The following is a 144,179-nucleotide window of genomic DNA, read 5'->3' as shown; positions in this document are numbered from 1 at the left end:
TTCCATTGGAGCCGTCGTGCTGGAGCATCCCTTCCCCATGCAGAGCTCTGGTCTTGCTGCAGCAGGGAGGTGGCCGTGGCGGGGGAGCTGGGCGCGCAGTGTCCTCGTGGCTGGGCACCGGGGAAAGCCAGAAGCGGTCTCAAAAAGGAGAGTAGAGGAGCAGAATCAGACACAAAGGGAGACAACTGCAGAATTTCACAGCGGGGAGAGACTTAGCAAAGAGATATCCCAGCAGAGGGGATGGAGAGGCAGTTCTGCCCAGGCAGCAAGGAACAGATACAGAAATAATGTTTGCAAGTAGATTTCTTAATATGGAGAAAGCAACGCTGTAGAACCGGGAACTCGACTTCCACTTTGTCTGGAAAACGTTAATGGCTGCAATGATGCAGATACAGGTTAAGCAGTTTGCAACATAGGCATATTTCTGGAAAAATGATAGATACTCACTGAAACATCTTTCCATATGCTCTTTTTCAATACTAATTATTGCACTGTTTGATAAATGAGGCAGTTTATCTCTTTATCTCTCATCCTAAAATGTGGCTGAATTTCATCACTGATGTGTAATAAATGAAATTATCTCATATTGTAGAGTAATGCAAGAAGATAGTATGTCTAAATAGATATTTTAAGAATGTGATTGGGATGATAAATGATTAATTAAATGAAGTGATTAATGCACTAGAGTGCATTAAGAGGAGTGTGGCCAGCAGGTCGAGGGAGGTTCTCCTTCCCCTCTACTCTGCCCTAGTGAGGCCTCATCTGCAGTGCTGTGTGCAGTTCTGGGCTCCCTAGTTCAAGAAAGATGAGGAGCTACTGGAGAGAGTCCAGCGGAGGGCTACGAGGATGACGAGGGGACTGGAGCATCTCTCCTATGAGGAAAGGCTGAGGGAGCTGGGCTTGTTCAGCCTGAAGAAGAGAAGGCTGAGAGGGGACCTTATAAATGCTTCTAAATATCTGCTTGGTGGGTGTCAGGAGGATGGGGCCAGACTCTTTTCAGTGGTGCCCAGTGACAGGACAAGGGGCAATGGGCACAAACTGAAGCAGAGGAAGTTCCTTCTGAACATGAGGAAGAACTTCTTCCCTCTGAGGGTGACGGAGCACTGGCCCAGGCTGCCCAGGGAGGTTGTGGAGTCTCTTTCTCTGGAGATATTCAAGACCCGCCTGGACGCGGTGCTGTGCAGCCTGCTCTGGGTGACCCTGCTTCGGCAGGGGGGTTGGACTGGGTGACCCACAGAGGTCCCTTCCAACTCCCACCATTCTGTGATTCTGTGATTCTGCTGTGGTAAAACCATTTGGAATGGTAGAAGCCATTTAAAAAGATCAGCTCATGAGTGAAACTTTACAGAACTTAAATTTCCTTCTCTTACTTTCTTTTGCAGCTATGTGGACCTTTCCCTGTGTTTACCAAGTAAAACCCTCACTTTAGTAGAAATCCCTAAATGAGATTTGTTGGTTTTAAAGGTCTGAGGTACCCTCTAACCAAGGGTGTAAAAGATACCATGAAGACCGAAAGAGACAGAACAAGGAGTATCTTCCCAGTAATGAGTCTGTATTACTGCTGTCAATACAGAAACTGGCTTAAGTTATAATGATGTGCAAGTTAATTATGAGATATATAACTGTCATGAGGACTTACTTGGTATTGTAGAATCAGTTCATCCAAAAGGAATTGTTCATTTTAAACCATAAGTTTCTTTCAGTTCTAGTTTAGAGATTACTAGACAGAATTACACCAGCTTCAGAAAAATACTGGAAAGTAGGTCAGAATCTTAGTCAAAAGAATGCTGAAAAACTGCCAAAAAATTTATATATTAATTTTCTGTTTCATCCTGTACCTAGTAGTCCTAAGGTGCTTTTTTCTAGCGCTACAGTTATGCAAAGAAACATGCACGCTTTTAGTTCAAATTAATGTTTTTCTACTGTGGGAGTGATAAAAAATAGACAAAACAAGTTCTTGAGTTGTACTGGGGTGGCCGTCCGCTTGGATTCTGGAGTGCTGATCCAAAATACGATTTTTTTTGTTTCAAATCAGTTCAGGTCTTCCTAGGTGAATGTGATGTTTTCTTTTTTAATTACGTATTTAACAATAAAAAACTTTACTTGTTGACTTACTGCAGCAATATTTACAGTTAATAATACCGACTGAAAAAACCTCTCTTGCACTTTCTATCTAGTTGTTATCACAGTGTTTAGAATGTAAGTAATTAGAATGTTAACGTTTATGGATTTATTTGTTTGCTTTTAGTTATCTGTTTGCAAAAATGTTGGAATTTGGCTGCTTTGTTCTGATGCTGTTGCATAGCGTGGCTTAGAAATGAAAAAACTACTTTTACAGGTATCAGAGGCTTCTTAAATTGTGTATGAATAACTTCACCTCACTTTAAGGCAAGGTTCTAGCACTTAGGTTGCAAAAGGACGATAGTTGAAAGAAGTATTAGAATTAAGAAGATGCCGAGTATGTGGTCACATGGTTACTAATGGTGTATGGGGGCATTTGGAAGATACCACACAGTAAAAAGTAACTTGATTTCTTTGCCACATGGTGATTCATCATAGTCAGGATATTTTTTGGGGTACTGGCCAAATTCTGTTGACCTATAACTTTTAGATCTACCTTGCATAAACCTAAGCTGATGAAAGCAGCTTCACAAGGAAAGAAGATTTCAGGCATTGCTTCCCTTTGACATTGAGTTTTCATTTTTTGCTGGAAAATCACAGTATTTTGGGTTCTTTTTTTTGAAATGTACTGTGATTTGCCAATAAAATGCAAAAGAAAATTAAACAATGCAATTAAAACATCAATAAGGGCATCTGTAATACGTATAACAACTAGAGTTTACTAGTGGGGGATGGCAAAACTCAACGATTTCTGTAGCACGGCTTTCCCCCAGTGATACCCCCTCCAGAAGGCAAGCTGTAATCGTGAAAGAGTTTGTGGTGACTGTTCACTTTCAGGCTGGCTAACAGATGGCATTTGGCTACCTATGACTAATACAGATAGTTTTTTCCTCTTGATACTGAGAGTACAACATGTTCGAGAAAACCATTCTGCCTAGGAAAGTGGCTGTCTTGCACAGAGAAGCAGGTCTTTCGCAGACCGCTAAGCAACTGGTGTGTATTGAGTACTCTGCTGACATCCGTAAGGGTTTGAATCTGGCGTGACTTGTTCCTCTGTCTTCTCTGAAATCCCTCCCTGATCACGGGGAATTTCTAGAAACCGGGACTACACAGACATTTTGCACGGTCTCCTGCAGCTCCGCAGAGCCGGTTCAGTTCAGCAGTGCTCAGGTGGGGTTTTTTTTCCCTACGTACTAGTCAAATAGAAAACATCACAGTCAATTAAATCCATTCTCTCTCATTCTCAGAAGACCTTTAAATTACTTTCTGGTGTTACTTGAGATGGTAAGTGCCAACAGTGATGCTATGTGTGTCATATGTGCCAACATTGATACTGCATGTGGCTGTGATGGGAAGGAGCTGTGTCAGCGTGTGGCGGGTGAAGTTGGTTTTCATGGCTTTGCAAACGCGAAAGGATCGTTGTTTCAGTGTAGGTAATGTCATTGTAGGGTATGAACCACAATCTGCCTGACTGGAACTTCTGGTTCGGTCCTTCAGGTCCACAAATGTCAAAACTGTAAAAGACAAAATGAAATTCATAAAAGCATAAGGTTACCCTAGGTCTACAAGATTTCCAGTATTTTTAACCAACAATAAATGTATGCCTTACACCAAATAGTAAATCTTCAGCAATTTGTACAAAACTTTTGCGCAGAAACAATGTAGTACAAAAGTCGTACTGAGAAAGGAGAACGTAAAAAGTTACATTAAACCTTCAAAACTTTGTCTTTTGTGCTATTGTTTGTTACCAAAGTTGTTCTGAAAGGCAGAGGGTTGCAATTCATATTGTAAAATGACCTCATTCTCCTCTTGCAGATACTAAACCCCGTGACAGCACTGAAATGTGAGTAAAGAATTACGACAATACAGTATTTTTGCAGTCTTATTCTGTCCTCACTTTGTGTTTCTTTCACCAGCTTTTTTAAATTGTCCTAGACATAAGATTTCTGTGGGAAGCAGTTTGGGATATTTTTTTTTGGGGGGGGGGGGGGGAGGAGGAGAAAGGGAGATGGAGAGCTGCTTTGTTTTATTTTCATCCTACTTACAGTTCTTAGTACAATTACACTTTGACCAGTGGATGGGCACACCAGAAGGATATAAATAGTTTTATAGATAACAGCTGTTCTAACACGGAGCAGTAGCAATTGCTTCATAGCAGAGAATACCTCCTACAGTAACTGCTTTAAAATGTAAGGATAATTGGCTGGAAAATGGAGAAGAAATTAAAAACAACAAAATAAGGAAACATCCAGTTGTTTAGATCTAACAGCCAGTGCACTTGAACGAGGCAATCTGCTGCCTTCTAACAGCTTCTCCTGGAGGGTCCCCATTAACCACCAAAACTCCTGCCAGCCACTTGAAAATAGGAAAATACGGAGGATTTCGAGGTTGGCCTCCCAGGAGGGCTGTGGTATGTAGCAGCTCTGAACCACTGCTGCTGGCCCACCTCTTCTCGTGGCGGCTGTCCCCGTGCTGGGGTGTCACCGGCCGACATCTTCAACACATTTCCCGTGCGCTGCCGTAGCGCAGAAGGGCATCGCGGGACCCCTGACATGGCTTCTGGAAGACGCGGTCTGGTGCTGAGCTCCCGCTGAAATGGCTGAAGTCAAACACTGCTCAGCTGCTGTGAAGAGTTACCTCCTTCATTAAATTCCTTCCCTAAGTTGGTCCATAATCTCAGTTTAAAAACCTCCTGGTAAAAGCTCATGGCTGCTACCGGCTACGAAATTATACAATCCTTAGTTTAAATTCATTAAATAGTTATGTGGAAAGGGGAGCAAGCCGTCTGTAATAAGCTAAAATTGCTGACACAGTACTCATAATAGGTTCTTTCCCAGAGGTTTTTATTGCGGTTATATAAGAATTCATCGACTTAGGAAGTTCAAAGAAACTTTCAAAATAGATCTTTTTTCGTTACAATTTTGAGCGATGTGGCAGGAGACCATGAAGATATTGCTCATAATAATTAGAGCTGTGAAACCTTGGGAAAACATGCCTAGGGACAAGGGAAACTTTATTATTTACGGAAAGTTTGAAGGGTACTTTAAAATGGAGGAATGTATTTAAAATCCAAGTTAAAGTAGCCACTGACTCCAGAAGCACTGCAGTTGGGTGCGGGCCTTTTCTTTTAACAGTAATTCATAGAGAATAATACACAGACCTCAGCTACAACGTGCACTTGTGCCATGCAGTCTAGGTTTTGGGTCTTCTCTCATCTTACAACAGGTAACTCCAGGATGAAACCAGTAGGATTTACTACCTGGGTTATTCCGGGTTGTTACTAAAGAACACAGTCACGGTCTGGAGCAGGAGATGCCATGTCCTAGTGAATAAAACAACTGACAGTTCCTTCGATGCTGGAACAAGAGAATTATTGTGCTGGCCAAAGCCATGGAAATGAGATCCAGGAGCAGAAGAGGCCTGGAGGGTTTACTGGAGTTGTTTCCACTTGAGATAGAGGACAACGTTTGAAATGAGCTGGAGAAATTAGCTGTTTTCACAACTCTGTTACCCTTCTTAGGGAGCTAGCCGCAGAAAAAATTCCACTCCAGGGACTTCGTGTACTCTCTTTGATTATTCTTGTTACAACAAACACTTAAATAATATCTTTTTTTAGTTCAGCTATTCCTGACTTCAGGCATTTGTTGCCTTGTATTCCAGTCTGTGCTTTCTAACCTCTTGCTCATACATCTATTAATAGTCACGCTGGACCAAAGCGACAATCCAATGTGAAGAAGTGCACTGAGAAATTATTTCTTTCTCAGCCTGCACAGTACACTGCAAATGACATCCTGACCTCTAGAGCAGCAGACTCATTAATTTTGGCAGAAAGTCACAACTTCTACTTTGAAACTATTGATTTCCCAAGAAAATACTGAAATGCATTGTCATTAACACCTATTTAGACAACTACAGCAGTGGTACAGCTAGGTCATTTATACAAGATTAATGAATTAATGTTGCTTTCTTGGGGTAAGAGGAGGCCCTGTGAGCACATACACAATCACCACTGAACATCAGTTAACAATTTTTTTTTCACTACCTTCCATAAATAAATCTCCTAGCCTAAGGGAAAAAAAATCCAATTTTCTCTGTTTCAGGAAAAAGTCTGAATAGTCAATGAACCTCGCACCATGCCAACACACATTCAAGATCAGCTAAAGAAAAATCCAGCAACAGTTCTATCTTTGCTTCTTTATGTTTTGTGAGTTCGGATCCAGAAATGGAAGCAAGAAACTTCAGAGGGAGATCAGGATCCACTAGTAGTAAATATGATTTAAACAGGAGTTCAATGAGTACAAGAAGTCAGAGTTTACAAATAATTTGGCGTGAGCATCCTTTTATCATGTCCTCCTTCACTGCCTACCGCTGCAGGTTTTTAATCTGCCGTCACATTTATTTTACAATGCACGTCATTGGTTAGTTGCTGAATGACTTTATCCCTACTACTCGGTACCCCGGACACTCAACAAGCTGAACGTGAGTGCAGAGTGTGATGGATTTAGTTAGAGACAGTAAACTTGTTTCCACTATAAGCAGCAATGCTTGGTATTTACCATTCTGCAACAATGAATTGGAGTTCTTTTTTAGTCATGAAATTATTTCTAGTTCTATTCTGTAATGAAAACATAGGTAACTTAGTTTTAACCAGATTTTTTTTCCCTAATCAGTGTTAGTTAGTCTTAATTTTATCTAGTTCTAATTAAGAAGTTACAATGTTTAATTTTCTCTAATTCTAGCATTCATGAAGTTTTGAATTGCATGAGTTGTCTAACAATTACGTGATAGCGGGTGAAACCTCTGGAAGCATGTACTTGTTGATTTATAATTGTATTAAGAGTTAAAGTTTAACACACACAGTTGCAGTCGGTGTCAGAGATATAACTTATTTTCAGTATTTTTTGTCATTATCAAGTACTAGAATGATTTTTCTGTACAGTAAAAATTCCTGACATAAGCTGTGGGACATGCTGAGGGTCTGGAGAAGTTGGGTCTGTTTGATGGTTGAGTTATGTTAGCGCTAGGCCCACATTATGTTTAATTTTATAAACAACCATTGACTTTAGTGGGATTCTTTGTGTTGCTTGACATTTGAAGAGGTGAAAAACTCTTTGAATAACTGAAATTGCAGTTAGCAATGATGTGCAAGTCCTGTAGCTCTTATTGACGAGCAAAGATTTGAAAGACAGTTTTCTTATCTGTGACTCCAACCTTTATAAAGAAACTGCCATTTATTCTTTCCAGTGTCTCTCCTTACCAACCCCTGATGTTCTGTGAGACGGGGAAAGCTCTTTATGTTCCGCCTGTCCCAACTCCACAGCGAGACTTCTGACTTGTGTGAAATAAGTAAGTGAAATAAGTGAAAAAGAGTAATAAGGGTGTCTTTCTCAGTGCTGTTACATCAGTTGTACAAACTTCCCTCCTCTAAAACTCAGATTGTAAAACAGGAATGGCCACAGTGGGGATGCACAGGATTTTGGAGCACCAAAAAAGTGGCTGACTCGTTAAGGCGTTGACCAGTGTAGTAATTTTAATCCTTCCCACGAGAATTCACGGGGTGTATAAGGATAACATAAAGATGGCTTCCCCAAAGTATTACAATTACAAGTCAGCGCGAGGAGTCGGGAGGTCTGGCTTGTGGGGAGTGCTGTACACGGCCAATGCCAGATGACACAATGTCCTCTTGAGCAGAATTCAAAAAGGTCTTCATAATCCATCATAACAAAGATGATCTGTAGTCGTAGCTCCTTGAAGAGTCATGCCAAAGAAAACTGCACCACACGCTGATGTATTTCTTTTAGCTCCGTGATTTGGAGAAGAGGGATTTTAGGAACACTAAAACTATTAAAATCTACTTTAGGTACCTGTGCTAACTACATTGAACTACCTCTGCTTGTTAAATTCCTTTTCATTTATGACAGAACATTGAAGGTGAGGGGGAAAAAGGGAAAGGATCTGTTAATTCTGTAACACATCTTGTTGAAAAAAATAACAAATTTTTTTTCATAGACATTTTCAAATTACTGAGAAAAATGTTGTCAATTTCAGTATTTTAAAAAAGGTTTGGCAAAGTATACAAGAACTACCCAGAGACTGGGTATGCTGTCGGTATAAATGGAGGTGATAACGAATAGGAGGTCCGATACATTTGTCAGCAGCCTGCGTCCCATCACTCACTGGGTCACAGACTTACATTAACATAGCAACTCGCTAAAGACAGGCCATCCTGTTTTGGCCAGGCTGTTGTTGTATTGACGCGTAGCTGTGCTTGAGACATGAGCAAACCCCGAATTTTTTAACTGGTTGTGGAAGAGCAGGCAGCCCTCGGGCAGCGCGTGGTGATGCTGGCTCGTCGGTGGGTGCGGACGGCTGCCGGGGAGCCGGTCAGACAAATTGCTGGGTGAACTCTGCCAGCATCAATGACATTGAAATATCTCCATGTAATAGAGGTCAGTAAACCCCAACAAAATTGCTTTATCATATTTTTTCATATCCACTTTCTAGTCTTGACAGAAAAGAGAATGAGATTGCTAGATCTAAGGTATGAGAAAATAGAGATGTCGCTGTTCTAGGGCCACGTAATGTAGTCTCTGTGCAGGTAGGCAGTTGTAGTATTAATGCAAAATATAGTTCAGGCTATTAGTTAAATTTCATTTAAATACAGTGTATTTATGCTAAAAAATGTGAATTCAAATAGGAACATGTGTAAAGTCTGTTAAGGTGACAGGGAGAACAGAGAACCTAATTTATGCTTTGCTCAACCTACCAAAATGAAAGGTGAAAAAGGAGAAGACTTTTATCTGCAGATACCTCAAGGGGTTAAGAGTTGGGAGAAAATAATTTGAGATGCTGCTGCTGGCACCATAACCAATGGGTCACAAATACACAGAGACTGGAAGGAAGATGAATTTTAATTGCCCAAGGAGAGAGGTTTCGCATCTGTCTCCTAGTGATTGTGGTGTTAGAAAGGTCTCAGTATTTTAACTGATATGTTGAACAAGCTTGTGAAAGCATGTACGCTGTGTAAAGCTGGTGTGGGGTTGCAGATGCTGATATGCAGTAGGCAGGAGAAGGGACAAGTCGCATCATTCCACTGGGTGTGGAGTTTTATTTTGGATCCTGACAGCAGAAGCAGCAAGGTGGTGTGGTGCTTGTAGAAAGCCCCAGCTTCTCCTGTTAAGGTGTCTACAGCAGACCAAGAAGCAAACTGGTCCAGAATAGCCACCCCAGAGAGCCGCGCAGTGGTCAGAGCAGGCCCAGGTGGCCCTGGTGAGACTGCTGGCCCACGGGGACTCCTCACTAGTCTTGGCCTCTGGAGGGACGCGAATATTTCAGGTTTGCTGTGTTGGACAGGAAGAAGTCTTGGCTTGACAAGGGGACTTTGTGTTCAGAGATGGAGACAGGGGGATGTAGATCTAGGGGATGAAGAACACAAGCCCTGATGGATTATGGCTCAGAAGAGGAGAGAGAAGCTTTTCTTTGTGAGGGGAGGGATGCAGATAGCCTTATGGATCTGTGTGGCTTTCCACTTGTGCTGACACCCGAGTTGTCCCACAGGGCTCATATTTTGTGGCGAGTTGACTAAATCCAGCTTTGAGCCCAGCCATGTTCCCACAGGTTCAGTTTCTGGAAGAGGCAAGCGAGTGATCTGCCACTATTTCTGTATGGTCCAGCTCCTGCTGTGGCTAAGAGCTGTCTCAGCACTACAGAGTGACAGCTTAGTCTTACATCAATCTGCAAAAAAGATACAGCCTTGTCCAGTTAGTAGGGAAGGGAGAAGCTCTCTAAAATTATGCTGTCATCTAAATGGTTAATGCTTTTGACAAGAGCCCATCTGTGGTGCTTCTTTCCTTGAAGAAACACGCCTTTTGCAGTTCACAGGACTTGCAGAGGTTATTTGTGAGGTTTTGGTACATAGAGTGAAAGCCACCAAGTTCCTGGTGGAGATGTGGTGATGGCCTGCACATAGCTGAAGAGGCTGTGATTAGCAAATGTCACTGTGACCTCTGCTATTCATAAGCAGCTTCTTGGATCATCATCCGGATGGGTTGGGAGCTCCTGAGATCCTGCCCAGTATCCTCTTTTGTATGCTGAAAAGAGTCCTGCAGGATTTGAAGCTGGTAGTGCAGCCTTGAAGCATCAACGTGAAATTGTAGTATCATGCTCAAAAATGGCTCTGTAAAAATAATGTCACAGCATTCTGTATTCCATTTTTCCACTTCAAATGCAACCACTTTAAAGGAGTTATTTCACTAAAACCAGCCCTACTAAATCAAGCTGAGATCTTTAGCTCTCACTTGGATCTGAAAGTCAACGAGTTTTCTCTCTGGTGCCGTGTCATCAGTAATAAATGTTTTTCAGCCCCTAACTTGCACCTTTTGTGGCCTCATTGCCTTCAGTATGTTGATCAGAAGTAATTAATTCACTCTGGAGTTGTTTAATGATGCATAAGAAGGAATAGATTGTAGCTCAATCTCATAACTGCTTTGCCTCAGAAATCTAACAGGATTAAAGCACCATTAAAAAAAAATCCAAGTAGTTCTGTGAGAAATGAAGCTGATGAAGCCAGGATTCCTATGGATTTGTGTCTCTTGGTTGACTGACTATTTAACAGATTTATGTGAAGATTATGTTATCTCTGCATATACCTGTAATCCCATTCTGCTGAATATTTTGGCAGTGACATCCTGCTTGCTGCAGAAATTCCCCGGTAGGATCAATAGATCTTAGGACAAAATTATTCAAAATCTGAGATCTCTTTTACCTAACTGCCTAGTTTTACAAAATTGGCACAATTTAATTTTTTCTTTGCATCTTTTGCTGCCACATTTTATTGGGAGAAAGCATGCAGACATAGTCATGAGCTTGAGAAACCATGATACCATGAAATAAATAAGATCAAAAAAGGAAAATAAAGAGTATGACTTTTAGTATCATTTACAGGACTGTGAGAATAGCAAGGAACAATCTAGAGATGTCTCACAGAGCAATCTTGAAAACTACCGGAAGGAGAACGGTATTAGGAAGAAAATGCTTATGACTAAGACAAAGAAAATTATTGAAAGTCAGATCAAGGATTTGGGGTAGAAAACCACACTTCTGTTTCTGGAAAACACACTCTTCTGCAGACCTTTGGGAAATCGTTGTGCTTAACTAGAAGAGTAAGGTTGGAGGTCACGTTGCTCATGAATAGGGGACAAGGATAGGCGCTTTTTTTTTTCTCTGAGTTACCTGTAATACAAAAATTTGTAGAAAAATAGTTACTGCATCTTATTCAGCTGTCAGATTTGGTTGAAGTCGACCCGTGAGCTCCAAAGCCGTTATTAGAACACGTACGCAAGTTTTGTTCATCAAGGGAGGGAGGCTAAATCCAATCCCCCCAAACTTTTGAAAATACTTACTTTCACTGTGCCCTTGGTCACACTCTCTAGACTTCTTTTCGTTATCTAGTCCGTGCCTATGGGTCACTGCCTCGGTGTTTTGAGGGAGTGACATCTTGATTTCCAGTTTGATAATTGTTTCCAGTAACTATGTGAATTTCTTCAGCAGAGGGATTTTAGTAAGGGCTGATTTTGGTTAATTTCTCATATGCACATCACATAGTCAGCTAACGGTGTTCAATGTTTGCAGAATTATGTATCTGTCAAAAAGGAATTTCACCAAAATCTATAGGTCCTAGAAAATACACTAATACACCTGGCTAAACAGTTACCCGGAATGACAAAAACTCTATTAAATCTTTGTGGTTTTGACAGTTCTAAAAGTGTAATGCGTGTGTAATTCAGAAATATGATAAATCATATTTTAAATGTCATGTCACTTACCACTCACTAAGTTTTAGAAAATTCAAGTTCAAAAATTTTCAAAACATTTTAATGTATGAAAACCAAGAAACTGGGAAGTCAGGGAGATGTCCAATACCTGGGAATGAAATTAATCTACCCAGTTTCTCACAGTCAAGAAGAGGAATAACGTTCATGTGTCCTTTCATTACAGCCTCTCTACAAATTCTGTATTGTTATTTTTTCTGTGTCCAAAAATTGTATTTTTTTCTGAATTTTTTGTAATTGTAAAGCTAGTCTTAGGGAACACTTTTCATATCTAACAGTCCCAGTCCCTGCATATTCTGTAACCCACTAAAAGAGACTCTCCAAGTGTAACCATAACTATAAAATTGGTCGTATTAGAATAATATAATTTATCATGAATGGCATGGATGTTGCTGGTGCATTGCAGTAACAGCAAGACATGCATTTAAACTATGTACATCTGATGTATTTTGGGGAATATTATTTTGCAGTCACAGGTGAGATTAGAACAGACAATGCACGTAAAGTTCAAAGTAATTTGTCCATTTTGCTGCTTCTGATTTTTCACTACAGGAGAAGTTTAGGTTGCATTAATGTCCTTTTTGTTCAACTAGAGGCAAATTCATTACAAAAGAATTCAATAAAAATGGGTAATTTTAATCAACTTGATATATTTCTCCTAGGCTACTATATTACGAATCAATAGTAGTAAATCCATAGTTAAGACTATGAGTTGCAAGCCATTGCATAAGGATCCAATGACTTCTGTGTTTCAGGGTATTGAAGAAAAATGCAGAGAAAGAGTAATGAAAGTTTAATATCTGAAATCCTTCTAAAGAAAAGATATTTTCCGTTTCTTTTCAAAATCTGTGATTCATACAGAAGCGCTATATAGAATTTTTTGCTTTAAACTTTCAGTGTAATTCATTTATTTATTGCTCCCTGGTTATTTCTCTGCCCCTCTTTTGAATGGCCTTTCCGCAGTGCCAATGTCTGTGAATGAAATGCAGGGTCACAAGCCAACCCATGGACCGGAGGTGGAGGGTGAAGTCATTGCGAAAGGTAGTCGCGTGGTGATGAATCCACATCCTTTAACGCCCCTGTGTCAGGATGCTGTTCCTTTAGGCAGCTCAGAAGAGCGGTGGGTCTTCCTGTCAGACAGAGGAGGATTTGAAGGCATCTTTCAAGATGAATGTAAATATGTAAAAGGAAGCATTTTGTTTTATCTACATGAGACGATTTCTGAGAGAACAAGATGAGTGTATTTCTTCTGTTGATGTAAAGCATGAAACCTAAGGTGAAACTGGGAGAACAGAACTTGACTAAAATACATCTCCTACAGAGAGTTTCCCTAATTAAATTGAAAAGTTGGCACATTTGTCAGTCTTAAACATTGAAAAGAGAATAATTTATGATTCATGGCAGTCCCTGTTTAATGTTACAAGTTTCAGATAAAGCATTTCCTAGACCTTGTGAGATCAGCTCTCAAGAACCAGGAGCTGGAATTCTTAAAAACAAGTAACACAAAGTTATTTTAAGGTTGGCAGCTTTTAATGATGAAGATCAAGACAGTACAAGACAGATGAGTTAGGTTCCATTTGTGTGTCCAGGAACTATTAAATGAGTTGGATTCGTTGCGTATTGCTCATATCTCCTCCTGGGTGAGCTTATACAAGTGATAGCCACGTTCCCAACTGTCCTGAAAACAAAGGAGAGCCGGATTTTGTATGCTTTCCATGTGATTCAGCAAAGTGCAGTATAGAAAGTGGAACGTCGCCTGGTTTAATCCATGTATTGAGTTTATTTAAAGCAGAGAAACCATTTGTGAGAAGTGAGGTAGTTTAGGATTTTTTGACTCAGTTCTTTGATACTGAATACTGAAAGAATCTTTCTACATTTTGATTTTGGAATAAACCCCAAAACAACTTCTAGATAGTAGCAGGTTTGTTTTTTTCTTAATTTATGAGTTCACTTAAGAAACTACTAAAATCAGAAGCTACTGCTGACCGTTAAAAATAGACAAAGTAACATGGAGGAGGAAAAAAGCAAAAAAAAAAAAGCATTAGAAAATTGCAGCTATGCTGATTGAGGTGTTATTGGCTTAACTGTTTAGTCAGTTGTGAGAGGAGACACTGAAGATCCTATTGACAGTAAGACAAGACACTTGTTTTTCAACAGCTGGCTATAAATATCATTGAGATCAACATTTTTCTCCTTGTAAGGGGAGAAAATCTTAACAGATTCAAAGATCTGTCTCCCTTTAAATCTATAAAAAAATTGAAAACTTTAGCCTCTCTTCTTTGCCATCTATGAAAAATGTATAATCCTGGACATGAAGCGTGAGATACTTTGTTTGACTCAGTACAGTAATCAAATTGCAGAAACAGAAATACTGCTTGGCTGCTAACAGAAAAGGAAATGGCTTTGGTCATTGTTGCTGTGTCTGAATATTGTCAAAATCTCGCTTGTAGTATGAAATACGATACAGAGCAGGAATACGCTTCTCCATAAATGGAAGGGTGGCTGTTATGGGTGAGCATAAGGCCGATCTCGTTGGACTACCCCTGAAATGGTTTTCGTTGCAGGCTGGGTGGGCCCAACCGAAGAATCAGATGCCACCACAGTCCCAGTGTTCATCCAGTCCTTTAATGAAGTCTTGCTGGTTTAGATGAATTAAGACAGGCAATCTTGTTTTCAGCCTAGTAAATCATTTGTGAACAAAAATGTTGAGATCAGTTTATCAGCAGAATTAGGTAATAGTGAAAGTATGTACTGGTAAGTTTATCAAACTCCGAGTAAATTGGAAGGAGCAGTGGTTTGATAGGAGGGTGGCAATATTTCACTGCGTCTTTGATACAAACTCAATTCTGCTGCTCGAGTGCTAGCAGTTTTTACAAGGCTTTAATAAGGGGGACATCTGTGACTGTAGCCTTAGTAGAGTTCATGTCCTTTATAGCATCAATAATTTACAACAATTTAATAGGGACTGGCAGAATATAAAACAATCCTAGTGGAAGATGACTTTATTGAGACCATCTTCTATGGCTGAAGATTCTTTTAACTATCTAGTTTAAATGAAACACTAAATACATGTCCTTTATACTTTTGCTATTGCACAAGAAGGAAACCTTGTTCAACAGTCTTTTGGTGAAGCGAGTTATTACATTTCATGTGTTTTAGTGCAAAGAGAACAATTTCTCGTCTTTGGTCTGATTCTGAAAATTTGCTATTATGACCTTAACAGAAAAGCGTTTAATAATTGATGTGATATCTGTTTTAAAACATGTGCCTGAAGAAACAGTTTATATGTTGTTCACATAGTGTTCAGTAAAATGCGTGGACCCAGTTCCAATCTTGGTCATGTCCTCCATCCTCCTAAAACCACCACAATACCTCTAGTGATTTGAAGAGAATAAGCTTCCCAGGGCTCGGATTGGGACCATGATCTGCATTACAGTACCCTCGCGTGCGCTGGGTACGCGGCATGGCTGGAGGGGCAGCTGGTTGGGTTGAGTCTCAGAAGTGCTGAAACCAAAGTTGTAACGTCACACCTGGTTTTATTCTGGTTTCTCAAGACTTAAGTGACTCTTTTCCACAATTTTTTTTGTCTCTATCTATTAACTCCCTGCCTTCAGCAGTTTTGAATCTGTTTATCAATCTTGTCTCAAAGAGGGGGAGCTATCATTATTTCCTAAAAATAAAAATCCAGATAAAGGAGTGAAATCCTCTTACAGATTCGACTGTGATGAAGGCTGTGGCTGCCTTCACCCTATTTAGTTCGTCAGATACGCTACAGAGGAGACCATCCTCAGACGAATGCTTGGGCAATTAGTTTGTGCTATTGCTACTGCTTATATGGCTACTTGCTTTGTGATTCTCTTAATCACTCATTTTTAGAAAAAGAGTAATATGAGAAAACAAATAACAAGCAAAGTATTTTCTGTGGTCTTATTATTCTTAGTTATTTGACATACATTCTAATTATTTTGGATCTTTTTCATCAACTTTGGCAATAATTTAGTTGTCTCTAGACCTTGCAGCCTTTCCGAGACTTTTTTGGTGTTAATTCCCTCTGAAGTCAACTGAATTTGGCTAGGGAATTCTGAACGTTGTAAACCCATTTCTAGTCTTCTGGAAATCTTTCCATTTTCATTGTTGTCACAAGACGCTTTCTACATTACCGTTACAGAAGTTAAATTAAGAACATAGGTCTAGTCATAGTCATAATCAATTTTCTGATTATGTAGAGAAGGAAAAAATGCTGGAGCATTAACAATTTTTAAAAGTACATTTAAATCATTATTCATTTATAGGGTTGCATTAATTTCTGAATAATGCAGCACTGTGGATGGATGATTCACAGCGATGTAAAGTCTTTTGTAGTCGTTTAGAGCCTCATTATATGAATCTATCACTCACCGCTTCCACCCACGGACCCTTCTTGAACTGATGAGGCAAAATCATTATCATGCAGATAAAAGGGAGAGCCTGACAAAACAAATACAACAACAACTTTAATTAGGCTAATGTTTTTAAATTCCCACAAGGCTGTAAAAGTACGCTTCCAGCCATTTCAAACGCAAACGGATGAGGGCTCAATTCTTCCCGGTTTGAAGAAGGGGCTGCGTCCAGCTGCAGCACCCAGCAGTGATCACAGCTGTGCCCCAAAAGGGCCTCTGGGTCATCTGGAAAAATAGCAGATCCAGGTAGACAGAAGAATGTGCTAATTTAGCACATAAACCTGCCAGAAGTCTTCCTTAGCCACAGCAATACATCAAAATGAAAAAAAACCCAAACCCAAAGTGAAACGGTAAAGACAGAGCAAAAACCGAGAGACATCTGCGGAAACTGCAGAGGCATGGGGAGTCGGCTCCAAACTGCTGACATTCGTGTTGCTTCGCTTTATTCCTATTTGATGAGTGGAAAGGTTCTTTCTGTTTACTTCCTCAAATAATGTCAGCTATGCATTGATTTTTTTTTTTGTCTTTGTTTTCACTTCTGAAAATACAGTCTTTTGTTAGAGGAAGGACTGTTATTAATGGAAAGATGAGCCTGTTGAGGGAGGCTAAAATGCTTCATCAAGCAGAAACAATGCATTTGGTTTCATTTACCTCCCCATGGACAGGATTAGAGAGATGAGCAAGTTCGGGTGAAGTACAACCAAGGTCTTTGATGAAAAGGAAGAAAAAATCTGCTAAATTTAGTATGAACGTTTTTAAAATCTTTATGAGTTATTTTATGTTGTTAATTTTTGTGCAGTTATCAGTTTTCACATTGAAACTATAGAAGGTAGGAATTTCTACCTTTGAGCAGTTCTTATTTGAAAGAAATTTTATATTTTAAATATTCTTTTCTTTTCAGTTGCATGCATTTTCTTAAAAGGCGGAGGATTTAATTCTTTAATCCTGAGTTAACAATTCACTGTGCCTTCCTTTTACATTTAGAACATTTTGGCGCTCAGAATCTGCCATAGTCTCTGTGGCTGGTGGTTGCTTTATGGCTCTGTTTCATCTCACATAGCCCGTATGTCTACTTGTCTGCAAGATTTCATACCTTCTCCTGCACTTTCTCTCCAAACAGCCATGTTAAGCAGGGAAGCACAATTATCTTTTTCTTCCCCACCCCAGCCCTGACAGATAACCGAGGCATGAGAGGTGCTGGTGGTCCAAAGTGGCTGGGTCCCCAACCGCGGAGATGGGGAGATGGATGTTCAGAAGGCTGAGCTCTGCCACTGGAGGTAAGGATGGGAGCGTGTGTGTTTGCTTAAGATACCCACGGTAGTGGTGAGCGCAAAGGGTCTTGTCTGTATCTGTTTGGTATGAGCATTAGTTGGATCCCTCGTTTTGAAAGCGTGTGTCCAGCAACAGCTGCAACTCCTGACCAGAAAGGTACCATTAAAGGAAATCTGGTATTCTGTCTGTGTTCAGAAACATTTCCGTGTTAGGAAGAGACCTGGCAGTTGTCTAACAGCATAAACTCCTCGCTGGATTAACCTTTGCTAGACAGAAGCTCTCTCACTGCTGTGCCCTTCAGCACCGCTCTCCATTCAGAGCCTACTTTGGATCCATGGCTTCCTACGTGAAGAAATCCTTTCTCCGGGTGTTGTTTCCTCCAAAGTACGAAAAGGATATGCAGTAAAGCAGTGTGGCAATTTGTGGTGCCTCCAAGTGACCGCGGTTTACCCATATACCCTCTCCACAATGACGCTGGAGAACCTGCCGTACATCTGTTTGCTGCAACAGGACAAGGGGCAACAGGCACAAACTGCAGCAGAGGAAGTTCCAGCTGAACATGAGGAAGAACTTCTTCCCTCTGAGGGTGATGGAGCCCTGGAACAGGCTGCCCAGCGAGGTTGTGGAGTCTCCTTCTTTGGAGATATTCAAGACCCGCCTGGACAAGGTCCTGTGCAACCTGCTCTGGGTGACCCTGTTTCGGCAGAGGGTTGGACTGGGTGACCCACAGAGGTCCCTTCCAACCCCCAACATTCTGTGATTCTGTGACCGCTGCAGGGACTAACTCCTGCATCCTTGGGCAGTCAGGACAGGCAATCAGGAGGCACGTTGGAGGTGTTACAGGTGTTCAGAGAGGAGAAACTGTTGGGGGCCTGCTTTCTTGGTATGGTGACCTGTTAAGATCAGGAGAGATCACATCTCCTATGTGACTATAAGCTGTGCGAAAGCAAACGGCGCAGGAAGCAGCTATCGATACGTTTGTTCTCAGTGTTACACATGCAAAGGGTTCTTTCTGTTTGTTTTTTTTATTTGCCTTAGGTAATTCAGCACAAATATGAAAAGGCTGCACAGTACAACTCGCTTTTGAAGCCTTATGTGCTGAAGAGCATTAGCAGTGCTGCTGAGTTCAGCACCGAGGACCCCATGTACGAAATCAGAGATTCTCAGTAATACATTTCCCGCAAGTTTATAGCTTTCCCTGGAAGTTTGATTTTTTTTTTTTTTTTTTTTTTTTTTTTTTCTGGAAAGGCAGATTTTTGGTGGCTGGGCTGAAATTAATATAGCACAGCTTGTGCATTCAGTTGAAGGCTTTGTGTAGATCTGGGCAGAGCCTCTTCCTCCTTCCCACGGTGAGCCCCCAAGCGTCACGTTTTGGACCCTGACAAAAAGGACAAATCCAGCCCATTCAGCTCAGACCTTGCTGTGGTTGAGAGGGAGCGGGTTCTTTGCTTCGTCAGCAAGGCCGTGCCTGCTCAAGAGATCACCAGCTGCTTTGCGGATTGATGGAGACGACAGAAGTGCTCTCTGCTAATGATTTCTGTCCGTTATTATCCGTAGCTGCCATTTTTTCACTTCTGAGCAGGAGGGGACAAGCAGTCCTCTTGCATACCTTGCTGGGAACAGGCTGGTTTCTCACCTTTTAGCCCAAAATGATCACTGTGTCCTACAACCTTGACGTTCCCCCTTGAGATCAGGGAATATGAAACCCTTCGCAATTAACCGTTCCTACAGCAGTCTCCCTCCTAGCTGTCATCATCTTTTAAACTTTTTTTCTGGGTGGTTTATGAAGTAATACCACAGGGGTGGCATGGCTGAGAAGGTCTGTGTGGTGTTTGTACCGGTTACCTCAGATTATTCAATCTGGCCAGTGTCAATTACTGCGCAAATGAGATTATTGTTGCTCCTCCAAAAATAATAAAGTGTGCACAAGTCAGGAGTGATACATGAATATGTAAATGATGCAGAAGGCCATTAATATCATAAAATTTTGCAGCTTAGTGCTTTGCTTGGAAATCACAGTGCTTTTATTTGTCCGTATCCAAACACAGAGAGCAGATTGGTTTCCCCAAGGAAAGCCAGGTTGTGGAGCAGCTATATTTCTGTTACGCAGCATTTGCATAGAAATGATTGCCTCATATGGGGCTTGGCATAGAAGGAGAGCAAGAGAAAGAGGAGCTGCAGTGGTAAAACACCATGATACCGTGATTATTTTTTAAACATAGAAAGAAGGACTTGTTATACCCACTTGTAGTGGTAATAATGGCATCAGTATGAGACTCCTTGAAGATAGCCTTAGCTGTAATCACCTTGAAGTAATGCATGTTATTTGGCTGCCACTTACCAAAAACTGATAATGGCTAGTGATATATTTAAAAAAAAAAAAAAGAAACCCACAAGAAAGTCTATTTTCTAGTTCTTATGGAAAATGAAACTTACTTTTACATCCTTGACGAAATGTGAAGTAGAGAAGCTGAGAAGAGAATAAGACATTTTCACACTCGGACTGTTCTGGGCATATGTGAGGTCCATGGGTAAGGAAACGCTGGGAAGCTTTAGAAATGCTGCTTTTCACATGGAACTAAAATGGTTAGACACGTGTCCAACAAGGGTTGTTACGCACAGAAATGCCATGTGGGACTCGGGAGGCCTTGGTGGAGCTCACAGGAAGCTGGCCAAGGAGGCTGCTTGCAGGGTGGGTCGGTGGCAGCCGAGCACCCGCTCGGCGACCACCGGAGCAGGACGGAGCCGCTCGCCTGGCGCAGCCCGTCGTCCGCGGCTGGGGATGGGACTCCGAGCCCCAGGGAGCTTTGTCTGAGGGCAATCTGGCGTTTGGGGTGTGACAGAGGAAAAATAAAGTCTCGTTCTTCTGACGGCTTCGCTACTGGGCGTGCTTTTAGTGGTGGGTTTAAAATCTCGTCAGTTAGATAGGCTTGTTTAGCTTTTATTTGTAATTATTCATGCTTCGTTCCTAATTACTCCTTGCCTGCTAGAGAGTTTGGATGTGCGCTTTACGAACGAGGTGGGAAACGGGCATCGTGGCAGAGGGCAGCTGGAACCCATGCCAGATGAGTCAGCGCAGTTGTTGTTGTCACAGAGAGCTGACGGGCTCGTCAAACTATCATGCAAATTTCTGGGAACGTCTAATGTGCAAACACGAGTCGAAGCTTTCGTGGTCTTGGTACAAAAGCATATTTTCCCTCGTTGAAGAGATTTTAAAGAGGAGGAGAATATTCTCATTACAATTTCTGTTGTGAGGACAGATTGCTTTCTCATTTTCCACTCTCATTAAAGCCACTGTCAAAAAGAAGCCGTATGGAATTTCAATGCTTTGTATTTCTTGTAATTCACGATGTTTAGGCTGTAAGAATCCAACCTTTCCACTGCTCTGTGATTTGACTGGCTGATTGCTGCTTCTTCAAGATACTACCCATTTTTTTTCCCGTGTTACAAAGAGAGGTAATTAAGGAAGATTTACATGTCTGTTCGTCGTTTCTTTTGGTGGTGTAGGTCAGACGTGTCCTGTTGTTGCACTGAAGTTGAGAGGTATTAATCACTTTGGGTGAACTTACAAAGCATCTGTTCCTTTTTGTCGTGTTTGTTGTTCTCAGGTATTCTAAATGAGGATAAAATATGCAAGACTATTTTCAGGCATAAAAAGTAATGATCAGGACAGAAATGAACGGTAGTGGAGACCTTGCGTGGAGCCTGGGTGTTGGCTGCAGTTTCAAAATAGCTGTTTTCGACAACTCAGTGGTCTTTCCACTCCACCAAAAGATTCCTTCTCTTTGCTAAATAACTCACAGGGAAATCTAGTGCATTTTGTAAACACCTTCTAACTGAGTTTTCAGTTTATTAAAGTTGTTTTTCGTGGTTCTCTGTTGCGGGTGTTTACATAGCCATTGTACTGGCATTACAAAGTGTCTCCGTTGACGTGTTGTCCCAGCCTTTGAATATTGCTAAGGTGGAATCCCCTCCCTAGCCGACATTTGCATTAAACTATTTGCAGCATGCATTCCTGAGCAAAACTCCTGATTAATATATTTTTCTGTTTGGCTGTATGGCATCTGCTTTGGAAACCGCAGCAGCCTAATAAAAACACACATCAAGAAAGGAGATTATCATTTACATGCACCCATTTTTGAGCTTTACCCTAATGTAAAACACTGCCAGCATTCTGTGTGGGCAGAATTTTTATTGATACAGAGGAGAATTTATTGTGAAGCGTAGTTCATCTTGCATTTCTCTGAGAAGTCCTCTCTTCAGTGCTTTTTGTTAGGTAGAGAAACACTCTTGCTTAAAATGAGTTCTCCTCTCTGAACAACCTGATTTACTGTTTCCCTGGTCAAAGGTATTTTAACTGCTCTTTTAAATTATGGTTCCGTATAACATTTTGATGCTAATGTATCTGTGTGAGAATAACAGAAATAAATGTAAACAGAGTGGCAGCACCTCTGGCATCAGCATTAGAGGCAGAAAGCCCGGCTTACTGCTCAGCGCCAAGGCTGACTGCGAGACCAACCTTTCCTGGTAATTACCTGGGCATTTTGATGTGTGGGCTGGTGAACACATCTAAAGCCATTTCTGTGGACAGCTTTTCAGATTCTTACTGAATCTGAACCCGGAGGCTCCACACGAGCACCACCACCACCAAACTCACTGCTGAACCGGGCATTCTGGTTGGAATGGCTCACCTGAGCTTCAGCCTAGACCAGCCTCGCGCGTCCTACGTCTCCAGCTTGGATCACATCACAGAGCAACGTCTGCTTCCTTCTTACCACGTCTGAGATTTGGTAGAGAGTAAGTGAAACATGTTTTGTAGGCTGATTGAATACCCTGTTACTCTGCCTGCGGCTTCTTGAGAACTGCATTTATTCACATTTAAAAAGCAAATGATCTCTACCATTCTTGATCCGTCTTTTCCCAGAATTGTCCAAGGGTTTTCCTGCTGTGTTGTTGTCCAGGTCTGTGGCTGTAGGCTGACAACCTGTTGGTAAGCTGTGCGTTAATATATATAAAAATGCTTATAAATATCTGCAGGGTGGGTGTCAGGAGGATGGGGCCAAGCTCTTTTCAGTGCTGCCCAGCGACCAGACAAGGGGCAACGGGCACAAACTGAAGCAGAGGAAGCTCCAGCTGAACACGAGGAAGAACTTCTTCCCTCTGAGGGTGACGGAGCCCTGGCCCAGTTTGCCAGGGAGGTTGTGGAGTCTCCTTCTCTGGAGATATTCCAGACCCGCCTGGACGTGGTGCTGTGCAGCCTGCTCTGGGTGACCCTGCTTGGGCAGGGGGTTGGGCTGGGTGACCCACAGAGGTCCCTTCCAACCCCGACCATGCTGTGATTCTGTGGTTACGCCCCACTTTCACGCCTGGTGCTTAGGTCTGCTGTGAACTGGTACCAGTGCTGGCACTGGGCATCCTGCATTCAGTGATATTTTATTGACTGCAGAACTCTGGAAAGGCGACTTCTTTGTATGGAGAGATAGGAGAATCTTGTCTTCCTGCTGTAGGATCCTGTAGGTCTGTCAAAGCCTGTGAATGATGAGGCTGTGTTTCAGTGTGCTGTGGAAAGCCACCATTGTGACGTGGCGTTGCTTTTCCCTCAGCAGTCGCTGTCATAGAAATAGCTGTGCGCTGGCCGCGGCGGCTCGCGGGGCGCGTTGGCTCGAGGCTGGCTGGCAACGTTATTGCGCACAAAAGGTTTAATGGGGCTCGTGCCGGGCGCTCTCTTGAATATGAAAATTAATTGAATAATCATTAAAGTTTATGGGCCAGATTACTAAATGTGTCCGTGTTCAGAGGGCATCTAATGAGAAGCAGCGCGTAACTGGTGCCTGCCACTGATTCCTTCGGGCATACACGATGTCAGCTTCCATCTTCATAGGTAGGTGTGGGCTGACTCTCGCCAACACATACCGTATTTACAGTCACCTGTTTTGCCCTCTGATGCTAAAGGAATCTAAATTTAACTCTGCTTTAATATAAAAGGCAGGAACATGGTTGCTAAGGTATTGAATACGAGTGTGAAATGTTTTGAAAGTTTAAATTGGTTATTTTTAATGTAACTTACGCGTCACTCTGCTTGGTGACATCCAAGTCACGGCACTTCAGCACCTGTGTGATGCTCACATCCCTGCTGCCTGAAAGTTCGAGAAAAAGGCAAAGTGTTGTAATTTGGTCTTAAATCTGAAGGTTCCTAATTTCGATCACTTTATCTTCTGGGTTTATTTCACTCTATAACTTCTCTTCAGAATTCAGCGAAGAAGCCCTGAGACAGATAACAAGAATGATCAATCAGTTTGTCAGGTTGCGAATGAAAATGCTGTTTGGGAAGTGGAATCACAGCATATATTGAGGAGAACAAATCAGAAATTATTCAACAAACTCATGTACTTCAGTTACTGAAGTAAAATGTTTCTGAGGGACCACCTTCTTTGGACACGTTTGCTCATGAATGTTTCTTTTAATTCCTCTCTGGCCTCAAAAGATGGGGAAAACCTGAATTTAAAGACCCTTTTCGATAAGAGATTGACTTCGGACACCAGAGGTGGATGTTGCAGGTCCCATTGTGTTGGCTGCGCAGAGGGGTGAGGCATCTGTAGGTGGTGGTGGGAAGGAGCAGCTCCCATGCACGGGGAAGGGCACCGGAGCTTTTTACTTGGGGTGGGAGATCGGATCTTAACATCTTAAGATATACTTGTGATCCTAATTGACCTGAGCCGTCTTCTACCTGGCATCAGCTGAAATCCAGAAACACTTAGAAACCAATGTTTCCAACCAGAGTTTTGTTTGCCTGCTACTTCCTTTTCTCTCTGATTGTGCAGCTTTGATGATAGCCCCGCTTTGGGTCTCCCCAGTATGACCATTGCAAGATCTTCTGGGAAAAACTGTCTAGATCACTATATCGTCTGAAAGTTCAGGAAGAATTCAGACAAGTGAGGCATCTTGCTTCTGCTTTTGCTCAGGAAATTCCCAACTGAAACCTAGCTGGGCAGGTTTGTCACCTGCACTGGTGCTGAATCTGCCTCATAAATTGAGAAGCGTCAAGAGAGTTGTCTTACCATTTTCATCTCTCTTGAGCATCTTGAGAGATTTAGATTAACTGCACAGGGAAATCTCTGCTATAAGCGAGGGAGAATCGTGACATCGTACCTGAAAAAGGTGAATCTTTTGGCAGATGGAGTTTGAGACTTCTGAAGCGGGACTGAGATTAAACTGGTTTGTAAGATCAGATACAATACATACTATTTAACTCCTGCCTTGGTGTAGCACTAGCTTTCTGAAAAATAGGAGAAGATTTAGTGTTTTCATTGGTTTACTTACATGTTTAAAGCAATTTATTGTTTGTATGGCTATAGCATACATCTTTTCTTCCCTTGCTGGTATAATTTTCTTAAATTGCTAGCTGTTTTTGAAAGCCTGTGTCTTCACATTTTTCTTTAAAGAAGTTTGTATTTCAAATCTGTGTAGGAAGGTACCGGTGAACTGAAGATATGTTCTCTGGAACTTGGAAACTTTGCTGTGTCTTGATTCCTGCAAGCAACAGCAAAGACTGTTTCCCATTGAAATGAATGAGAGAAGTCATGGCAGAAGATTTATTTCTGCTGCCTCACTTTTCTTATTTATTCCTAACATTCTGCCCATTTGCCGTGAGCTTCTTCACATTTCAGAAACAGCTAGTCTTCTGTGAGAACAAATTGTGCTATTTACTTCTGTCCGCAGAGGAAACTAATGGTTTAGTGGGTGAAATGTCCAGGACAATAAGGAGCACTGGTGCTGCGTATTCCCAGCCGAAGAAATACATCTTACGTAAATTGCTCTCAGCTGAAATCATGGGATGTCATGGAAGGAGGAGCTGATTTGTATTCTGCTCTTTGTGTTGCTGAAGCATCAGAGCCTGCCCGTGGGGAGGAAAAGGACGGCCTGGGCATCGCTATGCTAATGGTTTGCTTTTGGTGGGGGGAAAAAAAGGCAAATGGATTTTTATTGCATTTTTCAAATGCAGTGTTTACCCTTTGTCTTTGAAAGGGTATATCTCTGTTATGAACCAAGAAAGAAACAGCAAATTTAAAAGGAAAAAAATAGAGGAGTTGCGTGAAATTGCAAGTGTGTCGGTGCTGTCAAAAGCTTGGCTCCCTGGTTTGGTCGCAAGGGTGAATCCTCCACACTTACCTGTTAATATTTGTGATTTTGCTCGGTAAGGCCTGGCTTGGTTCAAAGTAAAACAAAATCCAGGATTTTTTCCCTTCTATTTGTTTTTTTTATGGGCTGACTCCACGTAGTGCTCCAAAGCTGCCCTGAGACGCTTTGACGACACTCCGTGCTCTTTGACCTGTGTTTTGAGCCACTCTGCCCAGCTCAGCCCAGTCCCTTCCTTTCAGATCAAGCTGGAACATCGCAGAACCCTTTTCCTAGGAACACCTGGAGAATCCCAGAGCCCTAGAAACGCCCTGGCTTGGTGGCTGTGCCGTGGCAGACGGCTGCAGGAGAGACTTGAGCCCTGCTGCCCGCCGACGGGGCAGAAATCTCTGCGTAGGTGTGATGGAGATGCCCATATACGTGTCGCTGAAGTTATTTCCCTGCTCTTATTTCCACTGGGGAAGAGGAGAACAAGTGGATGATGTGGGCTGAAGCCACAGGCGCATGTCTGAGCCCCGGAAATGCGTGCGCCGGGAGCCAGCACGAAGCAGAGGTGTGGGTGGATGTGTAGAAATTCCAGTTCTGCCGCTTTCAGGGCCTGACCTGAAGGCAGCTGCGATCGGAGATCTGCTGTAACTGCTGCGTTAATCTCGGATACGCGGGGATGGCGTTGCTCCCTGCAGACCCTTGGCTCATCCCGCCGCTTCGGGAGGTTACTTCTCGATTTGGAGGTAGAAGCGTAAAGCGATCGTTTCGGAGGTAGGCGGGTGCGGCGAGGTGCTGCCCGCCGTGTTGCGGTACTGCTAGAAAGGCAGTTTTAAAATTCTCATTAGGCACCTCCAGGCCTTTGAAAGTCAGGCTTTTAGTGTTGCTGTGTGTATTTAACATGATTAATAATGTCTCCCAAATGATCTTTCCCTCCGTTTACCTTGCACGTTGCATAATTTCGCTTGACACTCTGTTGACAGTTGCTGGTATCTCCTCACACAGAGTCTGGCAGCGGGTGAATCCTGATTAGAAATTTGCCATTTCCTTTGCAAATATGTACATCTGTATGCTAACATAAAATGACTCCTCATGTCACTGAGACATAAAGAATCTGATAATCAGGAAAGTAGTTTCCACCGTGAACACAGTTATTATAAAAATCTCTCTTTTTTTAATTGTAGGAATACGTTGTGGAGGGACCGTAGCTACAAAGACATTTGTTTTGAACAATTTCTCTTTGTTTCTGTTTCCTTCAGCTTTCTTTGCAAGAGGAATAACCTGTGTGATAAATAGAGGTCTGTGCTTTCCACAGAGCAGATACCCCGTGAGCCTGATGAGGATTGCCTGGATTTGAGGGCTGTCCAGGCAAAATTCATTTCCTAAATCCAAACAGACTTCTGGATGACTTGTGGTATCACAGCATATCTTTGAGAGAAGTTTGAAAGTTGAGGGGCTGAATTTTGCAGAAAAAAAGTAAATTGCCTTTCCTGGATGGGTGTTGGAAAGGGAAAATATTCCTTAGAGTTCTGAACAAAAGTGTGATTTACTGCCAAGGCAGCGCACCAGGAGGTTGCAGTAAATGGCTGCTGTGATAGCCAGATCACAGTACTGTGATACACTGAAAATCCACGGTCTGGATTTTCATTACAATTTCGCCTGTGATTTGAAGAAACTTATAGAAAACATGAATAGCAAATTCAAACGCGTTTCTGAAATTTCCAGAGCTGCGCAAGTCAGAGCAGTTTGTTACATCCGATGCTATACTTTTCCCCCAACGTTTAAAAAAGAAAAGGCTCTTGAAAAGTAGCAAAACCAGAGTCTTTTAATTAAAGTTGTGAACAGTGTAATTATTTCAGTTCTTGCAACATTTGGGAGAGGGCTGAAGAGCGATATTTATATATATACACATATGTACGCAGACATACATGCACGTATGTCTCTTAATCTAGTCTCTTCAGTTTTTGGTATCATTCATCTGCATCGTATGGTGTAAAACAGTAAAAAAAAAAACCTGCTTTGCGCTGGTGCTGGTCTGTTCAGAAAGCCGGCGGAACACCTCCTCTGAGGCAGCCGAGGTTCACCGCTGCGTGCCCGCGGGGCGATGCCGGTGCACGCTGCAGCAGTGCTGGGCTCCCGAAGACCCGCGACGTTTGCTCTCGGTGATGCGCTGTGTTGCGAAGGCCACTGTTTTCTGGGGATGCCTCTGGGGCAGCTGCTCTTTGCAGCGCTCTTACTGTTTTAAATGTCGGAGGATGGGGCGCCGGATGAAGCTCACGGGTGTCCCTGGAAGCTCGACCTGCCCCGTCCGCCTCCGTAGCTTGGTAGGGCTGCGTGAGGTTTGCAGGTTTTCTGGACTTTTTTACCCTTCTTAGGCTTAAATAGACAAACACAGGTGTACAATTAGTGCTCTGTTACTTAACTGTGTTCTTCAGCTCCCTCTCCACTAAAAGGCTGTAGGAGAGGGAAGAGGATTGCTTCGTTGAGCGGTCAGACCCATACTCGGCACCCTCAGTTTCATCTTTTACTCAGCCGGAAGCATCTTTTGCCACTTTTAGGATGAGAAGATAGCAATTAGAGTTTTTCATCTTTTTTCTTTTTCATTCAGTTGAAATTGTAGACTCTTTGGAATAAAGACCTACGAGGAGAGGCTGAGGGAGCTGGGCTTGTTTAGCCTGAAGGAGAGAAGGCTAAGAGGGGACCTTAGAAATGCCTACAAATATCTGCAGGGTGGGTGTCAGGAGGACGGGGCCAGACTCTTTCCAGTGGTGCCCAGTGACAGGACAAGGGGCAATGGGCACAAACTGAAGCAGAGGAAGCTCCAGCTGAACATGAAGAAGAACTTCTTCCCTCTGAGGGTGACGGAGCCCTGGCCCAGGCTGCCCAGGGAGGCTGTGGAGTCTCCTTCTCTGGAGATATTCCAGCCCCGCCTGGACGCGGTCCTGTGCAGCCTGCTCTGGGTGACCCTGCTTGGGCAGGGGGTTGGACTGGGTGACCCACAGAGGTCCCTTCCAACTCCTGCCATGCTGTGATTCTGTGATTTGTTGTGTATCAACAGTTGCTCTTGTAGTGGAGTCTGTGAACATTTTGGGGGGCTGTTTCGGACGTGAATCATAGCTATACATTAGACGGAGGGAAGAGAAGGTTTTATTTAATTGTGCATATCCACAGATCTGCAAAATTAAACAAATTGGAAAGCAAAACCAGTGCAAGCCGCCTTTTGATATTACAAACCAGTAAGCGTGTCATCTGTTACCCAGCGCTCTGCTGTCTGCTGGAGTCCCACAGCAGTTAAGAAAAATGGTCTTTGTGAGACCCTCAGAGAAATATGTCCCAGCAACTTGAGAAATTGAATCATAATAATATCAGAATGTGAAGATTCTGCTATGGAAATCCAATTATGGTCTGTTACAGGGTTTATTGTGTTGCCTTGAGAAGTGAGTAGCTCTATGGAAACGCATCCATCCTGGAGAGCTCTCGTGCTGGCCTGGCTTCCCCTTCTCACTGTAAATACAATTGAGAACTTCAGGTCTATATTTCTTTGGTTGAAGTGCTGCTACTCCCAGTGAGCTTTATGGAACTCTCCATACAAATGCCTGAACTACAGCTTGAAGCTTTGACCTGTTTTAAAGATGCAGTTATTCTTTAAGGTCTAATTCACATATTAGACTGAATCTTACAGGCTTGAAGGAAGGTCTGGTTTTCTTCTGTCGTGCGCTCTACTATGAATTCTGGTTTTGTTTTATTTTTTTTTGTGTTTTGTAAGTAATCATAGCACTCTGGAATTTGTTTTCTGTTTTCTAGCTTTGGAGAAAGATATTTATCTATTTCTTAGATTTTTTTAGGTTTGCGTTCATTTTTTTTTTCCCTAGGCTAGAGTTCTCACTCCTTCATGCGTTTATCCTCCCTCTACCACTGAGAAGCAGGAATGCCTTTTTGTCCCTGGTTGACCTGCAGCCCCTAAAAAGAGGAGTTTATTACAAAATGTTGCTGTTAGTTCCTCATCCAGCACTGCAAACACAGGAGCATCCTTTGCGCGTGGTTTTGTTCTCAGGCTTTTTTCAAAGAAGAAATATGCTCATGGCCTTAACTTTTTGAGGTTTGGAGAGCCGGTTTGGGGTTATATCTGTCATTAGGCAGAAGTCACAAGGATGAATGTGTCTGATGACATGCTTGCTATAGTTTTGAAACCCTTTTGAAAGAGGGTTTGTCCAAGTAGCTTCTCTCCTGATCTCTGGCCACAGTGCAGGCAAAACAACATCTGCTGCCAGGTTTGGTCCCAGCATCTTACAGGGTTTGTGAACTCTTCAGAAGAAACTCCACATGTTGAAATTGTGATGGGGATGGAAAAAAAATAGTTATTAGTAGTACCCTATAAATTCTTATAACACTGCTTGAGAAATTCTTGTCATGGAGGTGACTGGTTGAATGCTTGGTTTCTCTTGTGTGACAAAGGTTAATGCTAAAATCTGATATGCTTCCCAAATATTCCTGGGTTTTGGTGTGTGGCTTAGAAGTAAAGAATGATGGGGTTTGTACCTCCAAGGTATTTTTTTAGAAACGATGTGACATAGAGTTTCTAGTGTGCTGACTAGCTGGGGAAAACAGCTGCATCTACTGTGATCAAGCCGATGGCTTTGTTCGAGTCAGACAGGCAGGCAGACTCCTTCCCAACAAACTGGTAAGCTCTTTCCTTAGCAAATAGGTCACAGAATCTTAGAAAAAAATATATAAAAGAAAGGAAAGGAAATAAAAAAGAAAAAGAACACCATTTAAACTCTTAAACTATGTTATCTACGTATCTGTGACCAAGCCAGAGCAGCAAGCAGAAGCTTCAAAAATGCATAGTCATTCTCAATACTTCAGTGTCTTTATATAAAAATGTTTGTATAAAATATATATAAATATGTCTCTAATTATAATACACATACATCGTAAGAAATACACCATGGACAAGTACCACGTATAATCGCACACACAGACAAGCACAGCAGAAGCTCTGACCTTTCAGAATACGCCATCAAGCTGTGGGTTGCATGGAGTCCTGCTGACATGAGTTATTTGATATCAACTTTGTCAAAAAGAAGAAAAAGAAAATGAAACTTTAGTAAAATTATACTTTGAGGAGTGGGGACACACACATTCTAATATGATACCGTGAAAAGCCGGAGTTGCAGACTCAATAGTCAGAGGGCTATGAAGCAGGTATTCCTTATTGCGGCGCCGGGCACACGGGGAATCTCTCCTCCAAACGTGCGCGCCAGACACCCTGTCATTTCAGGTTAAATACAATCACAGTATACATATTCATTAATGATTTTTCCAAGAACTAATTAGCATAGGTTAATGTCTTTCACGCATGTCTGTGAGCGTCCTCGGGTGGTCTTTGGGGGTCTCAAGATGAAGGCTTATACTCCTCATCACAGTGTCCGCTGGCTGACCTTTGTTTCTGCGCAGACTCAGTTCTCAGATCAGCATACTGTGTCCTTCTAGGATGTTTTGGTCTGGTCTCGTTGCCCTCTTGGTGCCTCTTTCTCTCTGTAGCTTGGTGCTTGTGCCCTCCCCAGGCTGAGCTGTCTGGGGTAGAATTATTTGGGAGCCTCTCTATCTTAGAGCTTTCCTGCCTTCTCAAAACACCAAGTCCAGTTTGTCTAAGTAGCGTTATTGAGGAGCCTCTTTATCTTCTTGTCTTCTCAAAACAGCAAGGATCTACTTTAGTTTATTTACAGTCACTCTGGTAAGTGGAAATTTTACATTTACAGGTATCAATACGATACGGCCATTTGACAGTATTTTTTTTATTGAGTGATGGAATAGAAAGTCTCATAGTTCCTTATTCCAGGTGAACTGTGAAGTTATGAAATGGTATGGTCAACTGATACTTGTTTTGCTAGGTGAGCCAGAAACACCTCAGACAGCTAGTGGCTCGTTTCATGTTTATCTAAACTATTTTCATTAGCTTCTCTAACAAAACAAAAATCTTAAAAATGTCTTTATGTTTTACTCTTTAGAAAAGTACTTTGAAATGAAACATTGAAAGTAAAAAATAGAAACAATTTTGCTTTGAAATGTTGGAGCAAAATAAAACACTTTGATGTCTACTAAAACTTTTTTTCCTGAGACGAGACAGTTTCCCTCCGATGAGACGTGCTTCTGAATTCGATATAAATAGTTCTGCTGACCCGAATCTGCATTCCACAAAACCATTCTTAGGCCAACACTTTGTCCATTGTTAGCAGGGTTCAGAAGACCATCTAGCACAGAGGGGATGGCACGTGAGTTTATAAGACCATGCCTATTATTGCTAAAGGATCAAATCTATTAGTATTTGTTATTCTAAATATGGCTGAACCGCGAGATCTTCATGTTCGCTGCAAGTAAATTGGTTTGCTGCCATTTCTTTCTGTTGTCTTTATATTAGAAGTTATTTTGAAGACATCTCAGTGGGCAAATAGAATCCTGACAACTTCTGAAAGTCCAAAAAACCCTCTTCATTCTCAACATCGGTGTGGAAGGTAATTCAATTTTCCATTGCTTTTTAATTAATGCAAGCAAACTGTTGCATTTCTATTGCAGTACTTCCAAGAAGATAGTTTTCCATCATATTCTGTGCCCAAATATTTCCTTTTCACTGCTAGTGAATGCCTTTCTTGCCTGATTCTGTTTAATTTCTTGCAGAGCTACCCACTGAGTTCTAATAGCAATTCTTTGTAATGTTATACTGAACCATCTCCAAAGCTTGTGTTCTATCAGTCACTGATTGTTAGGCAATCACTAGGTTTCATCCTGAGTTTTTGGAGTGGTCAGTGGATGTGCGATTTGAGATGTCCAGTTGTTTCAATTGCAAAAATGTGTCAGGAAGGCAGGAAAACGATACTGAAGACTGGAGTGAACACACCACAAATGTGTGGGGTTTTTTCCCCTGCAGTTTCCCCACTGTCTGAGGCAGCCAGTGCTTTCAGCCTTAGGAGTCTGAAATCGTAGGAGCTCAAAGTAATCCAGGGTGTTTGAATTCCTGTATTTTTCTTTTCTTTGTTGTTTTTTTTTTTTCCCTTTTTCTGGATCCTGTAAAATAGCACTGCAGCTGAAATTTGAGGTGATTCACCTCTGCGTCTTCTGCAGTGCTCTGTGAGCCTTCTCGTTCTGAACCCTTTTCTGAAAGGACTGAGTTCTGAAGTTAAGACGTGTAGCAATGCTTCTGTCCTTCCTTTTCTGCCTTTTTCTCCGTTTCCCTTCTGCCAGTCCCACTGGGAGATCAGCGCCAGGCAGTGCAATATGTGCATGAATCTCAGAATCCCAGCATGGTCGGGGTTGGCAGGGACCTCTGTGGGTCACCCAGTCCAACCCCCTGCCCAAGCGGGGTCACCCAGAGCAGGCTGCACAGCACCACGTCCAGGCGGGGCTTCAATATCTTGAGAGAAGGAGACTCCACGGCCTCCCTGGGCAGCCTGTGCCAGGGCTCCATCACCCTCAGAGGGAAGAAGTTCTTCCTCGTGTTCAGCTGGAACTTCCTCTGCTTCAGTTTGTGCCCATTGCCCCTTGTCCTTTCGCTGGGCACACTGAAAAGAGTTTGGCCCTGTCCTCCTGATGCCCACCCTTCACATATTTGTAAGTATATATTAGGTCCCCTCTCAGCCATTTCTTCTCCAGGCTGAACAAGCCCAGGTCCCTCAGCCCTTCCTTGTAGGAGAGATGCTCCAGTCCCCTCATCATCCTTGCAGCCCTCCGCTGGACTCTCTCCAGTAGCTCCTCATCTTTCTTGAAGTGGGGAGCCCAGAACTGGACACAGTACTGCAGATGGGGCCTCACCAGGGCAGAGTAGAGGGGAAGGAGAACCTCCCTCGACCTGCTGGCCACACTCCTCTTAATGTGTCCCCAGGTCATAAGTACCAACCACCTTCATGGATAATGAGGGTATGAGTGCTCCAGAGGATAGGACTCTGCCAGGATGGGAAAAATCTCTTCCACTTAGAGGCTGCACAAAGTCAAATAGGTTTCAGAATGGGTTTAGGTAGGTATAGAATTAAGTATATGGAAAATAGAAAATCAGATAGTGAACGTATTCATTTTAGATGGTCTCTTCAGGCAATACATAGCACAGAATTGATTGCTCTATTTTAAAATTTGTTTTTAAAACTAACGTTTATAAATATATTGTTGTAAAAAGGCCTCCACGCTGTTCTGCAAAAGAAATTGCTGTACCCAGTAGTTTCGTGCAGCATGACTATTCAGGTGTGCATTGTGAACTACACTGACAGATCCTCTGTAGTTCTCGAAAAATCCTGTACATACACCTCTAATTAAGGATGCATATGCCACGATAAAAGAATCATTTGTGTTTATGTATATGAAAGTGAATCTCTTATTTCAAAGCAAGATATTTGCTTGCTTTCTATTTTTTGTTTTATTTGTTTTCTTCTATTTTTAACACTCTTTTCTTTTGGTTTTGTATAATGTATGTGTCCAACAACATATTCTTGCTGAGGCTAATTTAGTGGGAAAGGCAGACATTTTTATTTTTAGATGCTTGATCTGAGTAAATGTTGAAAAATGTACGGTAACCCAAAGTTTTCTTTTCTCTTACAGCATTTCTATCATGCTATTTCATAAAGTTTTTCCACTCTTTGCTTGTTATGAAGTCGACACACCTTGACATTTTGACAATTTACGGGGTGTTAGTGTTAAGGGGGACACCCAATGCCAAAAATACACACTTAGATGTATCTTCTAGTCACTCCCCGTTAACCTCACAAAGCACATTTTTAGTCTGTCACCGATTGTACTAGAAGATTGCGATCTGCTGGATTTCTTTTTCAAACTATGCAAAATGATTTAGAAAATAGGTTCCTCAGAACAGCCAAAACCATGCATGACTACGCATGAAGACCTTGATTTGAACTGACAAAAGGCAAGGGATCCCAGGTGGAGCAGCAGGATTTTCCCATTTTGTAGCACATCTGTTTCTGCAGCCGTTACGCGTTTCTGGCCCTGTAATACCTGTCCTAAACTGGATAAACATGAGGTAGAAGGACGGTTTTGCACAAGTGACTCCAAATAGCAAAATTTTAGGTCAGCTGAGGCCACATCTTTCAACAGCATTGAGGAGTCAATTTTTTTGTAATCCAAACTACATTATTCTAATAGTAGAGTTATTTTAAAAATATTTCTATACAAATATTTCCATTCACATCCTTTTTTTCACTTTCAGGGTCCTCAGCAAAGCGCATCCCACCTTTTGTGCGTGTGGACAAAGAGGGAGAGCAGATCGTTAATATTCCATATGATTTGCTGTGTGTGAGGAGTTTAGTTCACAGTGAATTGTAAGGAGTGAACAAAAATTTTGCTGCTTTATCCAGTAATGTGTGTTTGGGTATTTTGGTAACCGTAGCCACTGTCATCCTATTAGCCTCTTCTTTTTCACAATTTACAATAGAAAAGGCATGTTAAATCCATTCCAGGCCATGTTGGGCAACGTCAGTGGGAGCTACCCAGTGTCACACATTTTAGTTCAAAGGTATAGGGAAATACAATAAATGTAATTCCTTACCTTTATTCTTTTCTCCTATGAGTAGGCTCCAAGCAGATATTTATAAGCATTTCTGAGGTCCCCTCTCAGCCTTCTCTTCTCCAGGCTGAACAAGCCCAGCTCCCTCAGCCTTTCCTTGGAGGAGAGATGCTCCAGTCCCCTCATCATCCTCGTAGCCCTCCTCTGGACTCTCTCCAGTAGCTCCTCATCTTTCTTGAAGTGGGGAGCCCAGAACTGGGCACAGTACTGCAGATGAGGCCTCACTGGGGCAGAGTAGAGGGGAAGGAGAACCTCCCTCAACCTGCTGCCCACACTCCTCCTAATGCACCCCAGGATCCCATTGTCTAATCCCAGGATTCAGCATTTCAGACTCTTGCTGCAAAAACTGCCAGCTTATGTTGTTAATTTCCTTGAAATGCCCTTTTTTTCCTAACAGCAGGAACATGCTAAAATGTTTATCAAGTCTTACTCTTTTCCCTGAGAAGCTGAAAGTATAATTACATTTCATAATTATCCGCCTTTGCCTGTAACAGCGTTGTTCACCCTCTGGACCTGTTGGTCTGTTGCTGTTCTAGCTCGTGCGGTGAAATTCTCTTCAGCTTACTTAAACAACATTAATCCCATCAGAAGTGACTCAGATAATGTCATCAGCTATGACACAGTGTTCTCAAAATTTCTTACTTGTGCTGCGCTATAATGTCCTCTTCGGTGTAATTACATTATGTTGAGAGGATTTTCTTGGTGTGAATAGGAACAGAGCATTTAGGTACAAGTTTGTGCAATTTCAGCCTTGGCCTTGATGGCCACCATTGGATGAGTGTTCATCGTCGCTGCGCGGTTTGGTATGTCGCGATGGCTCTTTGTCCTCCTGTTGGAAGGTGCCGATGGCGAGGATGAGGGGTCAGGGCAGGGAACAGCACCGGAGCCTTCTCTTGCAGGGAGGGAGGCTCCTGCCGAGCGAGCTCAAACGTGCTCCGGGAGCAGTGGGTGCACCATTCCCAAAGGCCCGACCCTCCGTCCCCGCTCACAAAACCAGTTGTGCCCCACGAAGGGGAGTAATAGCGTTTGGCCTTGTATTTGACTCTAATGGTCCAACGTTTGCTGTTGTCTTCTTAGTAGGAGTAGCCCCACTAGCTTCAGTGGGAGAAGATCACCCAGTGGAACCAACAGCGTCAGAAACAGAGCCGTAATTTGGTCGTCGGTTAGGTTTTTTGGCGTGCTAAGTAGTAGTGCAGTGACCTGTGATTTGTGTAGTACGGAGTGCGTTAACTGCTAGATATATTGCGCCTGATTGCTTCATTATCTATTTAAGATGCGAAGCAAACTGTTACGTTTGTTGTATTATCATCTTCAAACTTTATTACTGTTGTAGTTGGCAAGAGCTTTAAATGTGTTACACCAAGTCTTCGTTAACAATAATTCTTCACATTTTTTCTAGCTCTCTACTTTTTCTGCAATGCTGCGGAAGTGCAATGACAGCAATAGTCGCACTTACTAATCAGGAATTTAACCTAAAATGTTATGCAAGGGATGTCTTCATTTTAACAAAGCCTTTGTGGTTTTTTCTGTAGGGAACTTTTGTTTAAAAGCATTTCAAAAAGGAAATGCTTACACATTTATGAGAAATTAGATCTGTTTAAACTTCACTCTGCAAGTGAAAGCTGGCTTCTGCTGAGTGTCTTTAGATGCGTCCACTTAAAAAAGAAAAGAGGCCATGAAACCTAAATACGATCTAGATGGGTATCCCCAGAATCTGAGGTGAATCTGGAGGTGGGGTTCCTTCCTATCCACGTTAGAGTTAGTCTTTGCAAATGAAATGAGTCATTACCTGATGCGCTCACCTGCTCAGTCAACCACGATTTCTGCTGAGAGCAATTTTTTACATTTGCAATGAAGGAGAACAGAAGTTCTCGGTGTATGACAGACTCTGTCCATCTCCTCTTTGAAAGATAAATTTTTGTTCACCTAAAATATTCAAGATTTACCTGAACTTCTGTGGGTGTCATTTAAAAACAACGTACTCAAACCTGAAGTTCGCTTTCATTATTGTTAATTACCTCCCACAGGAGTTCAAGAGGGTTTTGAGTTGTGTGAAGAAGTTACAAGAGTATCTGAAGTGTTCTGGTATTTTAAAAAAAAAAAAAGATTGATAAATTGCATTTGTACATTGAGAGTCCTAACATTTCTTCATCAGTCATGTAGACTTGCTCTCTGTTGTGCTTTTCAGAAGTGGAACTTAGTTTTCGTCTGCGAGTGTAATATTGCTTCATCGTCTAAGACAATTCATAATTCTTTCAGAATAGTTTATGAGAATGATGGAAAACAGTCAAACACTTAGCATGTTATGACTATGAATAGGGAAAAGCTATTAATACTTTATGATAATATTTCTGCAGCAGAGTAAACAAAGTTCTCTGCAAAGTGAAATAAAATGCAGAATAGTTGAGCCTGCGAAGGAACTGCCCTGAACTCGGTATGCAATTGTCTTATTTTTAATAATTTGTTAAATTGTGTGATCACTGTAGCAAATGATGTACATGGCAAACTTGAATGCTCCATACGTCATTTTGGGAAGTAAAATATACAGTCTGGTGGCATTTTCCTGAAAGTTTCTCATAACTCTCGTGTCAAAACCATCAAACCTACTCAGGGCAGCTGGGCTCCGCAGAGATTGCAGGCACAAAAAGAATCTGTCGGCTCTCCTATAAACGAGGTGTAGTTGATGGCGTGTCTGACGTAGCCACAAGGCTTGGCTGCAGCTTGAACCTTCGCACTGAGGTGAACATCAGCGCGTTCTGTTTCCTATTGTCTTCAGTGGTGGCAAGTTCAGGGAGGGTTGGTTTTACAGTAGAGAGAAACAAGTGGGGGAAAAAAGCCACCAGACCAGCGTTCTTTTGTGTGAAAGGTACAGTTCGTAAGGGCTCTCTCGATACTCATAGACAACGTATTGCTGTGAAATTCAAGGAAAAGAAGTAGAAGAGTGGAAGGACGCTTACGGGTAAGGTAAAGTTGGGCAAATCTACCTCGTTAGAAAGTTTGAAGAGAGAAGACACAAAAGGTTAGAGCAGTCAATACGATCTGGTGCAAAGAGGTTACCATTTTGTTCACGGATGTTCTCACCCGCTCAGATCTCTTGGCGGCTGCCTTGCCCCTCCCCAGTAGGCCTGGAGAATGGTGCAATGCTTCATACCAGTGACTGCTTGGAAAGCCTTTTTGCAAGAGTTCAGGGGAATTGACGGAGGATCTTCAGCCCTTCGAGTGATGCTTTATCAATATTTACCTGCACACACTAGAAATGTGTGAGGACAGCCGGGCTCCGTGATGGATTTTGCCGTAGGGACGAAGCGCAGGTCCTCACTTGGGTACGTAAGGGATTGAAAGGTGTCCTGCGATAAGAAGGGAAAGCTGTTGGGGTTTGTTGTTGTTTGGTGGGTTTGTGTGTGGCTTCCCCCCCCCCCCCCCGTTTTTAGTGGATGCTGGTGTTTGCAGTTATTTATTAACTCCATAGAAGTTATTTGGAAAAGCAAAGTGAGAAAGGACTGGAGGATCTCAAGACAGGCTACTGCTCAGCCAGTGCTCAGAGTTATTAAGGGACAGTGGTGGAATGATTTTTTTTCCCTCCTCTTTTGCCAGTGGAAAATACCATTAAACTAAAAGTGGAAAATTCCCACAAGAGAAAGGAGGAAGTTGTTTGGAAAAGGCTGATGGAGACGGAGGGATGGCTATGTCCATCTAGAGAAGCTAAACCAACTTGTCACCGTCAAACACACATGGTTTTCATTCATTCCTGTAGAAAGCTTTGTCTGTGCCCTGAAATGAGACAGTAATTTTGTTGAGGGTGGTTTTGCCGTTAGGCTGTCAAATAAGCCATGTGAAATGGCATTTGCTGTTACTTGTTCTGATTGCTTTCGGTGGATAATTCGCAGAGTCATTTTCCATGAAGTATAAATTTTGAAGAGAAGGCAATCTCTGGCTTGATACAGAGGTATTTTTTCGATACACTCCCATTGAAATCAGTTATTTGGCTATGGTCCCTTCTGCAAAGGAAGGCTCTGGCTGTGTGTACCTGCCCGTTCTCTATCCCTCCATCCCCTGGGTGCCCGTGGCACGGAGTTCTGCTAAGCCGAGTTCAGCTAGGCTTTACTTTGGTCTCTGCTCACCAGTTAACCTGTTCACCACAGCCATTTCCATAGCCTCACGTGGGAAGCCACCCCATCACCTGTGCAGGGAAATAGCCGTCGTGGTACAGCAGTCGCCGCTGGAAAGCGGGTAGGAAATTGGACTTCTCTCTGATCAAAGGCATCTCCAGTTTTAAGCAGCAGTTTGTCCTTTCATGCTTTGTTTGGTGAGCATATCGCCATTAGCTTGTGTAAACACACATGAAAGTCAAGAGATTTTTCTTTTTAAGATGTATCATATGCCGCAGTATAATGGTGAAGGTTATTGCTGAAGGAAGTGGAAGGTGTTCGCCAGTCCGTAAATAAACCAAGTGCTCCTGACTCTCGGCGTTATTTTAGTACTATCTAAACAAGAAAAAAATGTATGTTTAAGATATATTTGTTAACATTATCATTGTAATATCGCTGTATAGAAATGAACAACAGACAATTAATTTTTTGCCCACTATTTCTCAAAATCAGACAAATATCTACTTAAAAATAACAGATACTGTAAATCTGCAGTTCAGCAGAGGAAACTGTCCACTGAGGACCTCACAGGTACTGCTTGTACCTGTGCTTGAAACCCAGGGTTTTTTTTTTTGTTTGAACACAATTACAGACAAAATATAAAGGCATTTGGCTATTTACTTCTTTAAGTGTTAGTGATAAAATCCTTGAAAATATAGCTCAGCTCTCGAACTAATGTCAATGGTAGAGTTTCTTTTTTGAGTAAGGCTAAACATTCAGCTATGGTTTCTTTGTTTCAAACATCTTATTTTAATAGAATTATTATTGTCTCACAGTATTTCTTTCTTCCTGAAAATAACAATGTGTTGTGGAAACAGACCTGTAACTTGAGTGAAGATCCTGGGCCCGGTCACTGGAAAGGTTGTCTGCCACCAGGAACGCCGAGGTTCCACCGTCCCGTCTGTGGTGGTACTTGCAAAAATGGAAAAAGATGATCGCGTCCAGATTTTGTTTATTTTTTCTGCACATTTTTATGAAGATGCAATCAACTATGTGAGAAATAAAGATGTGCAACATTTTTAGCATTCTAACATTTTGTTTCACATATATTGAGGTTTCTAGAATTGTAAGGGAGAAGTATGGAGCAGGGAACCATTTTCAGCTAAAGCCTTATCCCCCCGACTCCTTTCCCTATATTTGCACCATAGGCCACTGTAGTAGGGGTCTGAAAACCAGGTGGTTAATGAAGTTGATTTTAGGAGTGAAGTTGACCTGGTGCAGAATGTCCTAAAATCTGTGTATTTGACATCAGGGTGGGAGGGTGGTCATGAAGCCATTAGGCCATGCTTGAAGTTAAATTGTTGTATTTTCTTCTCTGCACTGTTTAAAGGGGTCGTCTTATATTCTTTTCCTTCTTTCCCATTTCTATCTTGTAGTAATACTTTATCAGTTTCATTGAGAAGTTCCAGGATGTCACACTGGTTACATTCTTTCCCGCTTTCCCTAACTCCTTCATTTTATCTTTAGAGATGGGTGCAGTGGGAGGACTTTCAGAGCTGGTAGATCTTCTTGCGGTAAAACTGCTAGCAATAAATGTGCTGGCGGGGGCTAGGAACATTCAATATACACAGGGGTTCTGGTAGTTTGGGGTAGGCTTGCATGTAAGGTGGGTTACTCAGGTGAACGCCGTTTCCTTCTGCTGCTGGATAGCAGTTCCGGGGGTGATTTGGGAGATTCCCAGCTCTGCATTTCCACGGGGCTGCCAGGAGAGTCAGACCAGGAAACAGTTTCATGTAACGTGGCTGGGTCTGAAATACTTGCCACTAAAGGCTGAATTTCTGTTTTTTTCTCCAAACTCAACTCTTGGAGGTGGTTTCTGTTCGGAGTTCCGCTGTCCTGAATCCAGAGCCAGGCGAGTGGCTGAGCGATGCCTTTAACATTTAACTCTTCCAGCTTCCCGTCTTGAAGTTATTCCCAGCTTGTCTGTAATATATGCAGCTTTGCTAAGCTGTTAAATAAGAAAGAAGCCATGGAGCACTAAAAGTATTTAAATTGCTGCCTTTTCAGAGCCTGTCGCTGCTGTCAAACGGGCCTTCGAATGCGCCGACATTGTTTCTCCGAGCACATTGTGCTGTGAGCCCTCGCAGACAGATTTCCTCTGCTTCCAGAACTCATCTCTGTTCCCTGCCCGAGATCAAAATGAATGCTGATTTCAAACTAATAAACAGGCTGCGTTTTCTGACAGGCTGTATTCGCTAGAGTAATATCATAATGTGTTTCTTCTGATGTGTTTGTTTCCCAGGTTGTCAATTAGCGGGAGAGAAAGTGTCACTCTCCCCACCGTCTTTATTTCTGTGACCAGATCTTTTTTGGTGCATCATTTGTCAAAATGTCAGGCACGGAAGCTTGCTGGGGGTGTTTATGTGTCTGAAAATACTCTTAAAAGATGTTCTTTCATGATCTAGTGTACATTTAAACCAAATGCTTCTGAAGTAATGTTGTTAGGCTTTGGAAACTTCTGAAGTTGACAACAAAAAGGATGACTGGGAAGCTGAAATTCTTTGGTTTCAACAATAATGGGTTTTTTTTTTCCCATTGTTAAAATATGTGACTTGGAATTAAACCAAAGTTTTCCTGGTTTTCCTGTTTTTCCACAGTACTAGATGCTCCCCTTTCACATGGCCTCGGGGCTGCGCAGGGATGCGGGGGGTTTCCCAGGCGCATCCCTCTGGCTGCTCCATGGGCCGTGGAGATCTGGGGGGCCCGTGGGAGTTCGGGGGGCTCCACCTGGGCTGAACCTCCTCGCCTCACACATTTCACTGTGTCTGTGCTCTTCCAGCAGGTTGGCAGTAAAACCTTTAACTGCACCTGAAAGGTAAACCAAATAACCACTCGGTCACCCTGTACTAAAAGCTCATTTTATTCCGTGGGTCCTGTTAAAATGAAATATTTATAAGGTACCTATAAAGTAAATAAGAATAAAAGCACGGTGCTTGCAGTAAAGGGACTGAGGGACTGACGTTCCCCAGCAGCCGTTTCTCGCCGCGTCCGGCAGTTTGCTGTTTGGCTGCAGAGTGTCGGAGCGCTGCTGCACGTTTGCTGCAGCACAGCCCTGTTCTCGTTTACAGCCGATGCCCAGAGCTGTCTCCGGTGGGCAGCTACGCGCGGTGGTGATGTTCTCATACACGTTTTACACTAGGTGAAACAAACTGGAAGGAGGGGTTTCGTATGTTTTATTCAAAAAAAATTCAAGAACGGTTAAGTGGGAAACAAAAATATCAAATGAAGTATTTATTTTGTCATCATTCTTGAAGATAGTTATCAAAATATTAGGAATGTATGATATTAAGCCTTGTTATTACAGAGGTGCTGATTTATTAAATTTTTCATGATCACTTAAAATTATCTCGAAAGAACAAAGGACGCACACTGCTTAAATCCATACGTCTACACAGCTGAGCAGAGAGCTGGAAAGATGTACAGGGCATAGAGGTAGCTGTGAGTTTTCTAAGCATAAGTAGCCGTAAAAACAAATATGCACAATCTCTAAACATGTTAACTTCCTTCTCTAAACATGTTAACGTCTTACACAGTCACCATAGTATAAAACTAGTATTCTTCATACATGCTGCAAAGCACGTTATAATACGTTACATTTTTATTATATGCATTAAATAGTAAAAAAGAGGGAAAAAAGGTATCTGCTGTCGAATAACTAAATGTTTTCCTGTTGACATCATCAGTTCTGCAGAGTATGTAGATGCATGTCTGTGTGTGTAAGTATTTATCAGAACAGACACATTCTGTATAGGCATAGACTAGGTATGAATGCCAAAGCCACATTTCTAGCAGCTGAAAATACTTCCTCTCTGGGGTGTTGTTTCTACACAACAACAGCAAATCTTACGATTCATTACCCAGTATGTAAAGGAACTTTGCATCAGTCTCTGCTGGAAACATACACCCTCAAAGTTTCACATTTTCAACACGTCGTCATCAAGAAAAAGTTTCCTTTGGTTTTGCTCCCCCTTTATTTAAGGAAAAAGTAGTAATTTCCTTTTTGACCTGTATATGTATTTGTATTCTCATAAATATGCTTTATGGTATGGTGTAAAATATATTCCCTATCTAATATCTATTAGTAATAAATAAAGAAAATACTCATAGGATTTCTCTAGCAGTAGGAAGAGAATTTCAGCTTTTGTTCTTCTATTGCAAGGAAATATTGAATAGGAGTAAAGTATGAATTACCTCTCCAGCTCTGTAATGGAAGACTCAATAAGAAATGCATTAAAATGCATTATGAGAGGCAAAAAGCCTGACCCAAAATTCTTCTCATAAGATATTAATGAACGGTTCTATTTTCTAGGTACTGAGAGAGTATTTAAATAATCACTCTGGTCCTGCCTGTGGTGCTGCCCATGCAAGCCTGCACTGGCTGATGGCAAGATTCGTTTTTTGAAACTCATAGAAGCCTAAAAATGTCTGAAGAAACACAAAAAGCTGAAGTTTGTTGGAAGTCAGTAAAACAGGGCGTGACATACAGCCGGGACAAGGAACACTGGTCTGTGCGGTGTGTGCAGATGGGGAACGACAGGCTCTGCGACAGCGTCAGGGTAGCCCACTGCTGGAGGGACATCTTCTCCCGGGAGGTTTTTTCAGTGTAATTCCAGTGGTTTCAGTGAAGTCCTGTCTGACTTGCACGCCACGAGAATCTCCAAGTCCGAAAAACGCTGAGCAAATGCAGAAATATTTTTACAGATCCAGTGCAAGACGTGCGTTTAGCTGGTCGTGCGTTGACACTGGGGACATTCGGCTTGCCGAGGCTTTGGGGAACCGCTTTTGGTGCAGGTTTGCTGCCGCTTCCCTCTAACTTTTCTGAACTTCGCTCTGCAGCACCGGCCCCGAGCAGCGCCGTGCCTTGGAGCTCTGCCTCCACCTCTGCCAGTGCAAAGGAAAACAGATTGCCACAATTTTCAGTCGTTTACCATGGCAACAGGTATATAATGTCGGGTCTGCGAGGTTGTGTAATACTAGGGTGGAGTAATAATACTGATATATTTGTCTATCAGTGTGGGATGGATGTGTGTGTTTAGGTATATATGTATGCATAATATTTTAAAATTATTCTCAAATCAGTTTTTTAATGGAACCATCAAAGCAAAAGAGAACACACGGAGACTGAGATTGTCTCTTTACTTTGAACGATGCACATGTTTGGTTTCTCTCATGGACATAGTATCCACGGCTATAAACTGTTCTGGTATGTTGAATGTCGCTGTGCTGTGGTTTGTTTTGGGGTGAGTTAGTTACAGCTGTAGTGGTCAGAGGATCCCCACCAGGATCACCTAGGTCTTTACTGGTTTGGCTTCCCACAGCCCTGCCAGCGCATGGCTGCCCTGCAAAGATAACAGGAGATGCCCCTTATCAACGTGCTCGTCCTGTCCTGTTCCCAGGCCATTCCCACAGATGGGAGAAAAAGCATTAAATAGCCTATTTTTTTTGTCTTGGAGAATAAAGAAAAAAAAATCAGAGGTATTCTTCAAGTTCCCTGTTATAAAACGATATACAGGGGCTCACAGCCTGGTTCACCTTCACACATAACTTTTGTTTAAAGTGAGCCTGGCTAAATCATGGTTACAAGCATATCTGCAGGTGTAAAAATCATTGAGTCAGGTGAAATATTTTAACTATGGATATTTTTATAACTGCAAATCACCATTCTTCACACTCTCCTGCATTTTTTACAGCCTGCAGGTATAAAGGCGGACTTTCCTGGCTGGCATATCACCCAGTACTGCCATACCTGAGCAATGTTTGCATACCTGATTCATATTTAAAGCACATTATAAAACATTGCCCGAGCACAGAGGTGTTGCCCCAGTGAAATAAGGCCCGTGAACTAGCAGTCTCTTGAGTTTTTCACGCGCAGTAGAACCAGCATAAAAATCCTCAAAAAAATAATTTAATTGAGCTTTGCAGCCCCAGACTCTCCCAAGTCTCACCTCGCTTGCCCTCTCAGCGGTGTTATTTATCATGTATTTTTAGTTTCGATAAGGTGATCCTTCGTTATGATCATCTTGGCAATGTCCTGTAGTTTCAGAAATAATTTAAGTTCAGATTATTTTATTAAAACCATTTCTTTTTGCTTTATTCGGGAGGTGCTGCCCTGCAGAACATGCTGAGATGAAAAGAGCATGCAAGAAGATGAGCATCCTCCGGAGCCCTGACGGTGAGGAACCAGCTCGGCTTTCCGTGGTGGCAGATAACCTCACCCTCATGCTGGCTCTGTCACCGTCTTCCAGTAACGTTACAGTTTCCTTGTGAACTTGCCACTCAGTAGAGGGAGAATTAGGTTCATCCATGGAGCAACAGCTCCTGAAATGAACCAGGCTGTTGGGTTATTTCAGTAGCAGAACTTCTCCATGTGCCTATTTCAAAGTTTGGAAACTTTGAAGTAAACTTTTCTGTCTTAATGCTGCATTAACAAAGAAATGCACAGGGAATAAATTGTCCTTGGGGGTGTTCCGCGGGCTGATACAGGTTCACGTAAGAGAGAATGGTGGTATCTCCAGCCATCTTCGGTGTACCTTCTGAAAAGACATAGGTAGCCTTGCCTGTAATAAGCTCGGTGGCAAAACACACCATGAACCGAGGCTCTGGTCAGTAGTTTTCGTTCCACATCATTTCATCCTTCCAGGTGTCTTACCCTTATGTGCAGCTCTACCCTTTGATTTTTCTGAGACCACTCCCAATGTGGAAGGTTTAATGAGTAGTTTTATAATCAGCTTTTTATTTATTTCTATAGGCACACTAAGTAAGAAAATATTTACTCTTCATTTAGGGTACGATAGGGAAAGAAGTGGGATGAGTTGTGTGATGAAAAAGGATATTTCGAAAGAAAACCAAACCTTTGCAAGTGTGCCAAGGCTGCAAGTGCCATATGAATTATAAATCACTTAGATCGCTGCAGTTTGAAACTATTTGGGGAAAAAGGGATTGATAACTGTTTACTAGTCCATGCATTATGAATACAGAAATTCGGTTCTCTGTTCTGAATTCATTTGGAGACAAGTATTAATAAGGAAGCTTGTTACCTGCGTCTATCCTGAAGCAAGAAATCATTGAACGCAAACCCTTAAACCAAGGCAACTAATAGTTTAGAAAATTCTAAGTCGTGCACTGCTGATATGAAAAAAATTCAGACCATGCCACAATTTTGAACATTAATTTTTGATTTAAGTTAATTTTTAAAAAATTACTATTATTTGTGTAACCTCATGTTCCGTTGAGTGAGAACACGGGAGGATTTTTTGCAAGTATATGTATTCTGAAATGGAATAGTTCAAATTTGTTAACAGAAGCTCTCCATGCGTGCCAGACAGGGGTAGTTTGGGGTTGGTACCGACATCAGAAGTTCAGTGACTAAGTGGCGAAGCCGAGCTGCGCATTGCCTTCCTCCAGCAGTTCCGTTTGAGCAACTTAAGAGCTGTTTTCCTCCCTCTCTGCAGCAGCAGTCATCCAGTCATTTGTCCAGGAGAAGCTTCCCTCAGCCTTGTGCGTGCAGGCTGCTGGAGGCCACGGCAGCCGCTTGGCGGCTCTTCCCCTCCTGCCTCGCCAGGGATCGTTTCCATGGTCAGAGTGGCATGAGTGGGTCCAATTCTGATAATTCTGAGTCCTGGCAGGACAGCGGAGCATCCCTAAGGGTGTTTGTCGCCCAGGAGCACGGGCAGCGGCAGGACGCTTCCTCCCTCCGCTCTCCCAGGCCAGTGTTCCTGCTGCGGTCCATCTCTGGGGGCGATGGGGAACGGAGGAGGGAGGGGAATCCAGTAAGTGACCATGGAGCGGGCTGGGCAAAGTCTATCAGAGACAAGTTGGTGTTTCAGACATAACCTGGAATATCAATATTAGATTCAGGGATTATATATATATATATATATATTTTTTTTTTTTTTTTTGCAATGCTGACTTTAATTTAAAGCTGTACAAACGTCCTACAGTGTTAGACCCCAGATCTCTGTAGTGGTTATATTCAAAAACAAGAGGACAAACAAGTGACTGAAACCATCCCCGTAAAAAACCCCACCTTATTTCACCGAAGAGAATTCTGTTTTGATTTATAGTTTTGCAAGACTTATGGGAGAAGTGGGACAAGGAGAACAAGAAGGGGATAGTTATCTGAGAGTTCAAAGGTAGGTAGCTGATCAAAGGTTAAACACAAGAAAAGAAATTATTCTATTCAAGTTAAAGATAGGACATTGTAACCTAAATAGATGTTTAGCTTCAATTAAAACTCTCAGAAAAGACTTATGTAAGTTCTCAAAGTCAGGCAAACTTTTTTGTTGCTGGAAGCATTAGATGGGAAGAGAGTGAGAGATTAGGCTATCACTGAAGGCTAGGATATCTCAATTTTCGTTTGAAAATGTTTCTAGTTATAAAAGGTAGAGGGCAGAACCGATTAGATCCATTTAAAATTGCAGTGTGTAGAGGAGGCATGAAAATATTTCGTTTTCGAAAGTTAGAGATGGAATAGGTAGAACCCGTAAGAGCGTTTTCTCAAGACTGATAGCAGCACCGAGCGAACAGAAGGCAGAGGCTGGCAGTGAAAATGAGAAAAGGAGGAGCGGTGGGAGAGATTAGCTCAATTGTGAGAGGTATTTCATTAAAGGTGTGAGATGGAAACTTGTAGAGGAAGAAAGAGCTGCCTGGTATGAAAAATAACAAAACAAGCTTCCCGAGCGTCCCTGCCTGCTGCAACGGAAAATGAGTCTGGGAATACTGGATAGCAGCAAATTAATCTGAGAGCTTGTATATGCAGGGCAGGAAATTCTATTTTCTTTCCATTCATTATTTAATACAAGGGAAATGTATAATTTTGAAACATGAGAAAAGCTTTTGACTGACGCCCCGCTGTAAGAAAGCGTTTACCTGTGGTTTAGCCTTTGGCCATTGGGGTTGCTGCCGGCGTTCTGCCCAACCGGGGCGAGGGCTGGGCAGCGGGGCTGCCAGGGGACCGGGAAAGAAAATCGGAAAGAAGAGTTACCGGGGTGAAGCCGAGACAGCGCAGGTTGGGGCGAGCGGAAAGCTCTCCCATTGCTTCTTAGAGTGGCCACCAGGTTGCTTGCCTTTTTTAAAGTAAGGAGTCTTCAGCAGGTGGCAAACATCCAGCGCGGCAGCCCGAAGTTGTGGCTTTGAGAAATTCAGACTCCACTGCTGTCCAGAGCCAACAAAAACTGCCTTAAGCCAGAAGGCAGGAAAAAAATCGGAGTGCCGCAGGCCTGCGCCCTCTCCTCTGCTGCAGAGGTGAGGCACGAGAAATTGCAGAAAAACTGTGTGAATCAGAAGCGGTTTCTGAACTCACAGCAAGCTGCTAGAGAACCATTGTAATGAGGGCGTCTGTTTCTCCGAGGTCTTGCAGATGTTGTTATAATATTATTACCCAAGGAGGTATTATTTAGTGGTATCAACACTGGAGGAAAACCTTTCCCTTTGCCTGGCTCCAGTCACGTCTGGGTCAGGCAATGCTGGCCAAGCCCCTCCTTGACATTGCTCGTCCCCAGCAAGGGACAGCCGGGACTGGGCGGAGGGCACTGATCCCAGCACGGGGGGCAGCAGCATCATGGTCAAACCCAGCTGGGTTTCTGAAAGGGACAGATCTACCCAGAGGTTTTTTTTCCTGTCTGTCCTATTCCAAACATCCCAGCACAAATGAGAAGATGCAGGCGTCGGGGTGTTGCAAGGAGTTGTGTGGATCGAACAGGAGACACCAGAGAGGAGAAAAGAGATGTAGCAGCTGTTATTTTAAACGACTGTGCTGAGTTGTGCAGTCTTTTCAGAGGGGGCAGAAAGTGTCATTACAGAGAATATGTATTAAACATATATGTCAGTGTAAACATTGTTAAGAAATGCTATTTATTTTTACATGACTGTTAATAACTAATAGAATTAAATATATTATGGAAAGCAAGAACAAAATGAACCAGGCAAAATGGTTGGGTTTGAGAAAGGGCCCAACTCTCTCAAATGTCCATTTGTTGGCTTGACGTCAGACACTGCAATCGCAGGTCACGCTGTGGTACTCTCCACTGCATTCATATTCATGAGCAAATAACATAAGCTATCAAAGTTCTGTGATTTTTAGGCAACAGGTCTTCTGCCTTCAAAACATCAGGTTGTACTCCTCAGTCCTAGACTTTTACCCAAGCACCACCACCACAAAGGAGGTTATTTTTTTTAACCGTCTGTTTCAGAGTGAATTGAACTGTCCTCGGGACACCTTGCACCAGAGCAGACCCCAAACACAGGGAACTGGAAGGCTGTTGCAGCAACTCCTGTCCACATCTGATTTAATTCCAACTCCGATGGCTGGCTTCTGATGAGCCCCACGTTTGGATATTCAGTTCTACGTAGAAGTTGAACGTTTTCTATGTTACACAGCAGATCCTCCAGCTCGCCTCTTCCCCTGCCAGCAAAGCAAGCCACGGACCCGGAGGGACTCGTCTAGACCAGATTCTTTGTACTCCTCCATCCGCATGGTATTCTTAAGAGGCAATTTATGGCAAATAATGTTTTTAACAAACACTTTTTGGCTACCCTGCATGAATGTTGCTTTTATTTGCCTTTCCTGCACTAAGTGCTCAATGCAAATTGCTTCAATTTTTAAAAATAGCTGGAATATAGTAGTATCAGCTGCTTTATGGCCTGACCCTGAATATAAGGTTTATATCAGTGGGAGTAAATGCTGCACTATATCCGCCTGAAAGGTCCCATGAGATTATTAAAAAAGAGCCACTGGTCAGAGAGCATTTCTAAATTGCTTATTACACAATTATTATTATGTGCATAATGCCTCATATGCATTAAAAATTCAACTGAAATTACTCTGAATTTGAGAATAACCATGTAATAAGTTAAAAAAACCCTTATTTTACATAATAGAATTTGAAGTATTAATAATTTAAAGAATATCTATATAATGTGTGTAAGTGTATACACTTATACATGCACTTATTAATTATATATGTGTAGCATATACCAAATGTGTATTTAAACACTTAACCTTTCCACATAGGATAATTTAAAGTGTTATGTCCCATTGGATTAATTTTTAGAGTTTCAATTTCAGTTCATCACCATTCAAAAATTCATAGCAATTCATGTTGCAATATATTCGTATTACTAATAGCAGTGAAAACACCATCAAGCTTGAGTTAGTCCTCTGAACAATATGAGAGTAGTATTTTCAGCAGAGGCAAAGAGGAGTGCACAAACTCTTCATTACTGGTGTAGCTTCTTACCAAAATTCCTGGTTTAGCTAAAGAAAATCCCAAAAGTTCATCAGCTGATAGTGCAAAAACCTGCCATTTTTACAGAATAGAATTAAAATGTTTCTCTTGGTGCCTATCACTGGAGTTGGGAGAAGCTGTAAAACATATAACCATGCTAGTTTGCTCACCATCTTGAGATAAATAAAAGTTAAGGACAAAGGAAGAGCTCTTGGCCCAAAGGGGGGAGGTAGAGGTGAGCTCCCTGTGCCAGACCACTGAAGACATTGGAAAGCTTCACGGCCCTGGCGCTATCTGGAGCGGTGAAATATGGCTCACTTATAAGCCAGACCGTGCTCCTGCCGTGTTGCCAGATGTTGCCATCCAGATGCTACTTCCAGGCTCTAAGGAAAAATCCAATTAACTGCATGTATATGGCAGCTTCATTAGAACAAGCACAGCCAAGTGTGACACGGTTTTGTCTTTTACATTACTAAAATAGTAATTTCTGGACCATCAAGGTCTCTTTAGCACAGCGATATCTGCTCCTGTTCAACAGAGATACTCCACCCCCAGACAGCCCATCCACTCGCTCCTACACATAGCACCCAAGAGAAGCCCTTCAGAGCACATGAGCACATCATTTGGAAATCCTTTGGAGTCACACTGAAGGCAAATGTGAGCTGATTCTTTATAATTTCCTTCCCACACCTATCAGTGGCAGTTTTCCTGCACACTGGCATAGGCGGGCACTTCTTTTTAGCAGTGGAAGAGCTGCTTTCAAAGTGCAGTGGTTTCACAAAGGAAGATCTGCGCGGAGGGAGGAGATCTTGTATTGAACAGCTCGCTACTAATATCCTCAGCCGCAAGGTGAGATGGGAGGAAGGACAATCACGTGGCAGCATCTTCCAAGAGGCAAAAATGCAAGCATCCCAACTGCATTTTAGCCTGTGAGAACCAGAAATACTTATAAAATCCACTATTTATATAGCATATGCTATAACAAAGCTATTTCTGAAATCCATAGCTTCTGTCCTCTTCCCAGATAGCAGTAATATCAGGTGTGGTACTGCGGGAATTAACCCTGCAGCCTGGAGACCTGGGGGCTGACCTAAAAGCATCCTGGAAACACGGATATTTCATTATTATTTCAGTAGGTTTTGAGTCAGAAGCTGTTCAAGGTAAGTCATCCTCTGGTTATTACAGGGCGCTCCTCTGAAAATGTCCTCCAGCTACTCATCTGGCAAGGGTGTAATTTTCAGAGCTGTCACCGCGACGGTGCTCATCGCATCTGGCTGCTGGAAAGAAAGCTCCCAGCTATTTCCACGCTTGTGCTCCACGTGTTGTGTTATTGAACGATCCTTGGATTCTTCCACTTTCCAAGCGTGAGGAAAGTAATTAGATCTGAATATTACACATTGCTACAGCCATGTAACCATGTTTAAAATACAAAGATAAACTAGTTAATCATGCAGGAGGCTACTTGCTGTTTGAAAAATAGGAAGGAAACGGAGTGAAATGAAAACCCAATTTTGCACTTTCTCCTCTTTCTTTCTCTTTAAGACCAAAAGCAGAACTTTCTTAGCAGGGGACACGGATGCCAGGTGGGTATTCACCAAAAAAGCCCCACCTTGGCCTTAAAACCCAAACATGCCATGTTTCATCAGAGCCCGTTCTCCTTCGGGTCGGCTGTGTGGGCTCAGTGCACAAAGGCAAACACAACGGTTGCTTGGCCAGCTGATGGGTCGGTAATAATTGGGTATGAAATGCTTCTGTACTGCGAGACGCTGAAGGTCACACTGCCTGTCACTGGAAATGTAATTTCCTCTCGATCCGTGGTGGAGTTACGCACCTGGCCTCCAGCAGTCCCATCGCTGGCTGGGTGGTGGCCTTGTGCTCTGGCTAATTTGAGGGGCTGGATCACAGCTCGTGTGTGTACGGCACCTTCTCTGTTGCTGCGGTAAATAACCGTAATGTTAACCGTTCATTATGCGGCTAAAGACATACTTGATTTTTCTCTAAAGCTGTTGGGCTTATCCACTAGTACCTGAAAAGCTGTCGTCTGAGGGGGGATTCACTGGGCATCATCTCCGTGTCCACTGCTTTCGTAGCGATAGCACTCACGTTTGTTCGTCTTGCAGGAGGGCGTTAGCAAAGCTGGAGGGATCGACACAGCCAGCGTTAGCTTTTAAGTGCAATGGCTGCACATTGCGAAGTTTCCCAGGTCCTTTGCAACTGGAATGAGAAAGTTTTTGTTTGATTACAGCTCCTAATTACACAGCTTCATAGAGACAGTTTCATCAAGTTCATTAACCTGTTACTTGACCTTGATTTAATCTCCAGGCTGTGGTCTTAGTCTGCAACAATGGATTCAGAGGTGGTTTTTGCTCTGATAAATGAAGCTGGACCCGTGCTGGGACCTGTGCCAGCGGCAGGAGACACAGGTTTTAGAAAACAGACCCAATCTTTCAGGATTCGATCCAAAGCCCACAGAAAGAAACTCACTGATTTCCGTGAGGTTTGGATCAGCTCTGGCATGAGCTGCTGAAAAGTTGAACATTTTTTCAAGAAAAGGAAAGTGTACTCACAGGGTCCTCTTTGCATCTGGCTGTTCTCTGGGGTAGTTCCCCTGAAGTCAACATTATTAAAATTATTTTAAAAGTTTCAATAAAGAGGAGCACTACTTATTAATGATGAAACAAACCACATGTACTTATATATGCACATACATATATTTGTATATATGCATATAGTATGTATATATGTGTATATATATAATGGGCAAAGAGATGTGTATATACATAGTTTTGTATGTGTGTGTATGGATATGCATAATGATGTGTGTGTATATATGTAAATAAAATGTTCATATATATACACGTAGCTATGCTTAAATACACACACACCCTCACAGGCATGCTCCCTCTCTCGATCTATCTAGCAATATCAAAGTCAGACCTCAGCTCTATGTATGACGTGAAGAACACCGCTGAAAATGGTCGGGGTTGAACTTCCAGCGGGTTAAGGAATTAAAAATGTGAGAAGTGAGCTTTGCTTGTGTTCATCCATCTGTACAACGATGCGGGCGCAAGGTGGGTACCGGCACGGCGGCGGGAGCTGCGTCACCCGTTATCCAGCTGCCAGCCGTGCTCAGCACCGGTCCCAGGCCAGGATGCAGGCAGGGCATCATCTCACCACCCTCATCTCCACCAGCCTGTTGGCTCTTTGGCTGTCTTCCAGGGCTAGCCCATAACAATATGCTATTCATAACGTAACTCTGGTATTGTAATACTGGGAAAAAGTTAGCTGAAAATTTTAAGAGACCAAGGAAATTTATGACTTTTCACAAGTACTGTTTTCTTTGGATTTATTTTTTTAAGAATACACATGGCAGTGGCCAGTAAAGTTCAGAAAAAGGATACTGAAAGCAGAACTTTATGGCTTCAGGGAAGATGCTGTACCTTCAGTGAGAATTTTCTGGTGCAGTGGGCAGCAGGATTACGTCAAACCTCTGGGTGTTGTTATGCTGTTTTACAAGTGATTTTTGTAAGTGCTAGAAAGTGAAACTACACAGAGAGTGATAGTAAAAAAAATCCTACCCTCAACGCATTTGTTGCTGCTCACTTAACTCTGTTGAAAACTGTCCCACTACTCAGCGTGGCTCAGGGATTTTAAGGGGAGATCTGCAGCGGGAGGTGACTCACAACACGTGCGCCTACCTGACCCAGAGAGAAGCATTGCATGAAGAGCTAATATCAACCTGAAAAATCCCACCTGAGTTGAATGTACAACTGCTTTGGGCTCGAGCTACGGGCAGTGTTGTGGGCAGATGTCTCAGAAGTGAGCTGCGGGCCAGGCGCTGCTTGTACAGACCGCAGGAGAGGACTCGGCTTTCCCGGCCGCTTGGGGAGAGGCACAGCAGGAAGCACCTAGTGGAGGTGGCCAACACGTGTTGGAAGACTGTGCTGCCATTTAGCGAGACCTGGATAGGCTAGAGAGTTGGGCACAGAGGAACCTGATGAAGTTCAACAAGGGCAAGTGCAGGGTCCTGCACCTGGGGAGGAACAGCCCCATGCATTGGTACAGGCTGGGGCGGACCTGCTGGAGAGCAGCTCTGCGGAGAGGGACCTGGGTGTGCTGGTGGGTGACAAGGTTGACCATGAGCCAGCAGTGTGCCCTGGTTGCCAAGAAGACCAATGGGATCCTGGGGTGCATCAAGAGGAGTGTGGCCAGCAAGTCGAGGGAGGTTCTCCTCCCCCTCTACTCTGCCCTAGTGAGGCCTCATCTGGAGTACTCTGTCCAGTGCTGGGCTCCCCAGTTCAAGAATGATGAGGAGCTACTGGAGAGAGTCCAGAGGAGGGCTACAAAGATGATGAGGGGACTGGAGCATCTCTCCTCCAAGGAAAGGCTGAGGGGTTTGGGCTTGTTTAGCCTGAAGAAGAGAAGGCTGAGAGGGGACCTTAAAAATGCTTCTAAATATCTGCAGGGTGGGTGTCAGGAGGACAGGGCCAGACTCTTTTCAGTGGTGCCCAGCAACAGGGCAAGGGGCAACGGGCACAAATTGAAGCAGAGGAAGTTCCAGCTGAACATGAGGAAGAGCTTCTTCCCTCTGAGGGTGATGGAGCCCTGGCCCAGGCTGCCCAGGGAGGCTGTGGAGTCTCCTTCTCTGGAGATATTCAAGACCCACTTGGACAAAGTCCTGTGCAGCCTGCTCTGGGTGACCCTGCTTCGGCAGGGGGGTTGGACCAGATGACTCAGAGAGGTCCCTTCCAACCCCTAATGTTCTGTGATTCTGTGGTTTCTGTCTGTAGGAGTTCCTCATGAATTATTGCCTTGGGGATTTGGTAAAAGCCTTCCCCCGTGGCTGAAATGCAGCTGACGTGCTGAGGCTCTCAAAGCCAAGAAAACAGTACATTGAGGCTCCCCAAATAAAACTAGTAATAAGGCAAATTATGAAAATAATCTCTTGGAAGCCTTTGGCTGTACCTCGTGTTTCACGCATTGCTCAGGTGGGCCCAAAGTGGTAGGATGTAACGTGAGAGCAAATGGGTCGAGGGCTCGGTACCCTGCACCTCCCCGCTCTGCAGCGATGGGACATGTCCTCGCCTCTGCTTGCTGACGCAGCTGGTCATCGCTGGCTCTGGGGAGACAGGGCAGATTGTTCCTTCAAACAAAAATATTTGTCAAAATGGTAACTTTAGTCCTAAATTATAATTTTCTCTGGATTGACAATTTCATTGTTATTTTAGAGGAAAGTTTCAATAAATTCAGCCCTGTAATTACAGTGAACCACCTATGAGATGTTGGCTACTTGGCCATTTTAGCACAACATTTTAAAGCAGAGAGAAATCCTTTGAATGAATCTCTAAGCACAGTCACTAGAGATTACTAATACCTCTGACAGCAGCTTATTCCCATCAAATTTAATTGTAAACAGGCTTTACCAATCTGTTGAGATCATACGCTGCACTCCTGGGATACAACAAGTCTTTAATGTGAATTACTATTATAGTAAACATTCTGCAACATTTCCTGCAGTGAAACAAACACTCAGAGACCAACATTCGTTAGTTAACCTTGAAACTTCAGGTTTAATTTTATGACTTGAAAACAAAACACTGGGGAACACAAATGTCTGGCTAAAGTCATACAAAAAAACACCCCTTCAAATGATTTTTGTAAGCATCTTCGCATTTTATAGATCAACCACTTGAAACATCATTTCATGCTAAATCGGTAATCTGAAAACATTTACTTCCTCTGGCCTTAAATATTTCTCCATAGTAGTAATTTACTTAGGCATAAGTAAAATTAAGATGAAAGCTAAATATGGGAAGAATTATGGCCCCAAATCCATGCAAGTAACACCAATTGCATCTTTTTTACAAAACTTGGCATGCATGAAGTCAGCCAGAAATTCTACTCTGAGAAAACACAGAGTTTTACATTTGGTTCTCAGTTTTGAAACATGAAGTTACACTGAAGTGCCGTACTGTTTAAAATACAGATTGTGCATCACATGGAGACATTGCAGGTGTTGTAGGAAAACTGAAAAATTAAAGCATAGTTTTAAAACAATGAGAAAATTCAGTGCTCTGGCCGATGCTATTCTGCAGGCATTTAGCTCCATTGCACACTGTACTCTTTGCCTAATTCAAGTTGTAGCTTCGTGATTGTCAGGAGCTGTGAATAAAACAGACAAAATTACTGGTTAGTAACTCTGCCTTGAAGATCCACTGCTTTTTCTGTGTTCAGTAAAGGTAGTGGCTTTTTAAGTTACAAGAATTTATTCCTCTTCCTTTGCTTTTCTGTTTGTATCAGTGTAAGCATAGTTTAGCCAGCATAGATTTGGGTGGCTGGTCAGGAGGCTCTGATCCTTTCCCTTCATTCAGAGGGTCTTTTAGAACAGAGATTCCCTTTATTTTTTTAAAAAAGGAATTTTAGAAAGGCAGCAAAAACTTGGAACATGCTGAAATTCAGCTGTGCATATGAATTCCTTTTTTTTTTCCATCCAAAAGTCAATAGCAGAATGTAACATGTCATTCTGTTTAACACTTGTAACTCATCTTTTTGGTTCGGTACAGAACTTTTATACAGTTCTGGCCTTCCATGAAAGAGAGGAAGCACTAAGACTGAACAGAATACTGAGTTTCAAAGGAAGGGCAGTGAGATACCAGTAACAGAAGAGGTCAGGCAGTCTCTCTCTGCCAGAAGACTGGCAAGACTGAATGCCTCAGCAGTTCTGCTGTATTTGGAAGATGCTCTGTAGGAGAGCTGTCTCGAACAGCAATACAGTAACATGCATTTATTCCAGCTGCCTTTAGGAGTGCTTGGCTGGGGAGGCAGGAGAGGGTGAATGCCCTGGACAAGCATGGCCCATGCAGCTGGAGACACCGGTGCTCTGAAGTTGTGGAAGGTACACTGATAACTTTAGAAGAAGTGGGATTTGACTTGTACATGTAGGAACCCTGTGTTGCAATGCCTACAGCCAAAATATGACATGGCAGAATAAGAAATGGTGGTGGGCAAACAAGGCTGGGAAATGAAAACGTTGTCAGACAACACTGACAGCAACAAGGTCATGCAGAGACTAATGAAAATACGTGTAGTGTAGTTGCTTTTCCTTCCTTCAAATGTCACAAGTTTCAGGTAAACTATTAAGAAGAGTGGAAAACAAGCACAAACCAAAATCCACCACTTTTCCACTGTCAGAAGCAGTTTGTGTTCCTCAGCAGTGATTTCTATGCGTAGAAGCTCTTCCACATTTACTGCACAATATTTACTATATATTAAACTGTGTATTATACAATCGTTACCTGATGGTAGCTTATGTATTTTGCTGAAATATATTTTAAATATGGTATTACACTGAGAATTGAATCCAGAAATGTTTAAGAGCGCATATGCAGTTGTGAAGGTGGCATTACCCTGCAAGTGGCATCTCACCTTCTTGGTGGTGTTGTAGTCCACACTGTGGGGCGATGTGATTGTCTCGCCGTTCTGTGATATGGTCACCTGCGTAATGCTGGTGGGCACCCCCAGGACTTTAATTTCAGTAAACATTAAGTTGTTTGGATCAGTATAACCGTCATGTGAAACCGTCATAGCTAAAACATTCTGAACAGAAAAGGGAAAAATAAAATTGGAGATTGTTGTTAGACTGGTACAAGTCTCTGCATTCCCTGCTTTATGCCTTCCCAAAACAGCTCTTCTGCCCCTGTCATCTCCCGCAGCACTCACAGGTCCCCTGGCATTCCCAGCTGCTGTGATTTTGAGCAGATGATGGGCACATGGTTTCTTTAGGCTGTACCCAGATCCCGTAGGTCTCCAGAGAGCGAATGCCATGTTAAGCAGCCCAGGGACAGTGCCTGCTGGTTCACAGCCCACGTGTGGTCCCATGCAAATGTGTATGATCTAATTCCATACTTAGTGCTTAGAGGGTATTTTCATTTTTCGTTGTTGGTTGATTCAAGACATTTTTAATAGGTTTTTCCTTACCAACTTTTTGTAAAAGCAGGAAAAGGTGCACTTATTTTATAAACTCCTTGCAACTGCAAATAGTGAATATTAGCAAAATAAACTTCTCTTCTGTAGCAATTAACATTCAATTATTTGACAAAGACAGAATTAAATGAGGGGAAAGAACAGTGTGGATAAAATTAGAAGATACTCTAGCACCCTGGAAAACTAATGAAATAACAAAATGTGTTTTCTATTACAATAGAAGAAGCATTTCTATTAAACAAAAAGTCCACATAATTACAGTCTAATTTAGTTCCATATTCAACTTGTTATGATAAAAATTGAAACCCAACATCCTAGAAATGCCAGTACTTACAATAAACACTCCTGTTCATGGACTTTGTTAGCCAGGAGTGCATGCCAGATTTTCTGTGTTGAAGAATAAAGAGAAAAAGCAGTCCTGAACTGAGGCAGTGACTCCACACCAGCCGCTGTGCAAAGCTGGAACTAAGCTGCTTTCTCTGCTCTCCCATCAGGCTGCTTCTCGCAGGCTTTGCAAAGCAGCGTGGCCAAGGCAGCAAAACCCAGCATCTCCCCATCATTTTTTTACAGTGAGGGTGGTGAAACCCTGGCACAGGTTGCCCAGAGGAGTGGTCCATGCCCCATCCCTGGAAACATTCAAGGTCAGGCTGGATGGGGCTGTGAGCAACCTGATGCAGTTGAAGATGTCCCTGCTCATGGCAAGGGGATTGGATGAGATGACCTTTAAAAGTCCCTGCCAATCCAAACTATTCTACAATTCTCTGGTCTCCTGCAGGATGCTGAGATGTTTCTATAGGACACATTGACCGGGGTCCACATGCACAGCTGAGGACTGGGACGCAATTTTATGACTCAATCACAAACACATCTCTGATTTGTCATCGATGAGAGGGCATGAGTAAGACTCATGAATGGGCCAGGTCCTGTTCTCCCCTCTGTCATTTTAGAAGGTGATTTCTTTTGTGGTTGCCAATGACTGTGTGTCCTGCTGCTGCCTTCTAGAACTAAGATTGCACAAAATAAATATAGTCTACTGCGAATATGGGCAAATGCACTGCTAACACAGATGTCCTCCTTCTGGCCCTGTGAACTTTTCTTTCTTTTTTCTTGAACAACAAGGCACAGAACAGCAAGGAGGACCCTGAGCTTGCAAAGTGGATTAGGAACAAATTCAGGTGCCCATCCTTGAGAAGAAACCCAAATTCTTTGTTGGCCAGACGTATTTCTTTGCAGTTGAAGCCAAGGTCAAAGCCTTTGGTCCTTAAAGCTTCCTGTGTGCAGCCTCCAGCTTCCTTCTCACCAGCAAGGGCTGATTTTCCTGGCACAGCTGTTCTGTCCCACTTGCATGCTCCAGATGTTCTGCACTGAGATGTGCTTTCACTTTATAGAAATATTTTAGAAAATAAATTTGTACTTTCAGAATTCTAACAGAAATTACAGTGCCATAAATGCACACCCTCTTTAACAATACTCTGAAATTGGTAACTTCAGAATCATTCTTAAATTTGATCTTGACACAGTTTAAACCCATTACTTGCAGTCTATTCAATCATGAACACAAATTAAGGTTAGGGTGGGATATCTACATGTTATGAAGTCCTAAATTTAAATACGTAAAGTTAAAAATATAATAATCACGTGAAGTGATTTTTCAGAAACAGATAACTTTACGTACCTGATTAGCAGTAAATGACGTCAGCAGATACACACCATCTTCATATGCGTCTGTTAAAAAGAAAGAATAAAATAAAATGTATTTGCTATTCACCTTATTTAACACAGTATCAAAAGTTTAGTTCAAGAATTGAGTCCCTGTACTAGGCACTCAGAGCAGTGCTGGTGATCGTGGGCATTGTAGGTTCTTGCCTTTCTGCACTACCGAAAACAGATCACAGGCATCCTGCTGAGACGCACCTTGTGATCTGCGCTAATTTAATTTATCACCAGACTTCCTTGACCGTAGCCATCATTGCTGACTGCCAGTGCTACCAGGCATGAAGCACCTCAAAATAGACTAACAGCTTCCTCAAACTTCCCGACACATCCTTATGCAAAATAATACCACTTTCTGTGTTACTTGCAGTAATCTCGGGTGAGAGCTTATTGTTATTACGAGGGTAATAGAGTCTGGATGGGAAGGATAAGTGACATTTAAGTATCTCTTATCTGATGAGGATTTAAATTTACGAATGTTGAGGAAATTAGAGCTTCCCACATAATCTACATTTATGGTTCCCATAGGTTTGAAGACAAATCTTTCTTGGCCGTATTGCATTAGGTCCAGGGCAGAATTTCGTTTACACAACTTACGAATTCTATAAATCATAGCATTATGCGGTTTAAATCGGGAAAAATCATTTTACTATACTGCTAATCTGAAGGTTTAATTTCCCTTTTGTCTCTGAAGGCACGTTCAGAGATGTCCTCCAGAAATGGAATTACTTTGGCCAGAGTCCATCATTTCCATCTGCTCCTCTCGCTCCTCCTCGCACACCCCATGCTACACTGAGGCCTGCTAAGGCAGAAGCAAGCACCGGCCCTTCTTTTCCAAAGTGATGGTTGAGCAATGCAGTGTCTTACAGCTTGAAGTTTCCATCTCAACAACTGCATGATTGCTAAAAACTGCAGATAGAAGAGCTCATAAGCCAACTATTCAGCATGATTTGGTTTTCAAGGACTGCTGTAATTTGTTTCATCTCTTCCCAGTTGATACCCAAGTTTTGGCTGTTTTCCTTTGGACTTTGAATACCTCCAAGTTTGGAGGCTCCACAGCCTCCCTGGGCAACCTGTTGCAGTGTTCAACCATCCTCGCAGCAAAAAAGGATTTTATGAAGTCAGGAAGCATCATACATACCAATGCGAACCCCATCATCCCAATAAAGCTGCCCTTCTGCAAACAGAGCGTCATTCAAAGCGACAGTGAGTCCCATGGGGTTTTTTCGGCTATGGAAAACAGCATAATGTTTCCTCAGTTTCCTCAGCTAATCACATTTTGTATTTACAGAAATTTAGAATTTTTAAAGAAATACTGTATGCCACTCAATTGATCTACCTTAGTCATCTTCCTAAGCCCATACCATTAAAATAAAGGAGACCATTAGGAGGAAACCAAAAAGAGAAGCCAACAATAAAGTTCCAGTGCTATCATACATGTAGCTTCTCTGAGGAGTGTTAGTATTTATATGTGATTGTGCAAAACTAGATTTTGAATTTTCAGTTAATCTTACCTGTAAAAAGTTGTATTAGCAGGTCTTTGCCAAGCAAGGATGTATCCACCTCGGATATGTAGGTTGATATGTTCCAAAGGAGCTGGTAAAATTCTGAATTGTTCCCTAAAGCCAATATCTTCATCCTATTTACAAAACAAACAATAAAATCTTCTGCTGAATTTCTCTCACTTTACCATTTTCTTTACTATGAAATAATAATTTTTTGGTAGACAGATTAATTAGGAGTTATTACTGCAGGAGTAACTACATAATGCTCTCAAGAGAAACTCTGAAATTATGTATCTGCCTTGACTGTAGGTGACAGCAGCTGAACCAAAGAGGCCAGTCAGGTGAAATACGAACTTGTGATTAATGACATGATTTTTGATGCCTGCTTTTCCTCTTATCAAAGCTTTTTATTTTCTGTGAAAGATGATGCAGCTAAACCTGTTTTGTCTTTCGCCATTTCAGTATTCCTTACAAAGACATCATGTATATCATTTGAAGGTTAAAAAAAGTCAATAGCAGCCCTTCAAATTAAAGTTATTATTTCACCTTTTAATTTTATTATTTTACATTGTTTTACATTGTTACAGGAATCAAGGATTTTTATATCAGCTAAGTAGATGTTACATTGCTGAGAAATGATACTCAATGCAAGATTGTAAAAGAGAGAGAAAGAGTTCACACCTCACCACCACTCTCAGCTCACCCTGCTGCTGTCTGTGAAGAAGACATAGAAAATACATCCTTTAAAATGACTTACTGTGTAGTAATCATACCAGCGGGCATTGGGAAAGTAAGCATTCACTGTTACAGCATGCTGCAATTAAAAATACATGTTTTAGATACCTTAAATCAAAAAGTGAAGTTTACCTAAAGTGTTTTTAGTATTTTCATTATTAATATTTGCATAGGTGCTGAAGAACATACCTGTTGCATCACAGGGCTGATGAGCAGTGCAGGTCCCCAGAGGAACTGCTTGTATATTTCCCAGGTTGTTCTGTCTTCCACAAACCTGGAAGTTAACAGAACAACGATTAGAGATTGCGTACTGAACTTTTACTAAGTGTTCCATCTTCAAGACAGTTTTGTCAGTAACTGAATCTACTGTTCCTACTATCTACTATTTTCTCATTTTTATTCTAGTATTAATAATTCATAGATCAATTAATGCTTGCCAAGAATGCATAAAGACCCTACTGTGAAACTCATTAGAGAAATGCAAACTATTTTTTTTTTTTTTTGTCATTTCTTTGCATTTGCTCTTCAGTGTATTTAGATCACAAAAATCGGAAGGTCTGTTGTGCTTGGCTGGTATTAGCCATAATAAGATTAGGTAGTGAACAGACTGGGAACCACTCTCTAATTTTTGCCACTTTTTTCTTAGACACTTTCTTTGAAAAAACCAAGTCAATATATGCAAAAAACTCAATGTACCTTAGCCAAGACATGCACAGAGATACTAGACCACATCTAACTCCATAACAGAGGTAAATACAGCTTCTGCAGGCACTGCCCTGCCTGACAAGGAACAACAAAGGCTTTGTGTGTCTAACAACATTTTTTTTTTTTTTAAATCTGCTGTATCAGCTTGGACATGCATGAAAAATGTCACTTTTCCCTGCATAACTCTCATGATTTGTGACAGAATTCCCTCTTCTTTGCTTGAATTTTTTGTCCAGCTATTTTTGTAACATTTGTTTTTTGATGCTATATATGCCCAGTACTTTGTTGCTTGCCCCTAAAGAGGTTAAAGGTGAGCTTTGAAAATTAAATACTACTTCTAGAGAGGCCAATGCTCAATTTTGCATAGCAAAAAAATGGACAACTAGTGCTCTTCAAGTGAGACGATGTTGAAAGCTCACATTCTCAATCCCACGCTTTTTTTTCTTTTGAATAAAAATTGGTGTAGATAAGAGAAAACTTTATTGTCAGGAGGGTTGTAACTACAGAAGTTTTAGTGGAAATTCCTGATACAGGTGGCAAAGGAGTCACACTTACTCATGGAGTATGGGGCGGACCACAGTGCTGCCATGGGCATGGGCATGATACATTAATGTGTAGAGATAGGGTAACAGGGTGTATCTTATATTCAGCACGTTCCTGGCAATCTCCTCAAATGTTGAGTTCCAGGAAGCGGGATCTTGCCTCTGAAAGGGGAGAGACCACTGTTAGTCAAGCTGGATTGCTTCGTTCTGAAAACCTAGACAAGAAGTCAACACAGGAAGACAAAGCTGAGGAAATTTCTCCTCCGAACTAGAGCACCTTCATCTATTTATTCTTCAATTAAGCAGTAAGTGACACTAAAAACAGCAGGTGTGACTGTCAGCCCACAGAGGGACACTAGAGAGAGGGAAGGTGAGAAAAACCTCAGGGGAGGGGAATTAGTGTAAAATATGTGTAATGCAAAGTGTCCCGGAGGCGTGCCGCATCCCAGAGTACATAATTTATCATCCCTCTTTTCTGCAGCGCAGCACTCAGGACTTGCAAGAAGAGACCGAAGCGCTAATGACTGATGTCAGGGAGCATTTCCAATCTTTATTAAATGTATTGAACAATACCTTGGCAAATTGGGTAAGACTGGAAGCAACACGATAACCCTGAATCTGCATTTTTAAAGGCTTTAAAAGTCCTATCGAAAGGTGTGCCGCTGCAAGATAAAGCACACAGTTTTTGAAAAGGAGACTTTAATCCATTAGATATATGCCATATAAATAGCTCTACTCTGCTAGACCTGAAGCTTGAACTGGAAGAGAAGTGCTGTTTCCATTTTTTTATTTTTCCAGTTATCTTGTTCTACAGCTTTCTACAATATAGTCCTTAGCCAGCACAGGCCTATATTTAGGCAATTATTTTCCTTTACTCTTAAAAGAAATACAATATTTGATGGTGGTGAATGTGCAAAGCTCAGAAATTGCCAAGGCTTACTCCAGAATCTTATTACACTCTTCCACTTTCTCATTTGCTGTATAATTACGGACAATTAGGGCTGAGAGCACCAAGGTCAGTTTTGCTCCTTTAAGTGCTTTTGCCATAAAAGCGCTCTATTTTAGTCTCGCTGGTGCCGTGTGTTCAAATAAAAGTGGCATACAGGGAAAAATATGTAGGCATTTGATTCAGTCAAAGCAAAGTTAGAATATACGTTCTTCAAGTGCTCCAAATCCCAGAGCAGGCCCTCTGTGGGCATAAAACCTCCCAGGTGAGGGCCATGCTTACAGCACAGCTAGCATGTAAATAAAAAGCATTATTTATTAGATGAAGAGCCAAACATGTTCTTTTCCTGTCCACTTTGCTTGGAATGTCCCTTTTTGGAGGCAGGCCAGCGTGTGCAGTGTTCTGGCTGGTCTCCACACATGCATTGCAAGGGCCTGGCCATTCAGAACCATTATAAAATCACGACTCACCCTTGTTCCTTTCTCATTGTGATTCCTTGAGAATGGGTAAAACGCACCCAGCTGCATCCAGCGAGCACACAGCTCATACTCCGAGTCTTTGAAGAAGCCACAGATATCAGCTCCTGTCTGAAAGTTTAAAAATGACCCACTTGGAATACTATAAATTCATGTGCAGCATGAAGATAATTAAATGTAAGGTAGTAACTCATTAGCTTACATAAGATATTCCAAAGAGGCTGAACTCCATCATGCCTAAAAGGAAAAATATTTCAATGTTAGTAGCTGGTGGTTTTTTCCCCATCTTTGGTATGCTATTGGTTACATAGATAATACTCTAATGCTGAATGTGAAGGAAAAATAAAACAAAACACAAAGCCCTTGATTTCTCTGAGATGTCATGTTTTTCTGCTACAGAAATAGATGCGAGCTGGTTGGTCAGGAGCAAAGAAAGAAATGAGTGGCAGGACATGGGGCAGGAATGTGCCCAGTCCCAGGGGAATAAAAGAGCTCCCAGCACCCAGTGACAAGGCAAAGAAGAAGTAAAGAAGGAATTGGCTATGAATTTTGTTTGCTGAACTAAAAGGCTTATTTCAGCTAAAACCACATAAATACTAAAAGCAAGCAAATGAAGGAAAATAAATAACTGCGCACAGTACATTGAATACAGGTCCTTTGCCTTCTACATACCAATGATAGATTTGGATAGCTGATCCCAAGCTGCACTGTTATCACCAAGCCAGTGTCCTGCCCATCTTCCGCTACTGGGGAATGTGGAACGGGTGATAACAATCCCACGCTCCTTGGTGGCATGCTGCAAACCGCTGACATTGAAAATAGACAAAAAACCAAATTACATGAGCAATACTACATGAGAATTTATTACATGGGATCCTGTTTGAAAATCAGCGTAAGGGCTTATATTTTCATAGTGAAAGGCAGCATTGTTGTATGCATGAATATGCCTACATCCAATCCAGATGTGCTTTTTACAGCACTATGAATCACACATGCACAGAAACCTAGCAGTGTCAGCCAACCTGTAGCTGGAAAGAGAACCGGCAAAACAAGGAGGTGCTAAAATACAGATTTCCAGCACAGGCTAATTACTGTGTGGGAAAATACAAAAGTAGCCCAACCAGCTAATTTTCTAAGGGCTCCATAATGCGTTCCAGGGCACATTATTCCTTTCTTAAATTACCTGAAAACTTGCAGCAACAGTAGAAAATAATTTAACAAAACTCATACCAAAAAGATCATACGGGGGGAAAATCGAGCTACCAGGAATATTGAACCAGTCAGTGTAACTCTAGTTGCCAAAAGCGTATTGGAACAAAAAAGTCAGTCATGGATCTGTAGTCACTTCAGAAACACCAAGATGACATGATATCAATATGAAATGACCAGCAAGGATTTGTCTAGAAGTAAAATATTAAACCAGCTATCTTCTGCTCGGGGCAGGCAACAGGCCTGACAGCTAAGGAGTAACTACCAAGGTGTGTGACTTTGCATTAGCCGATCTCTTGGTCTGATGACATTTGGCTTCCCCATAAGAAGAAGAGGTTTTGACCAGAGCTTAGTAACCTTTTGAGCATGGTGGGACTTATTTTTCATTCCCATTTCTCAAATAAATAAATAAATAAATAAATATTTCCTTAAATAAAGCCTTGGCCGTCGCCACAAAGTACCTGCAAAGGTAACCAAGTATAATTTAGAAAAAAATAATAAAATTAGCTGAGTTTGTGGGAATTTGTGCTTTCTAGTTGCTCTCCAAGGATATGAGCACCTTTCTCAGCATCCCATGCTGTTCGTCTGCACTATGGGACTGGCACGGATGCATTCCTGCTCCGCTTTATTAGAACAATTCCTTCGCAGCCGTGCACACGTCCTGTGAATCATTACAGCAAAATACTAAACCGCAATACTAGTTAGAAAGCTACACTGATTAAATCGCTCTGCTCTCCAATGCTGGCTCTGCAATAATTGCCTAAACAGCTGCTTCAATAAGGCACTATTTATTTATTTTTCTACAGGATTTGCAGCTTTAGTGACACTATAATTACAGCAAAAATACACAAGTCACTTAAATTACCGTAGCAATTAAACCAAACTAATGTGCTGTAATTATTTCTTCCAAGACAAACAGTAAGTTTTCTAGTATCTTTTGTTTCTTTGTAATGCACTACCAAACATGTTCAGCCTCTGCTTGGTTTGTCCTACTTCAGCAATGCTTTGGAAACTGCAGCTAAAGTTTCGAATGTGAAGGCAGTGTGTGTTGTGTGTAGAACTGCTCCAGGACGAGCACGGTCCAAGTGTTTTGCTGACTGGAGGTGCCAGCTCTCTGCCTAGGGGCTGAGCCACAGCTGTGTCCATGGAAAGCGGTTCCTCACGTCTCAAAGCCCAAATTCACCTCCAGACGGTCACTGCGTTCACAAGTCAGGGTTCTGGCTTTCAACTCTGTGCAAAAGTCTCATTATGAAAGGATTGCGTTAAGCTGATATCCAGAGGCCCCCTCTGTCTAATGGATGGAGAACACAAATTACATCGTTACATAAAAATTTACTGTTCACTTTTAAGTTATAGGCTTTAGTGAGCTTTACATGCAGGCGATCTGCCTGTTTGGAAGGTTTAATATTAGCACAAATGATTACTATGACACGTCTTCAGCTGCACAACTACTCCTTCAGTTAGTACCAAAGAATAAATTGGGAGCTGATATAAATATATGTGTGTGTATATATATATATATTTTTAAAACTCATATATGTGTATAAATTTCAAGTGTGAGAATGTCTGTATAAGCTGTGTAATTTATGATAGTAATTTCTATTATGGTGCTTCTCAAAATGGAAGAAAATATTTCACTACTTTTCAGTTCATACTTCATACACAGAAAAGTACTCCTCTTCTTGCTCAGTTATTGTCTACTTAGACTGCCCAGATCACATGTGATTTGACTGACGGCAGAGGCATCAGACATTCCTCCCTGTCCTGTCAGCAGTTTTGCTCCTGCCCTGCCTGGCAGCCCTGCAGTGGCATGCTGGCCAGTATAACATCCACTGGGTCAAAACTGCAAGCCGCCTTGGTATTTTCTTTCTTTATGGCAATATCAAAGTTACCAAGGGCTTTAAGGTCATTAGACCTAGAAACCAGCACTGTTTCCTTGCTTACTCATTGAATTGGAAATGAAACAGCACATGTCTTATCTTTAGATCAGACTTTATCTAAAGCAGGCTGGGGTACTACTACTCAGTTTGTTCTAAATAGAGGACGTAATTGAGCCCTTTGTAAATTAACATTATTCAAAAACTGTATTCCTTTTCCCTCCGTAGATGTACAGCATAAGGTGAAAACAAGGTCAGCGTTTGGAGTAAACCAGTCTCTCCCAGCAAAACCTAGAAACAAAAAGTATTTTATGTTCTAATGGCAGTAATTATGTGAGACTGTCCTTGGGTAATTACTGTTCCCAAGAGCTGATCAAAATGTTCAGACCTGTTCTCCAGTCCGCCTTGTGACTGAGCACCCGAGCGGTGTCTGTTGACAGACCACTCTCGTGTACAATGCAGAGCATCGCGCCGGGATGGCCTTGGTGGCTGTCTCATAATAGAAATCACTGCTGAGAAGGCAACATGCTGTCTTTGAATGTGTTGGGACAACACAATGCTCGATGGCAAGTAAATACATCCAAATGAAAGTGTATGAGAAATAGCACCACAGCTGTCTCATTTCACAATACAGGTCAGCAATTAAGCTTGCACAACATCACATTTGTATGGATGAAGTCCTCAGAGCTGGTATACCAAGAATTGCTCCCCACCTAGGAGAGCAAGAAGTTTCTTTACTAGCAGACTTGGGTAAACTGTCTTGAAATCGTACCTTGAAAGTGGTGTGTGCTCAGGGTCAGTGATTTGAAAGCTGCTAAACTCCAAATAAAGACTTTGCCTGCTTGTCCTGAGACAGTCAGTGATGCGGCTGCAGGTGTAGACATGCTTGAACTGTCATGGTTTTTTCTTCTGGCTGGCTCCAATTGCAGAAGGTATTCATTGCAGTGAAAGCGTGGAAGCACAGCTTCAGCTCAGACCTGCAGAGACCCACCTCACCTTCTCCTGCACATCCTTTCCAGCAGCTCAGGTTCCTACCACCCTGCTTGCACCACGGGTGAGATCACTGCGCTGAGCAGCAGCGTGGCTGAAACTAAACCAGCTGCAAGAGCTATAGTAGGGCTGCTCAAGCTTCTGAACACCCAACTCCACTTCTAGCTGAACCGAACAATCCAAGATAGCAGCATGAAAAGAGAGATTTCTCAGGAATGTTAAATAAACTGATGAATGTTTTGGCCATAAGAACAGACACAGAATATTCGTTTGTAGCATATTATGGAGACAACGAGAAAGTATGCAGACTTCACTTACTCTAGCGTAGGTTTTGTTTGTGACCATCCATAAAGGTTGTGGACATCGTAGTGTCTAACAGGGGTACCATCAGGAAGGTATTGTTGTCCTTCCATGCATGGAGTTTTGACAATTAATCCATCTGACCGGTATCCCAAATCTAATGGAAAGGAAACAAAAATATTTATGTTTTAATGATGAACACTGAATAATGGTCTGAGTTACTTTTTCTTAATGTTCATAATCTCTTTGGCGTTCGCTCTCTTTTAGGCATGTATACTGTCATTTATTTATTTATAATTATAAAAATAGCATTTCCAGTTTTCTGAAACAGAATATTTCTAATATTTTTATGCAGGCATCTGGATCTCTAAGTGTGTTAATAGCTCAGTTACAGATGCTCTTACTGAAAAGGCTTGAAGAGTAAACAGAGCGTATCTAAATTCAGAAGATACTGCTAATCTTTGTAAACACATCACCCACTCAAACAGAAAAATGCTGGGGTGGAGGGGCATGGTCTGTGTCTGAATATTAACTTCCTGACAATTCCTGAGAAATTAATCATAATAAATGAAGACAGCTGTAAGCAACACGACTATGCTAATAAACCATTAATAAATAAGAACTGATTAGTACTAGTTTACACCAGTACTTAAATAAAGCCAAGCTAAGTAAGCTAAGTATATCAAGTATTTGACTATACAGATAAATGATAATGAGAGGAGACGTAACAATTTTTTCTAAATTTTTAATTAATTGCATTACTCATCTGAGAAAACTGCAAAACAGAGAACTGCATGCTCTACTATTCCACAAAAAAGCATCTATGTATAAAATAGGTATCAAAATCCATATGCAGGGAAGTAGCTGAAAATAGCTTTATTTTTAAAAAGTGCCATGTAGTTACTGCTCCCACTGAAACAGATGGGGTTGAAGTGTGCCCATAATCTCAGAGAAAAAGAATCACTTTCAGTTAGGAGTTGTGGGTTTGTATACCTAATTTTAGGCATTTACACCACATATACCATATAAGAAATTACGTAGCAATCAAAATGACCTAAACTGCTTTAAGGAGTGATCAGACTTACAAGGTACGTATGGTGGCATATTTAGGAGGTCATTTCTACAACCACCAATGGCACCATTCAGAAAAGTTGCTGGTTCATTCATGTCCTGAAAACATAGAGCAAAACCTGATTGCATTTGCTTCAAATCTACAAAACACACGAAATTCTGAATTACACACAAACAGCATTGTAGAAGCCCTCAGGAGCCCCTTGCAGCTGCAGTCTCAGTCTGCCGTTCTATGTTGTCTTGACACGTTCACAGGTGGCATGGTGCAGGGACAGGGAGCGACAAAGTGTTTCAAGAGAAGAGCAGTGAATCTGGGCTCTGTCTCCCCTGTGCAAACAGTGTCACAGTGGAGGAAGAAAGTCACGATATAGCAAGGCAGTGCAAGTGTACAACCTAGAGTCCAAGTTACAGCTTTGGCTAGGGGCTCAGGTTCTGCCTGGTGCTCTGCTTGTTTTCCCTCCAGTCTATTTTTTTATTTTACTTAATGCCAGTTTAACACCAGATACCCTCTGAGCATCAACAGCAGTACATACACTGTGAAATATGTCTCTCTCTCTTCTAGTGTCTGGCAGAGAAAAAAAATCTGGAGAGGAAATGCATTTCTACACTTACAATCCACAGGCCATCAAACTTGATGCTTCTCGAGGGGTTGGTGGGACTGTTGTAGAATTCCAGGATTTCTCTCTTCCACCACTCCACTGTGGAATTGCGGAAGAAGTCTGGGAAGGCAGCATGTGCTCCATAGAGCTGTAAAAATAGTAGGAAAATGGAACAGATACAGGGTTGAAAGTATCCTGCTGTTAAAATGTTGACATTTGTTTTAAAAATTAAAAAAATAATATTAGTTGCTCACTAACTTTTTTGCTGCAGTTAGGAAGGCTTGCCAGTTTCTGCACCTCTCATCCTCCCACGAGATTTATCAACTAGTTTGCTGCTATTTTGGTTAATTAATGTGCTGCTCTGTCTGTATTTGAGTCCATAACCCAATCATATCAACATTTACCTCTATTTGGGTTTGCTCAGGCAGTGACTCGTTGACTTCTACATTGGGAAGAAATGGCCAGACCTAATAGGACAAAGGGCATTTTAAAATAATCAAACCACACTGAATATAAACTGAGCATCACAGTTTAGCATCATCGTAGCATACAGACAGATATAACTATTCTTCCCTGATACCTATGCGAATGACAACACAAACTGAAGACAATTCAGTTTGTAGTGTTTATTCAATGTCTCATTTACAGCCAGGCAGGAATATACTGTTAGCAGACTTTCCCCCTGTGGGTATCAACCACTGACACCTAGGTTGACATGTTGCTCACTTGGATACAGGATGCCTCTACTGTCATCGACTATTTAAGAACAGTACCTTGGAATATATAATGTCATTGGTGTTGGGCCATTTGATGAAGACATTGTCCTGCACACCTCTTGAGAAGGGAGGATAATTGGTTTCATTTGCAGAGATGGTTGGATCCTACAATTAAAAAAGTTATTCGTCTTATGCTCAAAAAACAAGTTTAGAAATGCAGTGGACTATGTTCTGCATTGTGCAATGATATAGTGAAATTTAGAAGCAATTTTCAAAACTGACCAGGATGATGATGAATCTCATTCCTTCTTCTTTTATTTTGTTAATCAGAGCTGGCAGTCCAGCAAAACGTGTGCCAATGGTGAAGTCCAGTTGCCTTTCCATATGGTCAATATCTACATATTGGACATCCTGCAGTACACAAAAATCAATTAAAGTAAAATGAATTTTTTTCTTTTTTTGCCAAATATATATTTATTGAAAATCTGCCAAAATAAGTAAACTCCAGAACTTTTGAACTGTAAAATTGGAAGCAGCTGCAACTTTCACCTAAAGCTATTAAATGAATATTACACAACCTATCAGCAAGTCTAATACAAAATAAACCTTTCACTACTGCATCTAGTCTGACGGTAAAAATTAATACATGATAGAGAAAAAAAGTCCTGGATTTGTACATATGTGTATGTACACAGAATCTGCACGTATGTTTCCATATCTATGGGGAAACAGTGGAAACATTTGTTCTCTATTGAAACAGTGATGTTAATTACATTTAAAATGAAGAGTTGCATTCAATTTACAGTATAACTTTGTTAGATCTATGTGCTATTCCAACTTTCCCAACAACAACCTGTGCCAAATCATAGCTGACTTGACACAGAGCAGTATACCATTGAAATAATGCTGCTTCATTTTCTTTCTTGCTTTTTTTTCTTGTTGATCACTGCTCCTTTATAGCCAGCATGGCGAGAGTCCATGACTGACTAGAGCATCTGGGTGCTTCTTTGGTATGAATGATAAGGAAAATAAAGCAGCCTGAAGCCTACATTTAACATGGCCCACAGTGTGCAGAGATGTTCAGTGCTGGCATAAAACATAGTCTGCTGTACTCTACCATGGTGGTGGGTTTTTTGGTTGGTTTTTGATTTTGTGTTTAAATGGTCTTAGTTAATACTCTGAAGCTAAGAGTTCAGGCATGAGCTCAAATGTTAACCGCTACCAGCATACATAGGGAATCCTAGCTGTCTTCATTTCCTCCACCAGCTGGGCAACTTCTGAGTCATTCCTGTATCCATAGCGGCACAACTGGAATCCCAGAGCCCAATAGGGTGGCATGACTGGTCGTCCAATCAGCTAAAAAAAGAAAGAATATTTGTGGTGAGTAGGTGAAGACAAAACAAACAAACCAACCAGCCAACGCCCAGCATTAGTCTGTAATAGAGTAAGAATCCTACTGCAGTGTACTCCTGAACAACAAGTTCTGGTGTTGGGCCCAAAACCATGTAGAAGTCGAGAATTCCTCCAATGGTGCGGTACGTAAGGGCAGGGGTCGGCTGGAACGTCACATCTGGAAACAGGGAAAGTGAAATGGGAAAAGGATGCCTGGATTTGGCACTATTGCAAAACACTGACCAGAAAAATAAAGTACACTGAGGAAATAAGTGAAGGTTTTCTTACCCATTGCATTACTGTTAAGCAAGAGGACTCCATGGGCATTGTTATCTTCTTCAAGAGCCATGTAAAATGGATGATTACCATAGGAATTCATCTCGTACTGCAAACAAAATAAAATACATTCTACTGGGGAAACATCACAAGCATTCAAGCATTTACATTTAATTAATAAATTTAATAAAAGACGAGATTCACAACTGCCAAACATACAACAAATAAACTCCAAAATTATATTTGGATTATCCAAAATTGCACCCTATATACCTACTAAGCGTACCTACAGAAGATCATTTTCTACTTCACGATTTGAGTCAGTCCTGTTCAGACTGACCGGGAAGGAAGGAAAGCAAAGGTATTACTGCCTTTAAAACTTGTTGATGAGAAAGTGCTTCCCCAGGACAAAGTTTTCCCTTCTTTTCAAACAGTAGCAGGTGTCTCTATGACCAGGAGGTGCTGGTGACATTCTGTTATCTTTCATTTATTCAAAAATACACTGAAACCTGAACTGGAAATTGAAGCTGTAATTAACCACCACTATTTCATTGGTCATTCCCTGCAAATTGCAAATGTTGTGCTGTCTCATAGGAAGTAACACAAGCATCCACATAGAAACGAGATTTCTGATTTACCTCTGTAAGTACTAATTTAATCCCAACGTAGTGGGAGTTGTCCTGACTCATATCTATCTTTCAGAATAATTAGCTGAGAAGAATGTGCTGTTATTTCTAAGCCATTTTGTTGTCTCACGATATCTGACTCAGGGCCGGAGCTCCACACGTTGGTCTTGCTGGTCACAAATAAAGAATAGGTTTAGAGAAGACCATTGCCGTCAAGACACCATCAAAATTATAAGCCATGATAAATACAATCAAAGTCAATAAGTGTGTCCACTACCAGTGGACATCCACTGGTCTTCGAAGTCCTGCCAAACACCTCTGGACTTTAGGCTCATTGGTCCAACAGTTACATTTTCTTCTACTTACAGTAGGAGGCTGATCCCTTGTGAACATTCCCCAGGTGTGCCAGCTCATGTTACTTCGAAACATGGTGTGCTCAGTTTCTCCTAATCCATATATATACTGGGATGCTAAGCGGGTAGAAATCTGAATGAACATGTCGCTGAACGTGAAGGTGGGCAGCTGCGAATCCCAGCTAAAACGGAAAGAGGAAAACAAAACCAAGAATATAGTGTCTTCGGTGCTGTGTTTAGCTGACAGATGCTTTTTTTAGGCTACTCTTTTTCTCTGAAAATCTCACTCTTCAGTACAGGTGGAATAAAACTGTTATGGATATCGAGAAAACTTAAAGCACATGAAATGGGGATATTTAAGAATTTGATACACAGTTCAGAGACACAAAGTCCTCTGTGTCTGTCAGAGAGATAGATATTACGCACAGGCATCATACACAGCAAGTTGCATCATGTTTTGGCAGTTTAGTGAGAAAAAGCATTTCAGGAGAGTATGGTTGTGTTTTCCTCCTAAACTTATCCTTGGTGCCATGTGGAATACAGTAAATAAAGTATCTTTTCACAGTTCACTGAACTTTTTGTTCAGATTACACTGAAACAGTATTCATAGGTCTTATTTGTCATAAATCAGCATCTTTACAGTCAGAAACCAAACTGCAAGCTGGTAGTGCTCTGCCAAAGAATTATGTTGTTCCAGGATGCTGAACTGCCGTTTGAGTGATTACTCTGGTTGGTAAAAAGGAACTCAACTTGCAATTAAGTTTTGAGTACTTTAAAAAATGACATAAGAAGTTGGTTTTTTTTAATAAAAAACATAACACACACAACTTCTAACATCATTGTTCCCTATTTTCTGGCTTTGACTTAAGCTTAATCAAGGAAAGAAATGAAGCTCCTGTCAGAATTATTAGCTGTCGTGTTACCAAAATCCATCTGGAAGTTAGCCGAGACACTACTTTCTGCTATTTTTTTTTTCCTAACCATTCCACAAAACTGAACTAAATGATCCATCCTTACTGATTAGTACTGTGGTGAACTAAGGAAAATATTAGAAAGTGTAGAAAATTGTTGTGCCTCCCAAAGACTTGGGAACACAAGAAATGGCCTTTGGAGTTGTCTATGTTCCGCACTTTAACATGTTGTAAAGGAGTTTTATCAAGTGTCAGACCATGAAGTGACAGGAAAAAAACTTTGACGATTATGAGAAAAAATCAGGTGTTGCTCAGGGCACCTTCTTCGTCCTCCCCCTGGTCCATGCTCTCATACAACACAATGGCAAAGCCATCTTTGCAGCACCTGGCATTTGGCAGACAGAGACATTTCGTGGGAAGGATACAAAAGCCAGTCTTGAGGCATTTAAAAAGTAGTACACAAGAAAATGGTTTGGCTCGAAAAGAGCTAACAAAACCAAGTGAAATAAAATAAAATGATTATGGCTTACATGACTGTTCCTGTGCTTTTGCGCAGAACCTGTATACCAAATGGTTTTTTCTGAAGTGATACTTCATAGAGTCTGTCGTTGTCCGTGCTCGTTGGGGAGCTCGGGAGATTCAGTGGTACAGGAACCTCGTATCGTGCATTTTGATAATCATAAATCTATGAAGTAGAATTCAATTCATTTCAATGAATAAGTTGTTTGAAATCTTGCCTATAGTGATAGAAATCTGAATTAATGAAAATGAATACAAAAACTTGTTGAAAGCATTTGCTGAGTATTTTCTTTCAAGATGTATTCTTTAACCAATTCTTTCACAGTATTTGGTTTGGGAAAAAAACCCAAAATCTTAAGGATTTATTTTGGATCAGGAACCACTTCTCTAATCATTTATATATATGAATTTAAAGGACATACCTATATTTGAAATGTAGGGGGGGTGTGTGTATATATATATATATATATATATAAGTATGGTAAATACCTTTATGATTAATCTTTTAGCCAACTTTAAGAGATACTTTTTAAAGTTTTCTGTATTCTGGACACTGATATAAGTTAGTTTTTGATGCCTGTCCATTTTAAGGCAACACACTTATTTCAGTATTATTAAATGAACAATAATGAATTATAGTCTAAAAAATTGTGTATTAAAAATTTTGGAATAGAAGTAGAATGATTAATGCAAAATTAAACTGTACAATCATGATAATGCCTATAGGCAAATTTAGCTGTGTACTAATAAAAGGTATTTAGTTCCAGAGTTTCTGGTTGACGTTACACAAACTGATTGATATAATTTAATTATAAAACCAAGTGCAGAATTACAGGATAAAAAAAGATGTGAGCTAAGAGGAACAGCAACTACTTGGTTAGAAGGAGAAACATGTTTAGGCCAAGGTGCTACTGTCTGGAGAATATAAAATTGACTATAAAAAGCCCTTATAAATTCCATAAACAAGACTATTATTAACAACGGGACATTACATATTCATAGAAATTCTACAATGACATTACCTTAAATTGCAGCATGTTGTTGAGATGATATTTCACCTCCAAGTGTAGTGTACTAATTGGTGTAGTGAAATTGTCGGTAGCTCTGGCCTTGGCACTGTTGAAGGTGAGATTGGCTGCCAACCCTGATGAGGTGTATTCTACTTCATGTACAGAGTAAGCATTGTCAGAGCTGTAATAACAGGCTGGAACATCCAAGGCTGATGTTACTGGCTGCAGACAGAAAGAAGTTACAGGTTAGTGAGCTACACTGGCCTGCTGTATTCTTTGTTAGTTATTAGGATGGAATCCAAAATGACCATCTTTATCAGATAGCTGTGAAATATAGAATTTTGGGAAAAACTTGCTGCAACTAGTGAAGAACAAAGTAGTAATATAGAACCCATTGATCTCTACACTAAATCAGATATAATCAAATAATCCAGTGAAGACTGTAGAAATAGTTCAGTCAGGAAACGGAATCTTTGCACAGTGAAGGTGGGTTTAATCTCCCTGTATCTGTGATCTTCAGCTCAATCCCACAACGTGGCTTAGTCTTGGCCTGTTGTAATTCCTAAAGCTTCCTCCTTTTTAATCCCGTTGCTCTCTGGTCTCTAGCTCGCACGAGAGTATGTGCCCCAAACTCATTAGATATTCAGACAACATCAGATGAAATGTTTTCATTGGTTTCATGCACACAAATTACCCTTAACATACCCATTGAGAATTACATCCTATTTATCTCAGATCGCCTGACAGCAAGATCAAATACTTTCAGTTTCCTGCTACAGTTCAACATAAACGCTCAGGCTAGGTATTCTGAGGTTAGAGGAGCTGATGCAGGCTAATGCATTAGCCTTCCACCTCTGCACACTTACCATCAATCCTGCCTAGTTGTTCCAATGAAACTGTGCCTGATCCACACTTCTTAATTGCTAATGAGTATTTACTCATCTGTTGTCACCAAATTCAAAGCGCCTTTCAACCTGAGCAAGTGTTCAAAGCACACCCAGTCAAAAACAGCACCAGAGCTGGGTTTCACATGAAGAGCCATTTCCAAATGTCCAAAATTACAGAAAAAACCCTAACAGTGTAACAAAATGTCTGGGTTTTTTGCCAACAGCTGATCAATATGCTCAGATCATAGTGATCTGTCCATCTGACTGTCCATCAGGCACTTCAGCTGTTGCTGGTCCAAGAATAGCTAGCAGAGAATTTTGGTCTTCCTGCCTATGAGATGTGTCCAAGCTGTAAACTTTAGATTTAGAAGAGCATGGAGTGATTTAGCTGGAAGGATCTTCTCAAGTTCAGCCCTGCCAAGGCACACTGCTCCTATATGCCAGGAGATATTAATAAGTAAACCCACGTGGTAAAGAACTGCATGTTGGGGACCATGATCTGGATATACCTCCTCAGCCTGGTCATAAACAATTAGGTTCATACATGAATCAGAATTTCTGCGGGATTCAAGGATTTCTTCTCAAACAGATCCCGACGAATTGGTTAGACTTAAAATGTGTTTCAGTGACTATGAAGGCAAAAGAAAAGGGATAAGGCTTGCAGGCCATGGTGCCAGTGAAGCAGAAGAGGTAGCTGGAGATGCTGATCTCAAGCCTATTCTATTTTTAACGACTCTATATTCTTTCTTTCCATCTTTTGAACAATATGACATTTTATCTCAATTTCTGATACACTTTGTAAGAGCTTACACAGTAGCCATTTACCTTAGTTCTAGTGAGGAAAATTAAATCTGCTAGTACAGGCCTGCTGCTGCCTGTACCCCCTTTCTGTTTAAATCAGGCAAATCTACCAGATGACTGTTTCCCCTGTAACAACTATAAAGAGAAAGCTGTGATTCTGGAAATGTTTCTGTCTTATTATTTTAGAGAAACCATTTTTGCTTACTTCCCAGACACATCCAAGTTCTTCACATTTTTCTTGTGTTGGGTCAATACTGGGATAACAATTAAACCTTGCATTGACGCTCAGTTGTTGAGTCCATTGTACTGTGTAAGATTTCCCCAGTTCAAGCTGAAGTCCTGTTATGAGAGCAACCTATAAATATTAAACAATGAATAGTTATTAAATCCCACATCAAAGCCATCTTTCCTTCACTCAGCAGAGGTGCCAGTCCTTGGGAACAACACATTTTGCTATGTGACAACTCACAGAAAACCTGTCCTGTAACACATGATGTAGTCTCACTTTTATAAAAAACAAACAACATGCAACTGGTATTCTTGCCCATAAAATCTGAAAAATTGAAAATGTAAAAAAATGGAGTCAATCCCACAGCTTCCTTGGAAGCAAACAGGAATAAAGAGAAGGGCACAGCTCCTTCATGTTTTGAAATACAAATGCAAGAGGTAAGAAAAAGTTAAAATACTTTAATTTTGATTCAGTAACAGATAACACCACAGCCAGCTCAGGTGTTTGTAATAATTAAAGACGGTGTACAGTGTAAGTCCAAAGCAATGACAGCACTATCCTTAGTGTGGGAAAATGTTTGCATGAAAGCTTCGCGCTAGCAGCAGCGCATTCGTTTGCTTTGCGCAGAAATGCACTGTGTGGCTGCTTTCCTGTATTCATCCAGTGAAAAACTCTGTATAGAATGTTAAAGATGGTTTAAACAGTGCCCTTGATTTTGTTTTAAAAAATCAATGCACAAATACTCATCTAAACCATGAAGACTTTTTATCCTCCTTCAATATCAAACAAAATCACAAAGCTATTCCTCCTCTTAGAAATTAAATTTTGCTGCATGATGATCTGCATAACTCAACTTTCTGTTGCACTGGGGGTCTGAAAGCAAAACTGAGCTGTACTTTCTATGCAGCAGCATTGAATGCTTTTGTTCTGTAATAAAATACATGATATATTCTGTTAAAACAACATTAGTACTCTGTAGCAATATGTAAAAAATGGTGATGCAATTTCAAAGATGTTTATTTCCCATTTTCCTGTTATTGTTTTACCTTTTCTAGAGGATAATAGGTGATATTAAGTGGAAAATCCTGCACAACATTATTCTGAGATACAGTAACTGCTGTTATTTCCTGGTCTGCTCCCAATATCTTGATTTCTTCAAATTTCAAGTTGTTTGGATCAACATAATTGCTGTTTATAGCATTCATTTGTAGAACATTCTGAAAAATAATATGGTGATCACATTCTTAAAAAAAAATCTGCCAAAAATCCTCCTGATTTAACAATTTTATCTAATTAGATCTTCACACTGTAAAGTAAGCCAATAACTTTTTCTTGTCATATTAATTATTGCCTTGCTTGTTGTTCTCACAATAATGCTTTTCCAATCTATATACAGTATGTTTCATAGGTGTGTTTCAGCTGTCTTTCTTTGCTTGTTTCAGAATTATGAAAAGGCTGACACGTGTCTGTGACAGGGCAGATAACCTTTACTCAGCTGTGATCTCACCAGGATCTAACAAATACAGGTTCATATTCAATTTTCCTGATATAGAAATAGCATTTCCTATTCAATGGCATTAGTTATTACTAGGTTAAGAGTCCAAAGAGCAGAATTGTACCATGGCTGTTACATATGCCAGTGTATAACTTCCTTATTACTCTCCACGTGAAAGTTTGTATTAATTTTTAATTCAACATCATTACAGTCAACTGATTATTTGGCTAAAAGAGTTTTGAACTCCAATAGTAACTGACATTTCTTGTCTACAAATCATTATATAATTATATGTCATTAAAAAAAAAATAATGCATGTGCTTCCAATTTGTATTCCTTTGGTTCCACTCCCATATTTCTATGCATTCTCCCTCAGTTGCTGTCCTGCTGCTTCACCGTGGCAAGGGAAAAAATACCTTTAGCAGATATAGTAATCATCATCATCATCATCATTATCATCATAATGTTATTCTTATTTAAATACATTATCATATTGCTTGGGATCCTTGTCATAGGATATCTCCACTCAATATTGAATGGAAACACTATCTGGACTTCACTCTGCCATAAATTTAACCTGCCAAGGCAGTTTCAGTTTTAAAAAATTTTAAAAATAAGACTTTTTCATGAAGCAGATTCTGTAGGTTCCGACAAAATGTAGCTCTTCCTCTCACTCTTTGGAAACATTCGGCTGTATTTTTATGGTGTACAAAGATTTTTTTCAACTTCTCAATATTTTAAAAATGCCAAGTACTACACCACCTCCTTTCTGACTTGGTTTTAACTGCCACTGATGCTTTATAGTTCTCTTGCTCAATAAATATTGCTGCTGAGTTTGTTATGTGAAAGGAAACCGGAGTTCTTTAAATACTTCTATGAACTGGGAGAAGAAAAGATAAATAGCAGATTTTCATCCCAGTTAAATTACAGTATTTTGAGCATGAATGCTCTTTGACTTTGTCAAATATTTTGCTTCTCAGTAAATCTTTTAGAAGGACAAGGAGGGAGCAAAGTATGCCCTTTGAAGATACTGTTGATAAAAACTGAAAATGAAAAGACCATTTAAAATAAAATACTTACATTGGAAACTGTAAACTCATAGTAAATGTAGGTTTTACTCTCAATTGTACCTGAAAGGTAAAGAAAGAAGTTACACTTGCAGTGCAGAAAGGAAAGGCATTAAAAGCAGGACTGCACCACTGCTAGAGATCAATAAATTGTTAATTATTATCATTACTGCATGAGCAACTCAAATATTTGCGAATTTTTCATTCAGGAACTGAAATTTCTCTTTTTCTTTTTTCCTCAGGCCAGTCTCTTAGGAGATCTAATTTTCCAAATTTTTCCCAAAATTCATTGAAAACAGTTTTTCTAAAATACACTAATTTTTTATTTTACTGTTACTCCTTTTAAATGTCTCTTAAATGTAGGTAAAAGTTAAACCCCCTAAAATAGCCTAAATAAGTGTTTTTCATGCAAAAATGACAATAATATTAGTAATCTACGCCATGGAATCATAAGAGAGGAAGTAGCAGGCCACTGGGAAGAAGAAATAGAAAAGCTGAGTCAGTCTGACATTTTTTTCCATGCATGAAAAGAAACATACTGTCATTGCAAGCAAATTGTAAACAGCTTCCCCAAAAAGTCTGCAGCCTGTAAGTTTTGGGTAGGATATAACATCGTAAGATATTTTATTGTTTTGTTTCTCAACAGAAGTGAGGACAGTAATAGTTATTTTAGGCCTTGACAAAAGAGTACATACAACTGTCATATCAGCAGTCACCCAAGGCCTTCGATATTTATGGCAGCAATAATCAGCCAAATCACAGCTCTATTTCTTTGAAGTGTTCCAAACATCCATAAAATTTAAAAAAAGTAGAGGCTTGGAAGTTTTTCTGGGAGGTATGATTGGTATAGTTAAAATAACAAAAGGGAGTTATATAGGTCAAATGTATAATGTAGAGGACAAAGTAGCTATGCAATTAGGAAAAGGGTGATGCAGTTTTGAACCCCAAGAGTTGCTTGCTTTCACGGAAGTTTAGTCAGAGCCCTGGGCCCTGCACAAGTGAAAAAAATCAAATGTGACTAAGGAAAATGTAGCTTTTAGTGACTGAAGGGTAAACCAGAGAAACTGGACCACTTCAGTACCTACAAGAAGGTGGTTAGGTGTATCAGAAGACAGATGTAAGAATGCACCAATTCAGATACCACCAGTGGATGGACAGTGGTGAGGTTAATTCACATGAGATAATCTCTGTCACCTCCTGAACATCTAAAGATCTGTCCAGAAAACACACATGCATATCTAGACATTTTGTGTATAAAACACCTCCATGAATCACTAACTGAAGGATCTCTAGACAATTTTCAGGATTGTAAAGTGAACATGCATGCGATATTCTAGTGTTATTTGTTTTTACCTCAATGATAATAATACTCCAACTTCATTATCATTGTGCTTTCTTACTGTTGCAGTTTTTCCTATTTTTTAAACTCCATTTTATTCCAAAGTAGCTAAAGAAAGCTCTGACATTTTTGCCACTGACAGCAGTCTATGGATACAATAGGATTTGAATTACAGATGATCGAGTCCACTTGAAATTCAATAGCATTAACTGGTATAAGTCATAAACCAAAGTCCTCTAGCTATGAATGTTATGGTTCCTTGCAAATAAAACAATAAAATCTGTCAAATGCAAGTCCCTAAATCATCTAAATACAAGCTTGAGTATTTTGTAAAAGTTCTTCAAAAAATCATTTCAAAGTAACCCTTTGAACTGCTTGATGACTTTTCTAAAAAGTATGTAATAAAGGACAAAGGCTGCAAAAGCATCCTAATGGATTCAGAGTACCCCAAATCCTCTTAGTTTAATGAAAACAGGGTGTCTAAGTAAATCCTCAGAAATCCCACAGAAAATCCCACAGTTTGAGAAAACTTATTTTTCAAAATTTCCTTCATCTCAAGATTAATATGAAGAAAATATCTAATTTTTGCAAAGTTCTTCCATTGCTCTAGAATGAACTTTGCATTCTTTAGAAATGCATATATTCCAAAAGTGGTTTTAACATTAAATTAGGGGTTTATGTTTTTTTTTTTTAATATACTTGTGTTGAATTAAGTTGCAACCTCAATCTTACCCTAAGCAAAAAGGGTACGTGTGTTGTAAGTTGACAGATCAATGCCAGTTCACCACAAGAGGTGTGGTTGACAGGCCTTGGCATAACCATGGTGACCATCGCAGGGGGAAACAAGTTCTCCGGCAGCACTACTAAAGGCGAGGTTGGCAACATGACAAATGCAGCCCGCACACACTTACTCGCGTGTCTGTGCACCAGTATGCTGCGGAAACCAGATGGCATAAAAAACGTTGGCTCCAATACCATACTTTGAGTTAACAAAATTTCTACTGTTTTCACAAGCAATTTACATAATTCCAGAGAGTTAATAACAGTGCTAGTTTTTCATTTTCTACCAATTCTTAGTGTCAAACACTAATTATGTGCATTCTTGCACCCGTTGAAACAAATTTGGGCATATACCAGAATATATATCAATCTTGACGACAGGGCTTAACAGTCAGCACACGAATGTCCCAAGCCTTTACATACTTAAGGCTATAGGAAACCTAAACAGGAAAAAAATAGATCAATAATAGTTACATTTTCCACTTAATAGTGGTGAAAAACTATTAGCATACAAGCAAACACTAATAGCGTGTTACGACAATGTCTTCTTCTTGCTCCATGAAATCAGTAGGAAGACTGAAACGTTTTAGGTATTAATACCTTGTTAATCAGACTTCTTTCAGTGCTGATAACTGCTCACCTGTAGATTCTCCATCATCCCAGAACAAGTCTCCAGAAGCTGCACTGTTGTCATCCAGGGCAATTATAAGTCCCATTGGATTCTTACGGCTGCAGAAAGAGAGCCTTTATGTCTTACATGTAGATCAAATATCCAAACAGTCTTAATACACCCTTCATGTTCATGCTAAGAATGGGACACTCAGCAGGGTTGCAATACTTTGAAAACTGCCTTAGGCGAGTCCTTGGTTGCCTTTCATTTTCATGTAAAGAGATTAAAATACAAGGCAAGTTTACAAAATGCCATGCAAATAAACCTGTAATTAATCACGGAAAGGAGGTATGGCTCACAGTTATTCCCATATTTCAAGGTGAAAATACTAGATGTGATGCACTGCTACTGATTTGAAAGTCCTCAGCCCAGTCTTGAAAAAAACCCCCAAACCCAACCAAAAGAATTTCATTTGGAAGCATACCTTGCAACTGTTGTGTTAGCTGGATTTTGAGTTGGGTAAATATAGCCTCCTCTCAAATGAAGTCCCATTTTGTCTTCTGGAAGGTACAGGTCTGTCCATTCTTTTCTCACTGAGATTTTTGCCCCCTTATTGACAGGAACGGAGAAGAGAACAGGTACATTGCATTATTCACTGCTGCGATTTAAGTCCTGAGTCTTGTCTTCATGCTTCCTTTTAGAAATGGCTGAAGTTTCGGAAATATCTATGTGCCAGTGGGCACGTAAGCATAGAACAACTGCGTATCAATAGGATCTAATGTTATAAGTCAACACGTTGAGCTAATTGGTCAATGCAGAGAGCAAGTCCTGTTGGGACTGATGCAAACAGTGTCCTTGCGCACCTATCAAAAGAATCATCACAGCAGCAGGAAGCTTATTCACAGAAATAAGATGAGTAAACAATAACTGCCGACTCTTGAGTATTATAATTAGAATTGTTCTACCTTATTTTATGTCAAACATGGTCATTGCTAAAGTTTCCACTCAATCTCTCTTCCCATTCCCTGCTCTATGTTCCACACCTCTGTGCCTATTTCTTCAGGTGTTGATTCATGCACTTACCCCACCACCCTTCATGCTTTGTCTCACCATTTCCTTCCTGTGGGCTTTACTTTCGGTCACTGTCACCAAAGCAGAGCTGACAATCTTATTTTGTCACATAGCCATTTAGAAAATCTCCCCAGAGTATCCTCTGCTCTTACTTACTGTATCGTACTCATACCATATTGCATCAGGAATGTACGCTTGAATTGTATCCATACCCTGAAAGGTGAACAAAGAAACAGCTTTCACATTTGAAGGCAACTCAATCTATTAAACCAAATTTTCCAATGAAACTAAGATTCACATTGAGAGAATCATTGATACTTCTCCTCTTCGCTGTTTGCTTTAATAGTTTTTATGATGATGTCCAGAAATGAAGACAGCAATCTAAGAACAATTTCTGCAAAGCTACTGGGAGACAACTGAATCACTGCTCTACAATGCGGCAGCTGATTGTATGCAACCCAAAGTCACAGTGCTTCAAATCCAGTGATCATATCCACAACTATCTCTAGGTCTTCTTTATTTTCTTGTTTTTCTGGGCTGGTGTGTTTCAGATTCTGGCTTTCATTTTATGTATTTATCAAATGTTTTGTGTTTCTGCATGGCATTTATGTTACTGGCATTAACAATTGTTATTTATAAGATTCTGCCTCAGACAAAGCCACGATCTATTTGTTTCCTTGTTGCATCTCAGACAAGCTGAAATATAGTAAGAAGCTGATTCTGAATGAAATGCAGAGCTGATACAAAGATGAGGTGAATCGGAATATCAGACCAGATGACTTGGAATCCCTGGAGGACTGGAACACAGGAGTGGGATTTAATAGCACAAAGTGCAAGAGTTTCCATTACAGCAGTGATAAAAATATGCTGTGGGCTTTCTCACCGGCAGCAATAGATGAAGGAGGAAAAAAAAAAGCAGCAAAACCTGGGCTTCTTAGGAGTCCATCAAAAAGTGATGTGATGTACCCATGAAAAAAGAAATATAATCTAAGGATCTAGGAGAAAACATGTTTGCACTGGAGACAGAGCGGTGTTCATGCTAATGAACAAGGCCCTCTGCATTTATTTTGCCAACAGAGTTTACAGATCTGATCAAGACAGAAGAGTTCAGAGTAGAACAGGAGCAGAGCAAATTTCCTGGGATCCTCAGGGAAATGGCAGAGCCTACTTTTGTGGCTCAGCTTGTTCAGCATAAAAGAGGAGGAGTGTGATTTCAGCAGGAAATACAGATATAGTAGAGGAGCTATAACCTTGAAGCTGAAGAACAGAATTGTCACAAGACTGAACAACAAAGGCTCAGCACTGGAAGGTGGTTTCTAGTCAGAGCAATAAGGGAGTGACAGGAATAGTGTAACTCAGGGATGTTGTCCTGCAATCCCCTGTCAGAGGAAAGAGCTGGAACTGGCGACTCAACATGTCCATCTGCCCCACAAAGTGGTTATGTGATAAATACCAAAAGAGTCAAACCTACCGGGTCAAGTACAGGGGAAATGAGCAGCCCAGGACCCCACAGGAACTGCATATCAATGGTCCACGTCACTTCGTCAGAGTAGAACCTGGGCAAGTGGGAAGGATATAGCAGTAACTTTTTTTTATGAACTATACCATCAGCAGCAATCATAATATTTCAGGGTACTGATTGTCTAGAATCATGATGGAAGACTGTCATATCAAAATTGCCTTTTTTTTAAAAAAAAAGCTTAGGCAATCTGGAGATGAGAAGGTAAGGTCTTGCTAGTTCAGTTAGCATTCTCTACACACGTGTGAAAGTGTAGATGTGCCTGTGTTCTTGACACACCTTATTCAAGAGTTTCCAGGAAAGGAAACCTACATTCTAATATATATATAAATATATACATATATGGTATTTGATTAGCTGACAATAACATCTCATAGCAACTCATAAGAGTGACTGATAATAATATATGCGTATATGCAGACATTACAGATGGTTTCTGATTACTCTTCTGAATGCTCTGAATTGGTATTTCATAAATTGAGAATTTGTCTATATATATTCCAATGTGCATTTTCATAGACTATATTTGTTTAGATAGTCCCTAACAACATTTAATGTCTTTGACTTTTTTATTCCTCATAAAACTCTCACAAAGGCTGATGAGTAAACTTACTCATGCAAAACTGGGCGTACAACTGTGTCTCCTCGAGTATGGGCTTTATAAAAGAGTGTATACAGGTAGGGTAACAAAGTGTAGCGAATGTTCAAGTAATACTTGGAGGTTTTCACCAAGACTGAATCAGGTCCAAACACAGCTGGATCCTGAGGCTGAAAACAAATATCAGATAATTATTATTTTTATCATGCAGAAAACACTCTGCCAAACATGTGAAAAGTGGCTGCTGTTTCAGAGAGGCTGAATTTCGATGGTGCTCATCTGCTCGGTGCTTGCCTTATGGGTGGTGAGACATGAGGTCCTGCTCCTCTGGGCTCCTTGTATTTTGCACTGCACATCACTGCTTGCCCATCTACAAGGAGGGCACATCACGGTTAGCCCGGGTTTCACCCTGGCATGTAGTCAGGTGTGTGCTAAAGGGCTGCCAAGAGTCATAAAATCATAGAATGCTTTGGGTTGGAAGTGACCTTTAGAGGTCATCTAGTCCAACCCCCCTGCAGTGAGCAGGGACATCTACAACTAGACCAGGTTGCTCAGAGCCCTGTCCAACCTGACCTTGAATGTTTCCAGGGATGGGGCCTCCACTACTTCTCTGGGCAATCTGTTCGAGTGTTTCACCACCCTCATGGTAAAAAATTTCTTCGTTATATCTAGTCTAAATCTACCCTCCCTTAGTTTAAAGCCATTACTCCTTGTACTGTTGCAACAAGCCCTGCTGAAAATATTTTCCCCATCTTTCCTATAGGCCCCTTCAGGTACTGGCAGGCTGCCGTAAGGTTGCCCCGGAGCCTTCTCTTCTCTGGGCTGAACAGCCCCAACACTCTTAGCCTTTCCTCATAGAAGAGGTGCTCCAGCCCTCGGATCACATTTGTGGCGCTCCTCTGGACCCTCTCTAACAGCTCCATGCCATTCTTGTGCCGGGGGCTCCAGAGCTGGACGCAGGACTCCCGGTGGGGTCTCACCAGAGCGGAGCAGAAGGGCAGAATCTTCGACCTCAACCTGCTGGCCACACTTGATGTAGTCCAGGATACAGCTGGCCTTCTGGGCTGCGAGCGCACATTGGTGGCTCATGTCAAGCTTTTAATCCACCAGTACCCCCAAGTCCTTCTTGGCAGGGCTGCTCTCAGACCCTTCATCCCCCAGCCTGTATTGATAGCGGGGGTTGCCCTGACCCCGGACCTTGCACTTTGCCTTGTTGAACCTCATGAGGTTCACACAGGCCCACTTCCCAAGCTTGTCCAGGTCCCTCTGGATGGCATCCTGTCCTTTTGGTGTGTTAATTGCACCACTCTGCTTGGTGTCATCTGCAAACTTGCTGAAAGTGTACTTGATCTCGCTAAGTCCTTGATGAAAATGTTAAACAGCACCAGTCCCAGTATGGACCCCTGACGGACACCACTTATTACCGGCATCCATTTGGACATTGAGCCGTTGACCACTGCCCTCTGGCTGTGACCTTCCAACCAATTCCTCAGCCACTGAACAGTCCACCCATCAAATCTGTGTTTCTCCAATTTAGAGAGAAGGATGTTATGAGGGACTGTGTCGAAGGCTTTACAGAAGTCTAGATAGATCACATCCATAGCTTTTCCCTTGTCCACTGATCTAGTCATGCCATCATAGAAAGCCACTAGGTTGGTCAGGCAGGACTTGCCCTTGGTGAAGCCATGCTAGCTGTCTTGAATCACCTCCCTGTCCTCTATGTGCCTTAGCATAGCTTCTGGGAGGATCTGTTCCACGATCTTCCCAAGCACAGAGGTGAGGCTGACAGGTCAGTAGTTCCTAGGGACCTCTTTCCTACCCTTTTTAAAAATGGGCACTTTTCATTTCCTCCAGTCACCAGGGACTTCGCCTGAAAGTTTGATGGGTCACATGGCAGTGGGTGCTTGCCCTTGGTGGTAAGCACAACCAATAGTGATCAAACTGTTGCCAAGTAAGTGTAGTTTCAAGTATATGCAATTAATCTTTATGAAGCCAAACCTCTCGGATCTAAAATTTTATAAAGTGAGCTTAAGGTTCTGCTGTTTTCAAACTGGTCATCTACACAATTGTCAGTGATAGTAATGATTACTAGTGACACTATAAAAGGGAATGTAGCAGTGTAACGCAAAGCATTTTGTAAGAGAAAGCACAACTTACTATGAATCCTTCACTATTGTGATTCCTGGAAAATGGGTAAAATGCTCCTACTTGCATCCATCGTCTGCAAAGTTCTTCTGTGGTGTCGTCAAAGAAGCCACAAATATCTGCTCCAATCTTCAAATAAAAACAAGATGTGTTGGATGTACATTGAGCCGCTTATCTCTATACAAAAATTCTAGTTTTCAGAGAAGCATTAATTCAACCTTAACCGCTAGAAAGAGTGCTGAGCCATTCAACATATTTGTACCTTTCTTATTTCAAACTCAACTATGGTCTACAGAAGTTTAAACTGATTACTAGCTAACACTGCCCATCATTCTATTTCTTCCAAATTTTTACCTTTCTGTTTGGTAGTAATAAGCATACATTAGGAAAAAAGCTCAAGAGTCATAAAAATTTAAATCATGGAAAGGAATTTGGCTATTTCCCTTGTAAATGGATGTCTCTATTTAATTTGAAATTATAAGAAAAAGAGTGAATTGTTTCACATCAATCACTAGCATTTAAAAATTACTAGAAGTCACAGGTAGCTTGGGATATATATGTTTGTTACCTACATTTATCTCACCATACACACACAGCCACAGTAATCAAAATAAGTGGCCTAAACCAAAAACCGGTAATTGGAAAAAAATGTTAAAATGAGAATCCTAAAGGGGATTAATTTGGAGCTGAAAAAGTTAAGATGGCTATCTAGATAGCATTTGATTAGATAACCTGTTATGACAGAGTCAGAGTTACTGTTTACCCATATGTTTTGAAAAGTTGTCACGAATTAATGTCATACATAAGGAATTCCAAAGAGGTTAAATTCCAGCATTCCAGGTATTGCCCATTTTAAGTGATCCCATGTTGCTGCATTATCTCCTAGCCAGTGTCCTGTGTGCTTTCCTGATCCAGCGAAAGTAGACCTCGAAATAAGGAAGCTTCGTTTTCCAGGATACAGTGCTTCAATGACTCTTTAAAGGAAACGAGACTGGAATTACGCAAAGGAAAAAAGATGACTCAGACACCAACAGTTTTATGTAAGGCAGATTTATACTGACTGATTTACAACAATTATTCATCCCACAGATGTGGACTCCTTTATAGTTAACCAAGTGTCTTTTAGTGAAATTCAAGACATTAATTTTAATAAATATTTCTGTACAGCTTTGACAAGCAGTGTGTGGCTTTACTACCAACTTTAGTTTGTAGATTTTGCCTTAGCTACATTGTCTTAAACATAACATAGTATTTTCCAGGAACTCGGTTCCTTTAGAAGTCGAATCTCTTGCTGTTTTGGAAAATGTAGGCCACATACTGTTCTAAAACCTTTTTGTAAAGAGTTTAGGATGCATTCCTTACTTCTGTGTTGATATGGCCATGGAATATCCATAAAGACTGTGGACATCATAATGTTTCCCCCACTTCTGCACTGCATCCATACAAAGTGTCTTGGAAAACATGACCTTATCAAGAATACCTTCAACAAAGGAACACAAATATCACTTTCAAAGCACATTTTGATTCTGACCACTTCCTATCTTTTCTTTAATGCACATCATGACATCTAAGCCCTTTTATCTTTAGTGTTTGCTCTAAGGACAGTATTACCACTACAAAACCAAAATGCTATTCTTGGCTCCTGGTTTGGTTCATCTTTCTCTGTGACATTTTCTACTCTAGAGCTTTGCACCCATGCAAGGAATAATTGAGAACTATGTTCTAAATTTCTGAATCATTATCTGACAACATGTTGGTAACTGTTACTTAAGCCTACTACATAATACAAACTATGAAGTCTATTTTAGTTCTGCATACATCTCAAAAACCACGAACAGTGAAAGAAAATCATTATGTTATCAGAAATAATTAATGCAACAACAATATTCACTAATCATCTGAAAAGGGAAAAATGCCAGTTATATAAGCCATGCCTTCAACGAGGGCCAAAATAGACCAGTATTTTCTGTCAATAGTAAGAACTACACCAAAATCACTTTGTGTCCTTGTAGCCAATTGCCCAGTAATTCATAAACTTTTTAATATTTTGCTTTCTGGTTAAACTAGGTGGACTTACTGGGAGTGAAAGGAGGATAGTTTAAGTCATTCTGCGCACAACCATTTGTCGAGCCTGGAATGAAGTTGGATATTTCATTCATATCCTGAAAAGATAAGATGCAGAAAGTAATTAAGTTTTCTCAAGTACATTTTCATAACAAAGTCTTATGTTCTATTCTTTTCTGCTTTAAGGAATAGTTACTTAGAACTAGTACCATACAATTAGTCAAGAATGATATAACTCAGATACTGACCTGGTCTGTTCCTGTATTAATACAGGTCTCAGTGTTGGACAGACCTCTATATGCAGGTGAGCCTCAAGTCACAAGCGCTGCACCTTATCCCTCCACAGAAAGAAACTGCAAGAGGTACTCATGTATACATTGTCCCTACCTATGAGCTGCTCTATTTCTAGAAGGAAATGTCTTTGGTATGGAGTGTGTATTTGGAAAGAAATGCAGAACCAGCAAATGTACATTGTGACTTTCTGTCAAAATACACAAGGTGACTAGATATTCTTAAACATCTCCTTTGTAATACTTTCCAAGCCATTATATGTTCAAACTTTGCTGTCCCCTTCCATGAATATTTTATTTATCAGTGCTGTAAGCGCATTTCTATGTACATGCTGCAGGAAGAGCATGCATGGGAGAAGAGAACAAATTCATCATGGAGGGACTGTAGTCTAGTGACCAATTTGCTTCACTCAAATTGTTTGCTCTCTGTAAGAGAGTTATGCAGTCTTGCACTTTGTAGCTTGACTTGATGGAACCACAGAGTCAGCAAAAATAAGTGAGAAACACTCATGCTATCACATAGCAGCTGAAGGACTGTATTTTGCGATACAGGTTAATATAAAATTGTTACAGTTTTTTAAAATGCATGGCAAAATGTTCAGGAGATTCTTGTTTTCTTTCAAAATACATATTCATTATTAAGTAAAAGAAAGTAGGAAAAACACAAAAATAATAAAGGGAAGAAGGCACTGAGACAGGGATTAAGTACAGATTTCCTTCAGGCACTCACATTTAGAAGTTTTATTATAGGCTATTCCTTTAAAAAACTAATCTTGTCAGTCAAAATGGTTCTTAATCTCATCTGATTTCCATTAACTGTACTTAAAATCCACTGTGCCAGACTGTGTTTTCATCCTTTTGTGGAAGAACCTGTCTACAGAGCCTGATTTTTCCAAATCCTTATCTGGAATAGTGATTGCAGATTCAGTAACTGGAAAGTCCATGAGCTACTTGGAGCATAGATACATAGATTATATGCATTATACCCTGTATTCAGGACCTGTTTAGGACACATTCACTGAGCAGGTGTGCTGGTCTCCAAATACTGTCATTCAGAGTACAGGAGTGTGCTGGCATTGGCCTTTAGCAATGGTTCATTATCTGAAGAGTTTTAAAGTGTCACTGGACATCCAAAAATCAGCACACTGATCCTCTAAATGCAATGGTTAATGATTCAAATCAAAATTTAAAATTCAGATTTGAATTGCATATTCAACACTAGAAGACATACACATCCTGCACTGATTTCAGGTTAGTGATAATAAACATTCATTTTAAACTCAATGCAAATTGAATTTTATAAACATCTATCCTTGCCTAATTAAAAAAAATAAAAAGAATTGAAAATTCTGCTTTACTTACAATCCAGATCCCATCATACGGCACTACATCATAAAACAGTTTGCATTCTTCCACCCACCAGCTAGTGCACTCTGTGCTGGTGAAGTCTGGGAACACAGTTTCCCCTGGCCACACCTGCAATGTTAAAAGTGAAATAATTAATTAAAGTTATAATGATATTAAAAAGAGTTCATAGAATCATAGAACAGCCCAAGTTGGAAGGGACCTTGAAAGATCGTCTGGTCCCACTTTTCATGGGAAAGGGAACCCAGATGAGATCATCTAGCACCTTGTCCACTCCCATCTTGAAAACCTCCAATGATGGGGACTCTTCCATGCCTCTGTGGAGGTTGTTCCAGTGTTTGATTGTTCTCACTCTAAAAAATTTCTGGTGAAACTTATACCCTTTGCCCCTTGTCTTCTCCAAGTGGCTTCTGGTGAAGAGAGAGCCTGCCTCCTCTTTGTAGCTGCCCTTTAAGTATGGGAACCCTATCATGAAGTCCCCCTGAGCCTTCTCTTCTCTGGGGAGAAAGGCCTAACTCCTTCAGTCTTTCCTAATAGAGCAGTTTCTCCAGCCCTTTAATCATCTTCGTGGCATGCCTTTGGGTCCTTTCCAATCTGTCTGCATCTTTTTTGAATTGTGGGGACCAGAACGGGACACAGTACTCCAGATGCAGCCTGGCAGGCACTGAGTAGAGTGAGACGATTACATCTCTATCTCTGCTAGTAATATCCCTATGGATGAATCCCAGGATCCAGTTTGGCTTTGTTGCTGCACTAGCAAACTGCTGACTTGTGTTCAGCCTTTTCTCCATCAGAACCCCCATAGTTAGCCATCGAGGGTGGTACAAACATAGTGCTCTGAGGAAGACTTTTGAATGAAAACCTGCTAGAGTGACAATAGCTTGCATGCAGAAGGGTGGCAAAAAGAGTATGAGTTTCTTAACTTTGGAGTTTTCAATTGTGTTTCTTTTAAGGAACAAAACACAACAGAAAAATTTCTCAGTAGAAGATAAAATTATAAATTAAGAGGATAATGTGGGAGCTGGCTCTTCAGCCACTACTGAAAACAAACAGGAGCTGGTTGATTAATTGTCCTTTGAGCCTTCATGCTACATTAGTTTCCCTTTTTGTTTAGTGTAAAAAATTGCAAAAAAAAAAAATCAAGAAAAGTTGAGAAGTATCATATCCTAAATGAGACCTCATAAACGTAGTTCTCACTGGTAGGTAATTTCACTGAAAGAAGCAACTTAGAAAATGAGAGTTTAAAAGGACCCCCCGACCTAAATTAAATCATAACAGCGACAACAGACCAAGTTCAAATTTATAAAAAAATCATTACCTCCCCAATTAGTGCTGTTACTCCATCTGATTCATTAACCCAGACTTTTTTGTCCTGTCCCCTGACGTAACTTCCATATGGACTACCATCAGCTAGATTTTGTGTGCTAATAGCCGGATCCTAAAAAAATATTAGAAAACAAAAAATAAGAAGGAACTAAGACACACTCCATTGATTATTATAAAATACTAGTGTGTTAGGCAATAAATGTAATAATTACATAGAACAAGCAAATAATAGTAATAAAAATTTATAATGGTAGTATTTACAAGGGAAAAAGTAATAATTACATGCTTACCAATATGATAATGTATTTTTGTCCATAGTCATGCATATAAGCTGCAAAATTAGGGAGATCTTGAAAGTTTACTTTGTCATAAGTAAAATCTTTCTTTTCTTCCATATAGTCAATGTCAGTGATCTGAGTATCCTGAAAGAGAAGGGAGTTCAGCTGTGATATGAGATGTGATACGTAAAAACTTTGCGTATTAGTCCGACACAATTTCCTCTGACAATTCCCGTTTGTCCTATAGTGAATTTACTGTTGGGACTTTACTGCAGCCTGGCAGAAAGTATGCTGTCAGGACAACTTGCACATAATGTACATCTCTTCTCATACTTACAGCCCTAATTAATGGTACTGACACATCTTTTCTGCCTAAAAAGACCTGTATTTAGCATTAACAGAATTTTAATGAATGTATGTATTGGCATTCTTTCTAACAGCCCCTGGATGTGTCGCTATTTCATTGCAGTTGCCTGACTTCAAGAGCTGTCCCCTTATATCTAAACATTTCTTCCTAAACTCTTAGCTTAACTTTAGGATATTTTTATTCTCTTTAAGCCATCAAGCTAATATAATCTGAAATCTAATTTTTAAAGTTAATTGTACTTTACCTTTGTCTGTGAATTAAGAATAATATATGGTTCCATAATTGTCCACAGGACAATTAAACAAAACATAATTAATGGATTAGACAACTTGAGAGATAAGTCGATATAGTTGGAAACTATAACTGGAGAATATTGCAATAAAGTGCACAAATATAACTTGCTGTAATTAAGCCCTACCATGACCCACATTCTGAAAATGGGTCTATCATTAAAATGCATAAAAATCTTTGACACCAGAAGCCTACATATTAGAAATTTACTAATTCAAACTGATGTGAAATTCATAGAATCATAGGTTGGAAAAGACCTCTAAGATCATCAAATCCAATCATCCGCCTAACAACACCATGCCTACTAAATTAAGCAGTTGTGGAACACCACGGTCAGGATCTCTAAGTCATTTCTCCTGTAGAGCTCTGCCTTCACGGGTTTGCTGCCCTCCTCAAATCCCATACTTACATAAGGGAGTCCAATCGCCCGGTTCCTCTCCACAACACTCTTCACCTCATCCAGAGACCCGTAATTCCAGCGGCTGAGCTGGAAGCCCAGGCTCCAGTAGGAGGGCAATGCTGGTAGTCCCACGAGCTGCAAGTTGAGAGCAAAACACCCACACATTGTAAGTGGACATTGAGTGTGTCACCTCGGTGCCGGTTTCCCCAGATCCTTACTCCTCAAAGCTATTTGAATAATATACACTAAGCTTAAGTTTGTGAAATGAGCAGCCCTCTTCCAAATCCAATATGTTTCTTTGATTATTTTTTTTTAAGAAATAATAAAAACATTGGGACAACATCTATTCTTTAAGGTGGCACTGAACCATAAACTGCTTTCAAGAAGTACGAATGTTATTAGGGATATCTTATGACCATAGAATCATGATATACCTGTAAGCACATTATCTACCCTATAATATTGCATGTGACCAGGAATTTGCCCTTATAACAAGAGTGAGCCACAGCAAGCAAGCATGAGTTCTTCCATGCAGACCATCTCTAGCTCCAGTGACCACTGTGTCAATCAGACAGGCCATACAGACCGATGAATTTAGCAGCTTCAGAATTCTTGGGGCTCGGGCTGTTGCACAGCCTCTGCTCCAGCATCTCCAGCAAAAGTAGTGCTTAAATTTCAGCTGCCCGTAATAGGCCAGCTAAAAACATCTACACCTCAGCTCAACCCCAGCTAGCTATTACTAATGACAGCAATCACATCAGGGACATACTGACAGTTATTCTTAGTTAAACATACACTGAGTCATATTTTAGGTTAGTAGCTAATATAGTGAAGACATATAAAGAGGTGCAAAAATAACCCCCACCGATAAATCCCAAGCACTTCTAATAATCTGTTCAATGCATAATCACTCTAGCTAAAGGTACCTGCAGGTACTCCTGGACTACTTGCTCTGGAGCGTTCCCCAAGAAGATATAGAAATCAAGGATCCCACCGATGGTTCTGTAGGTCACTGCTGGGGCAGGCTGCACCACAAACTCTGCCAGACAAGAGCACACAAAACCAATTCTGAATACCAGCTATTTCTAAAATAAATTTGTAATTTTCTAGTTGATGATTAGAAAATTTACTTAAGAAAATAATACAAACCACAAATACCTAAGGAACAAAAAAACATTAATTGAGCTTGCAGTGACGGGGAAATATATTCAGATGACTCTTTTAAATGTCCGTATTTCCATTTCTTTACATCCTATGTAGTAGAGAATTAGAAGAAATCCAACAGCTCAACCTTTTATCTTGAAATTTTCAGTACAACTTTCCATCCTCAAAAAATGTGAAAAGATCTGTAAAGCTCACTTTAAAAATAAGTATTGCTTACTCCAAATTTAAGCTCAGATTCCAGTGTCCTGCACATCTGCACAAAGCTGCACAAGCTTTGGATAGGTTTCTGAGTCTCAAGTTTCCAGCACAATCTTCATGTTAACTGTGTGCTACTTACTGCTTACATCGCATATGCTAAACACTACAGTTTTGATCCCAGCCCAACAGATCAATTAAAAAGATACATAACTGCAGTGCCCAGAGCTACAGAGAAAGCTTTCTTACCCATGGCATTGCTATTCATTAGGAAAACACCAAAGGAGGCTCCAGTGTTGTCTTCCAAACACAGGAAGAAAGTTTGAACTCCATATAAATTATTCATTGCCTGAAAGGATAAGAAGAAAAAAAAGTAAGCTGATTAAAATCTAATAACAGTATCTGTTCTGGAATATTTCAGAATATATCCCAGGTAGAACTTGAAATTTCTCCAAATATAGCAGACAACAAAAACAAAAACCCTAACACTTTCCTACAGTTCTGTTTTCTCTTTCCTGGCATTCTTCTCCTTTATGAGAACATTCTCCATTAAACCAAAGTTTCCCCAAATACAGAGATAACATAAGCAAGCAGATATGATAGATCTTCAGGTGAATCTGGTTATATTGCAGTACTATTTCTGGGTAATATACGTGCACATCAAGCGAGCAATAGAACTTGAAGGCTGTTTTCATCACCTTTCACCAGAGATCAGATTTTATATTTAATCTGTATTTCTATTAATTCTGCAAGGTTATAATTTTTTATGCCTAATGTATGGAAATAAGTGAGTGCCTTGCTTCTTTTTTATTTCCTTTGTAATGTTTTTTTTCTGTTATTGTCAGCAACAAAAACCCTAGAAATTTTAACAATTGTTGTAATAGTTGTGCTTCTTCCCCTGCAAAAGAAAAGTCAGAACAAATGAACGAGAAAGAGTACTTGATCAATTTGAAATCAATCGAACTGGATTCTGCTCACTGTTTAACTCAATGAGTCTACACTCAATAGAGCTGTTCAGGCAACAATTAGCTGCAAACCAGAGAAGACAGTGAGAAGGTATCTCAAGGTAAGCGGTACAAAATACAAATTATTAATTAATTAATTAATTACATATAGTGGTCTCTCCCCCCTGTTTCTGATCGTATATCTCCTATTTCAGCAAAACACTGAAGTGCTCTCTCAAAGTAAAACATATGGGTTGTTGCTTTATGAAACACACATAATAGTGTGTCTTACTATTATCGAAAAATGGGTGCCCTGGAAACTGTTTCGTAAAGAGACAGCCGTAAAGTCTATAGAAACTAATAACAGCTAATAGATATATTTTACCTTGTAAAGAGAAAGCTATTAATGAGAACTTCTCCGTCATTTGCCGAGCTACAAGGATGTTAACTGAAAAAGTATGTGTCATCTGTACTGAATGCTGCACGCAGCAATGCATTAGGACATATTGTTATTTATTTTCTTTATCAGTAGAAAGTGAAGATTCATATATATTAATGTTTATTAACTTGTTTTCAACTGCATGTCAACACAAAAATCAAAATATTTATAAAAAGCTATTCCCCAGGGAATTTCCATCAGTACCATGCAGCTTTTAGTAATAACACACAGTGCCTGACAAGTCTTTGGGGAAAACCTCAATGGATATTATTAATGTGGCTGCTGCATAATAGGCTTGGATGCCAGAAGTCATCTGCAAAGAATGAAGCAGAATAAAACCAGTCCTTACGTCAGAGGGGCCAATATCCCTGGTGAACATGGGCCAGGTTTTCCAGTTAACATCATGCCGGTACTTCTTATGCACGTGCTCTCCCACACCATAGATGTTGCTGCTAGGTAGTTTGATTGAGAGCTGTAAAAACTGGTCAGCATACTGCAGCGGTCCTATGGTAGTATCAAATCTGATGAAACAAGTGAAGGAAAAAAGTTAAGTATTTTACCAAGCATAGTTGCAATAATTGTTTGTACTCCTTTTACTTAGAGCTGGATAGAAGGTTCAGGTGTCCACCGAGAGACCTGAAGGAGAGGATGGCAGGACGGTGCAGGGCTGGAGCAGAGCGACCCTTGCACAGACGAGCAGATGAGCAGTGTCCATTGATCCTGTAGAAACCTCTCACACAAGCAGCCCATCTGTTTTCAGGGGTACAGCTGCACTCCCCTCTTCCACCAAAGCTCCCCACCCTGCATCTGTTGCGCTGACTCCTCAGTCCACTCTGTGGCCACTCACAGGAACGGGGCAGATGGAGAATTTCCGTGGGTGGACAGAAACACAAAAATAATCCACTCCACCAGGTTTTTCAAAACAATTGCAGTTTTTGCTTGCCGATGAAAACAAATAAGTCCCACTCTTGTGTTCTGCTAGGCTGGTCACTACAGGGAAAGGCAGATTATGGCTGTGTGCTAGCTCGCGAATAAACCAAGAGTAGATGAGTGCAGGTTAAAGTGATGGTGTAATACCTTAGCATGGTTCAAATCCCTTTTGATGGCTATCAATCACACCTCCTGTAGCAAATTCTGCATAAAACAACTGCTATACGTTTTAAGGAACATGAAGCTGGTGGTGTTGAAAATAGCTAGAGACTGCTGTAGACCTCTGTACAAAGAGAAAAAGCCAGATATCGATATTCCTCCTTTACGTCTATTAGCAAAACACACAGTAAAAGTCAATTTCATTAATTAAGTTTCTTCTGTTAATTTAACTTTGCACCTTTTCCAACTCCCTTTCCTTACAGACAAACAATTCCTCTTCCAAATAAAGATCGCAAGAGCTTTAAATACTTAAGCCAAACCTAGTTTCACTCTTTGTTTGTACAGGAAGGGCTTTGGAAATGGCGGTGAAATCTAAGCGGTGCTGAGACAAAGAGTCTCGTAGGCAGCCCGATCCCTGCTGCGAGGTGCACCAAGGAGCACCTGGCTGCAAAGCGATGGACTCGTCAATTCCCTCTCCTTCTTTTAGCTCTGCTGAGCTATTGCAGCTGTGATGGTGAACGCCAGAGTCCCTTGACCAGCAAAACTTCAGGCTCGAACTCCACCTGACATCTCCTAGGGTGCCAAAGAGGCTTCATCGGGAGTCTTGGGCATTCTCCCTCCTGATGGGTGGAGGGGACCATCCATAGGGATCTTTTCCTACAGCCAGAGATGTGCCCAGACCATCACCAAAATGTGATCATTTTCTGTCATGTGACAGGAGTGCTGGGATTTTGGTCCTGTTCTTCTTAGCGATACAATTAAATATCTCCCTAAGAAGCCAAGGGGACAGGAATGGTTGTACCACTTTGCATTTCCTAAGCCACACCAAATACCACTCCGGGTAAGGACCCCCCACAACTCATGGAATCAGTCAGAACATTGCTATTCATTCCTTTCAAACTTGGTCGTGTTCACTTTCATCTTTCAATCCTCTAAAACTTGAAACATTTCCAGCTGGAGAATGTATCAAAATTGACCCCTACCCAGAAGTAGCTGGAGTTTCCATCAGTCATCACTTTTTAAATGAAACAATCATAAATAGAACACAATTGTGAGTTAAACCAGATTTAAAGCAGAGCGCAATTGGAAGGCAGCTGATCCTCAGATTTGAAGGTTATCTTCAGCTTCATTAAACCAAGAGCTTGCAGGCATCTGCAGAAACACAGTCGTTTCCCGAAAGGAGAGAAAATTACTGACTTTGAGACAGTAAACTCTCTCAATGTATATTAACATCATACACAATTTCAAAGGAACATGTTTTTATCCACTCATTTAAAGTAGATTTAATTAGAAACTCTTTTTATAACTGTATTTGTGTGTGATATTTGTGACCTTTAACAGTCATGATATTCATATAGGGGAGAGCAATGAAACTTTCTCTTGACTTCACACAAACACAGACAAATTACTTTTAAAGGACTTTATCACTTCAGATGTATTAGTACACTGTAACTACATTTATCAGTAGGAGTGTATCATTATCACCAAAATCTTTAATGCCTGAAGAAGACCATAAACAAATAAATACTCAGTGCATTAGTGACTACAAACACTGCACAAACAAGCAACAAAAACAGGAGGGTTTGGACTTGCTACAGTTTTAATCTTCTCACTTACCGTTTCCTTTTTTTTTTTTGTTCTAAGTTAAGAATACTACACCTGAGAGAGGCTTCATAGGTCAAATCCTCACCTGATGTATTCCTGTCCAGTTTCAGTGATTCCAAGGACTATCTTGCCCATTTGCTCACAAACTGCACTGAAAGTGGCTTTTCTCTGAGGGGGAAGGGCTGCATTTCCAATGAAACTATGGCAATCTTTCAGGTTGTCTTGCTAATGATCATGGCAATAGGTCAGTCAGAACTCCATCTCTTTTGGGGGACTCAGGTACGACACATGAAGATTGAAGGTGGTAGGCTTTATAACTGTCTAGGTTATTCGGATTTTTGTCATGCACTGCAACAGTACATTAGTCCCCACTCTTCCAAAGAGGCCTTCCTTTTGTTTGGTTGTTGAAGAGTTGGGGGAAAGCACTCATCTTGTGTAAACAAATTTATCAAGGAATTCTCTCTGAGGGGCTGCTCTTACCCCATGCTAGCAACAGCTTTCTTTGAAATACTCAAACTCCGAGTCAAGCATCACTGTAATTTTTTTCTTTAGAGACAGAAAAGGCAACCACTTTTATCAAACTAAACAAAAGCCGAAAAGACAATCTTCCAGAGCACAGTTTCAACATGGTTCTGTAGGACTAGGTTTCTTATTCCCCCCTCCATATACCTGTTTAATCAGTCACGCACTACTGAATACCAAGTCCATCTTTTGTGCTCTCTATAATTGCAAATCAATCATTATAGAGGGTTCTAAGCAAGAAAACAATACTAATAAGAGCACATAAGTAATCGATAATTAATTAAATTTGAAGCATTGACAATCCAACTGGCCTAGCACTCTGACAGGTAATCATTCTTAGACTGATTTAATAAGCATGTTCATCCTGACACTTCCCCCTTCTAATGGGTCTTAAAGCCATGCCATTTGGTTTGTAGGTTTGTTTTATTTATATATGTGTAGGACCTAAATGGGATGAAAACATTCAACATACAAGTCTGTCAAATATTGTTTTACTTCCAGCTTTATATGACCAGCTTATCAGTGGCTTGCACCAGCTATTCTTGGGTATCATGGGTCTCAAGGGCAACCCGGTTTTGGTGAGTCAGGGCTTCAGCATGATTGCGATAAATAAGATAGAAGATGCAATGAGGAGTGTTCCCCATGCAATTTGAAGCATTGGCAAGGAGTCCTTCAGGTAATAAAGATTCCTCAAATTGATGGACCAAAGTAGCTGTAAAGATCTCCCTAGCACTGGGGGGAAGTGAACAGAGAGCCAGACCTAGAACCTTTCAGACAGAGCTTTGCATATCGCAGGATTTATTTCCAAAGGCCTCACAGGAGTCCTTGCAGAACACCCATCGGAAAAAAGAAGAGAATCAGATTACATGTGCAAGAGGGCACTTCACATGAGATATCTTGAACATACATTGCTTGCGTGGCAACAGGGCTTTCAGAGAAAACCTATGACATCTGTGTCATTCAGAAAAAACACCAACATTACTTACAGCACTCTGCCGTTGCTCACTCTGGTCACCACGATGCCAAAGGGATTCTGCTTCACTTCCACTTTGTAGTTCAAATTGGATGCTGCGGATCCCGTGAAAGATTGCACATGCTCATGTGGAACTTCAAATCTTTGTGTTTTAGGATCAGTGATCTGCTCATATTTGAACAACAGAAGTGTTGGGCCTTTAGATACTAATGTCCAATTCAAACATTTTCCAGCATTAACATGCAGTTCTGACTTCAGATAGTCACACCCCTGTCCCAGTGTCCTCCTTCTGCCTTCATTGTTATTCTCTTCCAATTTTAACTACTCATTTTTAGCCATTTCCCTCATAGGTCTTGACCCTGTGTTTCCCTGGCTCAGCAGGAACCCCCCCAAGAAGAGGAAAGTCTCCCACAGAAGAAGCCCTACTCAACCCCAGAACCTATCGATACCCCACATTCATGGCACAGACTACTGAGTTTTCCATAGCAAACAGAAATCACTGAAAGAGCTAATGTTATCTAGTAATTGAGACATATGGCTAGACCATAAACAAAAATAAGTAAAAGAGTTTATTCCTAAAAATTTCCTGTGATGAAGAAAAAAGATAGATAATATAAAAGCTGACTTTTTCAAAGGTCTCAGTAAATTTTCATGCAGAAATCTCACTGTGCTAACCCCTCGTTAACGTGATGCATCGCAATAGCAGAGAGGACAAAGAAGGGAGGAGCCGAGCACTTCAGTGGGAGTCATGGCAGTGCATCAGAGGGATTAATCCAGCCCTCCTAACCTCACTGCACAGTAACAGCCAGCCTAAAATCTTGCACAGAATGCGAACCTTAAAACAGCATAGGAAAAAGATTAACCTTGAACCGGAAGCGATTCGGTGTCTGATACTCTCCCGAGAGGAGGACAGTGTCGATATCATTTCCAAAGAGGGAAGGTGATGGTAGCCTTGTTAATGTGGTCTCAAATCCTTGGGAAAAAACACAGGTTGCGGTGTTACTGTGTTGAATAGGACATCAGCATGTACATAAATTGGGGAACTCAGCCCATAGCTTACCTGACTGAGTTGATCTTGTCGACCCATCCACTTTGTACCCATGGTTTGAAGAGAAAAAACACCAGGGCACACTGGTGTCACTCCCAGGACTCCAGCAACAGCCACGCAAGGTGCAGGTACTCTGATTCAAGGACATGAGGGGCACAAATGAGCTGATTTTACACAAATAAATCCTCTATACTTAAACAGTTAAAATGCACATGGAGTATATTTTACCCCAAACACCAGAAACCTTAATAGTATCTACAGTCAGATCAGCTCCTCTCTGAAGATCTACCAGGTGAATTCAATGGCACAGAATACACTAAACAGCAAGGATTTTTTTCTGGATTCAGAATAGAAACATGCTGATTAGACATTCATTCTTTGTTAAAACCACAAGATTTGCACGTAAAAAGAACATTTAAAAAGAATTTTTGAAATAATTGAGCTATGACAGATGCAGTATAGTTTGACTAAAAGTCACACACTGAAGAGGGGGTAAAGGTTATAATTGGCTTAACATCTGGTAAACATCTGGTTGTTAAACATTTACATATGCATAATTGATCATCATGTATAATATCTACATTTTAATGTAATTTTTCAATATCAGAAATGTTCAGGTTGCTTCTGCAGAACCTCAAATTGAGATAAATATTTCTTTTTCAAAAAAACCCAAGCAAATAAACCTATTGTTTAAAGCATATGTGTCAGTGTAGTGGTACCAACCTTTACACTACCTCTCAGTAGCCCAATAAGCTACGGTACCTTTGCTTTGCTGTTAGAAATTAACTTATTTACATGCTGTTTGCATGATTTTATGTTCGAAGATAAGATTTGGGTAATATATCACTAAGTTTCCGCACATTTTCTCACATTAAAAACCCAACTCATCACTTAGGGCAAAGGGCAGTAGTAACACAACAAGCTTCAGTGAGGGCAAAAGGCAGAGACCGTAAGCGACCTCAGGTATCCAAATCCAACATGCAGGTCATTGAGACCTTTCCCTCCACCTGCCCACTAACAGAAGCTGTTTCTGCCTTCACCTGATTATGCTCCAATGTTTTTGGTGTTTGTGCCATGCTCATTTAAAATATTCTGCAGCTTGAAACAGGTGGAGACAGTCCAAAATCTCTATTGCTGCTGTCCTGGGTGGCACTTTTTTTAGGATTATAGAGCCCAACAAGGTCGGTGCAGGCTTTGCTCAGCCTCTAAAAAGAGCAAAGATAAACCAGCTCCAGCCCAGAAATCACGCAAGTGCCAAAGGTAAGCACAGGGGGAGCTCATAGAGCCACTGGCTTGGGAAGTCTTAATGTGTTTATTTGGTAGCGATTGCATGGAGCACAGAAATCTCTGCAAAACCACCCAAGATAAAACCCAGTTTCACCAAAGAGATTGATTTTTGTATCTCTGTCATGGGTTCATCACATCAGAAGACATGTAAGCTGTCATTTTCTTTAGGTTCCAAGCAAATAACAAGGTTGGAGGAGAGATACAGTGACTCATTTTTCCCCACATCGATCCACAAATCAATGCACTTTCTAAGGCTGTAAAGAAACCATGCTCACTTTCCACCTTCCGAGCTCCCACCATGAGAGCTCCCTATTTCCCATTTTATAAACTATTTCAGAGTAAGTGACAAGAAGCACCAATCCCTACCAAGACTGCAGAGATCACAGCTTTGCTCCCTTACTTCATTTCCTTCATTCATAGGGGAATATCCTAAACACGTAAGAACAGAGTTGCTACCTCCATCCTCTTATCTCTTCCTCAACCAGTGACTATCCCATGCCGTGAAGAATAGCTTGATCAACAGATTTGCTGAAAGCCTGGTAGTTCAAACATCCGTGTTCCCAACTTCATAAGCGTGCTTTTCTTTCCAGCTACTTCACAAGAATACTTGTTGACTATTTTCAGCAGTTAGTTTACAGTCCAATGATATTCTTTTAGGGTAGATCTTATTCTAGTGGATTTTTGAGCTATAGCTCTGTGTTTCCAGAGCACATTGAGCTGACTGCATAAGGAAGTCAATACAGAAGTGCAAGATGGGTTGCACCTGATGCAGATGAAGGAGCACAGTTCATCCAAAGACCCTGGAGAGGCTGTTATAATAGCTATCATTCAGTGTAAATAAAGATGTGAGCTGATCACAGCATAATAGACACCAATACGCAATCAAGCTAAAGAGAAAGTCAGAGCTTAATTAGAAATAATCCTGGACACAAGGAAACAGTTTACGCTGGGGTATAGTATGAGGCAGCTTTTGAATATTGAACAGAGCACTGAGGATTAAAAGAAGAGTTTTTCCGTGTGCTGAATGAAATTTTTTCCCTTATGTGCACCCAAATAAACCTCTGCCAGCAGGATATTTTGGAAAAAAAACCACAGAAACCAAAACAAAACCAATAATACGCGCTTCCCCCAAGCTTTCAGAGGTATCAGTCCAATAATGGACTACACTACCTCTGCTCATGGTAGTTAATTTTTTACTGGTACATCCTTCTTGCCTACTCAAACTTCGCAGCAATTTTCCACAGCAGTGAATAGTTAATAAATATCTACTTTCTTTCAGCATATCTATCTTTGTCATCCCCGTGATCAGTTAATAAATATCGATTTGCTGTCCATACTTCTATCCTCTGCAATCCTGCTCATTTCCTGGCTTTATCTAGGACATCTTCAGTGAATAAAGAAATCAAGACAGACGCTAACCTGCTATATGAGCTTAGGCAAATAGGAATTTTCCCAGCTGCTGTTTTTTCTGAAAACCACTAAGGAAAGAACAGATTCAGGAATCATTTATTTTACCTCTACTTCCAGAGCAGGTACCCCAATGTTCAAATCTGCATCTGGCCCTACTTTTCTGCCAGTATCTACAATTAGATTATGTTTAGTTCTTTTTCATCAACACTGGTAAAAAGCAAGGGCAGACTTACAATAAGGCTTACAGTTGCAACCAGAGCAAAATGATTTCCCTCAATGTACGAGTGCAGCACTTAATGTGGGGCAACTGGTTCAAAGGTGGTAATTAAAGATTAAAATGATCTGCATACCTGCTTCTGCCATGGTGTTCTTGCTCCTGGCGGGGTGAGAGTAACGAAAGTATAAAGGAACAGGCTCTGCGCTGAGCCTTTACTAATGTGTTTGCCCACAGGACTTTATTGAACTATGTATCATAAAACAACCCATGGCATGACAGCAGCTTTAACAACTGTCATTTCTGGAATTAGACTGGGAATTTCCTCAGACAATGAGACAGCTGTTTAATCATTTTTTATACCTCTATGAATGACATAAATATCACACATCATAATATATTCACTATTTTTTCTCCTAAGCTGCCCCCACAAATGAAAGAAAGATGCCAGGCATCCACTATCTTCCATCAGAAAATGAGAACTTCCATCTTAAAATTGAAAAAAAAAGATAATAAAAATAATAACAGCCTTTCAAGATCAACTGTTACAAATGTGTTCTGAATGTGAGAGCACTGAAAAATTAAGTTGATGCTTTCCACTGGGAATCTTAACTCATAGGTTCTTAAGCCAAAAGGTCATTTCTAAACTTTGCGCTCTCCCAGATAAGAAACACCATAACCAAGAAAGGAAGATGCAGACTCAGATTGGTTCTGAAAGGCAACTATGACCATATCTCTTATATTAGAAAAGTCTTGTTCATCTGGGCGAAAGTGCATCTTCACCAGCTAGTTCTGGAGAAGAATGGCTTTTGATGTCTGACTAATTTTGTTTCCACCTATCCCAAAACCAAACTGCTGGGGAGTACTTTGGCAGTGGTCTTCAACCTTTGACAGCAAAATGCTACAGTGTCTAGAAAAAAGAGACTTTCCGTGAATGGGCTGATAAGAGTTATACAGGAGTTACACTTCCCTGCAAAGTGTTCAGGAAATCACAGATTAAAAAACGTTAAGAAAACCACTGATAAAGTAGAGACAAGTGAAATTTATGTAATTAACCATGAGATTTTATGGGGTAAAGCCTATTTTCTGATTTTTTTCTATAATGTTTTCAGACCTTTGTTGCTACTTGATCCGGGATGCAGTCAATTCTCTCTGCTATTAATAAGTTCCAACATTCTGGCGTAAATTCTGTTAGGGAAATAAATTAATGAGTTATTACCAGGATTTCCAAGATGTACGCTCTAATCATTAATATAGATTCAAATGAGGGTAAAGTGTTGCTACTGTGGTTTATCTTACCTTTGAAAATTGCACACAACTTTTTCAGATAAAGGTAGGACCACTTCACTTGAAAGTTTTTGAATATATGGGTGACATTGACAATTTTATTTCTTAACATATACATTAATACAATTTTCAGTAAGTCTTGTAGCTCATTATGCATTGCTTCTTGTGAATATAGATGCCAAATTAAAATTGGAAGGACTTTTCTTTTTCTTAAATGGTACTGTGCTGCTGCTCTCACAGGTGTTCCTTCCCCTGAAGCTCTGTTCTTCCACAGAAGCTTGAATTAGAGCATCACATAAAAGCACCTGAAAGCTCCGTTAAGATGCTCCACTAGATTTCACGTTTGTCGGACCAAATTTAAGGTGACCTCTTGGCAACTTCAGCTGACAAATGGTACCCAGTGGCTGTTTTCAGTTTCTCCTGACACCAAAAGTTACTTTGCATGTGTTTTGGAACACTGTGTATGTTTGGAACGAGAACTAAAAAGTGTAGAAGTCTTGTCTCAGGCTGACAGGCACACAAATACATGGACTTGCCTGTTTGTGTGATCTGCAATATACACACTTAACAATTTTTGCTCAGGAAAACTCACACTCATCTCATGACAGAAACAGGCAGAAAATATGCAGATTTTAGTCTGCATGGGCAGTTTTACTAAAACACCGAAGTGTTTTGTATAAGCAATTATTTTTATTTCACTGCCATTTTCACCTGCAAGATTTTTGCTTCAATCCCCATGTGCAGATGGGGTTACTCACACAAAATCAAACTGTATGTAAACAGGGTGCTCTGTATCACATGCTTATAAGACAACTGGTTTCTAATGTACCAATACATTAGCAGGAAACACTATAGATTTTTCTGGTTATAATGTATGTTCCACACAATTTGGCTGCTCCCACATAGTCTCCCTCATGCCTTTTTTTTTTTTTCAGTCTTGTCTTTTTTAGATTAAAAAATTTTGCGGTCATACCAGTTCTATGTTTAGAACACAAGTCCAGTCTTGGGAGGAAGGGGTAAAAGGTTTTTTTTATCACAATAAATTCTGAGTCACACTGTCTATTAAGGTTATAACTGATAACTTTACTCATGTTATCTGTAGGAAAGATGGACTATGATTCACCTTTGGGTAATGATAAGAACATGACAGTAACACTGCAAGTCAGTACTTCCTGGTGTTTTTTTTTTTTTAACAGAGCTTAGAGTGCTTTTTTGTTTTCTCACTTGAAAGCCTACATTCCTGAAAAGTGATTCCAGCAGTGACAGAAACGATGCCAACGGTTAGTTCTTGAAGCTCAGTGGCATTTACAACAGTCTCAGCAAGCAGAGGGGAGCAGCTCCCACTCGACGTTTTTGCTCTGGTCCTGCAGTAGCAAGGGGAAGTACATACCTGTAGTTTTGACTCCAGACTGTCCTGATGCTAAAAGCCCAATGAGGACACAGGCTATGACTGCCACTATGCAGAAGAGGACGATCAGGGTGGTTTCCAGCCCACTGAACTGCCTCTTGCCCATCTAGGCCCAGAGAAACACCATCAGTATACGGAAAACAGAAGTAACATCTTTGAAAAAAACTTTATAAATTCTATTCATAATTTAATAAGTTAGCAAAATTTACCAACAATTCAAATTATAGACCATGTCCCCTAATCCCAGATCTTAAACACAGCACTCCTTAAGGACTACATGTAATAAAGCTCCAGTTCAGGATAATTCACACAGCACAGGTCACTGCATTGTTACACTAGCGGGCAAGCACTGAGAAATGCATTTTCTTCCCTGCAAACCACACACATAGAACACAATTTTCTCCTCAGATTAACTATGGAGTTTTCTACATGTTACTGAAATTCCTGAAAGAGAAAACAAACAAAATCCCCTTCTCTTCTCTCTTTTTCTTCTCCAAGTTTTCTTTCTTTCTTCAGAACGAACACAAAGTATATCCTGCTTCGTAAAGGAGGAGTGTACCTGATAAAAACCTGTAATGAACTCTGACTCTATACTTGTGACACATGGCAAAGGCAAGACAGAGGTAACAGGGTAAATTATTGATTTCCAAAGTGGAAGAATATATCATGCATATAATCCCACGGGATTTCACAGTGGGTGCAGTTCAGTGCAAGCAGGATAAACTGCCACGCGATGAACACTGGCTGTTGCTGAAATCACAACTGACATGAGAGAGAGGGTGCAGGTGGAGTCAGTGCCTTCAACTGCTGTGTAAAACTCGTGTTTTTCCCAGTCTTGCTTTTCTGTGAGGCACAGTGGAGCAAGGCGTGCTGCGCCAAGGGGCTGTGCTGGCTGCAGAGCCAGCCGCTCAGCCCCGTGCGAAGAGCAACACTGTGCCATTGACGCTGAAGTGCGCACCAGCAATAAAACTAATGAAAACTAACCTCCAGCATCCAGATCAATACAGACTGGCAGCAGCTCCTGCATTTTGCATTTGATTAAGAACATTTAACGTTAGAAACCAGCCTTAAATAGGGAGAAATCAGTTCTTTTTGGTTAAAGCAAGAAAGCGCAGGAACACATGTGTGTTGCAGTGGTATATCAAAAGATGTTCACATGCTTTAGTGATGACCCCAAGGAATGAAAAAGACTTTAGAAAAAGCGTTTGTTTGTATAATAGTTTAAGTCTATCGTATATTCTTGCCTCCCATGTCTTCCAAGCATAACCAATCACCCTACCTACACCCCTATTCATGGAAATTATGCAGCCACAGGAATGAACTAAGAGTAAAAGCAATACTGGACCATCAACAGTCTCCAGAAGAGTAAAGCTAGTACTTAGATAACTAAGTGCTTTTCAGTATGGTGATTAATAAAGAAGCTTTTATAAATAGCATAATATTATTCATAATTTCTCCATTAATATAAAAATTTGTAGCCATTTCTAATATTATGATTATTGTTACTCCCACTGGGTCTATTGTACTTAAAGTGTGCAACTATACTGTATGTTGAAAAGGCTATATTTTATTGCCTCTTCCTCACAATGAGGAAATCATACTCCAGCAGTTCTTCTCCCGAGTTCCCTTTAGCATTGCCTGAATGCCTGTTGACTAGGAGTCCTAAAAAATAACATTAGTTTTTCTGAACACTAGAATCTTGTTAAAATTCTTGTCATCAAGCCCTATCCCGTCTCCCTCTGTCCAACTATAATATTGCATTTCAGTTCTTTTCTTCTCCTGGTCTCCCCCAAGACTTAAGACTTCAGAAATAAGGCTTTATAATTTACAAATACAAGTTCTGTTGTGTGATGTGTACTCAGCAGTGAGGTAAATGTCTCCAGAAACTTGGATGCAATAAAATGAATGACATACCTTAAAGCCCCTCTGCTTCCTTCATGTCCTGCTCTTGATTGTAAAGCTCAACACCAAAAGCGATGCTTTATCCTTTGCTGTTATCAGTTATCGCATTATTTGCCAACCAATGTACCAGTCACAGGTACATACATGATTACCGGCAGATTGCTGCAACTCCTTGGACTCAACATAGTTAATGTGATTATTGCAGTCAAGGAATGGCTGGTTAATTAATGATATTCTGCACCAATATGACACATTAGATTCTGCAAATGAGAGAAAAGCGGCAATAAAATGCCAGTAAGCATGTCCATCTTGCAAGACTAAACAGGTTTTTTACTCTTCTTTTTCTGTATCTTTGTTACTAGAACCTTCATGGAACCTTCACATTTTTTTTCTGCTATAATCACCGCAAGAAGTCATTAAATATTCCCAAATGAGGAAAAGAGCTATTAAAATAGTTGCAGGAGAGAATTGAATTTATGACCATAAAAATTTTTTTAGGAATGAACTATAAAGTATTCATTTTAACATGAATATAAACAGATTTCATGGGATGCTAAAAATAAGTGTCAAAACCAGAAGAAAAAGATGAATGACTAACATGGAAAGGAGTCTATAGGGAAGAAGCTTCAATCATAATCTTAATATGAAACCTTCATATGTAACTGGGTTTTCTCTTTTTTTCATAACAGATAGATAGATTCTTAACATTAAATCTTTATTTTCCAAAGGAAAATTATGAATTCATACTATTAAAGTGTGAACAAGTTATTTTTCATTAAAGTAGAAATGGCCGAGAAGTGGCACTGGTATTTTTTGAACTGTTCACAAATTTATTCAGTTCCCTGAATATCTCACCTCCCACTGTGAAGTGCAGGAATGAGATGTGTCCTCTCTGAGCACAAAGGTAATGGCCCTCCTCTCCTTAGTCAGCACTCAAAAGAAAGAAGATCAATCATACATCTGGAGCACTGGGGCTCTCCTGTAACCATCCATCTTTACACAAATCAATGCTGCCACTCTCCCTGACTCTGCTTTTGAAACATAGCCTGTTATTTAGCTATCTCACCCTCTCCATTTCCTTATAACACCCCATATGTCTGCATGTGTGCTAGTAAGCTCTGGAGATGCAATTCTAACATCCCTTTCAATACAGCTCATACGCTGCTTTATGAAAGTGCATATTGAGAAATAATGGTTTCAAATGGATTATGAAGATATCAATAATCTGGGAGGCCTGGGAGTTTTGTTTGATGTATACCTGTTCTCCAAGGTTTCTATCTTCATTTACCTATTCCAGGAAACTACTCAGTCCAGCAAAGCATATGGCCATGTGTTTCATTTAAGCATGTCTGCAATCACCCTGCCATCAATATAACCATTTGCTTAAGTGCTTTCCTGAATTCACAGTGCTACAAACTTATGTTATCAATCACCTAGTGAACATTTTCCATGCAACTTGAGAACATAAAAGCACCGAACAAAAAGGTCTCACAAGAGGGTTAACCAGCAGGTTTCCTAGCTGAGTAGATTTTCATTAGTCTACAAAGGATATTTACAACAGGGTTTTCGGGTCAAGATGTGGTATTGAACTCCAAGAAGCAGGACTGGAGAAGGCTTTTCAGTCGGGGACACTGAAAGACCATAAAGACAACCAAGAACTCTATTAAATCAAGAGCTGGAACAGCATGGTCTCTGCTGTGTTCTGCTTTGGTTTCCAGGAATTAAGAGCTGATTCGTTTCTGACAGCTGGTAAGCAGAATTTTCAGAAGCCCAGGAGTATAGGCTAGACTGTAGAGAATAGTGTAGGAAAACAAGCTAGGAAATTAGGTACTGTTAAAAATATAGTCATTTAAAAAGATACATTTATCTCTTAGTTTTTAACAGGTCCATTTTTAATTAAATCACATACAACTTGAAAAACTGGCTGGCTGGTCATATTTAGCTCCCTGATTGTATTCATTTAGATAGTTGTGTTAATAATTGAGTTTTCAGCTCAGGGACCATGTTAGGATAAAGAAATAGCTTACACTTTTTCTACGGTTTCACAAGATTTGTTTTTTCACTATGTCAGTATCAAACATTTACTTTAAGTTACAGTTTGGAACCCTTAATTCCTGCAAGAAGCTGCTTGCAGATTACCAGTTCAGTCAGGAACATAATCATTAACTGTCATCGAAGGACATCCATTGCAGATCCAACGGGAGCACACTCCTGTACTCCCCACAAGCTGAAGCCACTCTGGTTTCAGTGGAATGAAACTACTCTGTGGTGTTCAGTGCAGCTGTGGTCATATTCAAGGAAGGAAAAAGGCTGAGCAGTTTTCAGAGGCAGCAATGGGGAGCCCTGTGCTCAAGGAGTCGTCCTTCAAGTCTGGGAAAAAGAAACTATATTGATTTACCTTCTGCATATGACAAGGCAGCTGCCAGCCAAAGTCTCCTCCTCCTCCGAAATATCAGATGCAGCCCTTGTTCCTTCAGAAGAAGCAGATATCAGCCCTTATCACCTTTCTGTGTACTGAAGTGCAAGTTACTGTTCAGTGCAAAAAGCCATAGGTCTGTGCTGCACTCCCAGGTCATAGCTGACTGTCAGCTGCCAATCATTATGCGCTCATCTTCTGCTTCTTTCATGATTTTTCCTTATGGGTAATGAAGATGAAAATAGTTCTGTGAATGCTTCTGAAGTCTTTAGATGAAAGGCACTGTGTGAAAGCAAGATAACCGTCTTACCAAGACACAGCCTGAGACAAAACCAGGCAAAGACAGGAAAGCTTCAGTGAGAGCTGCAAGAAGATTCTGCTGTAACAACTTGTATAGTTCAGATCTGAACAGATCTGTATTGCTCTGGTGTGAACAGAATATTACAGGGCCTCAATGAAACATATGTATCACTGTGAGGTCAAATTAGGTGAATTAGCAACATATAGAGCTTTTTACTTAGAGAACAGAAGGTGGTTCAGCCTCTCCAAGGCGTCACTGGTTTGTTTTCCCAGGGAGCCTTACAGCCTCTGAAGTTTGCTGGCTGCTGTGCCCTGCTGAACAAACGCCTTGTGGCCTGTGAGCTGAGCTGCTGGTCCCCAGTCACCCGCGGCTCCCCTGCGCTCGGGCTCCTCTCCCAGGCGCAGGGACAGGGGGACCATGCGCAAGTCCCTCCCTGGCAGTACGGGCACAGTTGCGCTACAGTTTACATCTGCATATATCTGAACGTCACAGACCCTGCATACATTGAGTAATACCTTACTTTTCCTGAGACAAAACTAATATCCTACTTGGGCAAAAGTTAAATAATTGGGTCAAATTAACATTTTGGTGACAGTCTCAGATTCTACGTGAATACAACTGAACAGGTTGTTGGCAGGAGACCCAGTCTATTCCTGCTGTAACTCTGCTGCCATAAGTCAGTTTATACTGGTGATGAATTTGCTCCCAAGAATTTCAGGACGTGTTGGCAAACTAATGAGGCAGATGCATGCAAGCAGAAAACTGGTCCAAATTCAGCACAGCTCTTAGAGGGCTCCTGGGAACCCCTGGAGAAAATTCCACCATCAAATAACAAGAAGATCGCATGGATGTTACTCTTGCCCCCAAAGTCTTCCTCTTTGACACTGAAATCATAGAAGACTTGTTCCAGTGCTCAACTTAAAAAAAACCCTCCCCAAAATAGAAGTGCAGCTCTTCATACTGAAGAAGATCAGGTTTCAGAAACTCCATTAGAACAATCCCAGTCCATTGAGAGAGCTAAGAGAAACTATAACTATACTTTTCTCATTCTTACATTCATCTAGAGAGAAGACTGGGTGCTTTCAGAGCTATTTCTCTATTTTACGTAAACAATGAATAAAATACACAGTGCTGAAGCAGAGGCTGGAGACTGGGAGTCCTTGATTTGAAAAGACTATCTTAGCCTTTCAGCTGAAGTCATTGCACGTTCCCTCTGGCTTGATCGTCATTGAATTATTAAACCATCCTAGCACTGCTAAACAGGAGCAAAGGAAAATTTAGGTTTATACCTCTTCCCCTTTGGTTTTTACAGATTGTAACTTATTTTCTTTATCACATGAGTAAATGGAAACCTGGATAAAGTCCTCAGACCTTTGCAGAACACCACCAATCAATGTAAGGTGTGATGAGTTTGGTGAAACACAGTGTTAAGAAGGTTCTGCACATACCTTAACCAGTTCTTTAGCACTCTCCAAGACTGCAGTGAACATTGGGAATGAGCAATGTGATTCACAGAACAGCTTTGTCTGCTGCGCCACCACCCTTCAGGGCTCTACCAGCACCTGTGACCTCAGTAAGCAGATGGGCTGTGAAGAAGACACCTTCAGAAAGTTCATTAATGTCTGTAATAAAGTAAATGCTTGCCACACCATAAGCATATTTTTCCTCTTTTAAGATGCAATAACCACTGTTCAGAATACAGCTTTGAAAACCAGTGTGAGGCAGCTTTTAAAGGGAAATTTCTAGACAGAAGCCTTACCAGAACTCCCTGGGAAACTTTTATCGCAGCTCCAAATCCAAGCATGAAGGCACACTGTTGTTCAGCTTTGCAACAAGTTATAGGCTTTTCAAGAGGATATAGAAGATTCCTATGTTTAGGAAAAAAAACACAACTGTGAATCAATTTTAAGGAGAAACTGAGCAGGAAAACTCCTCACAAAAAAAATAAGAACAAACAATACATGTCTGCCCTGGAGTCTCCTTCAGACACCAAAGTGAGGTTAATGCAAACCTGGCCAAGCAAGACAAAGAACTGGGAAAGCCTCACAATTTCATTGCAAACATTTTTTTACCCCCAAGAGACTCCGGAGAGAATGAATTTGAATTCGTTCAAAGTTGTCTCATTTTCCCAAAGCACCTCAGGATTCAAGATCAGATACTGTAAGATTGGTCTCAGACAGAAGTGGTTTTAATTTTATAGGAATTGACAGCCAAAAGATTTTGATTTAGTTTACTAACCAGATACAGAAATAATGGCAATTGAATAATTTCATTGTTATGGAAAAGTAGAACTTGTTTGAAGTTTATTTTCAAACTATGTGTGGCTCTTCTAAAAGAAGTGCAATTAGCCATTGTATAAACTCTATCTTTTTGTAGATAAATAGGTTTCTATGTGTCTAAACTCTTTGGAGTCCTTGCAAAAGAGGGAGAACTGTCTCTCAAACCTCCTAAAGCATGTCATTATTTTTTTGCCTTCTAGAAATTGGTAAATTCACATATGTGCTTAACTAAAAGCACGTACAATCTAATAATTCAACCACAGGCAAAAGAAAGTGTTGGATTTAAGAGCCTAAATCACTCCAATCTGTATTCAGCCTGTCAAAATGCACACTAACATAAAATAAATACTTATATGACCACCTGCTTTTGCCAGTTTGATGACACATATGCACAGACCAGTAGGAAGCCCAAGAGTCTGCCAACTCCGAAGATTCTTGAGTCATACATCAGAAAGATCCAAAATAGTTACGGGTATGTCTTCTAATGCTATTAAAAACAAACGAACAAACAAATAAAAGCCTGGGGACTCCCTCTAACTGTCTTGGCTTGTGAAGTTTCAACTGCACATTTTTAACTCTTTTTTGCAACCAGGAAGGCTAGAAACTTTAGTTATTCCTTTTAAATAAAGGTTAATATCTTCACTTCATTAGAAGAATAAAAAAAAAGATACCAAACATTTTAAGGTGAAATTATGAAGCTGTGATACTGACATTAACCTAAAAGCAATAAAAAACTCCAGTTACTAAATAACACTCAAAACACACCTAATTAGTCCTAATTTCATTATCCAGAATTCCTAACCTATTACAATTTTTTCAGGTCATTGTTGAACAAAAGCTGAAATGACAGCTTGTCTCCCAGCTTTTGGAGTGAGGAAAAGATAATTCTGAAAGTAGCTGCTTAATGAAATCGCTGTTTTGACCCTTTGCAATTTTTTGTCAAAGCTCATCTGCTGACTGTTTCTATGACTTTCCTTGTCCTTGCTGCAGATGGTTCTCCAGGCAGCGCCTGTGCATCTTGCTGCTACTGAGCAGGAAACAAAGCAAAGCCACCATTATTATATACTGATTCCTCGCCAGCTTTTTACTTATTTAGACATTTTATGACAGTGTATTATCCAGTTTTGCATTTTTTTCCAATAAAAACAATAGATGTTCATTGTGAAAAAACGAAAGCATTAAAGACTCAGGAGCTTTTTTAAAAAAGGTTGAATATTTAATATTCACATATCTGTAGTAATAACTGAAAGATATGAATAACATCAGTGCCAAGAATCTAATTTTCTTACGCCTCCGTTTCTATATGGTAATTCAGTAACCACTCAGCAGGTGGGCTGGTCTGCACAAGTGACACGAGGGCTCATGCAGGCAGCATGGAACAGCTCTCACTTACACCAGTCAAGACATGGGAAACCTCAGTTCAAAGACATGATCTCCATTAGCATAGTCCCCTCAATGTCATTTAACTCACACAGTGACCTCTAAGCTGTAGCCTTGCACCTTGTGGTGTTTGCATTGCTATGATGAAAGATTAAAAACCTGAAATATTAAATAATCCCCTTAAATGCTTCTGTTTTACACACACATTCTTTACAAACCCTTAAAGATTCTGATCATACTGGTTTCAAGGTTTTCACTCTAAACACAAGAGCTGGAAGATTTTTTAAAAAAAAACAATACCTGATATTTTTATAGTCACTTCTAATCTCAAGTGGGAGTCTGAATGAAAATATCAAATACTGCCAGACTTTGAACAAAGCTTTGGGGACTGGCAACACTGCAAGTGTTGTTGTGTAGGTGCTGCGCATCACACCTTCCACAAAAGACCATGCAGAGGGACTTGAACAGTGCAGAAAAACCACGGTTTTCCTCTTCTGAAAATCTGCGTGCATCCACCGACTTTGCTTAACTGAATCGCTTTCTACTTGCTGAGGATCTACTGTGTTCCGCAGAAGGTTACAACTCGTTTTCCCTCTTCCAGACGCCAGGATTAGAAAATGTGATGCTTTTCTTTGGCCCATTGGCTCTTCCTCTGGAAGCTCCATAGGTACCCTCATCCTTCCTTGAGTCCTAAGTGAGTTTGGAGACAGAAGCAGCAAACAACACGAAGGTACACGGTGCGGAGCGTTTGCTGGGCTGCCGTTCTCTCTTGAAATGTTTGTTTCTTGACACTCTGGCCACACCATGGGTACAGCAAACATCACAAAAACCCAGTCAAGGTACAGTAGCTGAAATTTGTTAGAAGCAGCTCCAAAATCCGCAAGTAGCTTTTAAGTGGTCAAGGAAGACTCAAACACTTCTTCCCTCTGCACCTTGAGGCGTTAACACCATCATTCATTAACCAGAAGACTCATGTATCTTGCAGCTCATTTGAGGTTCTTTAACACCACTGCCACAGCAAGGCTCAGCACCATCAATTTTTGCATTGCTCTACCACATTAATATACCTTGTTTTTTTACTTTGATCTTAAGATGTGTTTATGCTCTCCCCATGACAAATCTCCCAGCATAAGCAGATTACCTCGTGGCCACTTTATTTCCCTTCTAAGATGCTCTCTCATACAATCTCCTCTGCTTTGAAAATCACTGCCAAATCAGGAGTCCAAGCTACATTATCAAATTACCAAAACATTAGCAGCAGCTCTGCAGTGCCTTTCTAGTTCTCCTTACAGTTAATCTCAAACTGTGTTATTAAGGAAGTATCGGTAAAGAAGCATTCCTTTACTAACTCTACAGATTTAACAATTCATAACTCACTCTAGGAAACTTTGCTCCAGGGAAGGAAAAGCTTGACTACAAGTGTGACCTTGTACTGTCTATAAAGTTTACTAGACTTGAATAAAGAATTTCATTTCAGTTGATAATACACTTTTGTGAACACATACAATTAACACAAATTAATCTAAAAATGAATAAAGAAATTGGGAAATTAAAGCAAATTAAGTCGTCACTATAGTAATATGAAATTTCATGTAACATTCCTAATTTGTCATGAAGGAAATATAAAAGCTAATGAATTCAGTACATGACATGTTTTCACAAAGGAGTAACTGTACCTAATTTTAGCCTGAGAAGGCTGTTTTGTAACTCTTATTGAAATCATATTTCCTGTAATGAAGGGCCCCACAGCTGGGAAATATTACTGGAAAGATTTTCAAAATTAGAAATGCGATATGACATTATTCTGCCTGAAACATCACCAAGAAGTTCTCCCAATGCTAATGTATTTGTATTTTGTTGTATCTAGTGGTTTCGTGGTATTAATGTGTCATGAGAAGAATGAAAAGAGAAGGTAAGGTGGTCTTTAAAATAGGTAAAATCTTTTAAAATAGATATGAGGTCATATGGGTAGTGTAGGATGAATCAAGTCTTCTGCAATTTTTTTTTCAATAAAAGCTTTAGAATACACTGGGTCACTTTCCATATAATTTTTAGTATTTCTGCTTCTGGTTCAAGTTCTGTACACTACTGTTATCCCAAAGCTGTATTCTAATAATATTTATTTCAAATCAAACACATGACTCTAACACAGGACACTTCCTTGCACTATAATAGCTTTGCCATTGTCTTACATGAAATAGCCAGACACAAGCCAAAAGAGAACAAGGATCTCTGAATGGAACTGTTTTAAGAAGGGAAAGACTACTCCCAAAGGGAAGTACTACCTGGAGTAGTTGTGTTAATTCCAGATTCTGTAAGAGAATGCTTTTAAAAGGCAGATCATATCCACTGAAAATAATTCTACCTGTTAAATAATCTGTAGATTATTAAAAATCTACTTAACTAAGCTTAAAAAAAATCAGTTTGTATAAGGGCGTATAATAGCATACCTAGTTTATTAACAACAGTTTAATGACTAATAATGGTAGAAAAAAATACAAGCTCTCCAAATGTATTCTCCAAGTTCGTATTTTTTAAATTAATGAATTCCAGAATTTCCTCAAAATATTTCCAAAGGTACAAGTTTCAGAGATGTGGTTCTAAAGATGACTGTATCCTCTAGAGGGGTGCAGGGAAATCCTCCACTTGTTTATTAGTAAAGAAGCATAGTCTCCTTTGCTTACTGAATTGCCTTCCCCATTAACCCTGCTTCCAGGAGCTGCAGACGGCGCTGCACCTCAGTCGGATTTTCTTTTCTCCCAAGATTTCCTACCAGGGTGCTGCTCCACCTATGCCTCCTTCCCTCTTATTCTGGTTCAATGATCACTACCAAAATCCTTACAGTCTCATCACTGTAAACGCCAGCTCATGTCCAGACTCTCTCAATTATAAAAGACTAGAGGGTCAGGAATGGATCCTCTCTGTAGCCTTACTGGTATTTCACTTGGAAAGGATATATACAACTGAGATTATGGGTGGGTAAAAGCTCTTCTCAACTACTCATCCACAGCAGGATCACAGAGTAGTTATAACAGGAATGTGTGTCCCGTAGCGATAGAGGGATATGCATTACAGACTGTAAGATTTAGACTAGTATTAAATAAGCACCTTATTAAATGAAAGATTTTTCTGTGTGAAGTGGGAGGGGTGCAGCTGGAGACACATGTCCAAAGGGGATAAAAGGCAACCTCAATGGCAAAGTAATAAGTAAAATGTCAAAACTAGTGTAATACTATCAACAGAAAAATTATTTTTCACCTACAAGAAAACATCTCGGGGATCATTGAAAATGAGCTGAGCATTTGAGGCCACAAGTGCTCAACTGGAGGTAGAGAGGTGATAAATATGACAGAGAAAGACAGCAAAAGAATGTTGTGGCAAAAAAATGTCTATACATAAGTGTCTCAAAGATTTGATGAAGAGGGTTATGTCATGCCATTAAAAAGAGGAAAAATAATAAAGCAGAAGGCAATCGGATACTCTTAGATAGTGATGACTCATGGATATAAGGAATTTTTGGTCTCTTTTGGCTAGAAAAGATCTACTTTATTTAAAGCATTTAATTTAAAATATAATGGTTGTCTGGTATATGTATTTGTACCAGGTTGAAGCAACACAGCATTAGCCACTTTAAAACAATGTTTCATAAATCGAATTTTACTCTCTGAGTCAAAAACTTATGGTATCATCAAATCAATATTACTACTTGGTGATCATTGCAATTAGAATGGCATAAATTCTCAAAACTGAAAATCTAGAAAATTGGAGAACAAATCAGTAAAGGGTAACACTAGCTCAGGAAAGATATATAGGTTTGTGGAGACACTCTTGCTACCATCAGATAAATTACTCTTGAACATTTGAACCAAGTTCTCTTTAGAGAGTGGAGAATATTACAATATCCTTTTTTTGAATAGTGGCATTACTCAAAAAGCTTGTTTTCATGCCAGATAACACACCGTTCCCAATGAAATATTATGCTAATATCTGGAGAAACTTATTTCTGTAAAATGGTCCTAGAATGTTGCCTATATTACTTGAGGGCTATATTTCAGGAAACATATGACTCCATACTCATTTTTTCTTTGGACTGTTATGTGTTTTCAACAGAACTTCCAAAATATACTGGCAGCCTGTTGAGTTACAATGATTATAAAAAAATCATGAAAATTAAACAGGAGTAAGTTGCTGTGTAAATTAGCCTATTTATAGATTTATCAAAACTAAACATTACCAAAATTTTTATTAATTCAATTCACATGTATTTAATAGAAAACTTTTACGTGTCTTCATAGGTTTGACTACATAATATGAAATGTCTGTGGTTTGGATTACAAAAAACCAAAAAATATTTGGCTCTGCTTATTTAAGGAAAACATATGAAAGGAAGAATTACCTTCTTACTTAGAAGCAAACCACTTAGAATCATCCAGGTTCATCATCTGTGCCTAATGGTAGCCAACATGAGCAAACCACTTAGAATCATCCAGGTTCATCATCTGTGCCTAATGGTAGCCAACATGAGGCTGGCCCTGAAACAAAGAAATTATAGGCAAAATTATTGCCCCAAATCCATGCAGGTAATACCAACTATATCTTTTTTATACAAAATTTGGCACACATGTTGTTAGCCAAAAATTCTACTCTGAGAAAATACAGAAATTTAAATTCCACTCTCAGTTTTGAAATACAATGTGAGTCTGAAGTGCCATACTGTTTAAAATAGATTTTGCATCACATTGAGGCATTGTAACCTTCAACAATACTGAAATGTGACTGTTTTATACACATAATACCTGAATATGAACCAACAGTATTAGTATGTTTTTATAGTTAAAAGTATTTTAAGATGCCAAAGAAACAGTAGGAAACTCGAAAGATGCTTTTTCTGCCTTCAATAAAGATAATGGCTTCCATTTTAGATTACAAGAATTTATTCCTCTTTTTCTGTTTTTGTGTTTGTATCACTATACACGTAGTTTAACCAGAATAGATTTTTCGATTTTTGATGGTGAGACTTTGATCCATTCCCTTCATCCAGAGGCTCTTTTAGAGCTGAGCTTCCTGTTATTTTAAAAAAAAAAAACAAAAACAAAAAACCCCAAACAAACCTGGAGAGAGAAAAAGAAAAAAAGCAGCAAAACTTGGAACATGTTGTAATTCAACCATGCATGTGAATTTTCTTTTTTTTTCCATCAAACAGCAACTGCAGACTGAAAAAACTCCATTCTCTTTTAGATTTTTAACTCATCTTTTTGATTGGGTACAAAACTTTTAGAGTTCTGGCTTTCCATGAAAGAGAACTAAGACTTAACAGGGTATTGAATTCCAAAGGGAGGGTAGTAAGATCGCAGTAACAGAGGAGATGGTGTGGTTTAACCTGGCAGCCAGCAATGAATCACTAGGCAGCTGCCTGCTCAGGCAGTCTCCTTCTACGAGAAAACTGGCAAGACTGAATGCCTCAGCAGTTCTGTTCATGTCTGAAAGACGCTCCACGGGAGAGCCATCTTGAATGGAAATACAATTATACAGATTCATTTCAGCTCCCTTTAGGAGTGCTTGGCTTTGTTGTCCGGGGAGGCAGGAGGGGGTAAATACCCTGGACAGGCACAGCCCATGCAGGTGGAAATCAATGTCGATAACTTTAGAAGAAGTGGGATTATCAAAATTTCAGTTCAAGAATTGTGTCTATGTGTCCATATACTATACACAAATATGTGATATGTCTATCTGTACATAAAAAAAGTTCTTTATTTCCAGAAGACATCTGCTTTTAGACATAAAATATTTCTTAAAGGACTGCGTGCTATTTAAATGAGTCCAAAATAATAACATTTTAGAGGTAAGGTACCAAAGAAGGCAAACAAACAGCATTAGGAAGATCAGGGCTGTTCAGACCAGCAAGAGAAAAATGTTTCTCACTGCCAAAGGCATGGGAGATGTTTTCCACATCCACCTCTATTTGCTGTACAATTACACATGACCAGGACAGACGCTGATGCTTCTTTGAAGTAGCTGTTGCGTATTTTATCAATGCTATTATTCAGCGCTAAATGCACTCGAAGCAGTGCTGGTGATCGTGGGCATTGTAGGTTCTTGCCTTTCTGCACTACCGAAAACAGATCACAGCCATCCTGCTGAGATGCACCTTGTGATCTGTGTGATCGTAGCCATCATTGCTGACTGCCAGTGCTACCAGGCACTGGTGTGTGTGAAGCACCTCAAAATAGACTAACACATCCTCAAACTTCCCGACACATCCTTATGCAAAATAATACCACTTTCTGTGTTACTTGCAGTAATCTCGGGTGAGAGCTTATTGTTATTACGAGGGTAATAGAGTCTGGATGGGAAGGATAAGTGACATTTAAGTATCTCTTATCTGATGAGGATTTAAATTTACGAATGTTGAGGAACTTAGTTAGAGCTTCCCACACAATCTATGGTTATGGTTCCCATAGCTTTAAGGACAAATCTTGCTTAGCCATATTGCATTAGGTCCAGGGCAGAATTTCATTTACACAACTTACGAATTCTATAAATCATAGCATTATGCGGTTTAAATCGGGAAAAATCATTTTACTATACTGCTAATCTGAAGGTTTAATTTCCCTTTTGTCTCTGAAGGCAAGTTCAGAGATGTCCTCCAGAAATGGAATTACTTTGGCCAGAGTCCATCATTTCCATCTGCTCCTCTCGCTCCTCCTCGCACACCCCATGCTACACTGAGGCCTGCTAAGGCAGAAGCAAGCACCGGCCCTTCTTTTCCAAAGTGATGGCTGAGCAATGCAGTGTCTTACAGCTTGAAGTTTCCATCTCAACAACTGCATGATTGCTAAAAACTGCAGATAGAAGAGCTCATAAGCCAGCTATTGAGCATGATTTGGTTTTCAAGGACTGCTGTAATTTGTTTCATCTCTTCCCAGCTGATATCCAAGTTTTGGCTGTTTTCCTTTGGACTTTGAATACCTCCAAGTTTGGAGGCTCCACAGCCTCCCTGGGCAACCTGTTGCAGTGTTCAACCATCCTCGCAGCAAAAAAGGATTTTATGAAGTCAGGAAGCATCATACATACCAATGCGAACCCCATCATCCCAATAAAGCTGCCCTTCTGCAAACAGAGCGTCATTCAAAGCGACAGTGAGTCCCATGGGGTTTTTTCGGCTATGGAAAACAGCATAATGTTTCCTCAATTTCCTCAGCTAATCACATTTTGTATTTACAGAAGGTTAGAATTTTTAAAGAAATACTGTATGCCACTCAATTGATCTCCCTTAATCATCTGCCTCAGCCCATACCATTAAATTAAATGACACCAGTAGGAGGAAACCAAAAAGAGAAGCCAACCATAAAGTTCCAGTGCTATCATACATGTAGCTTCTCTGAGGAGTGTTAGTATTTATATGTGATTGTGCAAAACTAGATTTTAAATTTTCAGTTAATCTTACCTGTAAAAAGTTGTATTAGCAGGTCTTGCCAAGCAAGGATGTATCCACCTCGGATGTGCAGGGTGATGTTTTCCAAAGGAGCTGGTAAAATTCTGAGTTGTCCCCTAAAGACAATATCTTCATCCTATTTATGAAAAAATAAAAAAGTCTTCTACAGAATTTCTCTCACTTTACCATTTTTTTTACTATGAAATAATAATTTTTGATAGACAGATTAATTAGGAGTTGTTACTACAAATCCTCTTTATAGTCAGGAGGGTTGTAACTACAGAAGTTTTAGTGGAAATTCCTGATACAGGTGGCAAAGGAGTCACACTTACTCATGGAGTATGGGGCGGACCACAGTGCTGCCATGGGCATGGGCATGATACATTAATGTGTAGAGATAGGGTAACAGGGTGTATCTTATATTCAGCACGTTCCTGGCAATCTCCTCAAATGTTGAGTTCCAGGAAGCGGGATCTTGCCTCTGAAAGGGGAGAGACCACTGTTAGTCAAGCTGGATTACTTCGTTCTGAAAACCTAGACAAGAAGTCAACACAGGAAGACAAAGCTGAGGAAATTTCTCCTCCGAACTAGAGCACCTTCATCTATTTATTCTTCAATTAAGCAGTAAGTGACACTAAAAACAGCAGGTGTGACTGTCAGCCCACAGAGGGACACTAGAGAGAGGGAAGGTGAGAAAAACCTCAGGGGAGGGGAATTAGTGTAAAATATGTGTAATGCAAAGTGTCCCGGAGGCGTGCCGCATCCCAGAGTACATAATTTATCATCCCTCTTTTCTGCAGCGCAGCACTCAGGACTTGCAAGAAGAGACCGAAGCGCTAATGACTGATGTCAGGGAGCATTTCCAATCTTTATTAAATGTATTGAACAATACCTTGGCAAATTGGGTAAGACTGGAAGCAACACGATAACCCTGAATCTGCATTTTTAAAGGCTTTAAAAGTCCTATCGAAAGGTGTGCCGCTGCAAGATAAAGCACACAGTTTTTGAAAAGGAGACTTTAATCCATTAGATATATGCCATATAAATAGCTCTACTCTGCTAGACCTGAAGCTTGAACTGGAAGAGAAGTGCTGTTTCCATTTTTTTATTTTTCCAGTTATCTTGTTCTACAGCTTTCTACAATATAGTCCTTAGCCAGCACAGGCCTACATTTAGGCAATTATTTTCCTTTACTCTTTAAAGAAATACAATATCTGATGATGGCGAATGTGCAAAGCACAGAAATTGCCAAGGCTTACTCCAGAATCTTATTACACTCTTCCATTTTCTCATTTGCTGTATAATTACGGACAATTAGGGCTGAGAGCACCAAGGTCAGTTTTGCTCCTTTAAGTGCTTTTGCCATAAAAGCGCTCTATTTTAGTCTTGCTGGTGCCGTGTGTTCAAATAAAAGTGGCATACAGGGAAAAATATGTAGGCATTTGATTCAGTCAAAGCAAAGTTAGAATATACGTTCTTCAAGTGCTCCAAATCCCAGAGCAGGCCCTCTGTGGGCATAAAACCTCCCAGGTGAGGGCCATGCTTACAGCACAGCTAGCATGTAAATAAAAAGCATTATTTATTAGATGAAGAGCCAAACATGTTCTTTTCCTGTCCACTTTGCTTGGAATGTCCCTTTTTGGAGGCAGGCCAGCGTGTGCAGTGTTCTGGCTGGTCTCCACACATGTATTGCAAGGGCCTGGCCATTCAGAACCATTATAAAATCACGACTCACCCTTGTTCCTTTCTCATTGTGATTCCTTGAGAATGGGTAAAACGCACCCAGCTGCATCCAGCGAGCACACAGCTCATACTCCGAGTCTTTGAAGAAGCCACAGATATCAGCTCCTGTCTGAAAGTTTAAAAATGACCCACTTGGAATACTATAAATTCATGTGCAGCATGAAGATAATTAAATGTAAGGTAGTAACTCATTAGCTTACATAAGATATTCCAAAGAGGCTGAACTCCATCTTACCTAAAAGGAAAAATAAGTCCTTACATTTTCCTCTCTTTGGTATGCTAATAGTTGCTTAGACAATACATATTCAACAATTAACTCAATTCCTCAAACACTTTAAAAAAATGTTTTATTATGTAAAGCCTTGTCCATTGCCACAAAGTACCTAGATCTGTAGTCACTTCAGAAACAGCAAGATGACATGATATCAATATGAAATGATGAACATGGATTTGTCTAGAAGCAAAATATTAAACCAGCTATCTTCTGCTTGGAGCAGGCAACAGGCCTGACAGTTAAGGAGTGATTACCAACGTGTGTGACAACCTTTGCATTAGCTGATCTCTTGGTCTGAACACATTTGGTTTCCTCGTGAGCAGAAGAGGTTTTGACCAGAGGTTAGTAACCTTTTGAGCATGGTGGGACTTATTTTTCATTCCCACATTAAAGGCAAAAACCTACAGGGCAGAAAACATACAGGCACTTGGGTTTGGGGGAAAGAAGGAAACTGCTAGCACCAGACAAGGACTGTCACGGACTTTTCTAGATACTCTGACAGTAAACCCCTATGGCCTTGATCACAATCAATACACTAGGAGGGGAGACTGCGGCTTGCCGATGACTCAGGAGAAGAGCTCCTGAGTCTCTGGAGCTGTGGGTGTGAATGAGTTGGATGAAGAATCGATCCACCAATTAACCCGATTACCTAAAAAAAAAAAAAAAAAAATCTTAAATGAGGCCATGGCCATCGCCACAAAGTACCTGCAAAGGTAACCAAGTATAATTTAGAAAAAAATAATAAAATTAGCTGAGTTTGTGGGAATTTGTGCTTTCTAGTTGCTCTCCAAGGATATGAGCACCTTTCTCAGCAGCCTATGCTGTTCGTCTGCACTATGGGACTGGCACGGATGCATTCCTGCTCCGCTTTATTAGAACAATTCCTTCGCAGCCATGCACACGTCCTGTGAATCATTACAGCAAAATACTAAACCGCAATACTAGTTAGAAAGCTACACTGATTAAATCGCTCTGCTCTCCAATGCTGGCTCTGCAATAATTGCCTAAACAGCTGCTTCAATAAGGCACTATTTATTTATTTTTCTACAGGATTTGCAGCTTTAGTGACACTATAATTACAGCAAAAATACACAAGTCACTTAAATTACCGTAGCAATTAAACCAAACTAATGTGCTGTAATTATTTCTTCCAAGACAAACAGTAAGTTTTCTAGTATCTTTTATTTCTTTGTAATGCACTACCAAACATGTTCAGCCTCTGCTTGGTTTGTCCTACTTCAGCAATGCTTTGGAAACTGCAGCTAAAGTTTCGAATGTGAAGGCAGTGTGTGTTGTGTGTAGAACTGCTCCAGGACGAGCACGGTCCAAGTGTTTTGCTGACTGGAGGTGCCAGCTCTCTGCCTAGGGGCTGAGCCACAGCTGTGTCCATGGAAAGCAGTTCCTCATGTCTCAAAGCCCAAATTAATCTCCAGACGGTCACTGCGTTCACAAGTCAGGGTTCTGGCTTTCAACTCTGTGCAAAAGTTTCATTATGAAAGGATTGCGTTAAGCCGATATCCAGAGGCCCCCTCTGTCTAATGGATGGAGAACACAAATTACATCGTTACATAAAAATTTACTGTTCAATTCTAAGTTATAGGCTTTAGTGAGCTTTACATGCAGGCGATCTGCCTGTTTGGAAGGTTTAATATTAGCACAAATGATTACTATGACACGTCTTCAGCTGCACAACTACTCCTTCAGTTAGTACCAAAGAATAAATTGGAAGCTGATTTAAATATATGTGTGTATATATATATATTTTTTTTAACTCCTGTATTTGTATAAATTTCAAGTGTGAGAATGTCTGTATAAGCTGTGTAATTTATCATAGCAATTTCAGTTATGGTGCTTCTCAAAATGGAAGAAAATATTTCACTACTTTTCAGTTCATACTTCATACACAGAAAAGTGCTCCTCTTCTTGCTCAGTTATTGTCTACTTAGACTGCCCAGATCACATGTGATTTGGCTGATGGCAGAGGCATCAGACATTCCTCCCTGTCCTGTCAGCAGTTTTGCTCCTGCCCTGCCTGGCAGCCCTGCAGTGGCATGCTGGCCAGTGTAACATCCACTGGGTCAAAACTGCAAGCCGCCTTGGTATTTTCTTTCTTTATGGCAATATCAAAGTTACCAAGGGCTTTAAGGTCATTAGACCTAGAAACCAGCACTGTTTCCTTGCTTACTCATTGAATTGGAAATGAAACAGCACATGTCTTATCTTTAGATCAGACTTTATCTAAAGCAGACTGGGGTACTATTCAGAAAGGAACAGATAACGACGTTTGCCTTGGAACTGGTAAAATAAATTCTTAAAAGGAAAGACTCATGCACACAGTTTGCATTTTAAAAGTCACTGTTTCCCCTTTTCACTACTACTCAGTTTGTTCTAAATAGAGGACGTAATTGAGCCCTTTGTAAATTAACATTATTCAAAAACTGTATTCCTTTTCCCTCCGTAGATGTACAGCATAAGGTGAAAACAAGGTCAGCGTTTGGAGTAAACCAGTCTCTCCCAGCAAAACCTAGAAACAAAAAGTATTTTATGTTCTAATGGCAGTAATTATGTGAGACTGTCCTTGGGTAATTACTGTTCCCAAGAGCTGATCAAAATGTTCAGACCTGTTCTCCAGTCCGCCTTGTGACTGAGCACCCGAGCGGTGTCTGTTGACAGACCACTCTCGTGTACAATGCAGAGCATCGCCCCGGGATGGCCTTGGTGGCTGTCTCATAATAGAAATCACTGCTGAGAAGGCAACATGCTGTCTTTGAATGTGTTGGGACAACGCAATGCTCGATGGCGAGTAATTACATCCAAATGAAAGTGTATGAGAAATAGCACCACGACCGTCTCATTTCACAATACGGGTCAGCAATTAAGCTTGCACAACATCACATTTGTATGGATGAAGTCCTCAGAGCTGGTATACCAAGAATTGCTCCCCACCTAGGAGAGCAAGAAGTTTCTTTACTAGCAGACTTGGGTAAACTGTCTTGAAATCGTACCTTGAAAGTGGTGTGTGCTCAGGGTCAGTGATTTGAAAGCTGCTAAACTCCAAATAAAGACTTTGCCTGCTTGTCCTGAGACAGTCAGTGATGCGGCTGCAGGTGTAGACATGCTTGAGCTGTCATGGTTTTTTCTTCTGGCTGGCTCCAATTGCAGAAGGTATTCATTGCAGTGAAAGCGTGGAAGTACAGCTTCAGCTCAGACCTGCAGAGACCCACCTCACCTTCTCCCGCCCATCCTTTCCAGCAGCTCAGGTTCCTACCACCCTGCTTGCACCACGGGTGAGATCACTGCGCTGAGCAGCAGTGTGGCTGAAACAAAACCAGCTGCAAGAGCTATAGTAGGGCTGCTCAAGCTTCTGAACACCCAACTCCACCTCTAGCTGAACTGAAGAATCAAAGGTATCAGGATGAAAAGAAAGATATCTCAGGAATGTTAAATAAACTAATGAATGTTTTGGCCACAGGAATGTGGACACAGAATATTGTTCTGCTATATATTTTGAAAATACCAAGACAATGTAAACAGAGTATATGCAAATTCAGAAGATACTGCAATTCTTTGTAAACGCTGCCATGTAGTCAATATAAACATAAAATTGGTTTGAGCGGGGGGAAGGTCCGTGTCTGAATATTAACTTCCTGACAATTCCTGAGAAACTATTCATAACACCTGAATACAACAGTAAGCAACAGGTATACTTTAATTAAAAAATATGGAAGAATACCTGATTAGTACTACTTTATATCAGTACTTAAATACATCTAGGCTAAGAAAGTGAAGTATTTCAAGTATATTAATCTACAGATAAATGCTAAAGAGAGGATAATAAAGGGATGTACCTAAAACTCAGTAGATGAAACGTTTTCATTGGCTTCATGCACACAAATTACCCTTAACATACCCACTGAGAATTACATCCTATTTATCTAAGATCTCCTGACAGCAAGATTAAAATTACTTTCAGTTTCCTGCTACAGTTCAACATAAACGCTCAGGCTAGGTATTCTGAGGTTAGAGGAGCTGATGCAGGCTAATGCATTAGCCTTCCACCTCTGCACACTTACCATCAATCCTGCCTAGTTGTTCCAATGAAACTGTGCCTGATCCACACTTCTTAATTGCTAATGAGTATTTACTCATCTGTTGTCACCAAATTCAAAGCGCCTTTCAACCTGAGCAAGTGTTCAAAGCACACCCAGTCAAAAACAGCACCAGAGCTGGGTTTCACATGAAGAGCCATTTCCAAATGTCCAAAATTACAGAAAAAACCCTAACAGTGTAACAAAATGTCTGGGTTTTTTGCCAACAGCTGATCAATATGCTCAGATCATAGTGATCTGTCCATCTGACTGTCCATCAGGCACTTCAGCTGTTGCTGGTCCAAGAATAGCTAGCAGAGAATTTTGGTCTTCCTGCCTATGAGATGTGTCCAAGCTGTAAACTTTAGATTTAGAAGAGCATGGAGTGATTTAGCTGGAAGGATCTTCTCAAGTTCAGCCCTGCCAAGGCACACTGCTTCTACATGCCAGGAGATATTAATAAATAAACCCACGTGGTAAAGAACTGCATGTTGGGGACTATGATCTGGATATGCCTCCCTCAGCCTGGTCATAAACAATTAGGTTCATACATGAATCAGAATTTCTGCGGGATTCAAGGATTTCTTCTCAAATAGATCCCGACGAATTGGTTTGACTTAAAATGTGTTTCAGTGACTATGAAGGCAAAAGAAAAGGGATAAGGCTTGCAGGCCATGGTGCCAGTGAAGCAGTAAAGGTAGCTGACGACACTCATTTCAAGACTAATCTGTTTTTTCGTGACTCCATATTATTTCGTTCCGTCTTTTGAACAGTACGACATTTATCCTCAATTTCCGATATACTTTGGAAGAGCTTACACAGTTGCCATTTACCTCAGTTTTAGTGAGAAAAACTGAATCTGCTAGTACAGGCCTGCTGCTGCCTGTACCCCCATTCTATCTAAATATGACTCTTTCCCCTGTAAGAACTATAAAGTGCCGTGAGTCTGGAAATGTTTCTGTCTCATTATTTTAGAGAAATCATTCTAGACACAGCCAAGTTCTTCACATTTTTCTTGTATTTGATCAGGACTGGGATAACAACTAAACCTTTTGTGGATATTTATACAAAAAATATGTTATGATATTATTTGGGATCCTTGTCATATCTTATCTCCAGAAAACATTGAATAGAAACACTATCTGGACTTCACTCTGCCATAAATTTAACCTGCCAAGGCAGTTTCAGTTTTAAAAAATTCTAAAAATAAGACTTTTTCATGAAGCAGATTCTGTGGGTTCAGATAGGTGTAGCTCTTCCTCTCACTTTTTGGAAACATTCGACTGTATTATTACAGTCTACAAAGTGTTTTTTTGAAATTCCTAATATTTTAAAAATGCCAAATACTACACTCACCTCTTTTCTGACTTGGTTTTAACTGCCACTGATGCTTTATAGTTCTCTTGCTCAATAAATATTGCTGCTGAGTTTGTTATGTAAAAGGAAACCGGAGTTCTTCAGATACTTCTATGAATTGGGAGAAGAAAAGACAATGTACAAAGAAACAGCATTAAAAGCACGACTTTGCCACTGCTAGAGACCAATAAATTGTTAATTATTATCTTTACTGCATTCAGAAGCTGCACTGAGCAGATTCTCTACAAACTGCAAAGTAATATAAAATTATCTTTTTCAATGACAGAAAAAATGAGTTTCTATATTTAACATACTGTCAACTGAAGTACTGAGTTTACTTTATCCAGTTTTACTGGTGGTATCACCTTGTTCTCAAGTTCTGATTCTTATTTTGTATTCTTTTAAAGCTCAGAATTTAAGATTCCTTATGTTCACCCATTTCTAACAGAATGCAATTAAAGCCTTTTCTTTTTCCCTGTTCACTGGGAATGTGGGAGGTTATTTGCCATCATAACAGCCTTTTACTTTTTCAAAATTTCTGTAGTATTTCCTCTCTTCTCTTGCAGTTTAGATAACACAACTTTCTCCCATGAGACATGTTTTCTAGACCTGTAACTGTTCTTGCTGTTCTCTTCTGGTGTCCTATTTGCCTAAATCTGTGCAGACATATAAAATTTGTAAGCAGATTGTGCTTTCCAGCTGTGGCCCACCAAAGTTAAGAGGAATGATTACTCATTGATTTTCCCCTATATCCCTAAGAACAGATTTTCTGGCCAGAAACCCACTTTCCACACGAATGAAGGAATGTAAATTACATATAAATTTATGTATATTAAAAGTATATGTCATAGTACCTTGACTTAGTTTCCTCTCTGTGCATGTTTTCTTCTTCAGGCCAAAGACGAGCTCATGATTTAGCCAGGTTAAGCACTCACTGCAATTTCCATCTGCAAGTTTTCAGCTTTGCTCTTACTATTGTTTCTTTGAGGAACTCACAGTTCTCTCACACTTCTTTTCTTCTTAGGCCAGTATCCCAGGAGATCCAAAATTTCAAAAAAAATTTTTTTACATGTTCTTTTCTAAAATATACTGATTTTTTATTATTTCTTCTTAGCTTCTCTTAAATATAGATGTATGGCTCAAAGTTAATGCTTTAGAATACCCTAAGTGCTTTTCACGTGTAAATGACAATGATATTAATAATCTATGACATAGAATCACAAGACAGGATATAACAGGCCACCAGGAAAAAGAAATATAAAAGTTTAGTCAATGTGGCATTTTTTTTCTATGTAAAAAAAGAAAAATACTGTCATAATAAGCAAATTGTAAATGGTTTTCCTGAAAATACTGCAACTTGTAAGTTTTGGGAAGAAAATAAAATCATAAGATGTTTTATTGCTTTGTTTCTCAATAGAATTGAGGACAGTAATAGCTTAGTTATTTTAGGGCTTGACAAAGGAGTACATATAGCTGTCACCCATACATATAGCAACCACTCAAGGCCTTTGATATTTATGGCAGCAATACTCAGCCAAATCACAGCTCTATTTCTTGAAAGCATCTCAAACTTTCACAAAATTTAAAAAAGTAGAGACTTGAAAGTTTTTCTGAGAGATACATTTGCTATAGTTTAAATAAAAAGGGAGATATATAGGTCAAATGCACAAAGTTTTCCAAGATTTTTTTCTTTCCAATTAGTTTTCTAATATTGCCACCACTTTAACTCTGGAGAACATGTATCTTACTTTCTGGCATTTTCTGTAGTTGTCCCACTAACAAACTGCACAATAACCTGCACCAGGACGCACCAGGACTTTCTCCTGCAGGGTGCAGAAACCCTTCAGAGTATAGACTTCTGAGATTTCTGATGTACATTTCCTACTAGGAAGTATCTGGGAGATATCAAGGAGACGGTGAGAGAAGCTCAAGACTTTGGCAGAGTTGCTCTGGTCAATGGAGCTGGGTGTTTCCTAGCCATGCCCTCTCCAGTTTACTGTCCTGACTTTCTCACGGGGCAAAACCTTGTGGTGTCAGCTGAGGCATGGGAAGTGAAACAATCACATTTTCCCTTCTGCTGCTTTTGTTAGAAGGACAGTGTCCTCCAGTAGAGTACAAGGGGAGATGAAGTTTTGAGTCCCAAGAGTCGCTTGCTTTCTTGGAAGTATAGTCAGAGCCCTGGGGCCTGCACAAGTGAAAAAAAGAGACTGTGACTAAGGATGAAGGTAGCTTTTAGCAACTGAAAGATGAACCAGAGAAAACGGACCGCTTAAGTATCGAGAAGATGGTTAGTTGCATCAGCAAACAGAGGTAAGAATGCACCAATTTGAACACCACGTGTGGACCTGCATGGTTAGACAAAATAAATTCTTGAACCACTGTCTGCAGGATGTGGACCTAAGTTTCAGGATTATAAGTTAAACATGCACGTCTTATTCTAGTGTTATCTATTTTTACCGCAATGGTAATATTACTGCAAATTCATTTCATTGTACATTCTTACTGTTACAGTTTTCCTATTTTTTAAACTCCATTTTACTCCAAAGTAGCTAAGGAAAGCTCTGACATTTTTGCCACTGACAGCAGTCTATGGATACAATAGGACTTGAATTAGAGATGACCGAGTCCACTTGAAATTAAACAGTATTAACTGGTATAAGTCATAAACCAAAGTCCTCTAGCTATGAATGTTATGGTTCCTTGCAAATAAAACAATAAAATCTGTCAAATGCAAGTCCCTAAATCATCTAAATACAAGCTTGAGTATTTTGTAAAAGTTCTTCAAAAAATCATTTCAAAGTAACCCTTTGAACTGCTTGATGACTTTTCTAAAAAGTATGTAATAAAGGACAAAGGCTGCAAAAGCATCCTAATGGATTCAGAGTACCCTAAATCCTTTTAGTTTAATGAAAACAGGGTGTCTAACTAAATCCTCAGAAATCCCACAGAAAATCCCACAGTTTGAGAAACCTAATTTTTCAAAATTTCCTTCGTCTCAAGATTGAAATGAAGAATATAACTATGGATATAAACCAGACAGGTTACATCCATTGCTCTACAATGAACTCTACTTTCCTTAGACATGCATGTATTCCAAAAGCATTAACTTTACTGAAAGTCAAAATAAATTTAACCTGACATTAGAGGTTAGTGGTGTGATTGTTTGTTTGTTGGGTTTGGTTTTTTTTTCATTTTTAACTTGAGTAGAATTAAGTTGTGACCTTAATCTTACCCTAAGTAAAAAGGGTACGTGTGTTTTAAATTGTTTGACAGATCAATGCCAGTTCACCACAAGAGGTGTGGTTGACAGACCTTGGCATAACCATGGTGACCATCGCAGGGGGAAACAAGTTCTCCGGCAGCACTACTAAAGGCGAGGTTGGCAACATGACAAATGCAGCCCGCACACACTTACTTGCGTGTCTGTGCACCAGTATGCCGTGGAAATCAGATGGCGTAAAACACGTTGGCTCCAATACCATACTTTGAGTTAACAAAATTTCTACTGTTTTCACAAGCAATTTACATAATTCCAGAGAGTTAATAACAGTGCTAGTTTTTCATATTCTACCAATTCTTAGTGTCAAACACTAATTATGTGCATTCTTGCACCCGTTGAAACAAATTTGGGCATATACCAGAATATATATCAATCTTGACAGCAGGGCTTAACAGTCAGCACACGAATGTCCCAAGCCTTTACATACTTAAGGCTATAGGAAACCTAAACAGGAAAAAAATAGATCAATAATAGTTACATTTTCCACTTAATAGTGGTGAAAAACTATTAGCATACAAGCAAACACTAATAGCGTGTTACGACAATGTCTTCTTCTTGCTCCATGAAATCAGCAGGAAGACTGAAACGTTTTAGGTATTAATACCTTGTTAATCAGGCTTCTTTCAGTGCTGATAACTGCTCACCTGTAGATTCGCCATCATCCCAGAACAAGTCCCCAGAAGCTGCACTGTTGTCATCCAGGGCAATTATAAGTCCCATTGGATTCTTACGGCTGCAGAAAGAGAGCCTTTATGTCTTACATGTAGATCAAATATCCAAACAGTCTTAATACACCCTTCATGTTCATGCTAAGAATGGGACACTCAGCAGGGTTGCAATACTTTGAAAACTGCCTTAGGCGAGTCCTTGATTGCCTTTCATTTTCATGTAAAGAGATTAAAATACAAGGCAAGTTTAGAAAATGCCATGCAAATAAACCTGTAATTAATCACTGAACCTGTGGAAATGAGTTATTGCTCACAGCTATTCCCATATTTCAAGGTGAAAATACTAGATGTGATGCACTGCTACTGATTTGAAAGTCCTCGGACCAGTCTTGAAAAATACCCCCAAACCCAAACAAAAGAATTTCATTTGGAAGCATACCTTGCAACTGTTGTGTTAGCTGGATTTTGAGTTGGGTAGATATAGCCTCCTCTCAAATGAAGTCCCATTTTGTCTTCTGGAAGGTACAGGTCTGTCCATTCTTTTCTCACTGAGATTTTTGCCCCCTTATTGACAGGAACGGAGAAGAGAACAGGTGCATTGCATTACTCACTGCTGCGAATGTTTTAAGTCCTGAGTCTTGTCTTCGTGCTTCCTTTTAGAAATTGCTTTGCCAGTAGAGTTTACAGGTCTGGTCAAGACAGAAATGTTCAGAGTAGAACAGGAGCAGAGCAAATTTCCTGGGGTCCTCAAGGAAATAGCAGAGTCTACATTTGCGATTCAGCTTGTTCAGTGTAAAAAAAGAGGAGAAGTGTGATTTCAGCAGGAAATACAGATATAGTAGAGGAGCTATAACCTTGAAGCTGAAGAACAGAATTGTCACAAGACTGAACAAGAAAGGCTCAGCACTGGAAGGTGGTTTCTAGTCAGAGCAATAAGGGAGTGACAGGAATAGTGTAACTCAGGGATGTTGTCCTGCAGTCCCCTGCCAGAGAAAAGAGCTGGAACTGGCAACTCAACGTGTCCATCTGCCCCATGAAGTGGTTATGTGATAAATACCAAAAGAGTCGAACCTACCGGGTCAAGTACAGGGGAAATGAGCAGCCCAGGACCCCACAGGAACTGCATATCAATGGTCCACGTCACTTCGTCAGAGTAGAACCTGGGCAAGTGGGAAGGATATAGCAGTAACTGTTTTTTATGAAGTATACCATCAGCAGCAATCCTAAGGATTGGATCCTGAGGCTTAAAAGAAATACCAGGTGATTATTATTTTCATCACGCAGAAAACACTCTGCCAAACATTTGAAAAGTGGCTGCTGTTTCAGAGAGACAGAAACTCGACGGTGCACAATCACATGGTGTTTGCCTTCTGGGTGGTGTGACATGAGGTCCAGCTGCTGCAGGGTGCCTGTGTTTTGCACTGCACATCCCTCCTTGCCTACCTTCAATGACCAAGGCAGCTGACACATTTGTACCTTTCTTCTTTCAAATTCAACTATGTGCTGTCAAAAAAAATTAAGCTGATTACTAGCTAACACTGCTCATCATTCTATTTCTTCCAAACCTGTACCTTTCTGTTTGGTAATAATATGCACACATTAAGAAAAACTCAAGAGTCATACAAATTTATATCCTGGAAAGGAATTTGGTTACTGTCCTTACAAATGGATGTCTCTTTAAAATGAAATCACAAGAAAAACAGCGAAGTGTTTCATATCGATCACCAGTGTTTAAAAATTACTAGAAGTAACAGGTAGCTTGTGATATATAAGATAATATGTTTGTTACCCACATTTATCTCACCATACACACGCAGCCACAGTAATCAAAATAAGTGGCCTAAACCAAAAATCAATAATTGGAAAAAAAGGAAAAAAAAATATTCTAAATGGGATTAATTTAGAAGTGAAATCTCTTGCTGTTTTGGAAGATGCAGGCCACGTACCGTTTGGAAAACTTTTTGTAAAGATTTTAATACGCCTTCCTTACTGTTGTGTTGATATGACCACAGAATATCCATAGAGACTGTGGGCACCATAATGTTTCCCCCCACTTCTGCACTGCATCCATACAAATTGTCTTGGAAAACATGAGCTTATCAAGAATACTTTCAGCAAAAGAATACAAATATCACTATTAAAGCACATCTGGGTTCCGACCACTTCCAACCTTTTCTTTAATGCACATCATGACAACTAAGCCCTTTTTTCTCTTTAGTGTTTGCACTAAGACCTGTATTACCACTACAAAACCAAAATGCTATTCTTGGCTGCTGGTTTGAATCATCTTTTCTTTATGATATTTTCTGCTCTTGAGCTTCATACACTTCATGACAACACACAAAAAGGAGATGATTTCATCCATTACTGCTAACACCTCTGTAACTGTAGCTTTACTAAGGGAGTGGAATTTAGTACTCTGTTGTGGTTTAACCTGGCAGCCAGCAGCTAAGCACTAGACAACCACTCACTCACCCCTCTCCTTCCCCCCAGCAGGATGGGGAGGAGAACTGAATAAAAGGGAAAACTCATGGGTTGAGATAAAGACAGTTTAGTAAGACAATAAAGGAAATACTAATATTACTAATAATACTAATAATGATAATAATGAATACACAAAACAAACTAGATACAAAACAATTTTCTCACTGCTTGACAATTGATTGACAGGCAGTCCCCGAACAATGATCTCGGAACCCATGGTTTTCCCAGAGTTCGTGAGTTTCATGGATTTTGCCAAACTCACAAATTTCACATAACTCAACTAACTCACAGAAGAAGACCGAACTCCCAGAAAAGTTTGAACTTCTGGACAAGAGAGGATTTGAACTCATGGAAATGAGAAGATCAGATTCCTGCCCCCCAGACAACCCCCATTCCTAAACTGAGCATGGCGTCTATGGTATGGAATGTTTCCACTGGGCAGCTTGGGCTATCTGTCTGGCTATGCTCCCTTCCAGCCTCTGCACACCTGCACATTTGCTGAATAGGGGAGACTGGAAAAAGTCCTTCATTTTTTAGCACCAACTGAAAACACCAACATTCTCCTCATACGAAATTGAAAAAAAGCAGCTACCGGAAGGCAAATTAACTCTATCCCAGCCGAAACCAGGACATACACTGATGGACAATGTGCTTCAGTTTGTTCAGTTCATGAAATCTTTAACTCATGGACTAACTCGGCCTACTGTACAGGCTCCAGATAGCTTTCTGACCCTCAGGTTTTCAGCACAATCTTCAAGTTAACTGTGAGCTACTTATTGTTTATGTTGTGTATGTAAAATACTACTTAAGGCTTACAGTAATGACGGCCACCAGATATCTGGAGACAACTTTCTTTAAAAGGTTACATGCTATGGTATTTCAAAAAAAAGGACATCTGCATCATCTCAGTTTTGATGCCAACCCAACAGATCATTTTAAAAGATATTTAACTGCAATGCTCAGAGCTACAGAGAAAGCTTTCTTACCCATGGCATTGCTTTTCATTGGGAAAACACCAAAGGACGCTCCAGTGTTGTCTTCCAAACACAGGAAGAAAGTTTGAACTCCATATATTATTCATTGCCTGAAATGATAACAAGGAAAAAGTAGGCTGATTAAACTCTAATATTTCAGAATATATCCCAGGTAGAACTTGAAGCTTCTCCAAATTTAGCAAACAACAAAAATAAATATCCTGACACTTTTCTACAGTTCTTTTTCTCTTTCCTGGCATTCTTCTCCTTTATGAGAACGTTCTCCATTAAAACAAAAGTTTCCCCAAATACAAAGATAACATAAGCAAGCAGATATGATAGATCTTCAGGTGAATCTGGTTATATTGCAGTACTATTTCTGGGTAATATACGTGCACATCAAGTGAGCAATAGAACTCGAAAGGTGTTTTCATCACTTTTCACCACAGATCAGATTTTACATCTAACCTATATTTCTATTAATCCTGCAAGGTAATAATTTTTATGTCGAATCTTGGAAATAAGAGAGTGCATTGCTTCTCTTTTATTTCCTGCCTAATGTTTTTTTTTCCTGTTATTATTAGCAACAAAACCTTAGAAATTTTAACAATTGTTGTAATAGTTGTGCTTCTTCCCCTGCAAAAGAAAACTCAGAACAAATTAATGAGAAACAGAACTTGAGCAATTTGAAATCAGCCAAAATGGATTCTGTTCACTGTTAGTTTAACTTAATGAGTCCGCACTTTAATAGAGCCATTCAGGTATGAACTACTGTCAAAACTCAGCATAATAATTATTAATAACAGGCTGTTTATAAGACGAATATTTAGTAGAGACAGAAAAGAAATTGGATTATTTTTATAATAGACCTTCTTTGTAGTGAGACAAATGTGAGCCAATTTAAATTTTGGTCCTGAAAAAAACCCTGTACTTCTTGACGTTTCACCAGGCCAAATAATACTGTGCATTGCCTTCTCTAGTAATTATATCTTGACAGTGCATAATTAGTTTCTCCTGTCAAATTCTCCCACAGCTATCAAATTTTCAAAGAAAATAAAAAATGTAATCAAAACACGGGAAAGACAGAAGTCTCATAAGACAGAAGAAACAGAAGTGAGGTGGGGATGTGTGTGTTTATTTCAGTGACACATAGGGCTGCTAGTATATAATTACAGTTGTCATAACTTCAGCTGGATCTAGACAAGAAGCAGGAGGCTCAGGTCCTGTTGAGCCCCTGAGTGTCCCGCCAGCGGAGCCAGCAACAGCCATGCTGCCAGAGGAGGAGGCTGAGGAGCAGCAATTTTTATGCTTGTCCTGCAGGTGTGCTTTGATGTTCCTGCATTCTTAGCTGGGACCTTCCTCTCTGCGACCCCTCCTTGCTAGCTAAGGGGGGACGACAGACAAGCGCCACAAATACAGGAGGGACAGCTTAAGGAGATACAAATCTCCATGGCTCACTTGTAGAAATATCTTCCTGCATCTTTAGATGCCTAATTAATTTTAACAGCTTAGCTGATAATGATGTCCAACACTAACATTGTCATCCCCAGTGAGCTTAATCAGACGGTGCTCGCCTTGCTACACATTAACGCAATGCTACAATCTCTTCTCAGAAAAAACTCCCAGAGAAGGTGTCTCAGGTAAGCGGTACAAATTCCAAAGCATCAATTAATTACCTACAGTGGTTTCGCCCCCTAGTTTCTGTTAGTATAGCTCCTGTTTCAGCAAAACACTGAAGTGCTTTCTCAAAGCAAAGCAAACCAATAATACTTATGTTAAGAAGTCTTCTTTCATTCATGTTCTACATTGATTTCTTTCTCCAAAATGTCCATAATGTGTTGAGTATGTACTAGAGATGTAGGGGTTTCAATGTTTCTTGCATAGCATTATCTCAAGTGAGTGCTTACAAGCTTTAGCAAACATTTCTCTAGCCAAAGCAGAAGATATTCATGAACATAGCAAGAAGATTTGATTGTTTACATTCCCAAACTAGAGCAAAGACTGGCTCTGGGAATACGAAGTCAGAAAAAGCAACAAGCGGAAAATTAATATCGTTCTTTGAGTGGGCACCTCACCTGATTTTAACCCCAGTATGCTCAGTGTATCTCTTGGCAACTCACTGCAGTGAGGTATCGACAGAGCAACACCGTGTATCTGTGTGTGCAACTGTTAAAAGAACTTGGATCAAAGCCTAAGGAAGTCTCCATGCAGATGTAAAAGCCTTCACTTATAATTATCAAAAAATGGGTGCCCAGGAAAGAGACAGCCATACAGACTACAGAAACAAATAACTGCTGACAGACATATTCTAACTTGTGAAGAGACAGCTGCTAAAGAGAAGTTTTCCGTCATTTGCCGAGCTACAAGGATGTTAACTGAAGAAGTACATGTCATCTGTACTGAATGCTGCACGCAGCAATGCATTAGGACATATTCTTATTTATTTTGTTTACCAGTAGAAACTACAAACACTTATATATTAATGTTTATCAACTTCTTTTCAACCGCACATCAACACAAAAGTCACAAATCAGGGAACTTCCATCAGTACCATGCAGATTTTAGTAATAACATGCAGTGCCTGACAAGTCTTTGGGGAAAACCTCAATGGATATTATTAATGTGCCTACTGCCAGGTTTTCCAGTTAACATCATGCCGGTACTGCTTATGCATGTGCTCTCCCACACCATAGATGTTGCTGCTAGGTAGTTTGATTGAGAGCTGTAAAAACTGGTCAGCATACTGCAGCGGTCCTATGGTAGTGTCAAATCTGATGAAACAAATTAAGGAAAAAAAAATTTACCAAGCATACTTGCAATAATTGTTTGTACTCCTTTTACTTAGAGCTGGATAGAAGGTTCAAGTGTCCACCAAGAGACCTGAAGGAGAGGATGGCAGGATGGTGCGGGGCTGGAGCAGAGCGACCCTTGCACAGACGAGCAGATGAGCAGTGTCCATTGATCCTGTAGAAACCTCTCACACAAGCAGCCCATCTGTTTTCAGGGGTACAACTGCACTCCCCTCTTCCACCAAAGCTCCCCACCCTGCATCTGTTGCGCTGACTCCTCAGTCCACTCTGTGGCCACTCACAGGAGCGGGGCAGATGGAGAATTTCCATGGGTGGACAGAAACACAAAAATAATCCACTCCACCAGGTTTTTCAAAACAATTGCAGTTTTTGCTTGCCGATGAAAACAAACAAGTCCCAATCTCGCATTCTGCTAGGTTGGTCACTACAGGGAAAGGCAGATTATGGCTGTGTGCTAGCTCTCCCATAAACTGAGCATAGATGAGAGCAGGTTAAAGGGATGATGTGATCCTTAGCATGGTTCAAATCCCTTTTGATGGCTATCAATCACACCTCCTGTAGCAAATTCTGCATAAAGTAACTGCTACACGTTTTAAGAAATGTGAAGCTGGTGGTGTTGAAAATAGCTAGAGACTGCTGTAGATCTCTGTACAAAGAGAAGAAGCCAGATATTGATATTTCTCCTTTACATCTATTAGCAAAACTCCCTGAGAAGCCAAGGGCACAGGAGTGGTTGAACCACTTTGCATTTCCTAAGCAACACCAAATACCACTCCGGGTAAGGACCCCCCACGACTCATGGAATCAGTCAGAACATTGCTATTCATTCCTTTCGAACTTGGTCGTGTTCACTTTCATCTTTCAATCCTCTAAAACTTGAAACATTTCCAGCTGGAGAATGTATCAAAATTGACCCCTACCCAGAAGTAGCTGGAGTTTCCATCAGTCATCACTTTTTAAATGAAACAATCATAAATAGAACACAATTGTGAGTTAAACCAGATTTAAAGCAGAGCGCAATTGGAAGGCAGCTGATCCTCAGATTTGAAGGTTATCTTCAGTTTCATTAAACCAAGAGCTTACAGGCATCTGCAGAAACACAGTCGT

At 40.5% G+C, this 144,179-nt stretch overlaps 1 protein-coding gene and 1 long non-coding RNA gene across 2 annotated transcripts in view; one reads left to right on the top strand and one right to left on the bottom strand.

Moving 5' to 3' along the window:
* Nucleotides 1-7,446, top strand: part of LOC142361028 (uncharacterized) — a 14,879-nt gene extending 7,433 nt beyond the window's left edge. The window contains exons 2-3 of the long non-coding RNA XR_012763568.1: nucleotides 3,937-3,964; nucleotides 7,366-7,446. This is a non-coding gene — a long non-coding RNA (uncharacterized LOC142361028). The remainder of the gene's footprint in view (nucleotides 1-3,936; nucleotides 3,965-7,365) is intronic.
* A 49,374-nt stretch (nucleotides 7,447-56,820) lies between these two features.
* Nucleotides 56,821-109,788, bottom strand: SI (sucrase-isomaltase). The gene is made up of 47 exons (XM_075417390.1): nucleotides 109,665-109,788; nucleotides 108,102-108,175; nucleotides 104,089-104,209; nucleotides 103,892-104,001; nucleotides 103,042-103,193; nucleotides 99,189-99,360; nucleotides 97,706-97,805; nucleotides 97,024-97,136; nucleotides 96,107-96,232; nucleotides 95,052-95,183; nucleotides 94,754-94,873; nucleotides 93,433-93,546; nucleotides 91,794-91,878; nucleotides 91,079-91,196; nucleotides 90,519-90,690; nucleotides 89,729-89,845; nucleotides 87,587-87,741; nucleotides 86,926-87,010; nucleotides 85,611-85,667; nucleotides 84,868-84,992; nucleotides 84,414-84,502; nucleotides 81,668-81,717; nucleotides 80,139-80,309; nucleotides 79,056-79,218; nucleotides 77,188-77,384; nucleotides 76,177-76,331; nucleotides 74,749-74,917; nucleotides 73,769-73,865; nucleotides 73,546-73,658; nucleotides 73,319-73,444; nucleotides 72,371-72,499; nucleotides 72,146-72,253; nucleotides 71,777-71,839; nucleotides 71,386-71,520; nucleotides 70,788-70,872; nucleotides 69,721-69,859; nucleotides 65,999-66,132; nucleotides 65,529-65,563; nucleotides 65,321-65,437; nucleotides 63,918-64,066; nucleotides 62,847-62,931; nucleotides 62,680-62,736; nucleotides 61,932-62,056; nucleotides 61,559-61,647; nucleotides 60,380-60,429; nucleotides 58,147-58,317; nucleotides 56,821-56,883 (listed from the first exon to the last, which is right to left on the bottom strand). Exons 1-47 carry the CDS (start codon nucleotides 109,786-109,788, stop codon nucleotides 56,821-56,823), a joined length of 5,436 nt encoding a protein of 1,811 aa, XP_075273505.1.
* Nucleotides 109,789-144,179: the final 34,391 nt, after the last annotated feature.

Source organism: Opisthocomus hoazin, chromosome 4 (genome assembly GCF_030867145.1).
Source record: "Opisthocomus hoazin isolate bOpiHoa1 chromosome 4, bOpiHoa1.hap1, whole genome shotgun sequence".
In the NCBI taxonomy this organism is placed as follows: domain Eukaryota; kingdom Metazoa; phylum Chordata; class Aves; order Opisthocomiformes; family Opisthocomidae; genus Opisthocomus; species Opisthocomus hoazin.
The sequence above is the reverse complement of the archived record's forward strand: the minus strand, read 5'-3'. Positions and strand labels throughout refer to the sequence as shown.

Excerpts from the sequence above, each read along its gene's own strand:
- SI (XM_075417390.1), bottom strand. The coding sequence starts at position 109,788 with ATGGGCAAGAGGCAGTTCAGTGGGCTGGAAACCACCCTGATCGTCCTC. Across the intron at positions 94,874-95,051 it reads AAAAATACATTATCATATTG|GATCCGGCTATTAGCACACA; the intron begins GTAAGCATGTAA and ends ATATTTTTTTAG. Across the intron at positions 72,254-72,370 it reads TGAGATTCATCATCATCCTG|GATCCAACCATCTCTGCAAA; the intron begins GTCAGTTTTGAA and ends TTTTAATTGTAG.